At 51.5% G+C, this 129,811-nt stretch overlaps 3 protein-coding genes and 1 long non-coding RNA gene across 9 annotated transcripts; 3 read left to right on the forward strand and 1 right to left on the reverse strand.

The window, feature by feature from the left end:
• The first annotated feature begins 383 nt into the window (after positions 1–383).
• On the forward strand, positions 384–5,972 carry LOC132667004 (uncharacterized). Its single transcript, XR_013555608.2, has 2 exons — positions 384–3,793; positions 4,357–5,972. It is a non-coding gene; the product is annotated as an uncharacterized LOC132667004 (long non-coding RNA).
• Positions 5,973–16,296: 10,324 nt separating this feature from the next.
• On the forward strand, positions 16,297–26,060 carry PI16 (peptidase inhibitor 16). Of its 3 annotated transcripts, none has more exons than XM_060627539.3 (7): positions 16,297–16,593; positions 20,708–20,929; positions 22,762–22,871; positions 23,142–23,230; positions 24,118–24,795; positions 25,007–25,146; positions 25,477–26,060. In XM_060627539.3, exons 1-6 carry the CDS (start codon positions 16,438–16,440, stop codon positions 25,126–25,128), a joined length of 1,377 nt encoding a protein of 458 aa, XP_060483522.1. In that variant the 5' UTR covers positions 16,297–16,437; the 3' UTR covers positions 25,129–25,146; positions 25,477–26,060. The 3 variants fall into 3 exon arrangements, with proteins under 3 accessions (XP_060483522.1, XP_060483523.1, XP_060483521.1); XM_060627540.3 differs by having other exon boundaries at positions 25,592–26,060; XM_060627538.3 differs by having other exon boundaries at positions 16,299–16,593; positions 25,007–26,060.
• A 5,706-nt stretch (positions 26,061–31,766) lies between these two features.
• Positions 31,767–50,421, reverse strand: MTCH1 (mitochondrial carrier 1). 2 transcript variants are annotated; one of them, XM_060615361.3, is made up of 12 exons: positions 50,074–50,421; positions 46,179–46,263; positions 42,231–42,337; positions 41,612–41,689; positions 41,174–41,231; positions 40,775–40,826; positions 39,172–39,231; positions 36,382–36,475; positions 34,237–34,284; positions 33,968–34,035; positions 33,671–33,746; positions 31,767–32,608 (listed from the first exon to the last, which is right to left on the reverse strand). In XM_060615361.3, exons 1-12 carry the CDS (start codon positions 50,392–50,394, stop codon positions 32,537–32,539), a joined length of 1,119 nt encoding a protein of 372 aa, XP_060471344.1. In that variant the 5' UTR covers positions 50,395–50,421; the 3' UTR covers positions 31,767–32,536. The 2 variants fall into 2 exon arrangements, with proteins under 2 accessions (XP_060471344.1, XP_060471343.1); XM_060615360.2 differs by having other exon boundaries at positions 36,331–36,475.
• Positions 50,422–66,039: 15,618 nt separating this feature from the next.
• Positions 66,040–90,507, forward strand: FGD2 (FYVE, RhoGEF and PH domain containing 2). 3 transcript variants are annotated; one of them, XM_060615365.3, is made up of 16 exons: positions 66,040–66,288; positions 69,767–69,998; positions 71,758–71,838; positions 72,976–73,124; positions 74,825–74,981; positions 75,198–75,336; positions 76,110–76,168; positions 76,433–76,579; positions 77,275–77,367; positions 83,637–83,716; positions 83,800–83,830; positions 84,302–84,394; positions 85,195–85,326; positions 88,284–88,430; positions 89,577–89,723; positions 90,103–90,507. In XM_060615365.3, exons 1-16 carry the CDS (start codon positions 66,221–66,223, stop codon positions 90,274–90,276), a joined length of 1,929 nt encoding a protein of 642 aa, XP_060471348.1. In that variant the 5' UTR covers positions 66,040–66,220; the 3' UTR covers positions 90,277–90,507. The 3 variants fall into 3 exon arrangements, with proteins under 3 accessions (XP_060471348.1, XP_060471345.1, XP_078302999.1); XM_060615362.3 differs by having other exon boundaries at positions 66,041–66,288; positions 90,061–90,507; XM_078446873.2 differs by lacking the exon at positions 71,758–71,838 and having other exon boundaries at positions 66,041–66,288; positions 90,061–90,507.
• The last annotated feature ends 39,304 nt before the right edge of the window (positions 90,508–129,811 follow it).

The raw sequence follows: 129,811 nt of genomic DNA on the forward strand, positions 1-129,811 counted from the left end.
TGTTGCTTTCCAAGATTGTTGAATATATATATATATATATATATATATATATATATATATATATATGTATGTATATATATGTATTCATATATATATATTCATATATGTATATATATGTATTCATATATATACATATATGTATATATATGTATTCATATATATACATATATGTATATATGTATTCATATATATATTCATATATGTATATATATGTATTCATATATGTATATATATGTATTCATATATATATTCATATATGTATATATATGTATTCATATATATATTCATGTGTGTGTGTGTGTGTGTGTGTGTGTGTGTGTGTGTGTATATATATATATAACATTATATACATATATATTTTTCTTTTTTTGGGTAGGCTCCATACTGGGCATAGAGCCCAATGTGGGGCTTGAGCTCACAACCCTGACATCAAGGCCTGAGCTGATACCAAGAGTCAGACACTTAACTGACTGATCCACCCAAGAATGGACATATTTTTGATTGACTTTTCTAGTTCTGGGATCTCAGTGAACCAGGAAAGGCCCCTACAGATAGTATGCCCAAGACCATTCCCATCTATTATAGGGTTGCTTGGACTTAAAATCCAAGTCCCTCTTAGGGATTAGACTCCTGACCTGTTTAAGGCAGTGGCTAGGAATGGGCCCAATTTAGGGATATGGGTCCTAGGGAAGTCATATTATAAACCTCCAATAGATGGGACACCTGGTTGTCTCAGTCAGTTAAGCATCTGACTCTTGGTTTCAGCTCAGGTCATGATCTCACGCATGGTTCCTGAGTTTGAGCTCCAAATCAGCACGGAGCCTGCTTCAGATTCTCTCTCCCTCTCTCTTTGCCCCTCCACTACCCTTCCTCTGCTGTCTCTGTCTCTCAAAAATAAATAAACTTAAAAAAAAAAAAAGGGTTACCGTGCATAGTAGTTGGGGGGCTGCACACAGGGAGTCTGCTGTTAGTCTCCCTAATCTGAGTAAGGTGGGGGCAGTTTAGATGGGTCTGGAGAGGAAATAGGGTGGATCTGGCAGAGACTCAGGATCTGGAGGGGACAGAGTTGCAGATGGGGCTGAGGGCTGGGGACTTCAGGGCAAAGGATCTTTGGGGCAAAGGGAAGTCTATGGGGTCTTCAGGGGTCCCTCCAAAAGAGCATGGTCTTACCTTTTGGGTTAGATAGTTGGATAGGCTTAAACCCACCTTTCTTCTGTAGTCCCTTATTCTTGTGGAGGGCCATAACGCCTTGTACATAACGGATCTCATCCCATCTCTCTTCCTCCTTACAAAATAGGTCTAACTGAAGTATGGCATTATAATTTAACAAGCCATTTTCTGGCTTCTCCTGGTCTCCTAGTTGGTACAGAGGCCAGGCAGTATTACAAAAGAACACAAGTTTTCTTTGTCATTGGGGTATACCCAAAAGGCTTCCAGTAACCCAGGAGGCACCCTAGCAGGTGGTCTGACAGGATTGATGTCTGGTTCCCCATATCCTTGGATCTCTGCAAAGAATTTGTCTCCAGCTGCCAAGAGGTCTATAATAAGGGTTAGTGGAGACACAGACTTGCTGCTCTCAGCACACTGAAAATTCCATTCTCCAGAAAGCTGGTAGGTAAGCTCTCCCAGTTGATAATTTAAAAGTGTACACTCGGGGCACCTGGGTGATTCGGTCGGTTAAGTGGCCGACTTCAGCTCAGGTCATGATCTCACAGTTCGTGAGTTGGAGCCCTGCGTTGGGCTCTGTGCTGACAGCTCACAGCCTGGAGGCTGTTTCGAATTCTGTGCCTCCCTCTCTCTCTGCCCCTCCCCTGCTCATGCTCTGTCTCTCTGTCTCTCTCTCAGAAATAAACAACAACAATAATAATAACAATAATAATAATAAAAGATGTCCAGAGTGGACACTGACTCCATTCAGTGAGTCAAGTTGCAAGTACCTAACAAATTAGGTGCCAAGAGGAATTCTCCTATGCTGTTCCCCGCAGGTTCCCCAGCAACACAGACGGCATGACCTTGGTGAGCTGCCTACCGTGTCTGTCACCTGTTGAGAGCTGGAGGACCCCAAAGGGTTATGTCCTAACCGGGTATCCAAAATAGGGTCCCCCAAGTTGGATCCCCTTCTTGATGGGTGTGAAGCGCAGAGACACAACCAAGCCAAAGAGTGGGAAAAGGAAGGGTTTTACTTGCAGAAGTTGGGAGGACACCGGGGACGTGTCCCAAAGCACTATGGATCCAGAACAGTGGAAGTTTTAAGCTAAGGGTGCATGCATATTCACGCGAAGGAATTCAGCATAGAACTGGGCCCAAGTCACCCTAAGCTGACAGGTCCTAGTTGACTGAAGACACGTGGGACAGAAAGGTCAGCAGCATCAAAGAGGGCCACTTATGTCCCATTAGAGTCCTGGGGAGGCCTGGGACAGCTGTGCTCCATCAGGAATTTTCTGCACCAAGAAGCCAGCAGACCAGGAGAGGTCTGGGCCAGACGCCAGCCCTGCTGAGGCCGAGGGCTCCCAGCCATAAGCTTTGGGAATTGGCTGAGCTTGTTTTTTTTGGGGGGGGCAGGGGGGGGCACAGAGAGGAAGCCTCTGTGGGTCTTGCAAAAAGCTGGGGCCGGGTTAACATTTGGTGTCAGCTAGGCAGCTAAGCTTTCCTCTTTGGGGTAATATGCTGTGGTCCCCTCCTGGGGGTGATGCCCTCTCCTCAGAGCCCCCCAGCCCCCATTCCCTGAGCCATGCAACTTCAGACCAGGAGAGTAGCAGATCCCATTCAGCCCCTGGGAAACTCCTGCCTCTTTCCACCTATTCAAAACAGTTCCTGTTTACCAAGTGCCAAGTGTTTGGCCTTCATTTTATTTATTTGTTTGTTTGTTTGTTTGTTTTACTATTTGTTTTTGAGAGAGAGACAGAGGGTACAAATGAGTGAGAGGGAGAGAGAGAGAGAGAGAATCGGGGTCACCCAAAACGGGGCTGGAGCTCACAAACCATGAGATCATGACCTGAGCCGAAGTCAGATGCTTAACAGACTGAGCCACCCAGGTGCCCTGGCCTTCATTTTGTTGAATCTCCCCAGAAATTCTCTGAGGTTCGTGTTATCTCATTTACATACGCATGAAGTGAGGTTTGAGGGGTAAATGACTTGCCCAGCTAGTGAATGACAAGATTAGAGCCTGGGTGGCTCCGACCTGCTTCTGCCCTAACACGGGGGCGGGCACTATATTTAACATATCAGTCCTATCTGTAGAGGCAAGTTTTGAGACTGCCATTCTTATTTTTTTAATGTTTATTTTTGAGAGAGAGAGAGAGAGAGTGCATGCGTGTGCAAGTGGGGGAAGGGCAGAGAGAGAGGGAGACACAGAATCCGAAACAGGCTCCAGGCTCTGAGCTGTCAGCACAGAGCCTGATGCGGGACTCGAACCCACAAGCTGTGAGATCATGACCTGAGCCGACGTCGGGTGCCCAACTGACTGAGCCACCCAGGTGCCCCCTGCCATTATTTTTAAGTGAATTCGGTCATTCAAGTGTCTGTTTTTATTTATTATCATTTTTTATGTTTATTTATTCATTTTGAGAGAGAGAGAGAAAGCACATGCAAGCAGGGGAGGAGCAGAGAGAGAGGGAAAGAGAATCCCAAGCAGGCTCCGTGCTGTCATTGTGGAACCTGATGTGGGGCTCCATTCCAAAAACCATGAGATCATGACCTGAGCTGAAACCAAAAGTCGGACATTCAACCAAGTGAGCCACCCAGGTGCCTCCTGGGCCCTGTCTTTCTGAAGGCAGGACCCAGAATCACAAAGGTAACTCATCGTATGAAGAAGGTGGGCTTCCCAGAGAGTCCTAGAGGTGCAGATACGTGGGTTCTAGGTGATGAGGCCCGTGCCCTCAGGAATTCAGACCCACCGGCTCCCAGGAGCCAGGTGGCCCTTCCATGGTGGCTCCCTTCCCCGGGCACACCCACACTCCCCACCATCTTAGGGGGAAGACTGAGGAGAAGGGTCCTCGAAACTGCTTCAGAAAGAAAGAACGCTAAGGGTTTCCACACAGAGGTATCATTTTTAGTTTGTGGCAGAATGACGGGAAGGAGGTGTGAGGGCCCAGGATTTGGGGGTAAGGGGAGGCAAAGGCAGGAAGTTATTCCACAAGCTGGGAAAGTACGGGGGGATGAAATTGGCTTCCAGAGCTGCCCCCCACGCCACCCCACAAAAGCACCATAATGGCAGTAGAGACTTGACTTTGGATGGAGCCATTCCTGACTCAGTTCACTTCCCAACAGCACTAGGTAGAGGGGCCTTGGAGGGGCTCGGGTGAATCTGCCCGGGGGGTTCGTGACAAGCTGCAGATGTCACATCCCTTGCTTCAGGCTAAAGAGAGTGAGGAGCAAGATGAGGGAGACCAGAAGAGGGGCGACTCTTTGATTCAGGACCAGAAGGAGGAGAAGGAAAGGAGATAGCGTGTTGGCAGTTGCCCAAAACACGGGTCTGAAAAACCAGGACGGCGGTTTCCAGGTGAGCGGGTGGCCTGGGGTGCAGGGGGAGGGGCATAAATCAGATTGGGTGTGAGGGAAGGAGGCCTGGCATCTTCTCTGTGATCCCCTTATTCAGGACCATCCATTTTCAGCATTTTGAGCAGGCTGGCTTTGACCCTTAGTACACGGTTCCCTGATGCTCTTTGAGGCACGTGTCTGTCCTTTCAAAAGATCTGTCTTTCTCACCGACTGCTACCCCTGCTTTGGAGCCACTGGGATGAAACGAAGGTAAAGTTCTGCTCTTGCTGTACCGTCTGGTGGCTGGGACTATGAAAGCCATGCTCCCAGGGGAATTTCCATTCAGCACCAGGGACCTTTTGTTTTCATGCAGATAAGGAATGTGGCAACCAGCACCCGGAATCCTAATAAAAGAGCAAGCCAAGCTATGCTGGTGAGAATGGGAACTAAAAAATAACATCCAAAATCTAAGAAAAAGAGGCGCCTGGGTGGCCCAAGTCAGTTCAGCATCCGACTTCAGCTCAGGTCATGATCTCATGGCTCGTCTGTTCGAGCCCCGTGTAGGGCCCTGTGCTGCCGGCTCGGAGCCTGGAGCCTGCTTTGGATTCTGTATCTCCCTCTCTCTCTGCCCCTCCCCAACTCACACTCCGTCACTCTCTCTCTCTCAAAAATAAAGAAACATTTAAAAAATTAAAACAAAACAAACAGTTATGTATAAAGATAAATAAATAAGAAAAAGCCCCGTGCCCAAAGGTGAGTCGCTTGCAGCTGTCCCTGAGTCCCCCAGTGGTCTCACCGTGACACCTGACTGGGTAAGCTGCAGCGCGGTCCTTCTTCAGCATATTTTGCAAACACTGAAAATGGTAATCATAAAGATACAGAGCAAGCTGGAGAAATTATTTACAGCAAATTATCTGGGGGGAAACGTCAGGAGGCAACACTGTATGTGTGCTGTTGCGTTAAGGAAAGAGAAGGGAAACATACCAAGGCTGTGCTTCTCAAACCATCCCAGGTGAAGGACCAGTTTGTTTTTGTAAAATTTCCAGTCCACCACAAACCAACAGTTTGGTGAAATACCATAAAAACAAATGCCAAACACACATCTATCAAAGGACCGATACTTTTAAAAACTCTCAAAATCCAACAGTGAAAAAACCCAAACCAATCCAAGCTGGAAATGGGCATTGGACATGAACAGACCCTTTACCAAAGAGGATGGCAAGGAAGCACATAAAATCATGTTCGCTATCATTATCCACCAGGAAATGCAAATGAGGGGGCATCTGGGTGGCTCAGTCCGACTCTTAGTTTCAGCTCAAGTCATGATCTCACGGTTTGTAATTTCGAGCCCCGGGTCGGGCTCTGCTCGGATAGCACAGAGCCCGCTTGGGATTCTCTCTCTTCCGCTCTCTGCCCCTACCCGACTCATGCTCTCTCTCTCTCTCTCACAAGTAATAAATAAATAAACTTTAAAAATTAAAAAAAAAAAAAAAGGAAATGCAAATGAGATCCTCACTGAGGCCTCACCAGCACCTACTGGAATGGGTGCAGGGGTGTCCTAGGGCTGCATAACGAATCACCACAAACCGGGTGGCTGAAGACAACAGAAATGTATTCCCTCACAGTTCTGGAGGCTAGAAGTCTGAGATCAAAGTGTTGGCTGGGCTCCCTCTGAAGGCTCTAGGGAAGAATTCTTCCATGCTTTTCCAGCCTTTTGGGGCTGCTAACAATCCTTGTGTTCCCTGGCTTGTAGCTATATCACTCTGCCTCTTTTGTCACATGGCTTTCTTCCCTGTGTTGTCTGTGCCTTGGCATGGCCTTCTTGGAAGGACACCAGTGACTGGATTTAGGGCACACCCTAATCCTGTATGACTGCTCCTCAATTTGATTATATCTGCAAAGACCTTATTTCCAGATAAGCTCACATTCACATTCACCCCCTCCTGGGGGTTAGGACCTGAACATATCTTTTAGGGGGGGCACGTTCAACTCACAACAGTGGCTAAAATAGAAAATAGAGTTAACTACAAAGGCTGACAAGGATGTGAGGAGCTGGCTTCTTCATACGCTGCAGCTTGAGAACAGTGTGAAAGCGTTTTTTAAATCATTTACTTATTTTTTAAATTTTTTTTTTAATTTATTTTTGAGTTTGGCGGGGGGACAGAAGAACTCACTACCTGAGCTGAAGTCAGACACTTAAACGACCGAGCCACCCAGGTGCCCAGTTTTCTTTGACGTTTATTTTGAGAGAAGGTGAGAGAAAGTGAGTCGTGGGGTTGGGACAGAGAGAGAGAGAGAATCCCAAGCAGGCTCCGCACTCAGCACAGAGCCCGACGCAGGCCCTGATCTCACCAACCGTGAGAGTCGAAATCAAGTGTCACAGTAAATGTGTACTTACCATAAGTCTCAGCGATCACGGCCTCGTACGTTTATCTCAAAGAAACGAAAACTCATGTTCACACAAAAATCTGTACACGATGCTCATAGCAGCCTTATTCATAATAACCAAAACATGGAAACAACTCAACTGTTTTTCAGCCAGTGAAAAGTTAAACCATGTACTTCTAGACCACAGACTACTGTTCAGCCATATGATGGAGCGAGCCATTGATATTTGCAACAATGTGGATGGATCCCAAAGGCATTGACGCTCAGTGAAAAAGTCAATCTCCAAAGGCTACCTGCTATATGATTCCACTTACAAATTCTTAAAATGATAAAACTATAGCTACGGGGACATGTGGAGACCGTTGCCAGGGACAGCGTTAGAGGTGGCAGTGTGTGACTTTAGAGGGGTAGCGGGAGAGGGTTGCTTTAAATTCTGTCTTGGTTGTCGGGAGGTCTACACGATCTGAGATCAAGTTGCACAGAACTACCCACACAGACACGTACACACATTCACAGATAAGTGACATCTGACTAAAGTCTGTAATTCAGTTAACTGTGCTGTACTAACATCAATTTCCTGGCTTTGATATAGTGCCACAGTTATAGAAGGTGTCACCATTAGGGGGAACTAGGCAAAGGATTCATGGAACTCTATGTTCTTGTTGTGACTCTTTTGAGTCTATGATTATTTCAAGATAGTAATTATTAGAAAAATGAAATGGGGGCCCCCGGGGTGGCTCAGACAGAGAAGCACCTGAGTCTCGATATTGGCTCAGATCATGATCTCAAGGTTTGTGAGATCGAACCCCATGTTGGGCTCTGCGCTGACGTTGTGGAGCCTTGCTTGAGATTCCCTCTCTCTCCACCCCTGCTCAAAATAAATAAATAAATAAATATTTTTTTAAAAAGAAAAATGAAATAAAAAAGATATACAAAATACAAGCCCCAATTTTTACTTTAGTTTTTTTCTTTTTTTTTTAAATAGGCTTCACACATGGAGCCCAAAGAGGAGCTTGAACTCACAACCATGTGATCAAGACCTGAGCCAAGATCAAGGGTTGGACACTTAACCAAATGAGCCACCCACATGCCCCACAAGCCCCGATTTTTAAATCACAAATTCCAGGGGCGCCTAGGGGGCTCAGTCCATTAAGTGTCCAACTCTTGATTTAGGCTCGAGTCATGTTCTCATGGTTCGTGTGTTCAAGCCCCACACTGGGCTCGCCGCTCCCCTTAGGGATCTCTCTCTCCCTCTCCCTCTGCCCCTCCCCCACACAGCCTTACACGGTCTCGTTCTCAAAAATAAATAAATAAACTTCAAAAAAAAAAAAAAATCACAGATTCCACAGGCATAGAACAACTACACTGCTGTAGGAGCTTCTCAATGCTCACTCTTGTCTTCTGCACGTGTTGTGCTGACGAGCTGTAACGAACATCTGGCGCCATGGCATCAGGCCATGGACCACACTTTGAGTATCACCTGCTCAGAGATAAAACGAAAATACTAGAGGTGGAATTTTTTCCCCCTCTTTGGCTTAACTTTTTCGTGGTGGAGTGACACCACTATATGAAATGAAACTTGATTTAAAATATGTGGGGATAATAACCCCATAATAATAAAGAAATAATAATAAATGTATATTTATATACATTTCTACTTAGAAATAAATATATGTATAAATTTACATTAATGAAAAATTTTTTTGATTTATTTTATTTACTTATTTATTTAAAACACATAAGTAACTTGGGCTCTTTAGTTTTCCTTTTCACAAACAGCAGAACACTCCTTGGAAAAGAAATAGAAATCTAGAGGTTTTCCAAAGGTTAGCTCACAACTATTTTCTCTTTGGTAAAATAAGCCCAGGTGACAGGAGACACATAGACTTCCTTTCAAAACATACCAGACAACGGGGCGCCTGGGTGGCTCGGTTGGTTAAGCGTCCGGCTTTGGCTCAGGTCATGATTTCACGGTCCGAGGGTTTGAGCCCTGCATCGGGCTCTGTGCTGACAGCTCAGAGCCTGGAGCCTGTTTCAGATTCTGTGTCTCCCTCTCTCTGACCCTCCCCCATTCATGCTCTGTCTCAAAAATAAATAAACGTTAAAAAAAATTTTTTTTTTAACATACCGGACAAGTGTTAGCCACCTACCGGGAAAGATTTCCTCCATCAAGTTTAGAACAGTGGAAACTCAATCAATTCCATAAAGAAGTCTAAATGATGCTATCTTAGAACAATATTCTTTGTATTTCTAATATTCCCTTGAGAAAGTGCTTTATATTCTGTTCACAAGTTAGCCATACAGAGCTAACAGTTTGGTATTTATTTATTTATTTTTTTAATATGAAATTTATTGTCAAATTGGGTTCCATACACCACCCAGTGCTCATCCCAACAGGTGCCCTCCTCAATGCCCATCACCCACCCTCCCCCCCTCCCACCCCCCATCAACCCTCAGTTTGTTCTCAGTTTTTAAGAGTCTCTTGTGCTTTGGCTCCCTCCCTCTTATATTAATGAAAACTTAAAAGCAATGAAGAAAATACGTATTTCCTCCCAATCATGGTTTATAGATAAAAACACAGCTGATGTACACCGCAGCCAATCCTCCACGTGCCTGATTCTGTCACCTCTCCCACCCCCTCTCCTTCCCTATCCACTTCCTGGAACTTCACCTCCTGTCTTCCACTCTGCTCTCCTGGCTGCTGGCCCTCAGCCTCTGACTCTCCTGCTCTCCCGCTCTTCAGCTCCCCCTAGCGGCAGGTCCCAGGCTCTGGTCCCGCCCCTCACTTGTAAGGACATTATCTCTCTGAGCAAGGTCCTTTGTGTGCGGTGATTTTGAGACCCACCTCAGAGCTGTCCTCTGAATAAATGAGATCGCCCACGTGGCAGGGACTCCGAGAACCACTTGGGAATGTGCACCTGCAGAATGGGCCTTTCGAGCGGCACGCCCTTGTCCCCAGACACTGAGACTGGCCGTGGTCAGCCTCCCAGCCCTTGTTCCCATCTCAACCTCCCCTCTCCAGCAAATCAGGCTCCTCTTTTTCTGTCCCCCTCGCCCCCCCTCACCCCCCCCCCTCCCCCCGGCAACTCACACCAGCGCCCCTGCCCCCCCGTGTCCTCCCCATGCAGCTGCTCAGGGGAAAAGGCAGGCTAGGCTGCTGTATTTTTTTTCCTGCTACAACTTGAGGCCCTGTTAATTCTCCCACCTGTAATAATAATAATAATAATAATAATAGATACTTTCATATTGGCTAACTCAATGAGCACTTAGAATGTGTGAGGCACTATCCTAAGCCCATGTATTAACTCACTTAATGCTGACAACCATCCTATGGGGTACGTTCTGTTCTAAACCCAATATACAGATGAGGAAACTGAGGCTAACAAGCAGGGAAATAGCTTGCCCAAGGTCACCGACCTGGAAAACCCCACACTCTTACCCACAACACTATCCATGCTTCCTGGTGCATCTCCTGCGTCATGACAGTGGGGACTGGGTCTATCTTTCTCACGCAGCTCAGCACCTGGCACAGTGGGGAAACGCTGCAAATCTTTGTTGAATGAATGAATGAATGAATGACGAGTGAACGAATACAAAGCTGTTTTTCCCTGTCACACAGGGCAGCCCGAGTGTGGTGCCTGCTTCCACCCAGGCAGTGTCTGAGAACTGTGTCCTTCCCACTTCTGTCCAGCCCCTCCCAGACGGGGTCTTCAGCACTTTACTCCCTGGGAAGTTTTCTTCTAAGTCCCCTTATTTCTATCTCAAGCCCAAGCAGCTTTCATGGACTTGCCACATTCTCCTGTCCCTAGAGGAAAGATACCATCTCACAGCTTTATCAGCTAAGCCCCTTGGGAGAGCTGCCTTTCGGGCTGGGCTGTGGTGGAATCTGGTGATTCATACCCTTCTCTCCTCCACTCCCTCCTCCTCCCGACAGACTGACCCACTTTCCTCAACTCTTCAAATTCTCACGCTCCACTCTACTTCCTAAACCTGGCTTCTCCTTTTTCCAGCAACCTATTTATTTCCTTAATCATCTTAAGCATAGCTATTTGAAAGTCTTCCAGACTGTTCTATTATCTCAAATTTGGGGGACAGAAACCCTCCCATTTGTGTTGCATGCTGCTGCTCACCATAGCTCAGTTCCCTGTGTGTTTTATAATTTCTGATTGTGCGCTAAAGTGGGGGTTTGTTTTCCCTCGTGGATGACGCAAGTGGCCTGGGTTGTGAAAGCTCCCTCCAGACATGATTTTCCCTTATTTCTGCTGAGACTACTCCCACCACTACCACCACTACTCAATATCCATCCTCCTTTGGACCAGTTTAAGAATTCCTAAGTTTTGGGGCACCTAAGTTAAGCGTTCGACTCTTGATTTTGGGTCACATCATGATCTCACGGGTTTGTGAGATTGAGCCCTGCATTGGGCTCTGTGCTGCTTAGGATTCTCTCTCTCTCTCTCTCTCTCTCTCCCCCTTCCCCTCACATGCACTCACACTCTCTTTCTTAAAATAAATAAATAAACTTTAAAAAATAGGGCACCTGGGTGGCTCAGTTGGTTAAGCGTCCGACTTCAGCTCAGGTCACGATCTCACGGTCTGTGAGTTCAAGCCCCCTGTGAGTTGGGCTCTGGGCTGATGGCTCAGAGCCTGGAGCCTGCTTCCGATTCTGTGTCTCCCTCTCTCTCTGCCCCTGCCCCGTTCATGCTCTGTCTCTCTCTGTCTCAAAAATAAATAAAAAACGTTTAAAAAAAATAAAAACTAAACAAATGAAATAAAATACCAAGTTTTGTTTGTGGTAAAATACACATAACATAACAAAGTTTACTCTTGCCCATTTTCATGTGTGCAGTTCAGTGGCATTAAAGCATATTCACACACTCTGCAACCATCACCACATCCAGTTTCAGAACCTTTTCATCTTGCCAAACTGAAACTGTATGCATTAAAAAAATAACTCTTCATTTCCCTCTCCTCCTGGCCGCTGGAAACTACTGTTCTACTTTCTGTCTCTATGAATTTGACTAGTCTATGTCCCTCATATAAGTGGAATCATACAATAGTTATCTTTTTGTGTCTGGCTTATTTCACTTAGCAGAATGTCTTCAAGGTTCATCCACTCCTTTTGTTTTTGTTTTTGTTTTTTAATTTTTTTTTTTAACGTTTATTTATTTTTGAGACAGAGAGAGACAGAGCATGAACGGGGGAGGGGCAGAGAGAGGGGGACACAGAATCTGAAACAGGCTCCAGGCTCTGAGCTGTCAGCACAGAGCCCGACATGGAGCTCGAACCCACGGACCGTGAGATCATGACCTGAGCCGAAGTCGGACGCTTAACCGACCAAGCCACCCAGGCGCCCCTTTTGTTTTTTTTTTTTAAGTCGGCCCCACACCCAGCATGGAGCCCGACAAAGGGCTTGAACTCACGACTCTGAGATCAAGACCTGAGTTGAGATCGAGTCGGAGGCTTAGCTGACTGAGCCCCCAGGTGCCCAATAGATATCCTTCCTTTTTAAGGCTGGATAATATTTCATTGTATGTATATACCACATTTTGTTTATCGGTTGTTCTTTGATGGGCATGTGGGTTGTTTCCATCTTTTAACTGTCGTGAACAGCGTTGCTATGAACACTGATGTGCCAATATCTGTTCAAATCTCTGCTTTAAATTCTTTTGGATATATACTCAGAAGTGGAATTGTTGGATCATAATGTTATTCTGTTTCGTTTTTCTGGGTAACCACCATACTGTCTTCCACGTGGCTGCACCATTTTACACTGTCAGGAGCAATGCACAAGTGTTCCGATTTCACTATATCTTTGCCAGCACTTGGTATTTTCAGAGGAGTGTTGTTTTGTTGTTATAACAGCCATCCTAATGGGTGTGAAGTGATATCTCATTGTGTGTGTGTGTGTGTGTGTGTGTGTGTGTGTATGTGTGTGTGTGTGTGTGTGTGTGTGTGTGTTTAAGTTTATTTAACTATTTATTTAGAGAGAGAAAGAGCGCAGGCATGCACACACAAGTGGGAAAGCAGCAGAGAGAGAATGGCAGAGAGAGAAATCCCAAGCAGGCTCTGTGCTGTCATCCCAAAGCCCGACGTGGGACTCCATCTCAAGAACCATGAGATCATGACCTTAGCCAAAACTAAGAGTTGGATGCTTAACCGACTGAGCCACCCGGGTGCCCCATCGTTGTGGTTTTGACTTGCATTTCCCTAATGACTAGACATTGAGCATCTTTTCATGTGCTTTTGGCTCACCTGTATATCTTTGGAGAAATGTCTATTCAAATCCTATGTCCATTTTTTAATCAGAAATTTTGGGTTGCTTTGTTCTTGAATTGTAGGAGTTTTTTTAATATATATTAATCCCTTACCAGGGATAAGATTTGATAATATTTCCTTCCCTTCCATGGGTTGCCTTTTCACTGTGTTTATTTCATTCTTTGAGATGAAATTCATCTATATTTTCTTTTGTTGCCTATATTTTGGTGTCACACCCAAAAAATCCTTGCCAAATCCAATGTCATGAAGTTTCCCCCCATGTTTTCTTCTCTTGTTTTGTAGTTTTAGCTCTTACGAGTAGGTGTTTGATCCACTTTGAGTTGATTATTTTTACTTTTGTATATGGGGCAAAGTAAGGGTCCAACGTCATTCTTTTTCATGTGGATATCCAGTTTTTCCCACACAACCTGTTGAAAAGACTATCCCTTCTCCATTAAATGGTCTTGGCATTCTTGTCAAAAATCATTTGATCATATATGCAAGAGTTTATTCTGGGATCTGTATTCTACTCCATTGGTCTACATGTCTGTGTTTATGCCAATGCCACACTGTTTTGATTACTGTAGCTTTGAAGTAAATTTAAAAATCAGGAAATGTGAGACCTCCAACTTTATGTTTTTCTTTTTCAAGATTGCTTTGGCTATTTGGAGTCCTTTGAGATTCCATATGATTTTAGAATCATATGGGGGATGGGTTTTTTTATTTCTGCAAATATCATCATTGGGATTTTGATAGGGATTGCACTCTATAAATTGCTTTTAGTATTAAAACTTATAATCCATGAACATGGGATATCTTTTCACCTATTCACGTCTTCTCTAATTTCTTTCAGCAATGTTTTATAGTTTTTGTTTGTTAGTTTTGTTTTGTTTTAGCGAGAAGGGGAAGAGAGAGCATGCACATGAGTGGGGGAGAGGAGCAGAGGGAAAGAGAGAGAGAATCTTAAGCAGGCTCCATGCTCAGTGCAGAGCCCGATGCAGGGCTCGAGCCCACAACCCTGGGATCATGACCTGAGCCGATATCAAGAGTCAGACACTTAACCAACTGAGCCACCTGGGCACCCCAGTGTTTTGTGGTTTTAAATGTACAAGTCTGGGGCGCCTGGGTGGCTCAGTCGGTTAAGGGGCCGACTTCGGCTCAGGTCATGATGTCGCGGTCCATGAGTTCTAGCCCCGCGTCGGGCTCTGTGCTGACAGCTCAGAGCCTGGAGCCTGCTTCAGATTCTGTGTCTCCCTCTCTCTGACCCTCCCCTGTTCATGCTCTGTCTCTCCCTGTCTCAAAAATAAATAAACGTTAATTTAAAAAATAAATAAATAAATAAATAAATAAATAAATAAATAAATAAATGTACAAGTCTGTTGCCTCCTTGGTTAGGTTTACTCCTAATTTCATTCTATTTATTGTTATTATGAATGGAATTGTTTTCTTAATTTCCTTTTGGGTTATTCATTGTTAGTGTATAGAAATACCACTTGTTTTGTGTGTTGTTTTTGTATCTTACAGCTTTGCTGAGTTCCTAAATTAGTTCTAACAGGTACGTGTGTCTGTGTGTGTGATCCAAGTTGTGTTTGTTTTTGCTTTTGTTTTTACCCAGAGACCTGAGCAGTAACAGGTTTTCTTGACATCTTCCAACGCCAGAGAGTAGACTTTTTCTAGGTGCCCATTCCCTGAGAGGGCAGCCTTTAAGAATCCCAGCTGAGGGGCGCCTGGGTGGCGCAGTCGGTTAAGCGTCCGACTTCAGCCAGGTCACGATCTCGCGGTCTGTGAGTTCGAGCCCCGCGTCAGGCTCTGGGCTGATGGCTCGGAGCCTGGAGCCTGTTTCCGATTCTGTGTCTCCCTCTCTCTCTGCCCCTCCCCCGTTCATGCTCTGTCTCTCTCTGTCCCAAAAATAAAAAAAAAAAAAAAAAAAAAAAAACGTTGAAAAAAAAAAGAATCCCAGCTGAGGGGCACCTGGGTGGCCCAGTCAGTTAAGCGTCCAATTTCGGCTCAGGTCATGATCTCACGGCCCCGCACCCGGCTCTGTGCTGACAGCGCGGAGCCTGGAGCCCACTTTGAGTTCTGTGTCTCCCTCTCTCTCTGCCCCTCCGCCACTCGCACTCTGTCTCTCAAAAATAAATAAACATTAAAAATATTAAAAAAAAAAAAAAAAAAAAAGAATCCCAGCTGAACTCAAGAGTACTGGTTCCAGATTCCTGCCTCAGGAAGGCCAAGACCTTGGTCCCTGCCCCTGCATGGTCATTACCATCAAAGTGCTTGGCCACCGGGCCCATTTCCCCTCCAATTCCCCACCCCCCCACCCCACCCTCCCCAACTCCTGCTGCATCAGCTCAGTCATGCCTCTGCTTTTCTGCTCTCTCTTGATTTCAAAAACAGACACATTGTATTTTCTCAATATTCAGAGCAGGAAAGGTCCCAACATCCTACTTCCAAATGAGCACCTCAAGCACATGCATTCAACAGGCACACAGAAGCCAACATTGCTCCCTAGTGAAAAGCGCAATTCCAGGATACAGCCAGAGTGGGAACACCTCAGTCTCTTCTCTCGTGGGCAGGAGTCCTGCCCACCGCCCCCCCACCCCACTCCCACCCCGCCATGGGGCTGGGGGCTGGCCAAGGCCGTGCCATATGAGTAATCGTTGGCTACGGTTACTGAGGGCTACTGTGTGCCAGATACTCTACTGGATGCTTCACATACATTTGATCTCATTTACTCCTCCTTCCAGCCCGATGAGGTAGGTACTATTACGGCCACTGATTCAATTGACAAAACTGCCAACAGTTCAGCTGGCAGAGGAGCAGAGTCAAGATTTAGGCTTCGGTTGGCCCGTTCCTTTTACCGAACACATCTTGGCTTCCTCCGTGCTCCCGTAAGTCAAATAGAGTTTCCTCATCTTCCCCAATCCTCAGGGACGGGGTCCGTGTGGTTATCTTCCTCTTGCTTGTCCTCGGGCGCCCAGTGGGTGTGACTTGGGTTGCTCTATTTTGCCCCCCCCCCCGGGGGGACCTTTCCACAACTCAGGAGGGACTGTGGACCGCACAGAGCTCTTGGCCTGAGCCCCGGTTACGGGAGAAAGGAGGCTGTTGCCAAGGACTCCGAGGGGACATAAATGCCGGGAGTGGACTCAACTCTGGTCAGGACCCAAGCACCCAGCCCTCCCAGAGACACTGTGTGAGCCGGGCCGGCCCTGCAGACAGCCCCTCCCGCCGCTCCAGCCAGGGTGGTGCTTGCGTGGGGAGGACTTTAAATCCGGCCGCCAGACCCCTGGCCGGGAGAGGCGGAGAGGACCGGCCACCATGCACAGCTCCGGCAGTCTGCTGCTGCTGCTGCTGCTGGCGGCCACCACGGGCCCCGCCGGCGCCCTCAGTGATGATGAGAAACGCGTGATGGTGGAGCTGCACAACCTCTACCGGGCCCAGGCGTCCCCACCCGCCGCTGACATGCTGCAAATGGTGAGTGCGGCTGGCGGGGCGGGGGGCGGCGCTCGCCTGCCCAGACCGAAGGGGCGCTGAGCCAGGACCCCCCCAATCCCTCCCACCCCCGGGTTGAAGCTCCCTCAGAGACTCATCTCTCTGGTCAGTGACAGAATTCCTGATACTATGCAATTCACAGGTCCCCAGAGGCAGCCCCATTATACAGATCAGGAAACTGAGGCTCAGCGGGGCTTGCGGGTCCCACAGCCGGTAGAGCCAGACCTGGGAGCCCCAGCTTCCCACTCCAGTGACTCCTTCCCAGCACTTCCTAAAATGCAGGTGCCCCTGATTGGGGGAACACAGGAAGTTCCTAATACAATGAGAGGAGGAACAAGGGCAGCAGGAAGGGCCCCAGCACCTAGGGAGGAGGGATGGTCTACGGAGGTGGGTGAGAACAGGAGCCAGAAGCGGTCCGGATCACACAGTTCAAATCCTGTCTCGGTCACGCAACAAGACCCGCGATTTGGGTCCCTTAAACTGGTAGGGACCCTCAGTTTTTCATCTGTAAAATGGGATCCTAATTAGAGCTACATATATATCAACATGGAGTGAATCTCACAGATATAACACTGGGGGGAGGGTGAAATCTAAAATATATATATACATACAGTAGGACATACTTACAGAAGGTTTTAAACATGTAAAAAATACTATTGTATATTGGTGGGGACACATGCAAATATTGTCAGCATACAGGGACGTTCCTATAGATGATGGAAGCCAGATTTTGGGTAGCAGTAACCTCTGTCGAGAGGGAGAGTTATTTGATGGTAAGGTCAGGAGGCAGGGTGTTTATGCTCAAGATGAAAAAAGATAAAATCAGAAATTCACCCCCTTCCTGCCCTCTCTGAGGGCTGAACTGGCCGTCCTCTGGGCCAACCTGGAGGATTCCTGGGCAGTGTCCAGGGACGCCACAGTTAGTGGCCCAGAGCAAGGTCACACCTGGGGAAGAGAGCAGTGAGCCTGAGGGTCCGAGACTGGAGTTCTAATTCCTCCGTTCAATCTGGCGAAGTGATTCTGGACCGGTCCCTCTACCTTCAAAGGCTTCCATTTCCTGATCTATCACTTGGGACTGGCAATTCCTACCCTGAGGGTCAGATGGGATGATGTATGACAGAGGTCAAGGAAGGCCTCTAGAAATGCACACAGCAGGACCATTCAACCCCTGTCGGCCTGGCAACCAGGAACTGCAGACGATAGATGAGGAGCACGGGAGGCTGGCACCTGCTCTGTCAGTAGCTCCCTGATTGAGGCCTGGAACTCATTGTTGAGCCTCAGTTTCTCCGTCTGTAGATCCCTGATGCCCTACAGTCTTGTTGGCTACCCAAGCCAGGAGCTGCTTTGCGGACAGAGGTGGACCTTGGGGTGGGGCCACATTCTGGAAAGCAGTTTGGATATTCAGGGGATACGGTGCTGTCTGGTGCGAAGTGATGGGAGGAGGGGATGGCCTGGGACACCGGGATAAATTTGGGACAAGGCTCAGGCTCGACCTCAGCACGCGGTATATACAGAAACTCTGGAGACAGATGGCCTGGTTCAAACCTTGATTCTGCCATGTATTAGCTGTGCGACCTTGGCCAAGTGCCTTAACCTCTCTGCGTCTCAGTTTCCTCATCTGTAAATTGAAGATGATGACTACATAGCAAGTCCCTTGTAAGACGGTTGCCAGGATCAAATGAGTGAATATTTATAAAGCACTTAGAACAGCGTGTGGCGCACAGTAAGGGCTCATAAGTGTTAGATTAACCAAAGAGGGAATGAATCCAGGATGACGCAGGTGGCAGTTATCATGGACGCCTTTCTCTCCCTGAGCGTCCACATCTAATCATCACCGCTTTTACCTCCCAGAGGGTTCAATTTTCCTTGAACCCTACTTCCCCATCCTCATTCCTTCCTACAACCCTGATCCAGTGTTTCATTACTTCTCCCAAGGACTCCTAAAACAGTCTCGGCCTGCTCCCCCAGCCTCCGGCCTCTGCTTCCAGAATGAACAATCCAGCACATGGGCCTGACCTTGCTCAAAACCCTTCAATGGCTCCCACTGGCTCCTGACCGCCTCGGGATAGACCTCCAGCTCCTGAGAAGGCTCCCTCTGTGTGTCTGACCCCTGCTTACACCTCCAGCCTCCTCTCCTGCTCAGTTTTTCCCTCAGTAACCTGAACAGCTTCTCCTTCCCCAGCCAAAACGTTGTATCTCACCTTCATGCCTTTGCTCGTGCTGTGCCTCGGTTCAGATGTCTTTCCCCGTCCACCTGACCAATGCCTCAGTTTTATCACTTAGCTTAGTGTCTCCTCTAAATGGCCCTCTTTGGTGCCTCTATAGTACCCATTGCATATGTGTCATTTAGCACACGGTGGCCCAATCACCAGTTTATGACAATGTGAACTTGGGCTTCTAGGTCCTTGCTCTCACCTCCAGGCTGGTACAGTGCCCAACACTGTGTGTTGAATGAGTGGATGAATGAACGGACTTGCTTTCAGATGGTGACCATGTGGCCAATGTGGGTGGGTGCCGTGACTCTCAAATACCCACGGGGGTCTCTGGAAGACTGAGAAGACCTGAGACCCACAGGAACGACTCTACTGGCAGAACTCCACGCAGCCAGCCCGAACAGGAATCACAGCCGGGCTCAGTAGGGAGACCGCTTTTCAGCAGGGTCTGTCTCAGTCATCAACAGTTGACACATGCGTATCGAGCACCTGCTATGAGCCAGCACTGTGCCAGAAACTGGGGTGACATACCCTGAAGGAGGTCGCAGTTTAGTCTGGAGCCCCGCACATCATCCCAGACACCCAGATCCAGGTTCCCCGTACCTTGCCCTTTCCCTCTCCCTACCCGCCCTTACTTACTCCCAGAGTCTGAAGACGCTCCGGGACCAGTGATTTGGGACAAAAACACCCAGGGAGGGAAAGGGATTCACCCATAGTCACAAAGTGGGGGGGGGTCCCAGTCCAGTGTGACCACCCCTCCTCCCCCCCCGCCCCGCAGGCAGCTGCTCCTGAGAACCTTGTGTGGGTGAGGAGCCCCATCCCCCCCTCCTCTCAGGGTCGCCCAAGCTCTTGACACTTTACAGGCCGTCTGGCTCCCACAGCTGGCTGGGCCCCCAGAGGGTGGAACAGGAGTTGCCGCCAGGCCATCCATTTCTAGGAGAGGCCAAAGACAAAGTTTAATGGGATCCAGGCCTTCCTCCTCAATCCTTTGTTAATCCGTCTTCCCACCCACACTGGGCCTGTCCTCCTGGCTGGGGACCCAGAGAACTCAGAGGTCCCTTAACCTAAAATGCCCCCTCCCGCTGCCTCACCTGAAGTCCCGCCTGAAGGACGGGACGTTGGGATCTGACAGCTCCTTGAGACACCAAGGCTCTGAAACTAGGCCTCTCCGTAAGGGTCACACAGGGACACTTAATTTTCTTGGGGAAAGGGGTTGTCAGTTGACGAGAGTTGAGAGCACCTGGGAATAGCACTTGGGAGGGAAGCCTGGAGCTGGTAAAGCCATGGAGGCTGGGCGACCCCAAGGGGAGAGTGGGACCTGAGAGGGGAGTATCATATCTATGGTGGGAGGGTGAGGGGTTGGGAGGGGCTGGATCAACAGTGCAGCCCTTGAACATCTCACTGGACGTTCTGTGGTCTTCAGAGCAGGCAGATGGTCCTGGGAGGTAGGCAGGGCACAGCCGCCACCTTTCACACAGGAGGATATTAATATTAATTAATAACAATAGTGTCACAAACACCATCTCATTTTTTCCTCCCAAAGCACCACGAGACTTCAGAAAGGTCAGGCACTCTGTCTAAAATCACACAGCTGGTAAATGGTCCCAAGCTTAGCTCACTCCATGGCCTGGGGTGGCACCCTCCCATCCCCCACCCCCACCCCCACAGAAGCCCGCCAGGAGCACAGACCTGTTCCTGATCTTGGCCAAGAGTCACCCTGGAGGAGGGGAGGGTCTCCGGCCCCCAGAGGCCCCCAGGACACCTTCAACCTTCTTCTCTGATCCCCAGAATTGTGGGTATCCTCACCTCTCTCTCCCGCAATCCTCTCCCACCTCCACTGAGCCCAAGGCGTTCCTCACCTCCCTCTCCGACCTGCCCCGCAGAGGTGGGACGAGGAGCTGGCCGCCTTCGCCAAGGCCTACGCGCAGAAGTGCGTGTGGGGCCACAACAAGGAGCGCGGGCGGCGCGGGGAGAACCTGTTTGCCATCACGGATGAGGGCTTGGACGTGCCGCTGGCCATGGAGGAGTGGCACCACGAGCGCGAACACTACAACCTCAGCGCAGCCACCTGCGACCAGGGCCAGATGTGCGGCCACTACACGCAGGTGCGAAGCCGCGGGGCTGGTGGGCGGGGGCGGGCCACAAGAGCACTGGGCGGGGCTACATGACTAGTGGGCGGGGCTTACGAGCAGCGGGCGGGGCGGGGCGGGGCAGAGGCCACCTGTCCCTTCGCCGCCTGGGAGTCCGCTTCTTAAACTACCTAAACCATTTTCAGTTGACTCCAAAACCCACTAGTCGTTTGAAAATCTATGTGGCCCCTCCCGTCCTCCTCGGACTGAGGGGACCTAAGTTAAGTGTCGCAGAGCCAGTTTCGTGGACGGTAATTATTCTAGGCAATCCTGACCGACGTCTAAGCGGTCCTGTCCGACCTAAGTTAGGCAGGGCTGCTTGTGCCCGCGGTCTTCTGTCTCATTGTCCCTCTTCTGTCATTTCTCATAGCGTCTAAGTTGCTGCTTCTACTCTGCCAGGGACCGATAAAGCAAATAGACTATTGTGTTCTTCTGCTTTTGAAAACTATGTGTAAATGAGAGCAAATCGTCACTGAGCGAAGGTTCCAGGGAGACTCCGAGAGCATTTCCTGCTCCTCACAGTCACATTTTGCTTACGTCAGGGTTCTCACTGCACTTTGAAAGTTGGAGTTTGCAGATAAGAGGTGTTGGGTGGGGGTACTGTAGGGGTGTGTGTATGGGTGTGTAGAGGAATTAACATTAGTGTTCTTGAGTTCTTATTTTCTCCACCCAATCCTCATTGTTCAAACAATACCATGACAATTTTTTTTTTTTTTTTAATAAACATCTTCCCACCCATATCCACTAATTCCACTTTCCAGGGCTTCTTTTGAGTGGTATTTTTAGTGCTACTCTTTAGGGAAGGGAATCCTAGTATCATCCACCCAGATGGAGAGGTTGTAAGTGCCCAGCAACCCCCCCTGGTTCCCTTCCCTCTGTCCCCTGCAATTTCTCACACTTCCCTTACCCCCAGCATGAGCGCGCGCGCGCGACAGCGCACACGCGCGCGTGCGCGCGCGGGATCTTCCTGCAAGGATTACCATCAGTGCCCAGCGGGAGTGGGGCTGCTCCACCTCCAGCCCCATGTTCTCCAGGGCTGAGTGCACATGAACTCTGGGGTCATTTCTGCTTGGGAGATGCTCCATACTGGTACCTTCAGCTGACTTAAGTAGAACAATCCCAATCCTGGGGTTGTGTGTAGGATAATAGCCAGAGCTAGATCTCAGAGCAAAAACTGGCCTCCATTTGAGCAACTCCCGAGCAGAGTGGGCCTAGAAACAAGGGGAGGCTGCTGGTCTCAGCCCATGGCAGTGCCCGAAAGTTTTGAATTTAAAAATTTTATACTTAAGACAGAATGCCTTCTAGCAGGTAGGGGGCCCAGACTTAGAAACAGCAGAGCAGATCCCTGCCTACTTGTGATTTGGGGGAAGCTCTGCTTCCAAAATGGCTTCTTCTGTTTCTTGGATTTTGCTTGTTACTGATATCCAAGATTCTCCCATTTGAGATTCATTCCTTTGCATGTACCCTGTTTAAAATGCACAGGAAATTGCAAAAAAAAAAAAAAATGCACAAGAAGAATTTATGAGGGTATATACAAAGGGAAAGTTTTCAGAGAGGCCTGTCCAAACAATGTGTGTGGTTGGCAGGGGGAACTAGATTGTTCAGGACAAATTCCACACCACCGCCCCCCCCCACTCCCCGCCCAGCAAAATCCCTGTTTAGAGTTTTGTCCTGAAGCTGCATGTCCTCAGACTTGGATCTCACAGGTTGTAGGGATCCTCTTCTCCCCACCCATAGAAGACTGGTGTAGAGACACTAGCTAGGGACAATCCCACCCAGACTAAACTGTTGAGTTTGCCCTCCTTCAGGTGGTCTGGGCCAAGACAGAGAGGATTGGCTGTGGCTCCCACTTCTGTGAGAAGCTCCAGGGTGTTGAGGAGACCAATATCCATTTGCTGGTTTGCAACTATGAGCCTCCGTGAGTGCCCAGGGAGTCCTGGGGGTAGGGGATGAGCAGGGCCAAGGGGAGGGTTGAGTTGGCAGTCTAAGAAAGTGGGAGGGGGCCAATCTGGGGCCCTTGGGGGAGCTGTGAGGGCACCGATGGGAGTCTGCTCTCATTGACCCAGCAAGTTAGTTGGGAGCAAGTAAGACCCAGGGGTACTACCGGCCTAGGTGTGTGTATGAGGGATAAGGACAGGGGTTTGTAGGGACCGCCCCCCGCGCCCAGCACAGTCCTCGCCTCCCGCAGGGGGAACGTGAAGGGAAAGAGGCCCTACCAGGAAGGGACTCCGTGCTCCCTGTGTCCCTCCGGCTACCGCTGCGAGAACTCCCTCTGTGGTGAGTTGGGGGTGGAGTGGGGAGGAGAAAGAAGGGGAGGGAAGGGATGCCTACAGGACGGTCCTAGAGCCTCCCGGGACTTCCAAGAGGTGCACGGTCAGGGGGAGGGGCCTGGCGGGATGCGACCTCCGGGGGCCCTTGGCGGGCCCACCCTATGCGGGTTCCCAAGCCCAATTCGCCTTCCTTGCTCAGCCACTTTGGCCCCCTGTCATTCAAAGTGACCGGTTTTCAACCCCCCAAGTGGAGGGTAGGGGAGAGTCCGGCGGCTCCCGAGCGCCAGGCGAGGTGGGCGTGACCAGAGGGAAATGTTCCCCCCATGTGGGCGGAGCCTGGCGGTGGGCGTGGACTTGAAGGGACCCGGCCTGCGTCGGGCACAGGCACCTTGCTGGAGAGTCCCCTGAAAAAGTGATTGTGTGAGCGCAGAGAGGATTTGGAGGAGGAGGATGGAGAAGCCACTGTTACAACGTCATAATAAGACAACAAGGTTATAAAAAAGTATCATTTAGGGGCCTGGGTGGCTCCGTCGGTTAAGTGTCCGACTTCGGCTCAGGTCATGATCTCTCAGTTTGGGAAATCGAGCCCCGCCTCGGGCTCTGTGCTGACAGCTCAGAGCCTGGAGCCTGCTTCTGGTGCTGTGTCTCCCTCTCTCTCTACCCCTCCCCCGCTCAAGCTCTGTCTCTCTGTCTCTGAAAAATGAATAAACCTTAAAAAAATTAAAAAATATTTTTTAAATAAGTATCATTTATTATGAATGAAGGACATAGTCGCTGGAGAGGATGTGTTTGTGTGTCATCGTCAGACATTTGGTCGCCTCATCTTGATTGCCGGGGGGCTCCGGACACGGGGTCCTGCCACAGCACTAATGCCAAAGCCTTGTTTCTTATCAGAACTCATCAGAGACCTGGAGGAGGCTCAGGATTTGCCTTACCTGGTAACTGAGGCCCCATCTTCCCTGGCAACGGAAGCTTCAAGTTCTAGGAAAAGCGGTATCCCTTCTTCCCTGGCAACGGAAAATCCGTCCTCCTTGGTAACAGAGGTCTCGGGCCCCCTGGCAACCAAGGCTCTTCCGGCTGTAGAAACCAAGGCCCCGTCTCCCTTAGCAACGGAAGATTCCCCCTCCATGGCAACAGAGGCTCCACCTTCCTTAACAACTGAGGTCCCTTCCTTTTTGGCAACTCACAGCCCCTTTGCCTTGGATGAGGGGCCAGCAACCTTCCCCAAATCGACCAATGATCCCATCTCCCAATTGTCAGACAAAGAGGCCAGCAGGACAAGAATGCCCCCCAAGGCCCCAGAGAGTTCTCTGCACCCCAAGATGTTCTTGACAGGGACACGGGAGCCACGACCCCACTCCCCGAAAGCAGGCAAGGCCGAGGCCAAGTTGTCTCCTTCCAGTGAGGTCTTGGCCTCAGTTTCTCCGGTCCAGGACAAGACAGGTGGGCTGCCGGCCACATTGGACCACGTGGGGCACACCTCCTCCAAGTCCCTGTCTAACTCCCCCAATACCTCTGCCACCTCTAATGCCGTGGGTGGGCGAACCCTGGCCCTGCAGTCATCTTTGCCAGGTAAGACCTGTAGTGTTCGTCCCACTTCCCCGTCTTCCTCTAGAATGTCGGCGCCCTGCCCCCAGCATGGGTGTTATAGCCATAGCGGGGCATGCACCCTCTGAGTCAGAGCTTCCTCCCTGGCTGCTGGGCCCCCGCTTGCACGCCTGGCAGGGAGGGTGGGAGGTCGCGCAGAGCTGTCTCCAGGCTGAGGCCCTCTCCCTCCCCACAGGCGCAGAGGGCCCTGAAAAGCCTAGCATCAAGTCAGGGCTGAAGTCGGGCCCTGGTCACATCTGGGGCCCCCTTCTGGGGCTGCTGCTCCTGCCTCTGCTGGTGCTGGCTGGAATCTTCTGAAGGGGTCATCACTCAAAGGCAAGGCCTGGTGGGGGGACCCTGGCCTCATGCCCGCTCCAGATGGTCTTTCTCCAAGCAAGAGGCCACAGTTTCCTGGGAAGGTCCTACTCTGTGGCCCAGTAGCCGCCCCCCGGCCCCCCAGCCTTGACCCCAGCTTCTGGCCAGACGCCAAGCCAGTAACCTTGTGCTCTCGGGAGGCCTAAGGCCAACTCCTGGCTCTGCCCCAGGAGTGCCTCTGCCTCTGTGGGGGTCTCCCCTTAGCTAGCTGCAGACCGTGCTGGGCAGTGTTCCTGCGGCCACTTGTGCCCATTCTCCCGTTGTCCTGTGGTCACGTTTCTGCTCTTCCAGGGACAGAAGATATCGGTGCTTCCCAGAGACCCCTTGACCCCTCCTAGTCCCCTGGCTTCTTCTTTAAGCCATCTGAGTCTGAGACTGTTTCCAGGAAGACCTTCTGCCTTCCCAGGGTGAAGAGATCAGCTGTCCTCCTGCCATCTCCCCCACCCTGTCCCCTGCCCCCAAACAAGATGCTTCTTGGCTGAAGGCCTTCTGGAAGGGAAAGGCTGCAGGGCACGCCTCATCCACAGATGCCTTTGGGGTGCGAGGCCTGGTTGGCTATGAGTTCAGGTTGCCACCTATGACTGCACCCTCTGCCTGGACCCCTCCTGCCCCTCCCACCTCAATCCTGGGTCTGGGTGGGGGTTCAAGAGAGATCCCTGCCCACCGGCCCTGCCAGAACTGTCTGCCTCTGCAGGTAGGGGGTTCTTCCTGAGTGCCCCCTCCCCCTACTTGCTGGTGTAGCCCCGGAGGGGGGTTTGTGAGGGGCAGATGAAGGACAAGCCCCACCTGAATGGGGTTCTATGGGGGGGGGGGCAGGCAGGGACCAGGGAAGGGAAGCAGCCCCTGACTCCTGAATAAAAGCCTGTGTAAGAATACCGAGTGTCTGTGCTTGTGAGGGGTGGAGGGCAAAAGGAGGGCTCTCTGAGAGGCCCTGAGGAGGTTCCCCTCCCAACCACTGGCAACGGTTCCTTCTCCCACACCTCCTGTCCCCACACACGCCATCCAGTCCTTCGGGGCGTCTTTCTTTTCCTTCCTAAAAACCGTCCCCCTCCACAACTCACATCTTCAGGCAGCCCGCGGGAAGGAGAAAGGGCCAAGGGGCTGGACCCCCCAGCTCCAGGGGTCACCAGTGGAGGCTAGTTGGGTTTTAGACCCAGAAGCAAGGAGTGGCATACAACCTCTTTGCAGGGTGCTGTCGCCCAGGCCCGTCTGGCACACAAGATCGGAAGGCTTTGCCAGCCCTCGGTGCCTGGAGGAATCCCGAGAAAGGGTTCTGGAGTCTCAGCCACATTCCCCCAGGGGACAACGGCAGGACTGTGCAGAGCGCTGTCCGGCAGGAAAGCACAAATGTGGGGTGTGGGGGGTTGCGGCTAGCAGCAGGTGACAGGGCAGCTTGGGATCAAGCAGGGGCTGGTGGGGAGGGGGAGAGCGCCTGTCTGGAGTGTGAGCAGTTAAAACAGGAAGCATACAAGTCAGGCTGTGTGGTGACTGTAAATATATATTATATAGTCGTATTTATGTGTATGTGTACATGTATATATGATACAATATATTGAGATATCTTAAAGATATAAATTAAGACATAACTCATATGGGGCGCCTGGGTGACTCCGTCAGTTGAGCGAGCGTCTTGACTCTTGATTTCGGCTCAGGTCATGATCCCAGGGTCAGGGGATCAAGTCTCGCATCAGGCTCCGTGCTGAGTGTGGAGCCTGCTTGGGATTCTCTCTCCCCCGTCCCTCTCCGTCGCGTGTGTTCTAAAATAACTATATATAACTCATATAAAATTCACCCATTTAAAGTGACCGCTCAGTGGTTTTTACTCACAGGGTGGTGCAACCATCAGAACATTTTAGAATGTTCTCATCACCCCAAAAAGAAGCCCCACACCCCAGGTCCTAAGCCACCACTAATCCACTGTCTCTGGATTGGTCTGTTCTGACATTTGGTGTAACTGGAATCACACACAGGTGGCCTTTTTTTGGTCTGGCTTCTTTCACGTAACACATTTTCAAGATTTATCCATGTGGTGGCATGAAGCAGTTACTTCATTCCTTTTTATCACCCAGTGATATCCCCTAGAATAGAACACCTTTTATTTATCCATTTGTCAGTTGGTGGACATTTGGGTTGTTTCCAGTTTGGGGCTATTTTGATGTTGCTATCAACATGCGTGTAGAAGTTTTTGTGTGGATGTATGTTCTCATTTCTCTTGGGTATCTATCTAGGAGCAGTATCGTATGGTAGGTAACTGCGGGTCACGTGGTCACTCTAACTTTTTTTAGGAACTGCCGGATAGCTTTCCCAAGCGGCCACGCCATTTCACATTTGCATCAGCAACAAGGGTTTCCATTTCTCCACGTCTTTGCCAACACTTATCTTTTTAAAATTATAGCAATCCTAGTGAGTGTGAAGCAGTATCTTATTGTGGTTTTGATTTTCATTTCTCTGATGGCTAATAATGCCAAGCATCTTTCCAGGTGCTTATTGGCCATTTAGCTCTGGAGAGAGGTCTATTCAAGTCTTTATTATTGAGTTGTAGAAATTCTTTTTTTTTAATTTTTTTTCAACGTTTATTTATTTTTTTTTTTTGAGACAGAGACAGAGCATGAGCGGGGGAGGGTCAGAAAGAGAGGGAGACACAGAATCCGAAACAGGCTCCAGGCTCCGAGCTATCAGCACAGAGCCTGACGCGGGGCTCGAACTCACAGACCTGAGCCGAAGTCGGACGCTCAACCGACTAAGCCACCCAGGCACCCCAATTCTTTTTTTTTTTTTTATGTTTACTTATTTTTGAGAGAGAGAGAGAGGGAGAGAGCTGCACGTGGGTGAGCCGGAGAGAGGCAGAGACAGAGAATCCCAAGCAGGCTCTGCACAGTCAGCACAGAGCCCTAGGTGGGCCTCGAACTCACAAACCATGAGGTCACATGCTCAACCGACTGAGCCACCAGAATGCCCCTATTGGAATTACACAGTCTAGATAAGTCCCTTACCAGATATACAATTTTATTTTATTTTATTTTTTATTTTTTTATTTTTCCAGATATACAATTTTAAAACATTCTCTCTCATTCTGTGAGTTGTCTTTTCAATTTTTCTTTAGGATGTTCTTTGAACACAAGTTTTTATTGTGATGATATCCAATTTATCTTTTTTTTTTTCTTTTGTTGCTGTTTTTTGGTGTTATATTTGAGAAATCATTACCTAATCCATGGTCACAAAGATTTATGCCTATGTCTTTTTCTAAGAGTTTTATAGTTTCAATTTTTTAAAAAAAAATTTTGTTTTTAACGTTTATTGATTTTTGAGATAGAGACAGAGCATGAATGGGGGAGGGTCAGAGAGAGGGAGACACAGAATCTGAAACAGGCTCCAGGTTCTGAGCTGTCAGCACAGGGCCCGACGCGGGGCTCGAACTCAGGGACCGCGAGATCATGACCTGAGCCAAAGTCGGGCGCTTAACCGACTGAGCCACCCAGGCGCCCCTATAGTTTCAATTCTTATATTTAAGCCTTTGATCCATTTTGAGTTAATTTTTCTATGTGGTGTGAGGTGGGAGTCCAACTTCGTTCTCATGCATGTGAACATCCGGTTGTCCAAGCACTTTTCGTGGAAGACGATTCTTCTTCTGTTTAATTGTCTTGTTGCCTTTGTCCAAAACCAACTGACCTTAAATGTAAATGTTTATTTCTGGACCCTCGATTCTATTCCATTGATCTATATGTCTCTCTTATGCCAGCACCACACTATCTTGGTTACCATAGCTTTGTAGTAAGTTTTGAAACTGCAAAATGAGCCCTCCAATTTTGTTCTTTTTCAAGACTGCTTAGGCTATTCTAGATCCCTTGAATTTCCACATGAATTTTAGTTTCGGCTTGTCAAATTTCTGCAAAGAAGTCGTCTGAGATTTTGATAGGGATTGTGTAATCTGCCATCTAAAGTTTTCCAATCCATGAACATGGGCTGTCTTTCCACTTAAGGTCTTTACTTTTGTTCAACAATGTTCTGTAATTTTCAAAGTATAAATTGTACGGTTTTTTGGTAAAACTTATTCATAAGCATTTTATTATTTTTGATGCTATTACAAATGAAATTGTTTATTAATTTCATTCTCACTTTCTTCAACTGTGTGTGTAAAGGAGTATGAGTGATTTTTGTGTATCAATTTTATAACCTGTACCCTTGCTGAATTATGTTATTTCTATGTGTTTAAACACTGAAGTGTTTATATGTATTTTTGGTGGATTCTTTAGGATTTTCTATGTACGAGATCATGTTGTCTATAGACGTAGTTTTACTTCTTTCTTTCTAACCCAAATAACTTTATTTTTTAAAGTTTATTTTGAGAGAGAGAGAGAGAGAGAGAGAGAGAGAGAGCACTTGAGGTTGAGAGGGGCAGAGAGAGGGAAAGCAAGAATCCCAAGCAGGCTCCATGCTGTCAGCGCAGAGACCGACACAGGGCTCATGAATTGTGAGATCGTGGCCTGAGCTGAAATCAAGAGTTGGACACTGAACCACCCAAGTGCCCCCCAGATAACTTTTAATTCACTTTCCTGCTTGCCCTGGCTGGACCCTCCAGTACAATGTTGAGTAATGGCAAGACAGACATCCTTGTCTTTCCCGAGCGTCGAGGGAAAACGTTAGGTTTCTCACCATTCAGTCTAATGTCAATGATGGGTTTTTCATAGATGCCATTTATCAGGGTGAGGAAGTTCTACGGTTTTTGAATGTTTTTGTCATGACAGGAAGTTTGACTGGCACTCTGCGGCCTCCAGGCCTCTGCGGGGTGGGGAGTACTCTGCTCCAGCACTATGCTGCACGGCCCCAGGCATCTGGGGACCGGTAAAGCAACGAGAGCTCTGGTAGGACCCAGCACAGGCCACCACTACCAACTCAGGCCTTTCGGGAGGCTTAGCAGAGGACTTCCCGGTTTTGTCCTTCATAATTAGGTTTCCCAGGAGGAGAGGATGGAGACTAACTCCCTGTCACCCCTCCTCTCGCTGACAGCCCAGCTGTGCCCCAATCCAACCCAATCTCCTTTCTCAGCTAAAAACCTGGTCGCACTTTAGTTTCCAGGACGGACAGGGAAATACCAGGGGCTCGGATGGTGGGTGAGACGTTAGCCTTCAAACACGGAACAGAGTAAACAAAGTTAACATACAGAACACCTACATCTGAATACTGACCTGAAAAACAGGAGGGGCAGAACCTGTACTTTGCTCACCTAAAACCTGAGACCGAGCATCCAAGGGGGATTTTCTTGCTGTTTCTGGGTGCAGAAGACAGCCTGGGAAATGTAGTCCGGACCCTGAAATGCCCAAGTCCAAGCGCCCCTAAATCCACAGGGGCCTTAGGAAGTAATCAATGCAAACACAGGAGCTGAAGGTGAAGCAACAGGAAGAAAAGTCACCCCGCGACAGTGGTCAGTGCCATGGGGGGAAACCACACCGGGCTGGAGACAGGTGACGTGCCACAAGGCAGACGTGCCTCTGAAGGGCCTTCCTTCTCTGGAAGGAAATGGTGCCAGCAAGGCCTGGCCCGCTGTGCTCCCTTTCCTTGCCGCTTTAGCAGTCTGAAGGGAGTAAGAGACCTCAGTGGCCTCAGCCACCGGACATTTACAGGACACCCACACGGGCATGCTCCTGAATTCCTGGGGAACAGGGATACATAGAGCAAACTGCCCACAAGACAACTGTTACTAGACCACTGGGGAAAACCAGTTTTGCAAAAACATCCCAGGGGCCTTCCCGTCCCTGTGAGAAGCAGGACCACGGTCACCAGACCCCAACTCTCTGAAACCAGTCCTCTAGAACAAGGGCAGAGAAACACTCGGGGAACTCAGCTGGTATTCAAGCCCCATCAGATGGAAGCCCATGGTCCCCAGAGGCCAGCAGGTTCCATTTGTAAGTTTTGGGGGTTTATAAACCCCAGCACCGGGCAGACAAACTGAAGGGAGATCCGCCTTTACCAGAGAAGACAGAGCTTGGCGCTTTAGCTGGGCCCGTGTCTACCCCTTCTGCTGTAACCACGCCAAATGACTCTTGATAAAACCCAAGAATGTCATCCGCAAACCGTGCTGAGGCGACAGGGGTTTGGGTGGAACATTTTCTGAAGCTGGGAGGGCCTCTCCAGGCGATGGCTTAAGTGTCCAACTTCGGCTCAGGTCAGGATCTCACCGTTCGTGAGTTCGAGTCCCACGTCGGGCTCTGTGCTGACAGCTCAGAGCCTGGAGCCTGCTTTGGATTCTGTGTCCCGCTCTCTCTCTGCCCCTCCCCTGCTCACACTCTCTCAAAAGTAAATAAAAATTAAAGAAATTAAAAAGAACGGACTCGGGGCGCCTGGGTGGCGCAGTCGGTTAAGCGTCCGACTTCAGCCAGGTCACGATCTCGCGGTCCGTGAGTTCGAGCCCCGCGTCGGGCTCTGGGCTGATGGCTCGGAGCCTGGAGCCTGTTTCCGATTCTGTGTCTCCCTCTCTCTCTGCCCCTCCCCCGTTCATGCTCTGTCTCTCTCTGTCCCAAAAATAAATAAAAAACGTTGAAAAAAAAAAAAAAAAAAAAAAAAGAACGGACTCTCCACAAAACTCCAAATCACCACCGATACATTTATTTGAGGGAGAAAAGGTCAAATCTTACCGGGAACTTTTAAACCGAATAGTACGAGAGACACTGACCTGCCTAACTTCTGGGTGTTCACAACTGCACAGGTAACCAGATCCTGCATGTGAGGCATCACCATTAAACCGACGAGCATTTGATGAGGGAGACACACTCTGAGCAGTCACATGATTTCCCATTCAGAAGGTGCCCGCCTCGGCATCAGAAAAGTAGTGTTGAGAAGAACGAAGGCAGAACGTGGCAAGGGCTTTCTCGCACAGGCCTAGACATGATGGCGGCCTCATGAAAGCGGATCCCGCCGTATTTACAAAGCAGGGGGGGCAACGCTCCCAGCTGAGGCGCAGGATGAGGCTGGGGCGGACGAGGGTATGAGTGGGGGGGTGGGAGCTGACCCCGTGAGCCTTTTCCCATCCTACCTGGGCCTCCACTAGCCATTCTCTGGCCCCCTTCACAAGGCAGACTTGGCACGTGAGCGAAGGAAGGGGATTGTGCCCGAATGCCCTAGGCCTGCCCCACCCTCCCCGGACCTAACAGGTAACCAATCCACTGGGTGCAGCCTCACCCCCACCCAACCCCCACTTCTGGACAGACGCACGGTAAATACGGAAACCGAAGCCCAGCTGGCTGGAGCACATCTAGGTGTTGTTGGGTTGGACTCATCTGACAGGTGCCCGACACGGTCAGGCCCCACCCCCGGTGGCCGAGCTGACACAGCATGTTTTTTCAGGCGATTCAGGTTACTCCAGGGCAAAGCACGATCCTGAGGACACCCGGCGGAAAAGCAAGCTGGAGCCACGGAAAAGCTGGCCCTGGATTGGAAGCAACAGTCAGGTCAGTGAAAGGGGCCACCAAGCTTCTCATCCTGCCCCTGAGCAAGGCCAGCAGGGGACAAGAGAGGGTCCAGCAGCTCAGAGACCCCAGGGTCAGGCAGGGGTGGAGGGCGCAGGCTTGCAATCCTAGAGGGCAGTGTCAGAATATGCCACGTGCTGAGGCACGAGGGAGCGGACTGCCTCACGTCACAGGGTGTCCAATGTCGCTGGGGCTACTCAGCAGGAAACCCCCATAGAGGAGACTCGCTGCCCTCTGGCTTCAGACACTTCGGGGACTCCCTAATGCCCATGGGATGTGACGTAGACCTGACGGGAGCTGCTGGGAAGAACTGTGTCTCTTGCTCCCTTGCTTCCTCCCACCTGTCCTCTTCTTGATCCTGAGGCCTGTCAGTGTGCCGGCTCCTCCCCAGACTGCTGCCCCACTTTGCTTTGAGGCAAACCAAGGCTAGGAAAAGGCAAGGATCTGCCCTGAACCAGACACCTGGATCCTTGACCTCTGGGCCCAAGGGCTGCAGCCCAGCAAGAGGGTGCCTGGGCAGAGAACATGAAATCCCAAGACGGGCACCCTCGCCGCATGGCCCAGTTCAAGCCTCGGGTTCTCCTGGACACCAGGGATGACCCACAGAAGGGAGGGGTCAGCCTCGGACACAGCAGCTGCTCGTCAGAAGTGCTCCTGGCCGCTGCGTTGTCAGCCGTGTTACTCGAGGTCTAAGGTCCTGGGCTTCAGGTTCACCACCTACCCCATGGGCTCCCTCACAGTATGAGTCTTTAAAAGTTGAGGAAGAAAAGGACACGGTGTCTAATGTAAAATCTATAAGCAAATTCAGATCTAATGACCTCACATCTTTTCTAAAATAAAGTGAAAATTTAACGAAGATGCCTTACGCCAAAGGTCTCCGTTCTTTATCCTCCCTACTGACAACACTGGACCCCAGGACGATCCCTTGTCTTCCCACGCAGCGTCAAGTCCACAAAACCGTCTCACCTGATTGACGTGGGGGAAGAGCGGGGGGAACCTCCTCTGTTAGGAGCTTTGCCTACCTGCACACTCAGGTATTTCCAGCAGTGGATCCAAGATTTGAACACGGGGGAATACGGGGGGAGCCCAGCCTGCAGCCTGCCCAGGAAGGAGAGCACGTCAGCCCCACTGAACAACGGGAGACGGATCAGCCAAGGGACAGGAGGTCTCAAGGGGTGGCCCGGAGCTGCCACCACCCACCTCCTGAATCCCCCTACACATAGAGCAGTCGGGAGAAAGCAGAGCACCGGACAGCCTCAGCTGGACTGCCACCCCCCACGGTCCTGGCAGGGTGCCGGGGGGGAGGGGTGCACACCTACCCGCAGTTGTTCACAGCCATGAGGTCACCGACCAGCAGGAAGGGGTAGGTCAGCATGCTCACCGCAATCTGAGATCCGGGGAGACATGAATGGCAGCGACCCCACCACCGCCACCAGCCCGTACCCCGGCCCAGGGAGCGAGGACACGCTGTCCCCACACCCTACACCCAAGCCTGCCTCCAGCCACCATTAGAGCTGGCTTCCCAAGCCCAACCCAGGCCCACAGGGCAGCGGAAAGGGCAGTGGGCTGAGCAGCTGGCTCGACTTACCCCCATCACAAATTTGGTATAGCTCCGGATGGCCAGGGCCTGGCTGAACTGGAGGGACAAGAAAGGGAGACCGGTTTGCTACAGGTACCTCGGGATGCAGACTTCAGACAAGCACCCTCGCCCCATGCTACCTGGTCTGCGGCCCCCCCACCTCACCCTGCACACCGGCCTCACACACCCTCTGGGCTCGATTCCTTGCACACTGCTGCACAGTGTTCCCTTTTAGGGCCCACCAGTGGCTTCTGTGGCCTTGTAGTCAGAGCCAAGGGCAGCTCTGAGAGACGGAAGTGGGGTAAGTGGACTGACAAGGCTTTGGAGAGCCCACCAGGGATGGTGAGGAGCACAGGTGCAGGCCACGTAAACGGGATCACTGGCCACTGGCCTGTGTACCCCAACGAGCCGTGAGTTCCAAGGGCGTGGCCTGGGTCTGCCTCGATCAGTGTCCAGGGCTTGGCACACAGTCGGTGGTCAGCAGGTGGACGAAAAGACAGACACCCCCCCCGAACTCCCCAGACACAGAATCCTGGTCCTGCAGCAAAAGGCGAGGGGGAACTCGAAGCCTACTGCTACCCTCCCACCTTAGCAAAGTCTCCCTTCCGAGCCCCAACATCTGAATTCTTTGCCCAGGGGACGGCCCCTCGCTAGGAAGGGTGACTACCTGTGCCTCGGCTTCCTGGGGCGTAGCCATCCTGCCAGGCGGATGCCCAGTAACCCCAGACGGAGGCTTGCGCGGCTGCCTCACAGGCAACCTCACCTTGGCCTTTAAGCCACACGCAGAAGAGCGCTCGCAAAGCCCTTTCCGCGACGCTGGTGACTGCCTGTGCTGGTGGTAAGTGCAGCAGCCCCTGGTCAAACACCCGCCCGCCTGGACTCGGGGGAAACCCTCCAGCTGTGGGCCACCCCTCCCCCCACTAAGATGCCCCGGCTGTCCCCGCCTTGCTCTGCATGTGACAGCAGCAACACGCCGCCCGCCCTCTCCCCAAGGCCCTGAGAAAGGGCAGGGCCCTGGGTGTGTGCCACTCTGACTGCAAGTGGGAGCTGGCCTCCAGGGAGCTTTAGGAACCTGCTTACGCTGAAAGGCCAGCGAGACTCACCTACCCAAGGCCAGCCCTGGTTTCCCTGAGCAGAGGCTCTCAGCTGGGGGGGGGACATTCTTCACCACACGACACACGCCCAGACACAGACATATGCAGGCTATGAACCCCCACCCCCACCACGAGGTGGTTCTGACAGACAGGCCCCCAGCCCGCCTATCCTCCTGGGGCTGGCAATCCCTGCTCTTAGCGTGTCTGGCTACTTGCCCATCACTGCTCCCCAGCTCAACCTGGTTCAGGCAGAACCTGTCAACCCACCAGGTCCCCAGACACCTTTCTGAAACAAGCGCCTTTTACAAGGATCAAAGCCTCCTCATGCTTGACCTAGCCTGCTGAGGTCTGTGCAGACCAGGCTGTATGGACCACTGCTAACAAAAGAGTGGGGTGTGCCTATCAGGTATACTTCCTAGCCGAAGTAAAAAAACCTCGAGGCGGGAGGAAGCACCCTCAGCCGAGCACAGGGAAAGACCCAGTCCCAGCCCTGCTGAGTCCTAGCCCAGTGCCTCTGGAGAGCCTCTCAATCTTTGGGTCTCAACTTCTCTACCAGTAAAATGGGACATTACACCTGCCCTGTTCCTTTCACAAATGGGGTGCTGTTGGGATCAAATACCATAATGTTCACAAAAGAGTGAACGTTAAGCATGAAACATGAAGCAAAAGTTAGAGGGTTATTAGCTGGTCTGTGTCCTGATTTCCTGATTCCTACTTGGATCATTTCCTCGGATAAGCTGGGATCCGTTTTATTTCTAAAACTGCCCAAGGACATGCATTCCATGAACTCCTCCAGGTCTGGTTGCGGATCTTGAATCTCCCCTCTGGAGCCCACTCTCCCCAGAAGCAAAGCTGCCCCCGGGACAATGAGAGGCCCTCTTAGCCCACTCCCCAGAGACTCCCTAGCCCTCAGGACCTTGGTGCTCAGATCCCAGAGTCCTCGAGTCTGCCCCTGACCCTGGGCATCAGCGGTACACGGAAAGATTGACAAGTCCTTGTTCCAACCAACCTGGGAACCTGGATTCTGGTCGTTTCCCAGCCCCCCTGGGGTGTCACTCACGCTGTCATCCACCAGGTAGGCATTGATGAAGTGGGCCAGCAGGTTACAGCCCCACAAGAAAACCACATCTCCAAGGAGGTGAGGGATTAAGCCGCTAAAAAACAAGGTGAGCAAAGATGAGCAGGGGAGGGAGGGGAACATTTCTTGGGGGCTCCACGCCCAGGAAGGAGGCAGGGATGTTCCAAGCTGAAAACTTCAGCATAGCCAAAAGTACCGCCTCAGGACAACAGCCTGCAGGGGCCATGTGGGCCAGTGGCTACCCGGGCCAGTGGCTACCCACGCCAGGAAGGCAGTGTGCTTTTCTCCGTGGGGGTGTCACACACCACATCTGATGCCACTAAGTCTGCGGTCTCACAAGTGGTTTTCAAACTACAGAGGCCCGGCCTCAAGATGTGAATATTGCTAAATCTGGGATTTTCAAATGCAGAGTGTGAAACAGGGTCTACACATTGATAGTTTTCTCCTGGCCTCTTTACCTAATCAACTCTCACAAAACACTCTGCTCCATGCATCTGTTGTCTTCACCCCTAGAATGTTCCATTGAAGCCATTCCATACAAGCTTTTGCAAAGAGGACTGACAGTTAAAATGACGGCCTTTAGAATTAAACAGCTCTACAAAATGCAATGGAAGGTCCCTAAGATACGGTGCAGAGGGCAAAAAGCCAGATTGAGATCAATAGGTCCTGCGTGCTATTTGTGGGTTTTTTTTTTTAATGTTTATTTATTTACTTTGAGAGAGAGAGTGCATGCACATGCGAATGTGAGGAGAGGAGCAGAGAGAGAAGGAAAGAGAGAGAATCCCAAGCAGGCTCTGTGATATCAGCACAGAGCCTGACGTGGGGCTCGAATCCAAGCTTTTCAAATATTTTGAAATAATGTCCTTAATATCTAAACATGCAAACACGTTAAAAAAAAAAAAAACACAAGTTAAAAAAAAAAACAAAAAACAGGGACACCTAGGTGGCTCAGTCAGTTAAGCATCTGACTCAGTTTTGGCTCAGGTCATGATCTCACGGTCCGTGGGTTCGAGCCCCATATCAGGCTCAGTGCTGACAGCTGGGAGCCTGGAGCCTGCTTCGGATTTTGTGTCTTCCTCTCTCTCTGCCCCACCCCTGCTCACGGTCTGTCTGTCTCTCTCTCAAAAATAAACACTAAAGGGCGCCTGGGTGGCTCAGTCGGTTGAGCGTCCGACTTCAGCTCAGGTCACGATCTCGCGGTCCGTGAGTTCGAGCCCCGCGTCGGGCTCTGGGCTGATGGCTCAGGGCCTGGAGCCTACTTCCGATTCTGTGTCTCCCTCTCTCTCTGCCCCTCCCTCGTTCATGCTCTGTCTCTCTCTGTCTCAAAAATAAATAAATGTTAAAAAAAAAATTAAAAAAAAAAAACCACTAAAAAAATGTTTCAAAAAATATTTGCAAAGCTCAAAAAAATGTATATGACACACCTATGTTATAAAGGGACGTGACTAAAATGAACTTCAAGAATGCCATCTGCAATCTTGCTGCCCCGACCTGTGCTCAGACTAACCACTCACATAAGCTTTGGTGCCTCCTCAGTCCTGTAACACATATGTATCACCTGGTCTGCAAATACGTGATAAACAGAAGAACCCAATGAGCAAGCGTGTGTTGGGTCAGAATCTCTTCACACACCAGAAGAGGACCACAGAGTAAGTATGAAAACAGCCAGAGGTGGGGCCATGTAGTTTTATGGTCTGATGTACCAGTCACACAATCAAATATTCATTTTACTTACACACACACACACACACCTGAATATAGGAGTGTGTGAGTGTGTGTATAGATCAAGGTTTTTCAATCCTGGCACTATTGACACTTAGGGACAAATAATTCTTTGTCTTGGGGGGCCGATCTCTGCGTTGCAGGATGTTTATTTTAGCAGCATCCCTGGCCTCTACCCACTAGATGCCAACTGTGACAAGCAAAAGATGTCTCCAGACATGACCAATGTCCCCTGGAGGCAAAAATCACCCCCTGGTGAGAACCATTTATTATATATCACATATGCGCGCGCGCGCGCACACACACACACACACACACACACACACACGCACACACACCTACATGGTCGTCTCTTGGTTACATGAGAGATCCTGCATAAAAACTCCTGACCAACTATAAAGCCACAATGAACAGAGGACTCCGTGCTTAGACACGTATGTCACTGCCAAGGTCTTAACAAGGCCAAACAAAAGCCACATGTCAGGCTTGGCTCTTGGGTCTGCTTGTGGTTTATTCTGTCTGGACACAGTCTTTTTGGTCTTTCTCTTTTACATGTGAACTAAGGCGGAGGCAAGACAGCGAGGAGGGCAGGGATCCGCGGTCCTCGGGAGATCACGTGCCCTGCCTCTGGCCGCTCCGCACAAACACAGGCTCAGCAGAGCCGGGTTTCCCGACTTTTCAGGAGAAGCCAGAAGTATGGATTGCCATGTGGAATACCCTAGATAGAGTGCCCTGGCTCCTGAAGATCGGCCTCAGGGCAAATGGACGGGGTCTGGGGGAGGGGCCCGTCAGTCCCTCTCCGCAGCGTGTGGGACACGCAGTACCATTTCTGTGTGAGCCGTGATCTGCAAAGGTCGGGATGGCATCGGTCCTGACAATCCTTGGCTCACACGAGCCCCAGGGCTGCACGGAGCCAGAATGCAGCTATGCAGGCAGGACGGAGCCCAGTGGTTAGTCTGAGCCTGGCAGCTACAGCCTGGGAGGTTGAGAACGTGTCTGTTAGTAGAGCCACGCCACTTGGCCAGCTATGGGGTACAGAAACTCACGTACACAAAGAATCCCAGCAGCCCCTCCTCTTTGAAAATCTTCCCGATGGAGCTCAGCACGCCGCTGTGAAGAAGGCAAGACAGGGGTACGAGGTCACCCAGTCACTGTGGAGAAGACCACCCCTGGGGGGTGGGGGGGGGTGGGGGAGAGGAGAGGAGAGGAGAGCCCACCATCCCTGCTCAAAGCCATCCAGTCCGGGCTGGGATGCAGAGAGGAGATTCTGTGTTACCAGGCAGAAACCAAGTGGAGAAGATTAGAGAGAGCTCTCGTCTAGGAGTGAGGGGCACTGACACAGTTCACGGGGATGGGAAACCCACTCACCCCAGGATAGGAGCCTAACGGTTCTCTACTACTGCCTGCTGTGGATCTGGAATTTGGGAATTGGCCTCCAGTCTGGGCTGCTGCAAAGGTAACAGGACCTTCTCCTGCCTGGCCCTAGTGCCTATCCCTGGCTCAGCAGCCTTCCAGCAGAGAAGACTGCATGCCCGACAGCGTGAGAGCAGGAGGGGTGGCGAGCGGGGAACCACCTGCCCAGAGGGCAGAGAAGGAACCTGAGGCAGAAGGTCCTGTAGCAGAAGGCCCCAATGCAGCCTGGGAAAAGTCACCTGGCCCTCCCCAGCAGGCGCTTGGAGATCAAAGGACAGGCTGGCGTCAGGTATGAAACGCAAAGCAGGCTTAAGAGCAATCTCTACGACTTGTGGCTCGCAATGCAAAGTGGCCTATCCTGAGCAGAGGCCCTACAAAGCCTAAGTGGCAGGGGAAGTTTAACAGAGAGACGATGGGAGCCGAGGTTACTCCCAAGTCACCCAGCCCTGCCAGGCCCCCAGCCCTTCTTCTTGGCCACTGGGGCTCTGAGCCAGACCATCCCCTCATGGTCGTGTCTACCAACCTCGCGGTTTCATTTTGGGAGAATGGGCCAACCTCCCATTAGTGAACCTCAAATGAGGCCACGGCAGCCGAGTTGCCTGGGTAAGCGGCCCCACAGGACAGCTGCCGGAAACAACTGAAGCCACGAGATAAGAGTCTTGGGAAGGGTAACAGAGATGTGTCCTCCTGCCACGTGCCTCTAGGATCTGCCTCCTGTCCTCCACAGGGTTTCGTGGGGCAAGGAGGACAGGAGGGCATAACCGTCCCGGGGAAGAGCTCTGTCCACACAGCTCTGGCCCCACCGCACTGAGCTCACTGCGGGCCCGGCAGATGCCGGGAGGTATTCGGTGAGCAAGCAATGGAGTGGGCCCCCGCCCATAGGGTGGAACCGCCTCTTAGCAAAAGATGAAACGACCTACAAGTCAGCTCTGTGAGAGCTGGAGAAATGGTTAGGGCAGAACTAGGGGGTCCAGGATGGAACCCTAGTGCAGTCCCAGGTGGCACGGTCCAAGCCAACTCCACTCCCACTCACCCCTCTGCAGGGCAGCCCCGGACATGGGATCGAGGGGAGAAAACGCCCCTGGACACTGTCGATGGCCGCCCACTGCCATGTTCCTCTGAAGCTAGCACGTTAGAACGAGAGTAGAGAAGGGACAGCAACTGACCCCAGCACGGCCTGTCCTGGCAGACTCTGAAGGGTGACAGGACCACTCCTGCCAGTCCTGGAAGAATTACCCACCTGTACTTGGCCTCCCGTCCCACAAACTGGACCATGCAGCGCATTGAGATGACTGAGGAAAAAGAAACACACGCAGGTAATGTCGTGGCCAAAACCCAGGGCACCCAGCTGCGGGGTGCCCGGTGCAGCGGCTGCTGCCCAAGGCCTGTGTCAGAGCGCAGCAGGGGAGGAGGGCCTCTGGGATTTCCCCGTCGTACCCCGTGACCACAGCATCCCATTTCTTCTTGCCCGGGAAGGGCCCCTGCTCCCTGTGGCCAGGACTCCCTGCCAATCTCTCCTCAGTGTGGTTCCGGGGGAACACCCCACCCCACTACACTTCCCAGGGCTCTACCGCCGCCAGCTTCAGTCCACAAGGGCTTATCCCACAGGTGAGAGGCAGTCTCCAAAGGGGTGGCTCACCGTGCAGGGGGTGGGCCAGCATGCGGGACACGCACTGCATCATCATCTCGTAGGAGGTCTGGAAGAGAGCAGAGGGCAGGGACTTGGTCTGGCCTCTCTCTCGAATGGGCCCTCAAGGGGAACACAAGCTCTTACAATGGACAAACTGGGATCCCACAGCCCCCGATGGGGCCAGTTTACCTCGGATAGCCCCACCTGTCACCCACCCCCCATTTCCTCCGCCCAGGGGTGCGGCTGGGTCTCAGGCCAGGCCCCATGATGGCTGACAGGCTTTCTGGGATTCCTTGCAGTGGCCATGCCGGGGCTCCTTCCATGTCCCACCCTACCCATGCGGAGTGAAGAGCCAACCCTGTCTCTTCAATGACCTGTCCAACTCGGCAGTGAGAAACAATCAGACTCCCCTCCGGGGCCTGTCCCTCTCCGACCCCAGATGCCCACCTCCTTCACCACTTTCTTCAGGGAAGTCTTCATGTCGTCCTTGTTGGAGACCTGCTCGATCTCATCCGGAGGGAAAACCTGAGGTACAAAAACAAAGGAGTGGGGTGCCCGGCTGACGCAGTCGGTGGAGCATGTGACTCTTGATCTCAGGGTCGTGGATTCTAGTCCACGGTTGGGCATAAAGCTTACTTAATTAAAAACAAGAACAAAACCCCCAAAACCCAAAAAACTTTGCCAAAAGCAAAGTTCAGCTATGCCTCCTCAGTGTAACTCTTAAGGGACAGGAATGGCAGGAATCAGCTCCTACTATTTTCCCTGCAGCTAGGTTCACCTCTGGTAACCCCAGGGCTGGAGCTTGGCGGGGGGTGGGGGAGGGGACCCCTCTCCCCCCACCCGCGGTCACAGCTTGTCACAGCTCGGGGAAAGCGGGAGGACTAGGGACGGGAAACTTCCCAGTCAAGGAGGTGTTGACGCACCAGGGTCTGGGGCCTGGCTATGGCGCCTGGGTGTCCCCTGGGAAAGGAGAAACCGGACCAGTGCACATGGCTGCCTCTGGGGCCACCAGGGAGCTTGGGGAGAACCTCAGGCAACCGATCCTGGCTTTGCCCCCCAGGCTCACCTTCTTCATACTGCCCCGGGTCACAGTGGAGAGGGCATTGGACATCAGTCGGGGGCTCAGGCCTCGGAACAGCCCTATCTTCCCATCCACCTGCACGATGTACTTGGCTACAAGAAAGCAGAGGTGGCAGTGTCACACCCCCCCCCCCGCCCCGACACCCACCCCTGGTCACCGTCACACCCAGACCAGATGCAGCCTGTCCCTCAGCACATGCTGACTTGGGTCACGGAAGGGGGCAGCTGTCCAAAGCCCACAAGCAATCAGGCCCCAACCCCAGAGTCTTCTCTAGCCCATTTCTTTTTGTAAAACCTTCAAAATGTATTTTTGCCAAAGTCACAAATTTTTGTTTTAAGTTTGAAAAATCGACTTGGCAAACTCAGCTAGTGTTTCAACTCAGCAACTTAACTGCTACAACCCACAAACCAATTCTGTTGCTTATAAAAGGAAATGTTTCTCTTGGGGCGCCTGGCTGGCTCAGTTGGAGGCACGTGCGACTTCTGATCTAGGGGTTGTGAGTTCGAGCCCCACACTGCGTGTAGAGATGACTAAATCATTAATTAAGAAACAGTTTTTCTTGGGGGAGAGAAAAAAAGGAAAAAGAGTGCCCGCAGGCAATGATGAAGTTTGCAACCTAAGGGAGGAAAAAGGAAAAACTCCCAGAAGAAAGGCTCAAGAATGTCCCCTGAGCATACCAGGAAGAGGACCACCCTTACCCTGTGCTGCACCCAGGCCCCACCTTAGTACCTGTTAGCATTTATGACTCACAGCAGGGGATGAGGTGGGGAAACAACATAGCTAGTGGAGAAGTAACAGGCACCAATGAACTATTCTAGAGAAAAAACTTAAGCAGTCAGGGAAGGTAGACCCTACCTGTATGAATCAGTGTTTTTTCATTAGGATCTCTAAAAGGATACCTCTCTTAATGTTTCATTATTTTTTTTTTAAGTTTTTTATTTACTTTGAAAGAGAGCGAGCGAGCACGAACAGGGGAGGGGCAGAGAGAGGGAGAGAGAGAATCCAAGCAGGCTCTGCACTGTCAGCATGAAGCCGGCCACGGGGCTTGAACTCACGAACTGTGAGATCATGACCTGAGCTGAAACCAAGAGCTAGAGGCTTAACCTACTGAGCCACCCAGGCGCCCCGGGATTTTATGTTTTTAAGTAATCTCTATACCCAACGTGGGACTCGAACTTACAACCTCAAGATCAAGAGTCGCATGCTCTACCGACTGAGCTAGCCAGGGGCTCCAATGTGTCATTATTTTAGTATCAACTTTTAAACTACGATCATTTTTTTTTTTTTAAACCTGCATACCTAGAAGCTAGCAGAACTTTCTCTCACTGTGCTCCCCTTCCAGACCTGACTTCAGCTCCTTAGCACCACGCAGTGGCAGGAACCGGCAAATGCACCTTTCTCTCCACTGCAACATGTCTGCCAACCCAGCATTTCAATGTCGCTGCTAGAAAGGGCTCATGGTGGGGCCGGGAGCACCTGTTCCCTGCATATTTAGCTTCCTGAGATAGGGGTGGGACTGGAAAGAGAAGAGTAGGAGGGGACAGGACACTGGGTGACACAGCAGGGTGCCCTGCTTCAGAGTGAACCAGGGGAAGAAAGGTTTATTTTGAGGGAGGGGAGCTCCAGCCAGCAAGAGAGAGCCAGGTAGGAAAAAGTCTTAGAGGGATCATGAGTGAGTCACTTAACCTCTTTCTAGCTGATCTGCCCACCAGTAAAAAAGGAGCAGGAACTCCTGTTTCTCAGAGCAGAGGAAGGCAGGCAAAAATTCCTCCAGGGGCCTTTGTGGGCCCAGAAGGTCCCATAGCCAGCCAGGGGCTCCGTCACGCCATGGTTTCTCTCCAGGAATTTCATTGTTACACCAAAGAATGTCACGACAGCTACGGCACTTTCCAACATGACATGGGGAGGAGTAGATGTTGTCCAGACAGCATCTAGACATGCAGACAGCTGAGCCCCCTCCCTGACGGGAGAGCAGGCAGGGTGTCTAAAGCGGCCTAACGGGCATCTGTTTACAACATCTGGACTGAAACAACATTTACACACGCGGCGTGAGCAGGGGCACCTCAGAGCTCTGCTCATCTCTGCAAGAGGCAAAATGTGGGTCAAGACCCCTCTACCGTGAGACCTTCCGGGAATGACTGTGTGACACAAGTAGAGACAGTCTGGGCTCTGACCTGGGGTCCCTCATTCGGCTAGAGCGTGCGTAGAGGCCACAATGGAGGGGCTGGCAGCCGGCCACGCCGGCTTCCCACAAACCCAGTGTTAGCTTTGTACACTGGCTTTCCTGTGCCTACTTCTGGGCCTTCTCCCTCCCCCCTTCACTGACGGTTTTTAAATAAAAACAAATACGGACACACTTCCCCACAAAATGGTATGTTCTGCCTGGCCCTAGACTACTCAATGTCATGGTGACAAAAATGGAAGACAAACAGGACATCAGATTCTGCCAAGAGTGTGTGAAATTTAAAAAAGGTGACAGGAGGCAAAACCACAGGTTATTCAGCAGCAAGATTTTCAGGGGCGCCTGGGTGGCTCAGTCGGTTGAGCATCTGACTTGGGCTCAGGTCGTTCTCTCATACTGAGTTGGAGCCCCACATCTGGCTCTCTGCTGTCAGCGCAGGCCCTGCTTCGGATCCTCTGTTCCCCTCTTTCTCTGCCCCTTCCCGTTCACACACGCATGCACACTCAAGCTGTCTCTCTCTCTCAAAACACACACAAAGAAAGGTGGGGTGCCTGGGTGGCTCAGTCGGTTGAGCGTCTGACTTCAGCTCAGGTCATGATCTCGCCATCTGTGAGTTCGAGCCCCGCGTCGGGCTCTGTGCTGACAGCTCAGAGCCTGGAGCCTGCTTCGGATTCTGTGTCTCCCTCTCTCTCTGCCCCTCCCCTGCTCATGCGCTGTGTCTGTCTCTCAAAAATAAATAAATGCTTAAAAATATATAATTAATTAATTAATTAGAAAAAGATTTTCAGAGAACATTCTAGACTAACCAAACAAGAAAGAAGAGCCGAAGTGGAGGGAGCCTGAGGGTATCAGCCGGCTGGGAACATGGAGAAGCAAGGGCACATTTAAAGAAGTCTAAGGAGGGTAGGGACTGGGAGAGAGGCAGCGATAATGGGTTTGAAAGGCTTTTGGCCAGCTGGCGCCTGGGGGTCTGGGGACGAGCAGTGGAGGCAGCCAGGTGGGCTCAGGTGGCATTGGACAAGCTCCAGTGAGGCGGGCCGCTGGTGGACAGACCTCCCAGGCAGCAGAGCCGCGGAGGGGGCTGGGGGCTGCTTGCCTGAGGGGCCCGGATGAAGAAGCAGACACAGCTTTGCAGACTAGAAGCACAAGGCCAGAGCAGTGAAGCGATCTGCCCGAGCTCGTGCAGTGGGTCGGGGCACGCCAGACATGAAGCGCAATGCAGCGTGTGCTGGCCGCCCTGTGCCCCCTGTGTGGAGGTGCCTGAGTGGGGTCCACTGCCTGAGGGATGCAGGGGAAAGAGGAGGAAGAAGGAAAAGAACCCAGGAAGCCCCCGACAGGCCTCCTGCTGGACTAAAAGGAAAGCAGGAAAACTGGTAACAGCCCAGACTGCTCAGAAATCAAAAGGAAACCTCCCCGGACCCCCCCCCCCCCCCCTCAACACTTCCAGGCACAACTTGGAGCGGCAGGGATGACAGGGACCAGTGTCCTGGCCCGGCCCCTCCTGCTGCCTGGGCTGTCGGCTGGTAGCTGCTGGCAGAGGAGTTAGCCCAAAGCTGCATTGTTCACCTGCTCCCGCCTCAGCAACCCTGCTGCCTCTGGTCACTCTTTGATCCCCTCCTCCCTGCCAGTTCTGAGCGTGGGTGCCACGCTGTCCTGTGTGTTCCCGGGGGCCAGCTGGGCCTGCTCCCCCTGTGACGTGCGACGCGCTTTTTTTGTCAGCACGGGCCCTCCTGCCTGGAAAGCACACTCACCATAGGTGAAGAAGCTGGGCAGATAGAGGACCTTCCTCCCCAGCACATTGGTCCCGATGGTGGGGGGCATCGGCTCATGACCCACCTTCAGAATCAACAAATACAAAAGCAAGGTCAGATTCTATGGCTGGTCCGGCTCACCGCTTCTCATACCCCAGGCCTCTGCCTCTTCTACAAATTCCAATGCTGCTCTTGCTGGTTTCCCCAGCAAAACATACCAGAAACGTCATCAGAATCTAGAACCGTCAGCATCACATAAGCTCCCAATGAACGGAAGTGTACAGTCCCAGATCCCTACCCCCTACCATAATCCAAGTCACCCCATCCCCCAACATTCTCACCTTCAAATGCCAGACATTTCCAGTGTTTTTGTGTGCTTCAAACCCTGCACTCATCTCAGAATAAATCTCAGTTAAGTCCCATCTCTGGGCTAAAACTTCAGTCCAACCTCAATCCCCAGTGTGCCAACTCCAAAACACATCCCACCCCCGCCTTGGTCCTGAACTTCAGGACAGCTCAGCTCCACCCCAGAGTGCGGCCCACACTCAGGTTCCTTTCTGCACCCAACGCAGACGCTGACAAATCAGTCGCTCTCGCTCCCAGGCCGAGCAAACCGTTACCTCCAAACTCGGCTGCTCCTCAAACAATTCCTCATCTGTATTCTAATCTTGATCACTTCATAGCCCTGTGACAGAATGACCCCCCTCATTTCTGTAGGGCTATCATAATTCTTGCTGTATAGAGGCAGGTTATGATGACAGTAGCCATTAAACTCATGGCACGATGGGGGGTGCCGGGGGGAGGGAAGGACAGAGCCACCCACACACCTTTGAGGAGGTGGGGTCTCTCTCCTGAAGGGTGAGGCCATTTATTATGCTGCCAACTGATGAGGAGAGAGACTCTGCTGTCAGGGAGAAAGCAAGGTGCCTGGGAGACCAGCACCTGAGTGGAATAGGAGAAGGCCCCTTCCAGGACACAAGCCGTGACCCTCAAAGGAGGCCAGCCAAGCCCCTGCACCACAGCAGCTCCTTTAGGATGAGGAAGGGAGCAGGGATGGCAGAGTTGGGATGTTCTGTCTTAAAAACTGGACTAGGTATGCTTCCAGGGCTTTCGTAGGCTAATTTCCTCCCTTCTTCACCTTAGTCAAGTGTTTTTGAAAGTTCTGGCTGTCCCCTGTCGATGTGATTTTGAGCTACCGGAGAGATTGCGGACTATAGATGAAAAACCCTCCACGACGGTGACCTTCTTTAAAAAACAAATTCCAGCCCAGGGGAGTTGAAGGAAAGACATGAGCCAGCTGACCCGTGCAGTGAGCCCTCCCCTGCTAGACCTTTCTCCTGCTTGGATAAACGTTCGAAGGTTCTGACTTAAGTTTTGATTTTGTTCTCTTCGATAGGCAGTATTCCCTTCACACCTTCAACTCCCAAGCGTGAGCTACTGTTCTGTTGCTGTCTCCGTCTAGTCACAACTTGGGAGTCCGAGTAATTCCAAGCGCACCTTTAAGTCTGCTGTGTCCCCTCACCCCATAGTCCCCCAGTTCGTTGAGTCTATTTCTTGTGCTTGCACCTGAGATTATGAAAGGCACACATCGCAGCCCTATTCCCCTCATTCTCAAGTTTTCGTTATTTGTGCCCAAGTCCCATTCACCCTATTTCATCCCCAAATCTGTTTCCCCAGTCCCAACCACAGCCAAAGCTGTAACTCTGTATCAGGCACTGGTGGGGCCAGTTCATCACCCTCAAATCCCGAACTCCCGAAACTTAACACAGACGAACCCTGATATGAGGCCCTGCGTTCTTAGTCACTTGATCTAGTCAACCCCCAGACCTGCCACTCCGATCTTGCCACCTGCCCCCTCAAACAGGTTCTGCCTTTTCTGCAAACTGCTGCTGACTCCCGAGCTCTACCTACTAAGGTTTCACCCTGAAACACGTTACACTCAGCACCAGCTGGGTTCAAATCAGATAGACCACCCAAGTGGGCTCACCCATCCTCCCCCACCCAGTGCTTTGGTGTTCCTCATTCCCAATTCCCTCTTCGAATCGCTTGTATTTCAATTTTCTCCTCAAACCAGTAAACCACATCTACCAAGGTCCAAACGATGAACCCTCCCCCCGCCCCTTTCCTTATGCATTTCAGCACCCTCCACTCTACAGACTCTCCTATCTCCCACCCTAAAAACACAACCCTCACCCAATCTCACTCCGTCAGAGGAAAAACTCAGCTCTTGGGACCCTTACTTCTCATCTCGGGTAACAACCAGTTCCAAAGCCCCACTCTCTCTCCCAAACCTGTAATCTCTATTGCTGAAAATACAATCCTAATCCCCCAAATCAAGCAGCCCTCACTCCCCAAACACAACCAAATGCCAGTCCCAATCTCCCCCCACCAGCCATTTCCAAATCTCAGTCACAATTAGACGCTAGTCAGGCACCCTGATGTCCCCGACCGAATCTCCTCATTCCTTGTCATACTCCCGGTCACACCTAAAAACCCCTTGCCCCATTCCTCAGATCTCCAACTGCTCCCATTCCAACCGAACGTCCCCCTCCCCCCCACCAATCTCTCAGCCCAGTTAAAGAGATAGTAAATCTAACACCCATTCGCCTCGACTCAAACCTCAAATCTTGGTTGGTCTCCATCTCAATTTTCACACCCCCGCCCTGCCGCCGTTCCCCTAACTGGAAAATTCTAGGCTAAATCTTCAGTTCCAGTCCAGGCTGGAATCACCCCCATCTAAACAGTGCCTATCTTAGCCACCCACCTAATTCTGCCAAGTGCACCCCCTCCACCCCGCCTCCTTCCAGCTCAATCTCTCTCTCTTTCTCAAGCAGTCCACTTCATCTGCAAGGTCTTGCTGGCCACCACCATATGCCAAGTGCCCCTGCATGGCTCCATTCCAGAGTCATCCCCACCTTGGCCTCAGTTTCTGCCAGCCTCTACCAATCTTGCCACCTTAAGTCCCAACCGCCCCTCCTGCCTAATTCCAATACTTCCATAACCCATCCCCCCCATACAAGGACTGTTGAGTCCCACCTCCCGACCCCAACTGTGACTTTCATTTTCTCTCCCAAGTGCGTCATCCCTTTCTCCCTAAAAGCCTCCTTCTGGCTCCCCTCTCCATAAGAATCGCCATCACACCCCTCCCCCACTGCGTCGCCCTATCTGTTCCCCTCCCTCAAAACGCGTCACCCTGTCCCCTCCTCCCACCAAATCTGTCGTCGCCATCAAACTCATAGCGTTCCCTTGCTAAATCCTCTGCCTTCGCCCTGTCCCACCAAATTCCCTCACCATTAAATCCAACGCCACCTTCTCCTCTCCACCTCCCTCCCCCGAGGCTGATGCTCTTTCTTCCTTCTCTCCTAAATTTTTGGCCCTGGCCTCCAGTCCTTTGTCCCCTCAAACAGCTTTAAATCCATCTCTATCAAATCCAGAGCTCTAGCTCCCCTCTACTCTAAATATGTGCTCTTCATCTAAATACTTTGCTTTGGCCCCCCAATCCTCCTCCCCGCCCATTCGCCAAAACTTCCCGCCCCTCCCCCATTCTGTTGCTTCTTTACTCGCCCCCAAATGCTGCCCCTTTCCTCCAATTCCAAGTTCATCACCTCCCTTCCTTCAACCTCCAAATCCTCTCCTTCATCCCTTCGACCCCTCCCCTGCACCCGCCAAATGCCTTGTTCCTTTCATCCTCTCCCAAATCTGTGGCTTCTATCCCTTCACCCCCAGACCCATCAACGCTTCCTTTCTGTCCTATTCCTTCAGCTCACCAAACCTGCCGTCTTCCGCCCCTCTTCCCAAATCCGTCACCATAGGCTCCCTGCCCCCATCCTTCTCCAGATCCCGGCCTGTCACCTTCACAGCAGCCCCCATCTCCCGACGGCGCCCTGGCCCCCACCTGGATGAGCAGCTTCACATAGAGTAGCGGGTGGCTGAGCGCCGTCACACCAGCGCCCAGCGCCACGAAAAGAGCCTCGGTGGTCGGGGCGTTGTCCCCGGAGCCCAGGCCCCCGGACGCGCCGTCCATCCTGCGGGCGGAAGGCTGCGCCGCGGGTCGAGGGTGGCGCGGGTGTGCACGGTGCGCGGGCGGCGGATCGCGAGCCCGAGCCTCGACCCCCGCCGCCGCTCCGCCGCGAGCTCCCGCTCCTGCTCCGGCTCCCGCCATCCCCGCGGCACCGCCGCGAGCCCAGGGCACCACTTCCGGGTCCGAAGCCCCCATGGCGCCGGGCGGCGAGGTCACTCCCCGTCACGTGACGGGGGGCGCCCCGCCCCTAGTGGCGTAAGGGGGCGGGGCCGGGCCACACCACTCGCGGCTGCGGGGGAGCGCGGCTGTGTGGCGCCGCAGGTGGTACGCGCCGGATGTGGGCCTGGGGCGGGATTGGGGCCTGGACCATCGCTGGGTTGCAGGCCGGGCGTCAGTGGTCGCGAGCGGCCCGAGCCGCGGGTTCGGAGAGTGTGAAGATTGCCGCCAGCCGGGGCGCTCCCCCGGGAGCCCCCAGGAAGGCGGCGGGGGCGGGGCTCGGCGGCTCTGCCAGCCAGACGCCCCCAATATGGTCTTAGACGCTTCCAAACCCCCTCCCCGGCTTCGGGAGTTTTCTCCGCAGTCCTGGGCCCGCCTCCTTGCGGCCCAGAGCGCAGACACTGTGGCCTGCGAGACCTCCTCCCCCAGTTTGAGCCCCTCCGCGGTCTCCAGTCGTGTCTTATCCCTTTGCCCTCCTCACTAGACCAAATCCAGGCGCCCCTTAACGACTGTGGCCGTCCTGCTTTGCAACTGAGCCTTTGCGAACGTCCCTTAGAGCCCACGGTTAGGAAAGTGGCCCTAAAGTATTTGCGTATCTCCCTCACTAGATGGTGAGGGTTTTAATCTGTCTTTTCTTGGGAGCATACGCAGGTCCTGGGCTAGGCTCCGAAAGTCTTATAGTTAAATGGGTAGTGATAACTGGCCCTTCAGTCACACTTACTATGTGCCAGACATGGTCAAGTGCTTTGCGACGACGTGTTAAGAACAATCCTCATGACAACCCTGCGAGGAAGGTACTTACTACAGCAATTGCCTTCTCCCTGTTTGTAAACGTGCCCACCCTCACCCCCAGCAACACCTAGAACAGTGCCCTGCTGGCTGTGGAGGTGCTCAATAAACGTTTCTGTTTATATGGAAAAGAATAGAGTATCCCGGGGTCTGCAGGGACACAGCAGTGGGGCACCTGTCCCTTTGCCTGTACTTATCCTGTGTTCATTGTGAGAAAGTTCTTTAGAATAGACACATGCCTTCTGACCACTTAGACCAGGTTTCCTGCAGTCTGCCCTTCCTGACTCCCTTCCTGCCTTGCCCCCTAAATAGTCAACTCTCCCCTTGCCACTCCTGACAATAAATACTTCATACACTGCCCACGTTGAAATCCTGCCTGCCTGCTTCCCTCCCTTCCTCTCTTCCTTCCTTGGGCTCACTAACCCAGGCTTGTTGTGGTCTCAGTCAATACAAAGCTTTCTAGCCCTTTCAAGTTATGTGCTTCCCCCTTGAAACATAACCTTCACCAAGCCTACCTCTAGCCCCCAGGAGCACTTTAAAGGACCTCCTTTTGCCTGGATTCTGATTTCGCTTTCTTATGGGAAGCTTTAAAGTCAAGTTCACCCACAGCCTATGATAACTGCAGTACATTAACTCTCCACCCAGAAGAAGTCAGGGCTCTGGGGGACGTGGGGGGGGGGGGGTGGGGTGGGGGGGCAGTTTACTTCACTTTACTTCTGAAACTTCTTCACACAAACCTTCTCCTTTTCTGGGTTTTTCCTCATCATCTTTCTCCACCTGGTTTTCCTTCTGAACTTGACTGGGTGTTCACCACTAGGCCTTTTACTCTGTCTCATTTACATGATCACCTAACTTTTTGTGTGTATTTGGGTCCTTTGAGTCTGTGGTTCCATAAGGCAGCTACATTGTTATCTTGCACCAAATATGGGGATGTACGTACAGTACATTGGTTATAAGTGACTGAACAATTTCCCTAAGCGAGGAAATTAAAGTAAAAATAGATCAACTAAAGCAATTATAACTCTAGGACACCGAGGAGCAACAAATGTAAACTGCACCAAAGCCTTATTTCCACAGCCCATGGCTTATAGGGACACCCAGAGGGGGGAAAATCACACAGAAAAAATTATGAACCACTCAAAACCACATTCCATCGTGAAAGTGAATGGGGGAAAAGAGGAGGGTTAATACTCCTGGGAACTTGATGTAATAAGGCAATCTGAAAGAAACTTTAAGGGGGGAAATGTAGTTTTCACGTGGTGGCCAAAATAAAGAATGGAAAGTACTGGAAAAAAGGACAGCGTGAAAAAACAGGTATATTTGAACAGAAATCAAACAAATCGTTTAGAAATGAGAAGTATACTCGTGGAAATGATTGAATGACAAAAAATCTTGCTCAGCATTCCCTCTACTGAGCAACCTAGCAGTAGTACTTAGAACTATACTTAAGTACTTCTACTTAATAGTACTTCAGTTAGCTCTGGGCTGGGTTAGTGGCCCCCCTGTGGTCTCATTACCATCTGCACTTACCACATTGTACGGGGGCTGCCTGCTTTCTGGTCAGTCTCCCTTGTTAGATTGTAAATTCTGTTTTTGGTTTGTTTTATTTTAGAGAGAGAGTGAGCCAGGGAGAGGAGCAGAGAAAGAGAGAAAATCCCAAGCAGGCTCCATGACCAGTGTGGAGCCTGGCACGGGGCTCAATCCCACAACTCTGGGATCATGACCTGAGATGAAATCGAGAGTCAAATGCTCAACCGACTGAGCCACTCAGATTGTAAATTCCTTGAGAGCAGGGCCGTTCTGTTCATGTTGGCATAGTGCCTGGCACATGGTAGACACCGACTAAATATTTTCTATAAAATGAATGAATAAGCAAAAGTACTTTAAAAAAATTGTAGTTATTTACAGTAGCACCGCGTACAGAATGAAAACTTTAGGAAGACCCATATGCCCCAAAGAAGGATCAAACAGCAGAAAATGAATAAGAAATAAGCCTTGTAGACCTTGAGAATTGCCAAGTATATAAACCACCAATCCCTGGAGTCCTGTGGGGAACTAATGTTACAATGAAAAGAGAATACGAAATAGTAAGTAGCCATTAGTTGTAACTAGGTTGACATCACAGTAAACAGGCTAGGAGGGAACTGGAGGTGATCATGCCAAGGTCAGCATGAGAGTTCAGGCCTCACATCCGAGGGGCAAGGCACACCAGATATTGGAGAATGTATGCAGCTGTAAAGAAGATGGGCTTGTTCTGGATGCAGGCTGGTTTACTAGTTCTGGGTGAGAACATTCTGGCTACTGTCTCTGTTCACTCTCTTCACTCTGGGTGGGAGTGGGGAGCCCCGGCCTCTTTTCTGTCATGGATCCCTGGGGAGCCATACCCAGACATCAACCCCACCCAGAGGCCGAGCTACAAAAGGAGCCCAATTTAAGTTCTGGCACCCCACCCCACCCTGCCCCAAAACACGTAGGTTTCTACTGAGCAGTTTCAAGAGCTAAATTCAAGCAGCTGTCCTTTTCAGGGACTCCTCCGCAAAGGGAAGTGAGCTGTACCTCCAAAGGTCCCACCAGACCCTGTTGCTCCTGGCTTCCAAGTATCAACTCCATTTGTTTTTACGATATGAGGCCAGGGCTATGATAATTACCCTCAGATGATTATTTCCACGGATGAGGAAACAGAGACCCAGAGGTTAACTCGCCCAGGGTCACACAGCTAATAAGTGGAGCCAGGATTCAGGTCGGAATCTGCCTAAGTCTGCTACCACACGCTCTTAAACACAGGTCAAACGCAGAAAATGGACAGGTGTCCAGAGTGATGACCCTGGGTCTCCAGAGGCTGCCCCCGGCAGGCCGGTCACTTCAAGGGTGTTGCTGGCTTGAAGGCCTTCTGGATCCATGGTCCGAGGAGAGAGCAAGCTTTCAGCACTCGCCACACACACTCTGGCAGCTCACAGCTCCTAACGATACCGAGGTAGTCACCATACCCATGTGAACCAGAGGGGTTCACAGGCTGGTGCCAGCCTCACTCCCGTCCTCCTTCTTTATTTATTCATGCCTGGTGTAGAGACAGCCCCTCCTTAAAGGGTCATCACTCTACCCCTGGGATTACCCTCTCTGCGGGCCGTCTCCAGCCTTGGAGCTCCACAGTTGCTGACTTCTCTAGAAAGAGCCTACCTGGTATAGGAAGCATGCAGTCTGGAGTCAAATGTCTGGCTCTGAATCCTGTCATTGTCGCTCACAGCTGTGTGGCCCTGATGGCCTCTCTGAACCTCGGCTTCCCCAGGTCTGCAATAAGAACTGGCAGTAAGGACGGGCGCCTGGGTGGCTCAGTCGGTTAAGCATCTGACTTCCGCTCAGGTCATGATCACACGGTTTATGGGTTCAAGCCCCGTGTCAGGCCAGCCCCACTTCGGGCTTTGTGCTGACAGCACGGAGCCTGCTTCTGATTCTCTGTCTCCCTCTCTCTGTGCCCCTCCCCCCACCACTCACATGCGCACTTTCTCTCTCTCTCAAAAATAAATAAGCATTGGGGCACCCGGGTGGCTCAGTCGGTTGGGTGTCTGACTTTGGCTTAGGCCATGATCTCATGCTTCATGACTTTAAGCCCCACATCAGGCTCTGTGCTGACAGCTCGGAGCCTGGAGCCTGCTTCTGATTCTGTATCTCCCTCTCTCTCTGCCCCTTCCCTGCTTACTCTCTGTCTCTCTCAAAAAAAAAAAAATAAATAAATAAAATAAACATTAAAAAAAAAGGAGCACCTGCTGTATGGTTCCATTTATATAAAGTCCTTAAGCAGGCAAAATTAATCTCTGGAGATAAAAATCAGAACAGTGATTACCTTTGGGGGAGGAATGGCTGGACAGAGGCATGAAGAATTTTCTGGGGGCGTAAGAATGCATTATCTTTGTTGGGATGGTGATTACACACGTGGCTACGTTAGGAAAATCTCACAAGCTGTACTCTTAAAACCCAGGCATTTTATTGTGTGACCATTATTTCTTAATTGAGGAAAAAATATTCAGGACTAAGATTGTTGTTTCCTCGTAGTGGGTATCCAGGGGAAGGTGCCGTCAAAATGTCTACTGCACACACTCACACGAATTCTTGTGTAACTAGAAAACAAAACGACTCCCTCCTCCACTGTTCCCTACCAGCCCTTGGCAGAATCTGAATCCTCGTATGTAATCCTGTGCTGGTAAGTTTAATAACTGGTCCTCTAGGAAGAAAAACATTCTGATTTGTAGCACTTGCCGAATGCATGAGGTGGAAACACTCTCGCTGTGACTGATTTTAAGCTGCTAATGTGACATGTCACTGGGCGTGGAGTTGGGAAGAGATGGGCACAATAGGGGCGCCTGGGTGGCTCAGTCGGTTGAGCGTCCGACTTGGGCTCAGGTCATGATCTCGCAGTCTGTGAGTTCGAGCCCCACGTCGGGCTCTGTGCTGACAGCTCAGAGCCTGGAGCCTGCTTCGCATTCTGTGTCTCCCTCTCTCTCTCTCTGCCCCTCCCCTGCTCATTCTCTGCTTCTCTCTCTCTGTCAAAAATAAATAAACATTAAAAAAAAAAAAGAGAGAGATGGGCACAATTGACTTTGGCGAGCCAGTGGGAACTGACTCCAGCACACTGCCGCCACAAGCCTTTATTGTAAAACTCCAGGGGAGTCCTGGCAGAGCTGAGGGAGCAGCCGTTAAGCGTCGTCGTGTGTCGTGTGTCGTGTGGTTCGGGAGCCAGCAGCCATCTCCTGCCAGCTTGAATGTGAAGGAGGGTGGACCCTGCCCCAAAGCAATCATGTGAAATCCCAAGCCCGTTGTAAGAGGGGTCAGCCTTGCAAAATAATGGACTTCCAACAACCTTATAACTGGGGTTAGCAACGCATTTGGCAGCCTCAGGATTTTTACATGATAGTACGGGCTATTTCATTTTAAATTCCTGAATTTTAGGGGTGCCTGGGTGGCTCAGTCAGTTAAGGGTCAGTCAGTTAAAGGTCATAATCTCGTGGTTCACGAGCTCGAGTCCCACATGGGGTTCGTGCCCACAGCTCAGAGCCTGGAGCCTGCTGCAGATTCTGTGTCTCCATCTCTCTCTGCCCCTCCCCTGCTCGCATTCTGGCTCTCACTCTCCCTCTCAAAAATAAATAAAAACATTAAGAAAAAAAATTTTTTTTAATTCCTGAATTTTAATTTCTCTTGAGGAAGACAAAGAACAAAATCTGGCACCACGAGGCCTGCATCCACTCCTGACAACAGGCCATAACAGAGTAAAAAAAAAAGCTGCCCTCACGAGAAGTCCGTGGCTCTCCAAATCTCAACAACACACTTGCCACAGCCAGTTGTGTTCCCTGCGTGGTTCTAGTCGGCATTGGAGTTTGTAAATCCTAGTTGCGGCTGTGCCCTGTCTGAGAATTAGTTTGGTCTTTGGCAGCACAGCGTGTGTGTGTGTGTGTGTGTGTGTGTGTGCTCACGAACAGCTACCTGTGAGATGAACTGAGGAATATCCATTCACACCCACCATTCCCCCAGTGAATTGCCAAGATTTGGCATCTTGGGCACCTGTGCTCACTCTGGGTGCTCGGCAAGACTTGGGACATCAAGGGATACCAGAACCCAGCCAGGGTATTGCCTGGCTTCCCAGGCAATTGCCCTGATTCCCTACCCTGGTTCAACATTAGAATCACTAGAAGAGTTGGGGAGAAAAAAAAAAAAAAAAAAAAAAAACAGTCCTCAGCCCAAACAAATGACTAAGAATCTCCGGGGATGGAGTCTGGAAATGAAACTGTTTTGAAAAAGCAGTACCGGCAATTCCTGTGTGCACCTTTTCTTTTTTTTTTCCAGGAAGTGCTATTTAGGGTGCCTTTTCCTTGCACTAAGGGAAAGGTCACATGCAGAGGCCAGCGATCTCTTCCCTCCTCAGGTTGTAATTCCCATTCCAGCTTGTAATAAAGGGGTGGGGCAGTGAAAGAGGTGAGGCTTACTCACCCGCCCCCTGCTGGAGACGGGTGCAAGCTGCATTTTGTCCAGAAGACTGGGGGGTGGGGGGGCAGTTAGGGGGCGGGAGTGCTGGGGTGCCATCAGGCACCAGAGGCAGAATGAGCTTTGGCTCACAGTGAGTGCAGCTGTGTACCCTGGAGTTTCTGCCCTGTGACAGCTTAGGAGGGACAGAAAGTAAAAATCCCCCTTGATGCCTTCGACCAATATTTATTGAGCACCTACTATCTACTGTTGTAGATGCTGGGGATATAGCAGTAAGCAAAATAGACATAAATACCTGCCTTCTTGCACTGACATTCCAGTGATGGAGATAGACACTAAACATAACCCCCCAAAGTTAGTGTATCAGCAAGTGAGAAGTGAGAAAAATAAAGCAGAGAAGGAGGACTGGGAATGTGCAGTGGTGGTGCAATTTGGGGAGTTTGTGGGAAAGAGGAAAGGCCCTGGTGAGAAGGTGATGTTAAAGCAAAGATCCTTTTTTGAAGTTTATTTAATTTGAGGGAGGGAGAAGGAAAGCACAAGTGGAGAAAGGGCCAAGAGGGGGAGAATCCCAGGCTGCCTCTGCACTGTCATCACGGAGCCCGACACGGAACTCGATCTCGCAAACCACAGACAAGGTCATGACCTGAGCCAAAATCAAGAGTCAGACGCTTAATCGACTGAGCTCCCCAGGTGCCCCTAAAGCAAGATTTGAAGGAGGTGAGAGGGTGAGCCATGCAGGTATCTATCTGGCAGAAGAGAGTTCTAGGTAGAAGGAATGGCAAGTGCAAAGGCCACGAGGTCAGTCAGCATGTGGCAGGTTGGAAGGCAGAGAGGAGGCCAAATGCTCAAGCAGAGCAAGAAAGGGAACAGGGGTGGAAATCAGGGCAGGGAGTTGGGCCTTGTAAGCCATTGGCTATGGACTTGACTATGACACGCAGTGAGGCATAAGCTAGATATATCCCTAATATAGCCCAGTGGAAGGTAGCCTTTGAAAAGATTGGAAAACTGAGGCTAGAGTAGTGGACATTCTGGCAGTTTCTTTCACATTTTCTCTGGGGACACTGGGGAGGGGGCTAGCTCGCTCACACTGGAGAACTGAACCCTGAGCTGGGTGGAAAACTGAGAAATGTACACAAGGCCTGGGGGGAGGAGGGAGGACAGGGTTAGGGCTTGAGGAACCTGGTCAAGATAGACAATGAGGCTGGAGGGGGGCGGGGTGGTGGGCGGTGTGGGACCAAAAGCCAAACTCAAGAGAGGGCAGAAAATTGAGGAGGGAGAACCCTGCACTCTCCCATGACCCCTTCCTACATGCTCAGAATGTCCTGTTCCCGGGAGAAATTTGGGGAGGGCCTACTCCATGGCAGGCCCCATGCTCACTTCTGGGGACCCAGAGAGAAATAAGCCAGGGTCCTGGTCTCTCTCTCTCTCTCTCTCTCTCTCAGGGTTTTGTAAGGAGTAAAGCCTCAGGCAAGATTTGAGAGGGTCATTTGTCATATTTCCCCAAGGTTCTGGGACAGGGGCTCTCTGTTGAAAGGAAAGAAGGAAGGGAGAAAGCTGGTGGGAAGAAAGGAGGCAATTGTGCGGCTCTTTGGTAGGAGAAATGGATCTGAGTGGGCTTTGCGTGGCTGGTAATAGAGCAGCGCTCCCAGAAGCATGGAAAGAGGGGAGCTTAGTCACAGAGCAGGTGTGTTAGTGTGGGCTCGCAGGCAGAGAAGAGGTCCCGCTGTTGTGTGGGAAGATGCGAAGAGGTAGCTCAGGCTGGGAAGTGGGTCGTGGAAGAAAGGTCGCCAGTGGGCAGGGCAGCTGGCTGTGCAGGAACAATTTGTTCTCTTTTTCCACTTGGAAACCTGTCGGTTCTCTCCAAGTTGCTTATGTTTCTGCACCGGCTGCTGTGGAGGACCCAGCAGTCCTTGAGAAAGGCCCACAGCTGTTTGGATATAAAAGAGTGACCCGGAGCGTGAGGCCCCACACGCTGGCCGTGTGCTCGCACTCTGGGCGTCTTCTCAGGCACGGCCTGGCACCGTTCCTGGGCTGTGGCCTTGCCTGGCTGGCTCCCTTCTGGCGCCTCCCTGCCCAGGCCCGGGGCCTAGCTCTGTGGGGGCCCCCTCGCCTCCCCCAGAAACACAATCCCTCCCTCTGCCCCCTCCCAGCCTCCCAGGGGCATATCTCATGCCTCCTGCACAGTCGCTGTCAGCCCAGCCCCGGCTACGATTTCACACACACCACCCTTCTCTCTTCATTCCCGGTTTCCCAGGACACCTCCCTCGGCCCCACCTGATGCCTGCCTCTGGTGACCTTGAGTCCTTCCTGAATAGTAGGGTGGGTGCCAGGGCCTGGCAGGCACAAACGTTGCCCAATCCCTGAGAATGCCAACTTTGAAACTTGATCGTTCGCACGCTGAAGAAGAAAGAGCTGTTTCTGTTCTTCACTGACGTCCTCCCGGCCACCCACGTCAGGACTGACACACATTTGCTGTCTTGTCCACTTCAGCCCTCTTTGCACCCTGAGAGCCGACCCTCCGCCTGGGCAGCCAGCCCTTGGCTGGCACGTACTGAGGGAGTGTGGTGTGGCCTCTCCCGTATTCCTCCCAGAGCTAAATGGCTCTGAATAATGACACCACTCAGATGGAAAAAATTTCGGACCCCCGGGGCCACAAAGGGGCAGGGGTACACAGGAGCCGAATATGGGAGGCTTTCTGGAAAGGTGACCGGCAGGAAGGCAGACGGGCGCCTGAGGCCTGGCACCCACGCCTGCTGAGGGGGCAGGAGACAGACCAAGTCCTCCTAGAAGACAGCTTTGGTGGGATTTCCGGCAGAGGGACGAGTGGAAAAAGTCTGGCTGTTTGGGGAAGGACGGGGGAGCCCAATCTACGAGGGATGTTGTTAGCTCGCTCATCTTCCTCCCCGAGTCAGGGACTGGCCATAGGGCCCACCCCTCCCGTCGGCACTGGTGGTGTGGCCTCTGCCCTCACATTAACACCCAGAACTCCCAGCCAGGGCCTCCCAAAGACCAATAGTGGGGTAAAGGATTCAGGCCGGGGAGGGGGAAGGGGGCTGCGAGGTGGCAGGCATGGGCTGGTGGGCAGGAACAGGTTTCAGCTGGCTGCCTGCACCTTCCCTGGAGCTGCGTCATCCCACTTGATGTCTGTCACGGGCCATTAAGCTCTCAGCAGGTGCTGTGCTTGACTGAGGCTGGGGGCGGGGTTGGGGACAAGGGGGAGCCCTGAGAACACACCAGCCTGTTCCCTCCTGGGCCTTGGCTCACTAGAGATAAATGCTCCTCTTGGGAATCTTCATTCCCCCTCGACAAAGCTATGCCCTCACAAGCCCCTGGAGATTTCCTGTGTGTGCACACACACACACACACACACCCATAGCATCCAGGCCCTAAATTCTGACACTTCTTCCCTGCTGGCCCCCAGATGCCCCCTGCTGCCCCAGGCCCGCCAGTGAGAGGCCTTTTGGATGCCCCTAGTCTGCACACAAAGCCCTCTTTGCATCCCAGGGCAGAGTTCTCTTGACAGCCAGCCACATGACCCAGCCCTGCGGTTCCTGGTGGGGCATCCCTCCCAGCCTCTGTCCCTCCCTCTTTCCACCTCTCTGGGCTGCAGGGAACTGAGCTCTTCCAGCTTCCTTTATGGCTTTGAAAGCAGAAGGGAGAAAGCACGAGACTTATTCAAGCCAAGGACCCCAAGAGCCCTGAAATAGGGATCTCCCCACATAGAAGGAGATGTGTTCATGCCCATCAGATCAGGGGCTCCTCTGCTTAAAACTCTGTACCCACTCCCCTTAGCTCACAAGCACATCCACTCGGCAGACAGAGCCTGCCAGGGCCAGACCCTTGGAGTCTTCTCAGCCTATGTCCCGTCATTCCCCAGCCCCTGGACACCCAGATGTGCTGGACTGTCCGCTCTTCTCCCCAGTCAAACCTTGGTTTCTCAAGCCTAATGCCCCTCTGCACATGCTGTTCCTTCTGTTTTGAATGCCTTTTCCACTTTGTCCACCTGGAGAGTTAACTCATCCTTCACCCTTCAGGTTGCCTCTGCTAGGAAGGCTTCCTTAATAGCACCTACTATTCTCTGCAGACTTTGATGCCCCTTCTTTCGATCCCTTGTTCAAAGCATTTCCCACATCATAGTTTAGTGGTTAACAGGCCCATCTTCCTCATTAAACTACGAGCTAAGGGGTAAGGGACTGCGTTTAATCTATAGCTTCTATCCTAATGCTGACACATAGTAAGTGCTTAAGAAATACTTGTTAACTGCATGCATGACTTAATAATGGGGCAGAAGAGATCAAAGTAAGCAGAGAGGAACACCAGGTCTCTGAGGAAAGAAAGCAATTCCAGTGGTCGATATCAAGGAAGGCTTCCTGGAGGAAGTGAACTGTGGAGACATTCCAGGCAAAAGGAACTGATTGGTTAAGGCAATGGGGTAACCATAGCAAAGGTCTTCCATCAGGATCAAGAATGTGTGTACCCAAAGCTCCCTGAGTGTCTACTCTCTCCCAGGTCTCACTCTGAGCCCTTACACATGGCACGGTCCCATTTTATCTTTCCAACCACCACGGGAGGGTGGCGCTCTAACGATGCCCATTTCACACGAGGAGAGTGAAGCTCAGTTACTGGCCCAAAGCAGATAGGTTGGATTTGATGAAAGAAGTAGAGGGGCACCTGGGTGGCTCAGTTGGTTGAGCATCCAACTTCGGCTCAGGTCATGATCTCGCAGTTCACGAGTTCGAGCCCAGCATCGGGCTCTGTGCTGATGGCTCTGTGCTGATGGCTCTGTGCTGATGGCTCGGAGCCTGGAACCTGCTTCGGATTCTGTGTCTCCCTCTCTCTCTGCCCCTCCCCCACTTGTGCTCTGTCTCTCTCAAAAACATAAAAACATTAAAAAAAAAAAAAAAAAGAAGCAGAGCCCCAGGAGTGGCAGAGGATGTGGGGTTTGACCTTTTATGACGCGGAAGCTGCTTAAAATATCGATGCTTCTGAGTCCAAGATCATCAAAGCAGGCAGTGGGGAAGATGGGTGTAAAATGGGGGAAGCAAAAATGGACTGAATCTGCAAAGAAGGGCTGGGGCTCAGCAGGATGAACAGGCAGCCACCTCCAAGCCACCAACCTCCATGACACAGGTGACCTGCAGAAGCAGCAGGCCCCCTTTGTCCTGGAGCCAACCACACACCTGTCCCAGGAGCTAGACAAGCTGGTGGTCTGTGGCGAACCCACTGAACTGGTGGAGAGGGTGTGTGCTGAGCCTCGGGGGGATGCCTGCAGGCGAGAAGCAAGTCAGGCAGAAAGGCTGGCAGCACAGTGAGGGGCTGAAGTGGGGGGACCGAGGAGACAGGACCCCGGAAGATTATTTTGGGCGTGGGCGTCTTGGCTCTCCTTCCTGGGCTGATGCAGCTCTGAGGGTACCTGTGCCATGTTCAGAGTTGAGCTACTAGGTGGCCTCCTGCAGGTGCCCCTGTGCCCTCTCCTGGCCTGTATGAGGGGCACATCTTGCTGTTTGGGTCTAGACTCTGCTCTAGAAGCCCAAGGCACTGGCAGCTGAGGGCTGAGATAAGCTTCTGGGCTCAGGGTGTAACATTTTGTCCATTCCATATGGCTTCTGAGGCCCCACTATGTTCTGGACACCCGGCTGGGCTGGGGACCAGACAGGCAGTGCGTGTCCCCGGGCCCTGCCTGCAGGGAGCCAGTGTATAGTCTGGTGGGAGGCAAGGGAGGAAGCTGGGCACCGGGCAGTTGAGGGGAGAGGAGCATCAAGGAGAGAAGCCTCCCCAGACCTGGGAGGACATCCAGGAAAAGTGGCATTTAAGGATGAATCTGATCAAGTCCCCAGCTCTAACAACCATGGACAGGAAATCCAGGAAATCAGCCCTGTAATTGGCAAAGTCCTGACCATGGGACCTGTTGGGCCAGCAACTCAGTGTCCTCTTAACTGTATCATGCGGGAACACGAAAAGAACGGAACAAACCTGTGGGTGGAGAGTTAATAATGGGACATTGTAACATGTGGACGTTATTTTTCTTTTTATTTTTTAAGTAATCTCTACCCCCAACACGGGGCTCAAACTCATGCCCCCTGAGATCAAGAGTCACATGCTCTACCGACTGAGCCAGCCAGGTGTCCCTGGATTCTAATTTAAAAAAAATGCTGTTGGATCAGTCTACGCAGGCTGCCGTAACAAGATACCCCAGCCATAGAGGCTTAAAAACAATACAAATTTATTTCTCACAGTTCTGGAGGTTGGAAATCCCAGATCAAGGCACTGGCAGGTTTCCTTTTCCGGTGAGATCTCTTTTCCTGGTTTGCAGCTGGCCACTTATCTCCACGTGGCCTCCCCTCAGAGGGAATGTGGGGTGGGGGGAGAGGTGGGTATGAAGAGATTGTTCCTATTCTTCTTCTAAGGCCACCCATCCTTTTGTTTTTTTTTAAACAGTCAAGTTTTTTTTAATGTTTATTTTTTAAATCTTTTTTTAAAAAATGTTTATTTTTGAGAGCAAGAGAGAGAGAGCGCACGCAATCAGGGAAGGGGCAGAGAGAGAGAGGGAGACACAGAATCCCAAGCAGGCTCCAGGCTCTGAGCTGTCAGCACAGAGCCCAACGTGGGGCTCGAACTCACAGATGGCGAGATCATGACCTGAGCTGAAGTCGGACACCCAACCAACTGAGCCACCCAGGCGCCCCTTTTAATGTTTATTTTTGACAGAGAGACAGAGCATGAATGGGGGAGGGACAGAGAGAGAGGGAGACACAGAATCTGAAGCAGGCTCCAGGCTCCAAGCTGTCAGCACAGAGTCCGATGCGGGGCTCGAACTCACGGACCGTGAGATCATGACCTGAGCTGAAGTCAGACGCTTAACCAACTGAGCCACCCAGGCGCCCCTTATTTTTTTTAATTTTTTTTTTTTATTTTAGAGAGAGAAAGTGAGCTGGGGAGAGGGGCAGAGGGGGAGAGAGAGAGAGAGAGAGAGAGAGAGAGAGAGAGAGAGAGAGAATCCCAAGCAGGCTCCATTCTCAGCATGGAACCCGACTCCGGACTCAATCCCACAATCCTGGGATCATGACCTGAGCTGAAATCAAGAGCTGCAGGCTCAACTGACTGAGCCATCCTGGCGCCCCAGGCGACCAATCCTTATAAGGACCTTACTTTTCTGACCTCATTTAAGCTTCATTACTTCCTAAAAGCCCTATATCCCCTATACAGACGCACGCTGGGCTAAGGCTTAATAGATGAATTTTAGGGGGGGGACACAATTCAGTCTGTAGCAGATGACATTTATGAAGAATTGGCACTTTGAATGTTGACTAGGTATTTAGTTTTATTGGAGAATTATTAGTAAATATCTCTCGGGGTATGATAATGGTAATATTATTTTATATATATATATATACATGTACATGTATATAACATATATATGTATGTATGCATATGTAGAATAATATTACCGTATGTGAGTATATAATTTATATATATAAATGTTTTATATATATTTATATATATAAAATATATACACACACACACACATACACACATGTACATATATAAAATCTTATCTTTTAGATGCACACCAAAATATTTATGGGTACAATCATCTGACCTCTGGGATTTGTTTCAAAATGATAAGGGGTAGTGAATGTGGCCATAGTTGAAGCAGTATTAGCCATGAGTTGATGCTTGTTGGGTCTGGGTTATGGGTTTTGGGAATGCATTATATTTGTCTACTTTTGTATGTGTTCTAAATTCTCCATAATAAAAAGTAAACACAAAAAGTGAAGAGGGTTATTATCGAAGTTAGGGAGGAGCCAAAGAAATTGCTAGAAGAAATTGCTCTGAGCTAGTGAAGCAGTTGGGTGTGTGAGGCCCCAGGGGTTTACAGGTCCTGGAGCGTGAAGGTGTGCCAGTCACTTCAGGTATCAAGATGACTGAGGCTCTGTCCCCACACTCCAGGACGAAGACAAGTCTTGATGGAGAGCCCTGGTTCGGGACCAGCGAGACTAGAACCCGGTGGGAGAGGCTTGGAGGGCCAGTGAGGCTTGAAGAAGGGGAATGCAGGCGATGGGCATTTGTTGTGGAAGGGCTGGGAGACCAGATGGTAGACAGGCGGAAACGACCCAGCATGCTAAGACAAGGAAGTCTGAGGAGGACACGGCAAGAACGTGATCATCCGGGTTCTCAACCAAACCTTTGCTGGAATTGTAGGCCACTCATCTTTGCTTTGGAAATCTGACTTCTTTTGCGTTCTTACTGGGTGACTTTGGGCAAGTTACTTAATCTCTCTGATCCTCAGGGTTTGTTGTTTGTTTTTGTTTTTGTTTTCTGTAAAATAGGGATAGTAATAGGACCTACCTCATAAGGCTATTGTGGGATTAAATGAGAAACTACTTGTAAAGCACTAAAAAGAGTGCCTGAGTTAGCTGTTATTATCTGAGTTTCAGGGAGGAAGCCGCGCTCCCCTGGGGCAAGGAGGTGGAGACAGCAGTCATTAAAAGACTGAGACCAAGTAGAGAGGTGAGAACAGCACTGTACCCCTCCTTGCTAGCCCTTAACAGGTTTGTGATCTATTTTTAATTAAAAAAAAAAAAAAATCTGTTTCCTCACAGCGGTGAGCAGGTCAGATGCAGAAAAGAAGCTGCTGAGAAAGCCCCAAGTAAAATCCATTGGGCCTTATGAGAAAGTGTGGTTGGCCAAGCTCAGCCAAGGGCTGGCTCCAGAAACTACCTCTGGACCCCACTGCCCCCTGGGGGTGGCCTCTGGAATGAGGTCTACAGGAGTGAAAGGTCAGACCCTGGGTGGGTGGGCGGGGCCTGAGTGGGCTCCTCCCTCTAGAGGAAGCAGGGGCCTTTCCCCTTTGGGGCTGTGGCTCTGGGACCACTTCCTCCTTCTTACTCTGAAGCTGGGAGCAGGCCTCCTGAGCCCTCTGGAGCACATTCCAGGATGCCTTAGCCCATCTGTGACCCCGGGTGGGGGTGGCTGAGGGTGCCGTTGGAGGCCACCTTCTCTGCTTCAGGGGTAGTTGAGGACCACCCTGGAGGTCTACAGAATGGAGCAAGAGAGTAAGGAGAAGCTGGCATCTGTGTCCAGTCTGGTGACTGTGTTTGAAAACAGCAGGTATGGGGTGGAGGGGGGTGGGAAGGGTCGCCAGGGCGGACTGGTGGCCTCCCTCTAGCTCCTTTGCCCACCCTGGGCCCCCCTCTGCCCACTGCCAGGCCCTGGAGCACATGTTCTGCCAGTCTTCAGGCTGAGGATCAGGGCCAGGACTGCCCTGGGGCCTCACAGCAAGCAGTTCTCTCTCTGGGCCCTTCCTGGACACCTCCTCCTGTCTGGGCAGTGCCTGGGTTTGTCACAGCAGCAGGCAGTGTCATTGGGCACCAGGAACTGGGCAGCAGTGAGAGTGTGTGTGTATATTTTTTAATGTTTATTTACTTATTTTGAGACAGAGAGAGAGAGAGAGAGAGAGAGCACACGTGCATGCAAATGGAGTAGGGGCAAAAATAGACAGAATCCCAAGCAGGCTCTGTGCTGTGAGCACCAAGACTGACCCGGGGCTTGATCTCACGAACTGTGAGATCATGATCTGAGCCGAAACCAAGAGTCGAATGCTTATCCAACTGAGCCACCCAGGCGCCCCAAGAGTGCATATATTGATATGTTGGGGAGAGTCCAGATGTGTGTAGTTATGAGTGAGCGTGGGTGGACCAAACAGTGTTTGGGCTGCAGGACTCCACCCATTGGAAATAATAGCTAATACTTATCAAGCACTTACTCCTTATAAGTAGGACAACCATATAATTTATCATTCAACTCAGGGTACAATTAAAACTGAAAGTGGATGCCATTCAATTTTTTTGGCAGAGGGGAGAGGACAATAGGAAAAGCTGAGACTGTATCAGGCAAACCAGGATGTATCATCAGCCTACCTTTGGAGCATTTTTCTATGTGATTTTTGTTACTTATTTCATTTAATTATCTAACAGCCTCCTGAGAGTAGTTCTGTTTCTATTCCCATCTTATAGATGAGACAATGGGTGCACAGAGAGGCAAGGGGGCTTAAAAGACTTTAAGTTCATGGGTAGGGGCTTCCATTTGAAGGAAAAAAAAAAAAAAAAACCTGGGCCAGATGTGTGGAGGTCATTGGAGGCCCTGGCAGCGGTGGTGGTGATGGTGTGTGCGTCTGTGAGTGTGTCTGTGTGTGACATTAGTCTACTCTGCTGGCATTCCTTAAGCCCAGGACTGTGCGAGGGACGGTTGTAGGTCCCTCTGGAAATAGACTCTAAGACAGAAATTTGCTTCTGGGGATAGTTTTGGGAATAACACCTGTTGGGGCGAGGGATACAGCATAGGGAGAAGTTGAACTGTGTGCACTTGAAATAGAAGCCTCAGGCTGTCCCAAGTTGCTCTGAAGCTGAGATGTCCCTCAAGTCGTTCTAACTGAGGCAAAGGGATGGGTCTTTATACCTCCACATGGGCTAGTCATTGGATGTGGACTTGGCCTGAGATGAGGCAGTTGTCTTCCAGGGAGGGCAATTCCCAGTCGGCCACCATACCACCAACAACTGGGGAGAAGAGCTCCTCAGTCCTGAAGGGGGTGTGGTTGGTACAACACAGCATCACACAGGAACTGTAGCAGACACAGGAGCCGAAAGACTGATCCCTGCTGGGATGATTTTCGTCTTTGGATGCCAAGCTCATGAAATTACTATGATGCCAAGTCATAGACAATAGATATCCTGAGTGAAGCCTAGATTCTGAGTGCTGAGGGCACTCAGAGCAGACGAAGACTTCTGTGGCCTTCAAGGTGCATGTGGCATAGATGTGGACCTAGAAGGGCAATTCAGCTTCCTGAGCCAGGCACCTTACCCTGACTCTCCCAGAGTCCTTTGCCAAACACGTTCTGTTCAGCACCAAGGACAGCTCCAGGCACCACCTTCCTGGACCCCCACCCCACCCCCTGCTCCCTTCTGTGTGGGGAGAGAGCACCACCTCATTCAACATGCCAGGCATGCTCAGTGGAGACCCTTAGCAGGTGTGTTGTGCCCAGGCCACACCAGGCAAGAGGAGGCAGCCCTCAGACCAGAATGGGGTCAGAGGAGGCCTTGTCGGCAGGGTGAGAGTCACCTCTTATCATGTGAGAGGCCCTGTGCCAGCAGCCTTGGCTTTGGCTTTCTTGTGAGGTCTTCCAGCCCCTTAGCTGATGTGAAACTGAGGGGGGAAGAGGAAACAGAAGCTGGCCTGGCGCACTTGGAGGGAAATGCAAGTGCTGAAATGCAAGGGAAATGCAAAAGCTGAAACCAAATGTAGAACAGAAAGCCTGAGGCCCAGCTGTTTCCGTGGGTTGAGGAACCAGGCACTGAGGTGCCAGAGAAGGGTGGGGGAGCCCATGAGGAGCCACTGAGGACCGGGTTCCAATCCTCTCTGCCACCAGCTAGCTGAGTGACTTGGGGCAGACATGTTGACCCGCTGGACCTGTTTCTTCTCGACCCAGATGGGGAGGGGCAGTTTAGGGATCAGATGCCTGATCTGAACTCCACCTTTGCCACCCCCTCGCTGCAAGTTACTTATGCTGCAAGTTACTCTCTGTACCTCAGTTTCCTTAGCTGCAAAGCTGGGGTAATGAAAACCTGTCTCAGAGTTTTGGAGATTTTGTACCTGTCTGGTCCTCCATTGCCCAGACTATCTGTCTCATCGCAAGCCTTTTCATACTAAAGGGAATGAGCACAACCCAAACCGTGGGCTATGACTCAGTGAAGGTGGCCTCTTTTATCTAAATACTTTAGCTGGCCTGTAGACTCTGCACTCAAAGATACCCTTCAAAGGCCCATCCCGGGAGGAACAGGGAATTGCTGCCAGACTGGCTTCCCCCCACCCTCCACCCACCCACTAGAGGTGTGGAAGGCACGGCTCCCATTGCAAAGTCCCAGCTTTAGCAGTCCTGCCCTCCCTGTAGAGTGTTCCATGGCTCCCTCCTTCTCTCCTAAGATTTTAGGGCCTTTCCTGCTGCAGAGACTTAACATTAAAACAGAGATGAGGGGGCGCCTGGGTGGCGCAGTCGGTTAAGCGTCCGACTTCAGCCGGGTCACGATCTGGCGGTCCGTGAGTTCGAGCCCCGCGTCGGGCTCTGGGCTGATGGCTCAGAGCCTGGAGCCTGTTTCCGATTCTGTGTCTCCCTCTCTCTCTGCCCCTCCCCCGTTCATGCTCTGTCTCTCTCTGTCCCAAAAATAAATAAACGTTGAAAAAAAAAAAAAACAGAGATGAGGTGTACAAGTGAGGGTGACCTGGGGCCACCTAAAAAACACTATATGCAGAAAGAGGGGTTCCTCCTGGCATTTTAAACAGGGAAGTATGTAGTTTCCCAGAAAACAAAACAAGTCTACGCTGACTCATTTTGAAAACTGGAGTTCCCTCCAAGAAGATGTTGGAAAGGAAGTGGATGTTTTACTTAGCAAACTCCTCCTGAGTGCCAGGCACTCAGGGGCCTCTTCACACCTGTGATGTGCATTGATCACTCCTAAATCCCTGACCAGGGAAGTGCTAGTCTTCTTCCTACTTTGCAGACAGGAAACTCTCAGATCTGTTTTGTTCATTTCAGGACTCCAGGAGCAGCAATCAGAGTCTCCAAACTGGAGGCTGAATGTCACCTCCCCGGGTACAGCCTTACCCCGTCTGCAGAACCATGGAAGGAGTCCCACGTTGGGGAGAGCCTGGGGTCTGAGCCCAGGACAGTCAGCAGGAGGTACCTGAACTCCCTGAAGAACAAGCTGTCCAGTGGAGCCTGGAGGAAACCTTGCCAGCCCGAGATCCACCCTGGGCCAGGGACGCAGGTGCCTGAGGGCTGGAGCGGATGTGGGGAGCTGGGGGACGCCTCCACGGACCTCCCTGCAAATTCTCTCCCAGCCCAAACCAGCACTTCTCCAAGCAGGGGTCTTATGTCACCAGAAATCAGTTGAAAGCTAGATTCTACTCCCTTAACAGCCTTTGATTACATGCCTACAGTTCACCCCATTGTTCCATTGTTTCACATTCCCTTCACTGTAGGAGTTTTTTAGGCAAAGACATTGAAACTCAGATGGCTTAGGGGTGCCTGGGTGGCTCAGTCAGATGAGCATCCAATTCTTGACTTTGGCTCAGGTCATGTCCCAGCGTCGTGGGATCGAGCCCTGCATCGGGCTCCAAGCTGAGCATAGTAGAGCCTGCTTAAGATTCTCTCTCTCTCTACCCCCCTCCCAACTCTCTGTCTCTAGAAGAAAAAAAAAACAACAAATAACCCCATAAAACTCAGACAGCTTAAAAACTTGTCCAAGGCCACACAGCTTGTGTGAACCTGGCATCCTTCCCTGGAGTGGCCTCAGTTTACCCACCACAAGAGGCAATAATCCCAAACTAGAGAGAGAGATTAGTGCTGATCCTACCCTTAGACTGATCCTGGACAGGTCACCTCCCTTTTCTGCATTTCAGCTTCCTTGTCTGTGGAGTTCAAGGGCTAGGCTGCGTGGTACTGTGTCCCCCGGAGCCAGACTGCCAGTGATCACACCCCAGCTCTTCTGCTTCCTGGGTGACCTTGGGCAAAGCACTGTAGCTTCTTTGTGCCTGTTTCCTCATTTATAAAATGGGAATGGCGATCACAGTAGTATGTTGCAGTTACCAGTTGCTGCAGAACAAGCACCCCAAAATGTGGTGGCCGAATACGATTTATTATTTCTCACAGTTTTGTGGATTGACCAGAACGTATGGATGGTTTTTCTATTGGTCTCACTTGGGGTTTGTCTTAGGTTGGGCCGACAAAATACCACAGACTGGGTGACTTAAGAGAAATATATTTCCTTGCGATTCTGGAGACCGGAAGTCCCAAACCAAGGTGCCGGCAGGGTTGGTTTCTGGCAAAGCCTCTTGCCTTGGCTTATAGACGGCCATCTTCTCACTGTGTCCTCATGCACATAGTCTCCTAGTGTCTGTCCCTCCTCTTATAAGGACACCTAATCCAATTGGATTAGGACCTCACCCTTATGACTTTATTTAACCATGATTATCTCCTCAAAGGCCTTATCTCCAAATACAGTCATATTAGCAGTTATGGCTTCAACATATGGATTTAGGGAGGGGAGCACAATTCAGTCCATAAGAGGGTCTCTCACATGGCTGTGGTCTGATGGTGGCCGGGGCTGGAATGCCCAAGATAGCTCAACTCTCAAGCCTGGTGCCTGGGCAGGGACAGTGGAAGGCTGGATTCAGCTGCGGTGCTGGCATTGCTGGGCCTTTGGCTCTATGTAGTCTCTGAGCCTCAACGTGGCCTCTCTATCAGCCAGACCTCCAGAAGTAGTGGTTCATGGCTCCCAAGAAGCTTCCAGGCCTCTTAAGCCTTAGACCCAGAACTGGCACAACCTCACTCCTGCCCCATCCTTTGTTAAAGCGATCCCAGCGCCGACCCAGATGCATTGTGGGAGGCCATGAGTGTCGGGAGGTGGGCGCTCACTGGGGCATCTTTGGAGACTACATTGGGGTCTCCATCAGAGGAGACCAGAAACTGTGTCTCTCCTTCTCCTCCTGTTCAACCCCCCGCCCCCGGCCTCCCCTCCCCCACAGATGCCAGAGGAAAAGAGAATCGTCCAGGAATTACTGGAGACAGAGAAGGCCTATGTGGCACGCCTCCATCTGCTAGACCAGGTCAGTGGCCAGAATACCACCTCATCCTGCCCTGAGCCCCAGCACCCAGGTCTCCTCACCCCGCCCCTGCTCTGCCTTCTGTACACCTCACCAGAGCTGAGAGGTAGGGCCTGGGATTTGATTCTAGGGCGTTCAGTCCCCGTTGGCCGAAGTTAGGGCAGAAATCAGGAAGTAGCATTAATGTCACTTGCCATTTCACCCCCAGCGCTGGGGCTGGCCTCACGTGTAGCAGAGTGCACACATCCTTCCAGTCCCCATGCCTCATCTGTCACCCCAATGCTCGACACCCTCACCGTTATTATCCCTTCACCCTTTATTTATTTAAAAAAAATTTTTTTTTAATGTTTATTTATTTTTGAGACAGAGAGAGACACAGCATGAGCAGGGAAGGGGCAGAGAGAGAGGGAGACACGGAATGTGAAGCAGGCTTGAGGCTCTGAGCTGTCAGCACACAGCCCGACACGGGGCTCGAACTCACGAACTGTGAGATCGTGACCTGAGCCGAAGTCGGACGCTTAACCGACTGAGCCACCCAGGCGCCCCCCTTCACCCTTTCTTAAGAGGGTTAAATATTTGGAAATCAGGAGGAGGATCTTTTTTTTTTTTTTTTTTTTTTTTTTTTACTTTTTTTAAACTTATGGGGAGTGGTAGAAAGAGCGGGGAGGAGAAAGGATCCTAGGCAGGCTCCGTGCTATCAGCGCAGAGCCGGATGTGGGGCTCAAGCTCACAAACCGTGAGACCGTGACCTCAGCCGAAGTCAAGAGTCAGACGCTTGACTGACTGAGCCACCCAGGCGCCCCAGGAGCAGGATCTTTAGCGTGGTGAAGTTCAAGACCTTGGCAGATGCAAGATGGACCCATCTCTGACACTCACCAGCTGCCAGCCTCTCTGACCAAGTGTGTCTGAGTCTGGAGGCCTTCATTTGCCCTTCTGTAAAATGGCCAGAATACAACCCTCCCTATCTCTTCCTGAGGTTGTTTCGAGGATGATGGGAGACTGAAGAAGTGAAAGCATTCAGTAACCTAGGCGGGGGGGGGGGGGGCCCTAAAGCCCCTGGGCTGTGCTAGTCTCCCCCTGGGCTGCTGTGTGGGTGGCTCTTCTCTGCCACAGGCCCAGTGACCGCAGTGGTGGTTCCAGGTGTTCTTCCAGGAGCTGCTGAGGGAGGCCCGCAGCAGCAAGGCCTTCCCCGAGGACGTGGTGAGGCTCATCTTCTCCAACATCTCCTCCATCTACCAGTTCCACGCGCAGTTCTTCCTCCCGGAGCTGCAGCGGCGGCTGGATGACTGGTGAGGTCCCCCACGGAGCCCTGAGGCCCCCTGACCGCTGCCCCAGCCAGGTCAGCGTGCAGACCCCGGGGCACGAGGTTTGGCCTTGCTGCGTGGCCATGGCAGTCTCCTCCTCTGGGCTGGGTCTGTGTCTGTCCTCAGAGTAAGGGGCTTGGACAGATGAGTGCTGAGGGGCTGTGTGTATGTGTGTGTGTGTTCTGGGGAAGGGGATAGATAGGTCCTTGCTAGGCTGAGTGACTTAGGAGGCAGTGGAAATAGCCCTCGCTGACTGAGGGCTTCCTACATGCCCGGCATTGGGCTTCACACCTATTAATGTTACTATTACTCCTCTAATTTGCAAATCAGCCCACTACGTGATCATGGTTACGCAAGAAACTGTCTTCGTTTTCAGAGGTGACCACTGTAGCGTTTGGTGATGAAATTACTCACTGTATACATTTTGCCGAAGCAATGCCATGACGTCCGGCATGTCTTTTAAAATTCTTCAGCAGAGGGGTGCCCGGGTGGCTCAGTCGGTTAAGCGGCCGATTTCAGCTCAGGTCACGATCTCGCGGTCCGTGAGTTCGAGCCCCGCGTTGGGCTCTGGGCTGATGGCTCAGAGCCTGGAGACTGCTTCCGATTCTGTGTCTCCCTCTCTCTCTGCCCCTGCCCCATTCATGCTCTGTCTCTCTCTGTCTCAAAAATAAATAAAACGTTTAAAAAAAATTAAAAAAAAAATAAAATTCTTCAACAGAGAGGAATGTCCATAACTGTTAAATCCAGTGATGGATACATAGGGGTTCATTATTATGTTCTTTTTAGTTTATGGTTGCTTGACTTTTTTTTCACAATAAAATGTTGGTTTGTGTGTGGCGGGTTTTTTTTTATTTTAATTTTTTTTAATGTTTATTTTATTTTTGAGAGGGAGAGAGAGAGAGACCCAGAATCCAAAGCAGGCTCCAGTCTCTGAGCTGTCAGCACAGAGCCCGATGCGGGGCCCAAATCCACAAACCGCAAGATCATGACCTGAGCCGAAGTCAGACGCTTAACCTGTTGAGCCACCCAGGAGCCCCTGTGGCGTTTTTTTGTTTTGTTTTGTTTTTAAAGACAACCCTATGCCTAGCATCATTCCCATTTTTTTCCAGTGGGAAAAGGAAGGGACAGTGAGGGTAGGTGGCCTGTCCGAGAACACACAGTTAGAGTAAATGGAACAGTTAGGAATCAAACTCAGGGAGGCCAGCTCCAGATCGCGGCCCCTCACTGCTCTGCTGTAACGGTCCCTGGGCTGACCTTCGGGCCTTACCACAGGATGACCCTGGATCCGTTCTTATCTCCTGAGCCTCAATTTCCTCATCTCTAAGATGGACCAGTGACCATCTCTTGCAGAGTTAAATGAGATGAGACATGTGGCATGTTTTGAGCAGAGCTTAGCATGTGGCCCTCGCTGCTGTCACGTCGGAGGCCTTGAGTGGTTAATGGATACGTGTTGTGGGCCCAACACTATGCTGGGTCTTTGGGGTGGAAGAGAATAGCATCTGCCCTCCAGGGCTCAAGGTCTAAGGGAGGTTGGACCGTACACGTTTGGGCGAATGCCTACACCCAGAGGTGCAGTGGAAGGACTGTTACGAGGAGTTCAGAGAGCCTGGCCTAACCTGACCCTGCCTGAAGTCAAGAGAGGAGGTCCTCAGGCTGAAGGCAGTACCTAGGTGGCCCTCTTGCAGGACAGCCACCCCCCGCATCGGCGACGTGATCCAGAAACTGGCCCCGTTCCTGAAGATGTACAGTGAGTATGTCAAGAACTTTGAGCGAGCCGCCGAGCTTCTGGCCACCTGGACTGACAAGTCTGCACCCTTCCAGGAGGTGATCACCCGCATCCAGGTGAGGTTGGGTGAGGGGCGGGACAGAGCCTGCATTGCCACCCCCAGTGTGCACTGGCTCAGTCTCCCTGAGTGACTCTGGCCACCTCCAGGCTCAGCTGTTTGCACACGCTCCAGCCCCCTCCTGCCCTGCCCACGCCCGTGGCCCTTGGGGTAGCCTGTCCCCCCCCTCCTCCGTTCTCGCCTCCACTCTTCCTCTCCCCATCTCTTCCCCAAGAGCAGCGAGGCCTCCGGCAGCCTGACTCTGCAGCACCACATGCTGGAACCTGTGCAGAGAATCCCACGCTACGAGCTGCTGCTCAAGGAATACATCCAGAAGTTGCCAGCCCAAGCCCCAGACCGGGCAGATGCTCAGAGTGAGGACACCCCTCCCCCCCAGAAATCCAGGGAGCTGGGGAGGCCTGAGCGACAACCATTTATTTATTGAACACCTGCTAACATGCTTGGAATGACTATCAGCTATCAGGCACTTCTTAGACATTATCTCTACCATTAACCTTTTTTTGGTAGACATCAGCCCAAGAGAGATCAAGTGACTTGCCCAAGGTCACACAGCCAGAAAGGGGCAAGGGTGGCATTTTTTTTTAATTTTTTTAATGTTTTTTATTTATTTTTGAGACAGAGAGAGAAAGAGCACAAGCAGGGGTGGGGCAGAGAGAGAGAGCAAGACACAGAATCCAAAGCAGGCTCCAGGCTCCAAGCCATCAGCACAGAGCCCAACGCGGGGCCCAAACCCACAAACCGTGAGATCATGACCTGAGCCAAAGTTGGACGCTCAACCGACTGAGTCACCCAGGCGCCCCCAGGGGTGGCATCTGAAGCTATGCCTGTATTATGCCAAAACCCATGGTCTTTCCAAAGCACCCTCTGGGTCTGGCTTGGTTTGGCCAGCAATGAGAGTCACAGACGCCTAAGCCCTGTCTTCAGTGGCGTCCACTCTCTCCACTCTGGGTGGGAAATGGCCCCCATGATCCAAACATCTCATGTGCCAGGCTACACAGTCAAGGCTGCTCCTATGGTTACTCATGGCAGCCCCCCTAGGCCACTTTGTTAAGCCTCAAGGACTTCCTGCCTCAGCCCCCAGCCCCAAATTTTCAGGAGATAACGCTGGCCCTGCGTCCCCCTTCAGAAGCGCTCGACATGATCTTCTCAGCCGCTCAGCACTCCAACTCAGCCATCACTGAGATGGTGAGCTGCCGGCCCTCATGGGCGGGGGTGGGCGTGGGGCCCTGTACCGCAGGCCTCCGCAGGGGCCCTGTACCTCCTCCCTGCAGCTCTCAGCCTCCCCCAGCCCACCCAGGTCTCTATCTGCTCATCCCCTGATCCTACCCCATGACACCTGGCCCGCTGCTGTCCTCCCCTTCACATCCCATCCCTGTGCACACAAGGCAAACCTTCCAGAAGCAGGTGGGCCCTGCCCGGCTTTGGCTGAGGGTGCACCCCCTGTCCCAGGAGCGGCTACAGGACCTGTGGGAAGTGTACCAGCGCCTGGGGCTCGAGGACGACATAGTAGACCCCTCCAACACGTTGCTCCGTGAAGGCCCTGTCCTCAAGATCTCCTTTCGCCGCAGCGACCCCATGGAGCGCTACCTTTTCTTGGTAGGGGATGCTGGGGGGCCCATCCCGCATGGGGAGGGAAGTCCGGGGGCCACACTGCCCCAGGTCCTGCCTGCCTGGTGTCTACCTGGCACCTCAGGAGAAACAGGGAAGAGCCCGCCTCTCTGTCCTTCCCTGATTTGGCATCCAGGTGATTTGGGACAGGTCACTTGCTGCCTCTAGGCCTCAGGGATTTCTGACTGAGGGGTTTCCCAGACAGGCCCTGGGAAGCAACAGAGTCAGATTTTGAACCCAGACTGTTTGGCTCCCAACTCTGAGGTATTAATCTGTGCTCTAGGGAATGCGTAGCAGGAAGGAATTAGGTTACTGTTAAGAACTGCCCAGATTTGCACTGAAGAAGCCAGGGGGTCTCCTGGAAATCTGGAAACTGGTCCTGCCCAGAGGTCTGGAGGAGGGAGCCATAACCTCTCATGAGCCCTCACCACCCTGAGCCCCGATTAGAAAGTCCTTGTGAGTTTGATGCCCACAGATATGGCGGCCCTTCAGTGACAGTCCTAGGTGGATTAGGGGCCAGACCACCCCTTCATCATCACACCTGTGACTCCCGTGAGTAGCCCAGAGTGTGGCGAGAGGAGAGGGAGACGCAGTGGTGCCCCGCCCACCCCCAGGGAAGCCCTGCCCTACCACCCTTCCTGCCCCGCCACTGCGCACGCGCTCACCGTTTGTGTCTCCTGCAGTTCAACAACATGCTGCTGTACTGTGTGCCCAAGGTCATCCAGGTGGGCGCCCACTTCCAGGTGAGGACCCGCATCGACGTGGCCGGGATGAAGGTGAGTGAGAGGCACCCCAACCACCGTCAGGCTTCATCCCAGAGGTGGATTGAGTATGGGGAATAGCAGGAGGGACCACGCTGCGTTCTCAACCCAGGAACCCTAATCTGGTAGGTCCTGGGCCACCGTGGAGGTGGAAAAGTTTGGGGTTGGAGGTCTCCCCTGTGGGCTCCCGTAGGCCTGGCCCACTCTTTGGGGCAGTGCCCCCCACCCCGTCCTGGCCTCGCTCTGCTTTCCCTACACTCTACAACAGTGCTTTGAAAACTTTAATACATGCATGAGTCCCCCTGGGAGTGTTGTTAAAATGCAGGTCCGGATTTAGTAGGTCCGGGGCGGGGCCCAAGATTCGGCATCACCCACTGGTGATGCTTCTGCTGCACGTCTGCAGGCCAGATTTGGAGTTGTAAGGGTCTACACTGTCAGCTCAGCTGCTGGATCGTGTCATGTCCCTATCCAGAGGTGGCCACAAATGAGCGAGGAGGGCAGCCCATAACATTGCCCCATGGATTGGGCACTGCATCATCCCATCAGTTTCTCCTGGGATCCCTGCAGTGTAGGGACTGTTATTTTCCCTTGCAATTTTGATTTTTCCTTTTAAAAATCACACTTTTGTTACTTAAAAATATAGATAACACACATTCCAGGGGCCCCCGGGTGGTTCAGTTGGTTAAGTGCCAGACTCCGTGTCGGGCTCAGCGCTGGGCATGGAGCCTGCTTGAGCTTTTCTCTCTCCCTTTCCCTCTGCTCCTCCCCCCATCTCAAAAAAAAAAAGATCGTTAAACATTTTTTTTTTTTAAAAGATAATACAGGGGTATCTGGGTGGCTCACTCAGTTGAGTGTCCGATTTCAGTTCAGGTCGTGATCTCACAGCTCATGAGTTCGAGCCCCGTGTCGGGCTCTGTGCTGACAGGTCGGAGCCTGGAGCCTGCTTCAGATTCTGTGCCTCCCTCTCTCTCTGCCCCTCCCCTGCTCATGCTGTCTCTTTCTCTCAACAATAAAATAAACATTAAAAAAAATTTTTTAAAAAGATAATGCATATTCCAAAATCAAATATAAAAAATATATATAGTGAAAAGTCTCCTCCCCACTCTTTCCTCTAGTCCCCCTTCCTAGAGACAGTCTTTGCTTCTTTTTTTTATCTAAAAATTTTATATAAAAATGTTTTAATGTTTATTTATTGTGAGAAGGAGAGTGTGTGTGGGCACGAGCGGGGGAGGGGGAGAGAGAGGGAGAGAGAATCTTAAGCAGGCTCTATGCTGTCAGCACAGAGCCTGACACGGGGCTCTATCTCTGGAACCGTGAGATCATGACCCAAGCCGAAATCAAGAGTCGGACGCTTAACCGACTGAGCCGCCCAGGCGCCCCTAGATAGCCTTTGCTTCTTATGAGGCCTCCCAGAGGTAGTTGTTACCTACACAAACTAATAATATGTTTATTACTGCTTTTTCACTTTTGTTTCGCATAACCAGTGAAACTGTTTTTCATAGACACCGTCCTGCACTTTGCTTTTTTTTTTTTTTTAACATTTATTCATTTTTAAGAGACAGAGAGAACGGAGCATGAGCAGGGGAGGGGCAGGGGCAGAGAGAGAGGGAGACAGAATCCAAAGCAGACTCCGGGCTCTGAGCTGTCGGCACAGAGCCCGACGCGGGGCTCGAACTCACTGACCGAGAGATCATGACCTGAGCCGAAGTCGGACGCTCAACCGACTGAGCCACCCAGGCGTTCCCTGCACTTTGCTTTTTTAACTAACTGCAAACTCTGGTGATTGCTGCACGTGAGTAAGATACCAGCTTCCTACCCTCCGTGTAGCCACAGAGTATCCCAGTGTGTGGAAAGTACTGGAATTTGTTGGTTCAGCCAACCCACCGCCGAGGGACCTTTAGATCGTTTTCAGTGAATTAACCAATGAATTAACTACGTAAGAGACTGCGTGTGAGTATATCTGTAGTTAATCCCATTTAAAAAAAATTAAAGAATAAACCATGGTCCATCTAGACAATGGAATATTATTCAGTGATAAAAAGAAATAAGCTCTCAGGGCATGAAAAGACGTGCAAGAAACTTAAATGCATTTTGCCAAGTGAAAGAAGCCAGTTTGAAAAGGCTACGTGAAGACAAAAGATCAGTGGTTTCCAGGGGTGGAAAGGAAAGGATAAGTAGGTGGAGCACAGAGGATTTTAAGGGCAGTGAAAAATTACTTTGTATGATACAATATGATACATGCCATTACATATTTGTCCAAACCCACAGAAGGTACTACACCAAGAGTAAATCCTAATGGAAACTATGGGCTTTGGGTGACAGTGCTGTGTCAACGTAGGTTCACCAATTCTAACACATGTGCCACTCCCTACAACTGCTCTAAAAAAAATTAAAAGTCTTTGAAAAGAAAACCAAGGCCCAGAAAGGTTATATTTTGCTTGGGGGTCACACAGCAAATCCTGGTCTGAGCGATCAAACCAGGTACAGCCCCGGCCGGAGCCCCTGTACCTAATCACCATACTGGACTGCCTCCTGTTAAGGCTTCAACTCAGAGGGGCAAACTTATGCTGAATCGCAGGCATAGTGGAGTAAGTGGTGGGGGAACCTTCTTGACAACTCCTCTCTGATCACTGCTGAGTCCCGGAGCGTCCTGAGGGCTGAGGCTGGGAGAAGCAGAGGTCAGGTCCGGCCTGTCCTGGTACCCTTCCATTTCTCCATCTCTTAGCCCTATCACCACCTCCCTGTCCTCTCCCAGGACCCGTCCTAGGAAGGAGGTTCAGGTAGGAGTTGAGCCAGGACCCTCCGTCCTCTGGAGAACCCCTGGGCCTCAGAGAGCCCTCAGCAGGAGGGCCTTGCCCTTGCTCCTGACTAGGCTTGCCTGGCATTTGGGGCCCAGTCAAGGGGCCTGGAAATGAGTGCAGCCTCAGAGGGTAATGAAAGCCAGTAGAGGGACCTGGGCAGCCTGTGGGGATTCCAGCCCACTCCCTGTGCCTGAGTTGACTGAGGTCTTTTATGAATGCAGCCCCTCACCCTGGGACATCCAGCTTCCCTTCCTCAGTCTTCAGAATGTCCCAGAGGCCGGGGTGTGTGTGCAGGCTTGTATGTCTGGGAGCCTTGGTGAGGGAGACTGAGAAAGGCATATTTAAGGAGAATAACAGACAGACAGAAGTGGAGACAGGCGGCCTTGTCTCAGGGCTGGCAGAGACCCAGGCATAGAAAAAGAGAGGCAGAGATTGACAGAGAGAAAAGCCAAGAAATAGGCCAAAACAGAGTCATAAAGAGAATATACACGGAGAGAGGACTGAGAGCATCAGACCCTTAGAGAATGTGTTGAGGGGTCAGTATGTGCCGGGTTCCTGGTGCCTACCAGTCCCACCGAGTACGTTCCCTGCACAGTGCGTCTGATGTTCCATTGGCCACACAGCACCTTCTCTTGAATGGTTCAGGCAGGGCAGGCACAGAGCTATCCGCCTGTCCACTTCTGTGCAGGAACCATTTTCTGAGTCTGAAGTCTAAAGGCAGTTCTGGCCTTTGATCACCATGATGGTTCCCACTGGCCTATGACCCCCTCGCCTCCTCCCTTCTGGACATTGGAGAGGCCTAGTTCTCACCAGCTGATTCTCCCCAAGGTCTGAGTTGGTCCTAATGTTGTGCTGTCCTGCACGAGGCCAGCCTGGGGAGAAGGAAGGGATAAAGGCACACACATACCCAGAGTCTCCATGTATAACTGTGCAGGTTGGGCACTGCACCAGCATACCTCCCCTAAGATGAGCAAATCTCATCTGGATTGTCTATTTACAGTTCTTACTTCTAAGTTTTTATTTATTTATTTTTGAGAGAGAGATGGGGGAGGGGGTGACAGAGATAGAGGGAGAGAGAGAGAAAATCCTAAGCAGGCCAAATGCTGCCAGCGCAGAGCTCAATCTCACAAACCTCAAGATCATAACCTGAGCCGAAATCGAGAGTCTGGGGCTCAACTGACCAAGCCACTCGGGTGCCCCTTTAGTTACAATTCTTATTGTCCGGCAGATGGCAGTCAAGCGACTTGTTCCAACAAAACCTCAACATTATGCCAGTTTGCCAACAGATGTCAGTAAAGCGTTTTGAAGAAGGGGTGTCTTTTTCTAATTAGCACAAAGGCACCGTAGGGGTTAGCAGGGGCCTGAACCGGCCCAGACCTGGGGAGTGGTTGACACTGGACACAGCAGAGCCTGGGAACTGGCCTCCAGAAGCTTCCATCCTGCCCCTCTGCAGAGGGGATCCTGGAGTCTCAGGCCAGGAGCTCTCCTCGGTTCCCCTTTTTCTACTAAAAGCATCATATTTCTTTTTAGCTCTGGATCCCAAACCTTAGATTTCTCTTCCCCCCCCCCCCCTCCATTAGTCACGGAGTCTTGCCAGATTTCCCGATATTGTCCCCGAGGGAGAAACGTTCTCTCTTCCCAGGTGCAGGCAGGCCCCTCGTCCCCTTGCACACAGCTGCGGGAGGGGCTTTCTCCAACACCTCTCCAACAGCTGCTCCAGGTATAAACCCTCGGAGCCTCCCCATTGCCAAGAGTTTGAGTCCAAACCACATCAGGCCCCTCCTAGAGGGAACAGACTGATTCTGTGGGCCTGAAGGTGAAGGAGACCTAACGTGGGGCAGGATGTACCCAGGGTCACTGTTCTCCGGGATGCGGCGGGCCACCCTGAAAGTGGGCAAAAGCCTGGTCACCACATGGCTGGGAGCCAGCAGAGAGCCTCGAGTGTCAGTGGAACAACAAAGTTCTGCCACACGAGGGCTCTTGTCTATGTCTTAGTTTCCCTTTGTGACTCTCTCTCTCCACACTGCCTGGAAGAGGTCTGTGCTTGTAAGACTCTGGGAGTGGCGTGGAAATAGATGTTCTTGCCCCTTGGGGGCCAAAAACCTGAATTTGAATCCTCATTCTACCCTGTAGATGCTGTGTGAGCTCAGGCAGGTCTCCTGCCCTCTCTGAGTCTCCATCTCCATATCTCCTAAAGGAGGGTGATATCTCTCTCTCTCCCAAGATTGCTGTGAAGATTTTCTTTAAGTTCCTATTACAGGCATTTTTGAGCCAAGAAAGTAGTACAATGAACCCCTGTATGCTCATCACCCGGTTTCAACAGTTGTCAACCCCAAACCAGCCTTGTTTCCTCAGGAGTCTCCTTCCTAATCCGCTTTCCACTGGATTATTTAAGAGCAAATCTCAGATGCATAATCATTTCACCTATAAACACAGTACGTGTCTGAAAGAGAAAGGACTGTCTTTTTTTTTTTTTTTTTTTTTTTGCCATAAAAGGTGACAACGGTACTGTTATCACATCTGGCAAATGAATAATAATTACTTAATAATATTAAGATCCTTTGGTTTTCCTTGACTGTCTCATAAATGTCTTCTCACAGATGATGTGTTTGAATCGTTTGTGGTATGTTTCTTACATCCCTTCTAATCCATTACACATCCCTTTCCTCTTTTTTCTCCTTTGTTAATTGAAGAAACCAGCTCATTCCCTGGGAGCGTTTTGCAGTCTGGATTTTGCCGACTGCACCCCTGTGGTGTCATCAACGTGTCCCGCGGTCCCCCATATTTCCTGTAAACTGGCAGAGAGCCTAGAGGCCTGACCAGATTCAGCTATGCAAGACTCTCGCTGCCTGTCGCTGTCCTCGAGAGGCGTGTAGAGGCTAAGTGCTAGGGTGGATCAGTGGGTTCAGCAGTTGTGTGAATAAAAAGGGAACAGGTGTGGAGAAGCCCTGAGCTCAGTGGCCAGCACATAGTCAGCGCTGTCTGACTGGCAGCCTTCACAATGACCTTGGACCTGTGGGGTTCTGGGACAAGGGGACAGTGAAAGGCAGTAGAAGTGGGGGGTCTGTTGGGTTCTATGAATTGGGCAACCAATGTCTTCCTTCACTGTGTGGGGTAGAGGGTCTTGTCCTAGGCTTTAGGTTTGCTCTTGAAAAAGCTGTGTCCCCAAACCCAATTTATGACCCAATTTGCGTTTCTGGTGAGTCCTTTGTGAGGAACTGTCACTCCTACCTCACACTGGGCCAACTTAGCCGCTGCTAAAATTCCAGGAGCCTTGACACCCCGTGTTCTCAGAGGGCAGCCTGGTTGCGGGTGCCTTTGCTTGGTTCCGCGGGTTTAGGGAGGCCTTGGACAAGGTTGCGATGCCCGACCCTCGATTTTGAATCGTCCCTTGGGCACAATCCGCCTCCATCCACCCCGCGGTGTCTGGGGGGCAGGGGCTGACAAACCTGAGCGAATCCTCTCCCTCCCAATGCCGAGCAGGTGCGGGAGCTGACCGATGCGGAGTTCCCCCACTCCTTCCTGGTGTCCGGGAAGCAGCGCACCTTGGAGCTACAAGCGCGGTAGGCAGGGAGGGGGTGGAGGGATGGGCCCGGCGGAAAACTGGGAGGGGCTGCTCTCAACACCGTGTTCGCTTTCCGAGCAGGTCCCAGGAGGAAATGATTTCCTGGATGCAGGTATCAGAACGATCCAGGGCCCCTAGGATTCTGACCCCACACTACCCACCCAGGCTGAGGGGGAGGGTGGGGTGTGCGTGTACATGTTCATGGTGGGGGGGCAGGTGTGTGTGTGTGTGTGTGTGTGTGTGTGTGTGCGCGCGCGCGCGCGCGCACGCGCATGCCCAGCTGCTCCCTGTGCTTCTTCAGGAGTCGGTCTGTGGTAGTTTGAAATCAGATCTGGGTTCAAATCTTGCTGCCTTTCCCTGCCTACCTGGGTGGCCTTGGGCAAGTCACTTAATGTCCTCAGTTTTCACATCTGTCACCTGGGGCTAACAGTCTCTCCTCCCTTGAGTCAGCCAGTGTGTGCTGAGAATCCAGTGCCTGGCGCCCAGTAGGCTTTCAGCAATGTCTGTTGGCGGTGTGGATGGATGGACAGATCAAGCCCTCCCTGCCCTCCCCCCCCCCCAACCACCTCCCGTGCCCCCTCAGGCCTGCCAAGCAGCCATTGACCAAATTGAGAAGCGGAACGAAACCTTCAAGGCTGCGGTCCAGGGCCTGGAGGGAGACACCCAGGAGCAGGAGGTAAATGAAGCCTTTTCATATCCCTCACTGGAGCCACCAGCCTCACACACGCTTATTCCCTCACTTTGCTCTGCCCAGCCTGGCTCGGAGGGCAGGGGAGTGTCACCCACCAGGAGTGATTCAAAGGGACCAGGGAAAGCCCACCCACCCCAAACATCAGAGACTCAGTGCCAAAGGTTCTCCCATTAGCAAAAAATTCCTTTGGGAGCCTCTATATGCCACTATCCCTAGGAAGGATTTCACATCTACGCAGCTCAGGCTGTCGGGTGGTACAGGTCTGGGTTGAACGTGCCTGAGGAATGTAAGACCAAGGGAAGGTGGGGGGTCGGGGGGAGAGGGAGAGTGTCTGTGACTTGATTTCTAATCTGAGTTCTGAACTCTGGCTTCCTGGGTGTCTTTGCTGAGTCCCTTGACCTCTCTGGGCCTCAGTTTCCTCACCTGTCAAAGGGGAGTAATAGTGACTGACCTAGCATATAGTCTTTGTCAGTTCGGTCAGCTTCATGTGGAAGCTGCTGGGAAGCACAGCACACGCGACCCCTGCCACGAGCAGGTGGCCAGAGGGCCCCGGGGCGAGGCCAGAAGGGGGTCACGAGCAGGTGGCCAGAGGGCCCCAGGGCGAGGCCAGAAGGGGGTCACGAGCAGGTGGCCAGAGGGCCCCGGGGCGAGGCCAGAAGGGGGTCACGAGCAGGTGGCCAGAGGGCCCCAGGGCGAGGCCAGAAGGGGGTCACGAGCAGGTGGCCAGAGGGTCCCAGGGAGAGGCCAGAAGGGGGTCACGGAGTGCCCACCCTACTGCCCAACAGCTGCAGTCTGAGGAGCTGGGCCTCCGGGCGCCACAGTGGGTCCGGGACAAGATGGTGACCATGTGCATGCGCTGCAAGGAGCCCTTCAATGCCCTGACGCGCCGCCGCCACCACTGCCGAGCCTGCGGCTACGTGAGTCGTCCCGCCATCACCCCTGCCTCCACCCATCCCTCCTCTGCCTTCCCCTCCCTGGCCCAGGGCCCCTCTCCCCTCCCCGCCAACTCTGCGGGTTCCCACCCACGCAGCCCAGAAGCATCAGGTGCCGACTCTGAGCCAGGGATGTGAGTGTTTGGACCTCCCGGTGCCCACCCGTGAACCAGGGGCTCGTCATCCCTGTTCTGCAGATGGGGAAACGAGGCTCAGAGAGGCCAGATGATGTGCTCAAGACACTCCCCAAAGCTGGCCCTGCCAGCTCCTGTTTGTACCACCATTTCCTGAGAGCCCAGACCCAGCACCGGGAAATGGGTTCCCGTTCCAGGTGGGGCGTCCACACCCCTCAGCCCCTCGCGGGCCTTGTGCCCACCACCTCATCAGCCCCATGCCTGTCTTTCCTGTCTTCTTAACCGACCCTGGCTAACTGTCCCCTCCTGTCCTGGCAAGCCCTCGGTGCTCCAGCCCCTGGTCAGTTCTGTTCCTCACCGTGCCTCAGTTTCCTCACTCGTACCGTGGGAATTGTAACACCTACCTCCAGGGTGGTAGTGAGGACTCAACAAAGAAGGTTCAGTGCCTTCCCTCTCCTTCTCCTCCTTTCCTTCCTCAGCAGTTCAGGAGGGGCTCACTCAGAGGAGCAACCACCAGCTGATTGAGGGAGGAACCTGTCCACTCTCTTACCAGCTCCGGCAGGGTTATCAGAGACAAATTTTGCTTTGCTTTTTAAGCACCTGCTGTACTTGAGCTGTTCTCTGTCGACATCACAACCCCCTCCATTTACTCTGCAAACAGAGAAGCCCTTTACAACCTCAGTCTTTAATGACCTCCAGGGGACAGGAGACCAGCCTGGCAGGTTGGGGCCAGTCAGGGAGGTGTCCCCAAAATGTATTTAAATGGCAATTGGGACACAAAAGAAATCTCTAGGACTGGGAACACACCTGTGTTCAGATGTAAGTGACAAGTTGTATCGGAACCTAATGGACAGGATCTGGGGATTAGCTACTGTTCTTGGTGACTCACGTCTGTAAAGAAGGGTCGGGTCAATTCACACTTGCGACTTTGTAAGTACTTCCTCAAAAATTATTAAAAATAGTTAAGCAATGCAAAGAGGCACAAAGAATAACAATACCTATGTACCCGCCTTCAAGGCACATGGAAGAAAGACGACATTCTGACCAAAAAAAAAAAAAAAAAAATGTATGATCCTTAATTGGATTGTGGATGGGAAAAACAAAACTAGCCACAGAGGTCGTTCTGGGGAACGTCAGGGAAATTTGATCACGAGCCATCTATAGAAAGTAATATTGTATCGATGCTAAATTTCCCAAGTATGATCATGACGTTATGAATAGGCAGGAAAATGCCCTTGTTTTTAGGAGATGCCAGCTACATATTTGAGGGTGCCGTGTCATGAGGACTGTAATTTGCACTCAGATGATTCAGGGAAAAAATACACGGATAGAGAGGGAGAGATAAAGCAAATGTGGCAAAAATGTTAGCAATTGGTGAGTGTGATGGGGGCAGTATCCTATGCTATTCTTTCAATTTGTCTGTAGGTTTGAAGTTTTTCAAAATAAAAAGCCGGTGGAGGAGACAATAAATACACACTAACCGTGTAAACACTTTAAATCTCAATAAATTAAAATACTCCCAAGGTCGTTGAAGCCCCCCCTCCCCCCCCCGTGTGGGGCTACCTGAGAGCCCCTTGGCCCGATTTCAGCGTTTCCCATGCCCGCACCTACCTTTGTATTCTGTGAGTCATTCTTTCAGTGGTTTGGGCGCCCAGTTTCTGTCTCCCCACCTGCCAGACGGGAATCCTGGTGAGGGTGGGGCGGACCAGGCTTTCTGTGGGTCCCTCCCGGGCCACGTGCTGCGCTGGGCACCCAGACGAGCCCCCTTGTCTCTGTCTTGGCCCCCACTTCCAATCCCACATCCCGGGCTCAGCGTGACACCCCAGTCTTCCTGGAAGTTACATCCCGCAGCACCCATGTTTCTCTCTGAGTCTTGTCATGCCTCTTTCTCCTGGCCTCCCCAGCATGACCCACCTTGGCCTGTCTGGGGGCTTTCTCTGGGCTGGGCTCGGGGCGAGTCCCGCTCCACAGAGTACACATGCTGGGTCTTCCTGGCAAGAACGACCAGCTCATCTTTTTTTTTTTTTTTTAATTTTTAAGTTTTTTAACGTTCATTTATTTTTGAGAGAGAGAGATGGAGCGTGAGCAGGCGGGGTGGGGGGGGCAGAGAGAGAGCGAGACACAGAATCCGAAGCAGGCTCCAGGCTCTGAGCTGTCAGCACAGAGCCCGACGCGGGGCTCGAACCCACAAACCGCGAGATCATGTGACCTGAGCTGAAGTCGGATGCTTAACTGAGCCACACAGGTGCCCCTCAGCCTGTTATTTTTCTATGAAAACATGCTTGACTCTAGGATTGAGTGGAATGCAAAATGTGCACGAATCCTAAAGCTAAACCATGGGGCTTTAAATACCTGTCCCGTATGTGGAGGGCCAGCCAAGTGGCCCTCGGCAAGTCCCTTGCTGTTGGGAGGGGATGACAGCCCCAGCGCTTCCACCTGGTGGGGCAGTGGGAGAACCAGGTGAGATGCTGAGGGGAGAGAGAGCTTGGAGAAGCGATTAGGTGCAGCCGTGTGTGCAGGGAAGCCCCTGGGATTCACAGCCGCCCTTACGAAGGGGGAATCAAGAGGCACCTGCAGTGGGGACCTGCCTTCGAGCCCCCGGCTGGGGGAGCCCAGAGCCTGAGCTCTCCCCTCCCCCGTGCCGTGGCCTCCAGGCCCCGGGGCTTCTGCCAGCACGGGAGACCACCTGTCTCTGCCTCCATCCCTCTCCCGGAGCTTGCTCTGTCTTCCTCCTGTCCCTGGTTGCTCTCATGCCCCTGCCCCCCAGGCCGGGGTGCAGACGCGGTCCTCCCCTGCCTCACCCCCCAGGTGGTGTGTGCCAAGTGCTCCGACTACCGGGCTGAGCTCAAATACAATGACAACAGGCCCAACAGAGTCTGCTTCCACTGCTACACCTTCCTCACCGGCAGCGTGCTCCCCGAGGACAAGGAGGACAGGAGGCGGGGCATCCTGGAGGTGAGGGCCAAGGATCTCCACCCAGCAGCCGTGTGCAGGCGCCCGCCACGTGCTGGCACCGTCCTCGGTGCAAAGGAACAAGCCAGCTGCGGTCACATTTCCCATCCTCCTCTCTGCCCCTGGGCACCCCTCCCCTTCCCCCGCAAACAGAGCTGGGCCTGTCACCAAACAGAAGCAACCTTTGGCTCTAGGCTGTCATCCGGACTCTCCACCTGTCCTCTGGCCCCATCCAATAATCACAACGACCTCTCCACACAGTTCCTGTCTGTATGCCCATGCCCTGCCCCGGAAGTCTCCGGAGGTGAAGAGAGCCGGTGTCTCTGATCCCATTTCACAGATGGGAAGACTGAGGCTGCAGGTCAGGGTCCCACTTCTGGAAAGAGGCAGATTGGAAACTCCATTCTAAGTGGAAGGGACTTCAGGGACCTGTCCCATGGAGACCCAGGCCCAGAGAGGCAGCTTATCCGAGGTCACCCAGCAAGTTAGGAGCCAGCTGTCTGGCCTCTGCCACATATGTTCTCTCTGCTGCCTTGGGGCTGGTGGAGCCACTCTCCACACCCACAGGTGCTCCCCAAGCTGCTCCCTCCCTGCCAGTCAACACCTGTGGGGCACGAGCCGCGTTCACTTCCTGCCACAATGTTCCCCAGCCCAGACACTGGCCACCACTGCCCCTCCGCCTGGTTGAAGGCCAGGTTGACATCCCACCGTCCCAGGGAGGTGGGAGAAGACCCCTTCCCCCCATTCCAGCTGAACACAGCTCCCAGGTTTCAAGGTGGTTCCCTTCCGTGGACCTCTGCCCGCTTTCCAGTTTTCCCCACTCCCTGCTCGTGCCTTCCCTGCCCGCTAGGCCACAGGCCCACTCCCTTCTCAGGCCCCCGTTCTGTTCCCTGGGGCAACTCGCAGGTGACAAGCCCCTCCTGGCACCTGCCCCAAGCTCCGGCTGGCCGGGTTTGGACCGCAGCCCTGCCACCGGCCAGCTGTGTGACCACAGGCCTGCGACGGGACCTCTCTGAGGCTCAGGGACAAGCAACCCCTCCTTACAGTGTTGCCGCAAGGCTGCGAAATAGTGATTGTCAAAGCCCCCAAACCAGCGTCTGTCACAGAGTGGGCGCTCTGTTCCCTGACAGCCTCCGTCTCTGGTTGTAGAAAGGGTCTGTGGCAGGGTCGGAGCAGAGCCTAATGTGCAGCTTCCTGCAGCTGGTCGGGGACAAGTGGGGCAAGAGCGGCCCCCGGGGTTGGTGCGTGATCCCCCAGGATGACCCCCTCGTCCTCTACATCTACGCTGCCCCTCAGGTAATGCCACCGCCCGCCTCCCAGACCTTGGCCTTCTCGCAGTTCATGTGTGTATGGGGTGGGTATTGTTGGCCCCATGTGCCCGAGGAGGAAACTGAGCCCCATTGAGGACATGCTTCCCTCCCGTCAGGGTTAGTGGCTTTCAGAGCTGGGCCCAGACTCTGTCCAGCGGGCAGCCAGTCCTCTTCTTCCTGGATGCCCTCCCGGCAGTCCACCTGCTTCGTGGGTGTTTGGGAAGTGAGAGGTGGGGATGTGGCTATCACCTTCAAATCGGCTGTCTGAGGCATTGGGGCTGAACAGAAAGACAGCGGCCCATGGCTCTCTCCTCCCCTCCCAGGACATGCGGGCTCACACCTCCATCCCGCTGCTGGGCTACCAGGTGACTGCTGGGACCCAGGCAGACCCCCGGCTCTTCCAGCTGCAACAGTCAGGCCAGCTCTACACTTTCAAGGCTGAAACCGAGGAGCTGAGGGACCGCTGGGTGAAGGCCATGGAGCGGGCGGCCAGTGGCTGGAGCCCCGGGAGGCCCGATGATGGGGACCTGTCTGACTGACCCACAGCTGGCCACTCTCCCCTTCAGAGTCCGGCTCCCGGCACGGGCTGTCCCTGCGGCCTCTGTCATCCACGGTTCCAAGCTGATCTTTCAAATAGCTGATTTCCAGGGGCGCCTGGCTGGCTCAGTCTGTAGAGCATGCGACCCTCGATCTCGGGGGCGTAAATTTGAGCCCCATGTTGGGTGTGGGGATTACTTAAAAATATAAATAAACTTTAAAAAACAAAAAAACGACTGATTTTCAGTCGTCAGTGCCCAGACCGTGTGTCTTGACTTCGAATTCAGAAAATGTGGATTTGTTCCTTTGGGGAGGGGGTAACTGAGCATCCCTGTTTGCTCAAGGGCTGAGGTGGTGCTGGGGACATAGTGCTAAGACCTGGAAAGTCCCAGATAACCCAGGACTATTGGTCACCAGTATGGTTCTCAGCCTGGGCTGTACATTAGCATCACTTGGGGACCTTTAAAAAATACCAAAGAAGGGATGCCTGGATGGTTCAGTCGGTTAAGCGTCTGACTTCGGCTCAGGTCATAATCTCACAGTTTGTGAGTTTGAGCCCCACATCAGGCTCTGTGCTGACAGCTCAGGCCTGGAGCCTGCTTCAGATTCTGTGTCTCCCTCTCTCTCTGCCCCTCCCCTGATCGTGTTCTCTCTCTTTCTCTCTCTGTGTGTCTCAAAAATAGATAAACATTAAGAATACATTTAAAAAAAAATCCTTAAGGAAAGAAATAAGGAAGGGAGCCATACAGATATCAGAGGGAAGAGCATTCCGGGTGGAAGGAACAGCAAGTGCCAAGGTCCTGAGGTGGGAGCCTGCCTGGCACATGTGAAGAACAGTGAGGAGGTCAGGATGTCTGGAGCAGAGTGGGCAGGAAGGAACTAAGAGAAGACATCAGATCATAGTCAGATCATCCCTAAACTAAAGGTGAGGTCAGGGGAGGCAGATGTGGGGGCCCTCCAAGGGCTGAGTGAGATGGAGAGTCGTTAGGGGGCGGGGCATCTGATTTAACAGACTCCCCCCTGCTGCTGCTTGTGACAGACTGAATGTGGTGAGGGTGGAAACAGTTTAGAGGCTGTGACACCAACCCCCGGTTAGAGAGGCGATGAGAAGGGACTGGATTCTGGATTTATTCTGAAGGTAGAGCAGAGATTCCCTCACAGGGTGAACGTGGTGAGAGAGGCGGAAGGAGCCAAAGGTGACACTGAGTGAGACCTCTGACCTGACAGCATGGAGGACGGAGCTCCTATTGACTGAGATAAGAAAGCCGTGGAAGCGGCGGGTCAGGGACCAGCAGCACATCAGATCTCTGACGTGGACAAGTCATAGCTGAGGCACCCACTCCTGGCCACGTCCAGTGGTGGCGTGCCTGAGCCCGGGTACCAGGTCTGGACTGGGGATGTAAACGTGGGAGCTGTCAACCCAGAGATGGGGGTCAAAATGTACATCAAACGGGGGCGCCTGAGTGGCTCAGGCGATTGAGCGTCCGACTCTTGATTTCAGCTCAGGTCATGATCTCACAGTTGGTGAGTTCGAGCCCCAAGCTGGGATCTGCGCTGACATCGCGGAACATGCTTGGGATTCTCTCTCTTACTCTCTGCCCCCCCCCGCTTGTGCACACATCCTCTCTCTCTCTGTCTCAAAATAAGTAAATAAACTTAAAAAAAAAAAAAAAGACTACCAAAGCATGCGTGAAACAGAAGGAAGAGGTCCAAGTCCTGAGCCTTGCACATCCCAACATTTTAACCTTTTGACCTACGTTTACAATTCTGAGAATTTACCACAAGGAGACAGGCCAGTGCGACAGGATTCATGGACATGATTTACAATAGTTCTCCCAAACTGAAGATTACAGAAATAACCCATCCAAATGGGGAGACCTTTGCCCATAAACTTATGCCCATCCAGAGGGACTCAGACAAGCTGCTGTAACCATGCAGCGAACCATGCGGCTGTTGGAAGGGAAGGCTTAAATGTCAATGTGCTGCCTTGGGAAGACCGCCGGGATGCGTTAAGCAAGGAACAACCACAGAAGGATCGAACACTTTTAAACGCTCACTGTGTGTCAAGCACTGTGCTAAGGCCTTGGAGGCGATTATTTCATTCGATTCTTCTGTTTTCTCCTTTTTTTTTTTTAATGTTTATTTGTTTTTGAGAAAGGAAGAGAGCGTGTGAGCGGGGGAGAGGCAGAGAGAGAGGGAGACAGAGAATCCCAAGCAGGCTCCACACCCATCAGCCCAAAGACCCATGTGGGGCTCGAAACCACCAACCTTGAGATCACGACCTGAGCTGAAATCGGATGCTCAACTGACTGAGCCACCCAGGCGCCCCTGATTCTTAATAATATTAGAAGTAGGTGCTAACTTGGATCCTCATTTTACAGATGAGAAAACCACGGCTTCTTTGGTTGAATAATTTGTTTGTGGGCACATAACATGAGGTAGCGGAGGCAGCATTCCCAACCATTGTGCGGTGGAACATTCCAGTCCTGCTTGGATGGAGATGTTTTATATCTGCAACATTTTAAGGGCTACCCAATATACTGCAGGAGTGGTTGATTTGCTTTCTTCTTTAGGTGCTTCTGTGGATTTGGATTTTTTTCACTACCGCATATCGCTTCTATAATCCCAAGGACAAAAGTGGTTTCCCATGTTAAGAGGAACATAAAGGAAGGAACAAAGGAAGACTCACCTGTTCTTCTCCAGGGGCCCAACCTGCTACGCAGGGTTGCTAAGACATCAGTGCCAGAGCCCAGGGGCTGAGTGGCCTCAGGGAAGCACTACCTGGGAGCACCCAGTGAGAAGGGGATCACTTGTTAGGCCACAAACGAGTGTGGGGTCATGGAAACGTGGAAGGACCAGAGGGCAGGGGAGGGCCTGGACTTGGAAGAACTCGGGGGTCCCACTGGAAAGCCATGGACACTGAGAGGGTTGTCCCCTGGGAACCCAAATGGCCCCCTGTGACCCGGGCAGCCCTTGACCTCTCCTGGCATCTCCTCACCCTGGATTCCTCACTCGCTGACACTGTGCATCCCAGGCTCTGGCTGTCAGGCGGCAGAGGCTCCGAGGGCTTTGAATTTCTTCTACGAAAGGTCCCTACCTCTAAAAAGCTGGAGGTTCCCCAGCAGTCTGGGAGCTCTGGTGCCCATGCACCCCCACCCTGGCGGGAGAACTCAGAGGGAAGAGAGAAGGCTGGCGGGTGATTTCTTCTACGAAAGGTCCCTACCTCTAAAAAGCTGGAGGTTCCCCAGCAGTCTGGGAGCTCTGGTGCCCATGCACCCCCACCCTGGCGGGAGAACTCAGAGGGAAGAGAGAAGGCTGGCGGGTGTCAGGGCGAGGGCATCTCTGGAGGGCCTGGTGGACCCCGAGCCAGCTGGAAGGCCTCCCCTTCTGGGAAATCTCCCTTCCGCAGGCACAAGGAAGTGGCGTTGCTGCCAGCACGCTGGGGCTCCAGGAATGGCATTCATTCATTCACTCATTCATTTCTGCCTATGTTCGTCATTGCTAGCGTTATTATTTTAGGATGTGGTGAGCACTCGGCCCACATCATCTCGCTTCATTCCGTAACGGCCTTTTGGCATTGTTTCAAGCGACCACGTTTTATGGATGAGCAAGACTGAATAACCTGTCCGCGGTCACCCAGCCAGGGAGTAACGAATGTATTCAAATTCAGACCCAGACCCACCGGATTCCAAAGTCTGACCCCAGCTAGCACTAGGGGGCAGTATCTCCCAGGGATTAATGGGTCCGGGCCCCCACACAGCTCTGCCACTTACGGGCTGCGTTGTCTTGGGTGAGGCTTCGCCACTCCGTGGTGTGGGGGTTTCCTCACCTGTCAAAGGAGGGATAACCATGGTCCTACCTCTCTAGGGACTGAGGTGTCAGCTGAATGGGTACGTGTCCGGCATTCAGAACAGTGACGGGCCACCCGTGATTATTACAGGCATTCGCAGGTATCAGCTCTTTCCTCCTGCTCTGTCTGCCTCCGTATGCTGTGATGCCCGTATTTATGGAGGATCCGGGGATAAAAAGTTGAAAAAAAATCAAAGTCCTGGCTCTAAGGGAGCTCAGTGTCTAGGTCATTAAAATCACTTGGGAATCTTTTGAAACACTCCCAATGCCCAGGCTGCACCCCAAGCTCAAATAAGAAGCCCTGAGTTTGGCTGGGGCTGTGGCATCAGACTTTTAAAGCTTGATGGTGATTCTGATAGACAGCTCACTCCGAAAGGGCAGGACCGGTTCCTGAGCCGGTCATCTCTCGACACTGCTTCGTTCCTTCCATCACACCAAAGCTATACTGCTCTATCCAGTTTGCATTAAGACTGGTATCTATCTCCACCACTGAAAACGTAAGTTCCTGGAGGGCAGGGACTTTGTCTCTTGTTCACCATGTTTCCCAGCCTCTGGCCCACAGTCCGTCCTCGGACCATTGGGATGAATTGTGAGGCTCAGATACGGCAAGGCAGTCACCGTACTTACTAATCGTTGCTATGGCCACACTGATGCAGTTCTAGAACCTTCACGCCTGCCCTTCCCCAGCACTGACCCTCTTTTATTCATCCCTGCACCCCAGAACTTGGCAGAGAGAGCTCTATAGACTCTCATAAAAGTTCTAGGACTCTCTTATGTTTTGAGTGAGTGCTCAAAACCTATCCTCTGGCCTGGATTCACACTAGCTCTGTCAGGCCACGTGCTCTTTTTCTTCCACTGAGGTGCCTGGAGGTCAAAGACGTGAAATGACATGTGCAAGGCCACGTGGCACTCCTGTGGACTCTCTCAGGGACCAGGATGAGATGCTCCTAACTCTGACTGTGGCCTCATCCCTTGGCCTTTTCCTTACTGCTGCCTGCCTCTCTCCCATGGCTGGACCCCAGGACCCCGCTCCTCGAAACTGGTCACAGTGGGAGAACTCACCATGGAAATCGGCAAATCGGCCCCTCTCAGCCCTCCGCCCCCTGAAAAAAGAGCTGGTTGTTCATCTTCGCCATTGGACACCCAGCCTGGCACCCTGAGCCCACCTGCCCGTGTCTTGAGCTTACAGCCCTCAAGGGTGGCCCAGATGCCCGATCATTATTCATTTTTTGAGACACAGAGGCAGAGTGTGACTGGGGGAGGGGCGGAGAGAGAGGGAGACACAGAATCCGAAGCAGGCTCCAGGCTCCGAGCTGTCAGCCCAGAGCCCGACGCGGGGCTCGAACTCATGGACCGAGAGATCATGACCTGAGCTGAAGTTGGACGCCTCACCGAATGAGCCACCCAGGCGCCCTCCCAAGAGCTAACGTTTAAAGAGCACTTACTGTGTGCTTTCCACCTATCAGCTCATGTAATCCTTACACGAGTCCATTGTACAGACGAGAATAAGGAGGCGCAGAGAGATTCAGCCACTTGCCCCACATCACACGGTGGGGAAGCAGAACTGGTCACAGAGGCTCTGTGACCTCTCTGGGAAGCAGCAATAAGCACATCAGATTTCGAATTTTAAAAACATGATGTTGAGTCCTGGTTCTGTCACTCCCTTGTGACTTCAGTCTGCAGGCCCCAGCTTCCTTCCTCATTCATAAAACAGGATGACCAACACGTGCACTGCGTATTAATAGGCTTGTTTCAGGGTCAAAAGATATCATGGGTGTAAAAGGGTTTCAAAGGCCGTAAAGGGCTGAGGACATGAGTGGACGATTAGCATATGGTTCTCTTTTCCCATTTTCATGTTCTCTCTGGCTTCTCGGAAGGCTTCTGTGCCTCAGTGGGCCCAGTGCTTGTGGCGCCCAGTAAGCTCCTTCTCGGATGCGGAGGTGCTCGGGGAGTGACTTCTCCTCCTTTATTCTCTGCTGGGCCCCTATTTCCCAGGCTTTTCAGGGAGACTGGAATCATTTTAACAATCGGCCGTATCTTTACCAAAACGCTGCCCCTTACAAAAACTTGGTTTACATAAAATCCAAATTTTATTACCAAATAATTCTTAAAAATTTTTTTTAATGTTTATTTTTGAGAGAGAGAGAGAGAGAGAGACGGAGTGCAAGTGGGGGAGAGACAGAGAGAGAGGGAGACAGAATCAGAAGCTGGCTCCAGGCTGCAGCACAGAACCCGAGGTGGGGTTCGAACTCACTAAACCGCAAGATCACGACCTGAGCCGAAGTCGGACGCTTAACCGACTGAGCCGCCCAGGTGCCCCTATTATCAAATAATTCTATGCTCTGCCTTACAGCTCTCTGAGGGTCCTTAGGCAGCTAGTCCTGCTACTACATCAAAAAATACGATTCGGGGCGCTCCTGGGTGGCTCTGTCGGTTGAGTGTCCAACTTCAGCCCAGGTCATGATCTCGTGGTTCGTGGGTTCGAGCCCCGCATCAGGCTCTGTGCTGACAGCTCGGAGCCTGGAGCCTGCTTCGGATTCTGTGTCTCCCCATCTCTTGGCCCCTCCCCTGCTCATTCTCTGTCTCTCTCTGTCCCTCAATAATAAACTAATGTTTAAAAAGTTGAAAAGATATTTCTTTAAAAAAAATGATTCAATTAGGCAAATATGATTCATGTAACTTTTCACAGCCTACCCAAACCATCCTGGGTTTGTATATTGGTCTTATTGGTATTATCTTTTCCTTTTGTAGCCCTTATCAATGACAATATCATACGTTTATATTCTCAATAATTCATGAGTTCTTTTTTTTTTTAAGTCTAGTTGTACTTCATTGAGAAGTTAAAGAGCACAAAATAGAATGCAATGCAGGGATTTTTAAGAACAACAGAAACATAGAACTGAATATGTCTCTTAGAATCCATTGGCTGCACAAGATTTTCTATTGACTTTTTTCCCCTTAGACTCTGGACTGCTGTTTAGTTATAGGAGTCGGTGTCTTCTTACTTGATTGAGATTCCTTTTTTTTTTTTTTTAATATAATTTATTGTCAAGTTAGCTTACAGTGTGCACAGTGTGCTCGTGGCTTTGGGAGTAGATCCCTATGATTCATCACTTACATACAACACCCAGTGCCCGTCCCAACAAGTGCCCTCCTCAATGCCCATCACCCATTTTCTCCTCTCCCCCGCCCCTCCCCTATCAACCCTCAGTTTGTTCTCTGTATTTAAGAATCTCTTACGGTTTGCCTCCCTCTCTGTTTGAAACTATTTTTTCCCCTTCCCTTCCCCCACGGTCTTCTGTTAAGTTTCTCAAATTCCACATGTGCGTGAAAACATATATCTGTCTTTCTCTGACTGATTTATTTCACTTAGCATAATACCCTCCAGTTCCACCCACGCTGTTGCAAATGGCAGGGTTTCATTCTTTCTCATTGCCAAGTAGTATTCCATTGTGTATATAAACTACATCTTCTTTATCCATTCATCAGTGGATGGACATTTGGGCTCTTTCCGTAATTCGGTTATTGTTGATAGCGCTGTTATAAACATTGGGGTACATGTGCCCCTGTGAATCAGCACTCCTGTATCCTTTGGATAAATTCCTAGTAGTGCTATTGCTGGGTCATAGAGTAATTCTATTTTTAGTTTTTTGAGGAACCTCGATACTGTTTTCCAGAGCAGCTGCACCAGTTTGCATTCCCACCAACAGTGCAAAAGAGTTAATAATTCATGAGTTCTAAAGGACATGTGTGAGAGACCAAAAAACCAAAACCAAACAAAACAAACACACACACACACACACACACACACACACACACACACAAAGTGACTAAAATGTGGAACACAAATTGTGGAATTTCTCAAAGGCCTGCATTATTGGAGCTTATTAGTTTGGGGTGAATAAAAGGGAAAAGAAATATTTTGTACTTTCACATGCATTAAGCAGTTTTCCAGGAATTGGTCACGAGAATCCTCTGGTGGTATATAAACTTCCCCAGGGGAGACAGCAGGTCAGCTAAAGGTGCAGCTGAGGGTGCTGGGCTGGGCTGGGAGTTCCAGGAAGCAGAGTAGGGTGCGGTCAGGAGCAGGAAGGCTAGGAGATAATCCAGGGGTGCCTAGGTCACCCAGTCAGTTAACCATCTGACTCTTGTTTTTGGCTCAGGTTATGAACTCACTGTTCAGAGGTTCAAGCCCTTCATTGGGCCCTGGGCTGACAGCACGGAGCCTGCTTGAGGTTCTCTGTCTCCCTCTTTCTCTGCCCCTCTCCTGCTCACACACTCTCTCAAAAATAAATAAATAAACATTAAAAAAAAAAAAAGTTTAAAAGATAATCCTAATCAAAGTCTTCAGATGCATCAGCAAGGCCAAAGAGCATACACAGGGCCCCAAACCAAAGACACAGCCAATGGGCAGAGCTTTGGAGCTGGACTGGCTGAGAACAGAGTTAGAAACAAGTTGGCAGGCACCAGATTGTTGCCAAGAGTGAGGCCATAGCTCATTGGTCTCTAGGTGCATGTGTGGGACATGCTGACCCACCGTATGGACTTTGTGGAGAATTGTTACAATAACGGCCCCCAACGGAATTAGCCCCACCCCTGTCTTTTGGAATGTTTCTAGTATCATGTGAAGAAGCCCAGCATGAAAGACCCCAGGGAGAGAAAGGTTTAGGCATCCCAGCCCAGCAGGACTAGACCACCCAAGTGAGCTGAGCAGTAAGCAGACTGCAGCTACACGAATAAGACCAGAAGAAGAACCACCCAGCCAACTCACAGACCTGCAAGAAAGTCATTCAGTTTTGGGATGGTTTGTTACACAGCATCAGATAGCTTATACATCCCTTTACCCTATGAATTTACTATGTGAGTCTACAAAGGGTCTCTCCTGTTAGGCAAACTCAGAATTGTGAGACCCAGAATTACAAGTATCTTATGTGTTAATAATTATGTTCATCTTCCCATGTGCTATTTAATTTCATGTCATGACAATCCAGTGAGGAAGAGGAAGAATGAATGTGCCATATCTTCATTAAACGTGTGAGGAGACTGAGGCACAGAAAGATATATTACTGTCCCAGGATTGCTCAGCAAGTCAGTAGGGATACTATTATGGACTGAATTGTGTCCCCCCACTGCCAAATTCATCTGTTGAAACCCTAATTCCCCCATGTGACTATATTTGGAAACAGGGCTTTTAAAGAGCTAATTAAAATTAAATGAGGTCATAAGAGTGAGCCCTGAGGGCACCTGGGTGGTTCAGTCAGTTGAGCATCCAACTCCTGATTATGGCTCAGGTCATGATCCCAGGGTTGTGGGATCAAGCCCCACACCGGGCTCCACGCTAAGTGTGGAGCCCGCTTGAGATTCTCTCTCTCTCTCTCTCTCTCTCTCTCTCTCTCTGTCTCTCTCTCCTTCCCTCCCTCTGTCCATCTGCCCCTCTCTCCCACTTGTGCATGCACTCTCTCTCTCTGTCTCTAAAAAATAAATAAAAAATTAAAAAAGTGAGCCCCAATCCAATAGAACTTATAAAAAGAGGAAGAGACATCAGGGATGATATACACAGGGAATAAGTCAAGGGAGGACATAGAGAGAAGTTGACTGCAAGTCAAGGAGGGGGGCCTCAAGAGAAACCAAGCCCTGCTGACACCTTAATCACAGACTCGCAGGCTCCAGAACTATGAGAAAATAAACTTAGGTTGTTTGAGCAACCCAGTTCACGGTAGGTTGTTATGGCAGCCCCAACAGATAGCGATACTCAAAATTAGGTCTTTCACTTTCTTAATAAGAATATTTTACAACAATGAGGTACCATTTCTTACATATCAAATTGGCAAAGATTTTTAAATTTTTTTTTTTTTAACGTTTACTTATTTTTGAGACAGAGAGAGACAGAGCATGAACGGGGGAGGGCCAGAGAGAGGGAGACACAGAATCTGAAACAGGCTCCAGGCTCTGAGCTGTCAGCACAGAGCCTGATGCGGGGCTCGAACCCACGGACCGCGACATCATGACCCGAGCTGAAGTCGGCCGCTTAACCGACTGAGCCACCCAGGCGCCCCTAAAGATTTTTAAAAGATAAGCTATGTAGTCGTAAGGAGGTGAAGAAATAGGCTTTCCCAAACGCCACTAGTGGGAGGCCAAATTGGTACAACTTTCTAGAGGGAATATGGTAATCCACATCAAAGGTCTTTAAAATGTATTCACCAACACTTTTTTTGTAATAACAAAATATTGGAAATGGTGTATGGCAGATTATATTTTCTGAAGATGGAAGCACTGATCCCATTTCCTCTGGAACCTGGACAAACCTATGTAGTTGCCATAACCAACAGAATACAATAGAATACAGTGAAGGGGTGTGACTTCACAAGGCTAGGTTGTAAAAGGCATTGCAGCTTCCACCTTGGCTCCTTGGCCAGACTCACGTTGCGAAAGTCAGCTGCCATGTCACCAGGATGCACTAAGCAGCCCCTTAGAAAGGTCCATCCTTAGAGGAACTGAGGCAGCAGGCCTCAGCTGGAACTACTTTGCCGGTTACATGAGTAACTTCAGAAATGGACTTTCCTTCAGATGACTGCAGCCCCAGCCAACATCTGACCGTGGCCTCCTGAAAGACCACAAGTGAGAACCATCCAGCTCAGTCCTTCTCAAAGTTCTGATCGACAGAAAACCTAAGAGAAAATAAATTTTTATTGTTGTCTCTTGTCGCTATGTTTTGGGGTGATTTGTTATACAGCCATATATAATTAATACAACAACCTATATGTCCATCAAGAGGGGACTATTTAAGTTGATTATAGTACATGCCTACAATGAAATACTACTCAGTTGTTAAAAAAAAAAATGAAGAAAAAAAAATGAAGAAGCCCCCTTTTAAAAAAAAAATTTTAATGTTTATTTATTTTTGAGAGGGAGAGAGAGACAGAGCGTGAGTGGGGGGAGGGGCAGAGATAGAGGGATGCACAGAATCCAAAGCAGGCCCCAGGCTGCTCTGAGCTATCAGCACAGAGCCAGAAGCGTGGCTTGAACTCACAGACCGCGAGATGATGACCTAAACCCAAGTCAGACCCTTACCTGACTGAGCCACCCAGACACCCTGAAGAAGCTCTTTAGGTACTGACATGGGAAGTCCTCCAAGATAATATGTTAGGTGAAAAATGCAAAGTACAAAATAGTATATAGAGGATGTATTCTCTATAGGTGTATAGAGAATACACCTGTATTTTATACTTGTGTGTGTATATATACATACACATATACTATATACATATGTATAATTTATATACATGCAAAATATCTCGAGAACGGAGGTGGGGAAATGCCTTTGAAATTTGAAACGTACGAATATATCCAAAAAAAAGTTTAAAATGTTTAAATAGTGCTTTCTCTTCAACACAGAAGTTTCACTTCTAGGAATTTATCCTTAGTAAATAATCATGGCACAGATTTAGCTGTGAGGGTGCTGTCACTTCATTTACTATCGTGAAAATGGTGGGGCTCCTGGCTGGTTCAGTTGGAGGAGCGTGTGATTCTTGGTCTTGGGGTCGTGAGTTCAAGCCCCATGTCGGGTGTAGAGATTGCTTGAAAAAATAAACTTTAATACATGCAAATGGTAAACAACCCAAGTATTCAGCAATAGGAAGTTTATTGCATAGCTTATGACACTCTCATACTGTGCCACCATCACAAATGGTGGTGGAGGGGCACCTGGGTAGCTCAGTCGGTTGAGTGTCCAACTCTTGATTTCCACTTGGTCATAGTCCCAGGGTCGTGGGAGCCTCCCTGCTTAGCCCAGAGCCTGCTTGGGATTCTCTCTCTCTTTCTCTCTCTCTCTCTTTCCCTCTGCCCCCTCCGCCGCTTGCATGCTCTCTCTCTGAACAGAAAAGACAAGAAAAGGAAAGGAAAGGAAAGGAAAGGAAAGGAAAGGAAAGGAAAGGAAAAAGAAAAGAGAAGAGAAGAGAAGAAAAGGAGAGAAAGGAAAGGAAAGGAAAGAAAAGAAAAGAAAAGAGAAAAGAAAAGAAAAGAGAAGAAAAGAGAAAAGAAAAGAAAAGGAAAAAGAAAAGAAAAGAGAAGAGAAAAAGAAAAGAAAAGAAAAGAAAAGAAAAGAAAAGAAAAGAAAAGAAAATGGTGCCGGAGAGAACAATTCTGTGCCCGGTGAAGTGATCATGATATAGTAATTGATAAGAAGTTATGAAATGGTACTACTTAATCTTATCTTTAAAGTAAATGTAACCATACAAACATAGAGGGAGATGTAGATCAAGACACACGGATAGATACAGATTGAGAAATGTTAACAGTGGTAATCTCTGGGAGGTCTGACTCGTTAATTTTGTTTTCTCCTTTTTCATCTGTGTTTTCAAAAACAAACTTGTGCTACTTTCGGAAAAATACAAAGGCTAAAAGTTTGTCTCTCTATTGTTTTTTTTGTAAAGATTCATGGATGATCCTATAAATAGCAGCTCTGGGTAGAGAATTTGCAACTTTGTTTTTTAAAGAGGACAGTTCTTCAAGGGCAAAGATCACCGGACCTTCATCGGGTAGAGAAAGCAGCCCACCCTGCTAAGAAGTCCTCGAATCTGGTCACGACGTTGACCCCTTCCCAGCCCACTGGCCAGTGGGGGCCGTGTCCGGAAGCTGTCCTCAAACTACTCCTGATCAAAACTGCTAGGCAGAGGAGGTCCCAGGATCTCTAGAGGAAGGTGGTCATCCCTGAGCTGTGATCTTGGGACGAGTCTCCAAACTCCATTTCCAGAGTCAGCACATTGAGCACACTGTTTTCACGTCCATCGTAGGTTAAAAATCGCCAAGTGTTGGGGCGCCCGGGTGGCTCAGTCGGTGAAGCATCCGACTCTTAGTTTCGGCGCAGGTCATGATCTCACGGTTTGTGGGTTCGAGCCTCACGTCGGGGCTCCGTGCTGACAGCGCGGAGCCTGCTTGGGATTCTGTCTCTCCTTCTCTCTCTATCCTTCCCCCACGTATGCTCTTTTTCTCTTTCTCTCTCTCTCTCTCAAAATAAATAAAGCTTAAAATAAATAAATAAAGAGGCAATTAAGGTAAAATGAGGTCAGATGGGTGGGCCCCAATCCAACACGACTGGTGGTGTCCTTAGAAAACGATGCGATGAGGACACGGATGGGCATGGAGGGAAGCCAACCAACCCCGCTAACACCTCATTCTAAGGGGCGGATGGTAAGAAAATTCTAGCCGCAGGACGGCAAGAAAATTCATTTCTGGTGTTTAAACCACCTGGCGGTGGTACTCTGTTATGGCAGCCCTAGCAAACCAACACACCAAGTTCCCCAGAGATACACGTTTACGGAAGACGGAGAACATGTCCGTCGTCCGCAGCGAAGACCCTTATCTCCTGGTGATAGCTGTGAGGTGTGGAGTTGACGGCGATTACTGGGGCACCTGCAGCCGCTCAGGTCCACCGCTGTTGGCCGCACGGTAGCACCTCCCCTTTCCAGCAGGCCCAGAAGTAATCCCAGTGCCCTGCCGGCCCGAGGTGCACCCGGGACCTGGCTCGAGAGATGGCCTCCAGTTCCCCGTCAAGGCTGCAGCCCTGCGTGGAGCGGCAGCCTGGCCCTGAGGCCACAGCACAGTCTCACCAGTCCCCTCTCCAGGGACCACTTGGGACCCTGACAGTCCTTTCGGAGGGGCCCTTCCCAGACCTGCCCACCACCTGTATGCCCAGAGATTCTGGCTGCTGAAGTTCACCCCACGCTGCCATCAGATCCTGGAATACGGTTGCTGGTCTGGGGGGAATGCATGGTCACCACATCCCAGAGACTGCCCTTTGTGGGGCTTTAAAGGCCTCTGGGCATTCTTCCTCTCAAAGGCCACGTCCCTCAGAAGTACTCAGATCCACCCACTGGCCACGTCACGTATCATCTGCATAAACTATAGAAGCTGAGTCGCAATTGTCTAGTTAACCTTTTGTAGACATTTAATCGTTTCGTCTTTATAATATGCTTTTGGGAGCTAGTAACCGGCCCCACTGTGGCTCAAGTGTCTCCGTGGATGTTTGAAAAGCTGGCTGGTCCTGGCCACCGTAGCGATTGATGCAGCCGTGGGGGGTCCCTAGGGCCCCTTCTAAGGAGGTCCAGTGGGTACTGGGTGTGCCCGACCCAGGAGCAGCCCCCAGGCACCCAATGTCCAGTCACAATGCCCCAATCTCCTTCCGGGTAAGAGGGCCGCCCTTTTCCAAGCCTCTTCCTCCTCTTTAAACTTGTTCCTTGGCGAGCTGGCACCTCCCCTTGCTTCCAGCAGATTTCCCCTGGGCTGGAAAAGCCAAGGGCTAGGAAATCCTTAGCCATCATGGCATCCAAATCTCCCCCCATTACAGAGATGAGAAAACCGGGGCCCAGAGGAAAGAGAGTCTTCTTCCGGAGCACCCGTGCATTTTTGTGGAACTTGAACGCAGCACTCGGCCCTAGGTTGAGAGGGAGATTTTGAGATTGCTCACACTGTAAGCAGCGTGTTTCCGCCCTTCTCTGACCATTGACAATCCCAGGTTTGCTTTCCGCCCAGGTCAGTGTTTTTCTCCCAGCTGTGCTGTGTGTCTCTCTCTCTCAACAGCACCCCGCTGGGACCTTGGGGAAGGCTTTGCCCCAGGTGCTGAGGGTCTGGGGTTGCTAGACACAAAACAGGATGCCCAGTTAAATTTGAATTTCAGAGAAACAACAATTTTTTTTTTTTTTTTTTTTTTTTTTTTTTTTTTTTTTTAGTGTCAGGATATCCCGAATGTTGTTGTTTATCTGAAAATCAAATTTAAGTGGGCCTCCGGTATCTTTATTGACGAAACCTGGCCACCCGCTGAGGGTCCTCTTTCGTTTGAGTCGGGCCCTTCCGCCACCAGCAGCTGTGTGTTTCCTTGTCACGCCGCAGCGGCCCTCCAGGCAAATGTTTTTGAACGGAAGAGCATCACGGTTCGGGGGAATCCCCCCACTGTCCCCGTAACGTATGTATTGGCAAAGAGCGATGCCCGTGAGAGGAAAATAAAAGAGGCCACGGGAGTTCCTCCCACCCTGGGGACAGCCCCGGCCATGTTGGCTCTGGGAAGGCAGTTTTAACTGGACGGCTTGCTCTCGACCTCTCAGAGAGGCTCAAGCTGTGGTGAGAAGCTTTGCGATACCAGAGGTCAGACCTTCCCAGCCAGCTCCTCTGGGGGTCTGTTACTCTTCCTTCCCCCCACCCCCCCTTCGGAGAAGAGGTCTACTGGGAAGAATGGGCTCCTGGGCTGTGAGCTGGGCAGGTGGCTCGACTTCAGGGATCATGATTGTGTCTTCGTCAGGGGGTCATTGTGGGTAATACAGGAGGAAATTCATGCAAAACGCTTGGCACACAGTAAGCGCTCCCTATCAATGGTGGCTATTGTTCGAATAATGCGAAGGGCTTTTACTTCACCCCCAAGCCAGGGCGTCTTCGTAAGAAGGCTGCTGTCAGTTCTCTGGGCTCCCGCAGTTTGTCCTTATGAAACAGGGGGGCCTCCAAAATGGGCACATCCCCTGGACAGGAATCAGCCTTAAGCTGGAGTCAGTTCTTCATCTGGGCCGGATTTTCAGTTGCCCGGCCGGGCCCCGAGGAGGCAGGGCTCAGAAGAAGTTGGCTTCGAGGGTTGAAGAAATAGGTTTCCTACCCTGGTGTCCCTGAGGGAAGGCAGGCCACGGTTTGTGCCTGACGGTGGGAGCGGCGAGGGGGCTTGGGGTTGTGTCCCTGGAGAGGAAGAAAGGCGGGGCCGTGGGAAAGGGCCTGCGAAACACACGTCCTCAGTTTCCTCTTCTGGAACTTCCGATACCAGGCCCCAACAAATGTACTTTGGTTGGAACCCAGGTGGGAAAGCCCCCGGAGCCAAAGCTCTGTCCCTTTAACATCTGCCTCCGCCGAGCCCTGGAGTTGGGACACTCCGGCTTCTTAGAAAGAAACTGAAACCCCTTAGGAGAAACTCCACCACTTCCCCTTCCTCAGTAAGAGGAACTTGGAGTTGCCCTGACAGGAAAGTCTTGGTGGGGTTTCTCGGAAGCTGCCACTGCTTCTCTACTGAGGAAAACCGCAGGCCGGTGGGGGGGGGGGGGGGGGGGGAGCAGGGGGCCAGGCCAAGGGCCAGGCTGGTGGAGAACCAGCCATTGACAAAGTCACAGCCATCAGATAGGCTCCTGGGGAGCTGGAATATTTTCTCTTGGGCACCACCTGGCAACTTCTCCTTGGCGTCCTCACGCTGCTCCCCTTTCGCTCAGCTGCCCAGGCTCTCTCCCCACGGAAGCCACCCCCTCCCCCCTGCCACAGGCCTTTTCACCAAAACACCCTGCCTCTGGGCTCTAGATTCCCCACTATACGCACCACCTGTCAAAACTCGTCCCTCTAGTTCTACCCCTCAGAGAGGCACTGACACTCTAGTAGAGGCATTGGGGGTACCCAGGGGGCATAGGGAGCGACATTCTGGAAGAGGCCATACCCTCTGTGCTGTGTCAGAGAGCCTAGGGAGTGAAGGAAGGACATCTACCAGGCACGCACGGATGCCTGACTTAACAGTGGCTGCTGTTTGCCTCACTCGTTTCTAGACTGGACACAGGCTTCTCTCTGGGGAACGGGGGTGTCTCTTCCCCCCCAGCCCCGGACAGGTCTGGGGGCAGTGCTGCAGTAAGAAGAAATAGTACGTAGGCACAGGTCACATCCTAGGCCCGGCCCCAGGAGAAGCCGAGACACCCTCAGGTCCTAAGCTTTAGTACAAACACATCAGTATGACACAGCCCCAGAATCTGGCCATAGCGCCCTTGCCGACAACTTTGCATGCTTTCCCGCTGCCTGGAGGACAGAGCCCAGGCTCTGTGGCCGGTGTATACGACCCCGTGCTGAGGGCCCTGGCTCTCCTCTCCCGCATCTCTGAGCTTGGACCTGATGAGCTACAGCCTCCTTCACCCAGCTGTCTCCTGCTCACGTAAGTCCCAGGGGGCCATGGATGGCCTAGAGAGGCCCTCCCTGCTCCCAGCCCCAGGCCAGACGGGTTAGGGGCTGCCTCCGTGACCTCACTGGGTGCACCACTCCCAGACTTTATCTACATCACCTTGTGGTTTCTAGTCTCTTGACCATCGCCCAGCCCGTAGGATCCTGAGGGGCAGCGACGGTGGGCTTGGCGGATCTCAATGAACATTTGGTGAGGGAGTAAATGAGTGAATTTAATGCTATCTGCCAGGCTGTGTGGCTGAGAGCCCCCACGTGCCCACAGGCCCAGACATCCACGTGTGGATGTGGACGCCCACGTGCAGTGGGAGGAGACACGTGCATGCCTGTCATGGTGTCCCTGAGGTGTGTGTCTGTGGGTCCCTGCCTCTATGCACCAGCATCATGGATTGTGTCCTTCTGGCCAGCAGGTGGCGCTGCGCCCTTCGTCTGCAGTGTTCATCCGCCCTGACCGGCTCTGGCTGTCATCACCAGAGGGGCCCTCAGCAGGCACAGCAGCCTCCCTTATCCCACAGGGGGACCAGGACTGCCTGGGTCTCATGCCGAATCAGTCTGGTCTTCCAACTGAGCAGCCAGGGCTCTGATACCACGGTTCAACCCCCGTGTCCATGGCACTCTGTATGCCCAATGCCAAGCTGGACCTCATAGGAGAGCCTGGCTGTCTGTGTCACCTTGGATGGGTCCCCTACCTTCTCTTAACGCGTTTCTCTGGTAAGTGGGAATCACGGCAATCTGTACAATGAAATAATCAATGTAAAACATGGGCCACCGTGGGGCTGTACCATAAGGCAGTGGCTCTCAAACTGTAACCTCGGAAGGCTTGTTAAAATGGATTGCTGGGCAGCCCTTCCAGAGGTTCAGATTCAGTAGGTCTGAGGTGGGACACGTGAATTTGCCTTTCTAATGGGTTCTTGCCATCTGGAGACCACACTCCGAGAACCCCTGGATCATGACCCGATCCTATGATGCTCATAGGCAGTCAGGGGAGACACACACAGGACAAAAGCATCCGGCCTCTGGTGAGATGTAATAGAAACAGAGGAGAAGGAGGAGCAAATTCTGAGGCCTGCAGGGGCCCAAGGGAGGAGTGTGTGTGTGTGTGTGTGTGTGTGTGTGGCGGGGGGCAGGGGTGACTGGGCAGTAAAGGGGAGGGGGGTCTCTGGACCTGGCTGTGTTCTCTCCTCCAGCCCCAAGCAGTCACACTGGAGGCGGTGAGCCCAGGGGCAGCTGCCGGACAGCAGGACCGCCTGGCTGTCCCTCGAAGGGATGGGTCGATCAGTTCTCTTTTCCCAGCTTGGCCTCTGCTGTGCTTCCTCAGCTTCTGGGAACCCACATTTCCTTTCTCCGTCTTTTTTTAAAATACTGCTTTTTTAATCGAATTATCATAAAGGCAATGCATGTCCATCTTAGAACATTAATACGGTATGAAAAAAATTATAAAGAAGAAAATGAAAATAGCAGTCCAGGGGCGCCTGGGTGGCTCAGTTGCTTAAGCGTCTGACTTCAGCTCAGGTCGTGATCTCATGGTTTGTGGGTTCGAGCCCCGCGTCGGGCTCTGTGCTGACAGCTCAGAACCTGGAGCCTGTTTCCGATTCTGTGTCTCCCTCTCTCTCTGCCCCTCCCCCGTTCATGCTCTGTCTCTCTCTGTCCCAAAAATAAATAAAAAAAAAAAAAAAAAAAAAAGAAAGTCTTAGGGCATGTGATTTTAAGGACAGCACAACAATCTAAGTGGAGGTCTTGATCAAATGCTGCCAGCATTTCAAGTGACATCCCCGAGGGAACTTTCTAGAAAGAAACTCGTTGGGTCAAAGAGCATGAAAAGTTTTATTTCTTATTTATTTATCTTATTGATTTGTATACCTTTTTTGAGCATGAAAAGTTTTAAGGCCCTTGATACCTATGGATAAAGTGCTTTCTAACCCCATCGTGCAGGTTGTCGGTCCCACCTAAGATGGGAAGGTCATGGAAGCTGCTGGACCCCATTCACAACCTCTGAAATGAAACAAGGCAGCCCAAGCAAGCCGCAGGGAGGGAGGAAGGGCCCGGCACTGTCCAACGCTGACACCAGCCGAGGCGGTGCCATGCTCCGTGCCATGCTCCGGACGAAGGAGGTGGCACCTCTGTCCAGACACAGCCTGGGCAAGACTGCACTCCTGCTCTTGGAGCCAGAATCCCTCTTGAACCCTCGCTTTCATACGTAATGTCCAGTCGGCCTGCAAAGGCTGTTGGGGCTACTTTCAGAACGTCCTCAATGTGCCCACTTCTCCCCACTCTACCCCTACAACATGACCCAACTGTGCCTGGGTGATCTTAATAGCCTGGCATGGTCTCCCTGCCCACCCCCACTTCTTGCCTCATTACAGTGTCCTCTCCCCAGCAGCCGGAGAGATCTTTTTAAAACCTGGCCCAAACCAGGTCAATCCTCAGCTCAAAACCCTCCAGTGGCTCCTATCTCACTGGGGGTAAGAGCAAAGACCTTAAATGACCTATAAGGCCTTTAAGGATCTGTGCCTCCCCCACTCCCATGACCTCCCTGACCTTGCCTCATATCGCTCCCTCCCTTCCCTACTCAGCTCCCTAATGTTCCTCCGAACACCCCACCACACTCCTGCCTCAGGGCCTTTGCACTTGCTGTGCTCTCTGCCTGGTATATTTCCTCAGCTATCCACAGGCCTCCCTTGCCCACATGTTATCTCAAAAAACAACCACCAGCAAATATGACCTATTTTGGAAAGGCCTTCCCTGACCACGCTGTCTAAAATAGCACCCTGGCCACTCCGTTCCCTTACCCTGTGTCACGTTCCTTCAGGAGTACCACTCACTTCCTTGATTATCATCTGCTGGCCTCCTAGAAGAAAACCCTCATGAGGGCAGCACTCTCGGCCTATTTTGTTCACTGCTATATCCCCAGCCTGCTGGACTGCCTGGTGCACAACAGGTGCTCAGTGAACAGGTCGAATGGGAAATTGAACGAAAGGTTTCACCATCCGTGTACGTGTGTGTTTTCTCCTCTAGGCTGCTTCTTGCTGCCTCTCAATCGCCAGCTTGCGGGCGGCTCCCAGCACAAAGTAATACCCGTGTCGTGTTGGCCGTGCAAGCGAATGCAGGAGGAGAGGAAGAAACTCCAGGCAGGGCATGAGAGGCCCCCGCACCGGGGCCGGGGACCTGGAGTTCCAGATGAGCCCTTGCCACTCAAAATCACTGAGGCCTTGGGCAAGTCACTTCACCTCTTTGGACTTCGGTTTTGTCATCCATGAGACGGGCGGGATGATGCCCGTGCTGCCGGCATCACACGGCTGCTGTGAGGGTTAACTGACAACTGTGGGTCAGCAAAGTCCAAAGGCAGCCCGGCTCAGGCCACCCCTCCTCTGTGAGGCTCTGCCCCATGCCTACCCTCACCCCACCGGCCACTCCCTTCTCTGAGCGCTTGCGGCCCCCGGCATAGATACGTGCGTGCGTGGGAGGCCTGCGGGTGTTTGCCCGCGCAGTGCATTTACCAGACTGCTAGTCCCCCAGCCTGTGTGCCCTCAAGACGGGGGCCAGGCCTCCCCATCTTTGCACCCATCCGCCAGGCACCGTGCCCGGCAGCCGAGCAGTGCCCCTTGGACATCTGATAACTGACCAACGCACACATTTGTTGAAAGCTCTAGGTGCATTACCGGGATATGAATGAATAAGGGTAGGGATTTCGGACCTCACAGAGGACTGGGGGGAGGCAACCCAGCCAGGGGCTCTTTGGGGTTTGGGGCAGGAGGGCCTGCTGGGGCCTCAAGGGCCTTGACCTGAGAGGAAGGGAAGAAGACAGGCCGGCCGCCTTCTCTCTGGGACGGTGCCTGGCCAGCTTTCACCCCAGACATCTGCCACTCCAGCCACATCTTCTGGGCTACGGGGCGGAGGCCTGGCTACCCACCTGCATTCCTCGCTCTGTCTGCCCATGATCTCATCCTGGCCCTGCAGCCGCCCACAGGGCAGGAGGCCGTGCCCCACTTTGCAGATGAGGAAATGGAGGTTCACGAAAATCGATGCCCTGCCCTGGGACGGTCATCCTTCCTGGGCCCGGGCAGGCGCTCTGGCGGGCCCAAGGCTCCAATGGGACAGGTGGGGTGTGGTCATGAAGACCACTTCACGCTGTCCAGTCAGATTTTAAAAGCCCCCATTGTCCTGTCCACACACTCCATAAACTCTGGTCAGTTGATTGACTCTTCCTAGCTGCCTGGGGGTGGGGGTGGGGGGGGCGTCCAGCCAGGCCCAGATGCCTTCCCTCTGCGGGCTCAGTGACCCAGACACGGCTAGTGACACACAGGCCCTGCCCAGGAGGGGTGTGGGACGCAAGGAGCGAAACTCCTTTTAGGAACGAAATCTTGGAGGCAAGGTTGAGAAACTAGCGTCTGGCCAAGGCCTAGGGGTGAAGGAGCCCAGGTGAGCCGACTCAGTCCTCAGGAATGGGTGGGGTCTGAAGGGGAGGCGGGCACTTCCTGCAGCCCCAGCCCAGGGTCCTGGTTCAATCCTTATTGGGGAGTTTCCTGGCGACAGGCAGTGACCTGTCGGATGCCCGTGTGGGAAGCAGCTTGGCGTGGCCCGCACCATCTCATTAGTGGTGATTCACCCAGGACTCACCTGGCTGTCAGGGACCTGTCCCACTGCCTGCCAGAACCAGCCTGGCCGGCACCCTTGGAGGGGCAGAGACCTTGTTCCTTCAGCCCTCTGTCCTCCCTGGCACCCGAGGCAGAGCCTGCCTGGCACACACCCAGAGCTCAGAATTCATTCATTCTACCAAAGGATATTGATTGAGCGCCTACTGCATGCCAGACGCAGGGCTGGGTGCTGGGGATCCGGAGCGAACCAGGCAGACCCAAATCTCTGACCTCCTGGAACCCACAGTCTTGTGGGGAGAGACAGACGGTAAACAAATAAATAAGTGAGTCATCCAAGCTCTTGAAGATGGTGAGTGCTCCAGAGAAAGGCAGGGAAGCCTGTGAGATGAGGCTACAGTTTTGATTTATTTATTTTTTTAAGATGAAAAAAAATTTTTTTAATGTTTATTTTTGAGAGAGAGAGAGAGACAGAGTGTGAGTGGGGGAGGGGCAGAGAGAGAGGGAGACACAGAATCCGAAGCAGGCTCCAGGCTCTGAGCTGCCAGCACAGAGCCCGACGCGGGGCTCGAACCCACGAGCCATGAGATCACGACCCGAGCTGCAGCTGGACGCTTAACTGACTGAGCCGCCCAGGTGCCCCAATCTAAAAAAATTTTTTTAACAATTTTTTTAAAATGCATATTTATTTTTGAGAGAGAAAGAGAGCAAGCAGGGGAGGGGCAGAGAGAGAGGGGCGCAGAGGATCCAAAGCGGGCTGTGCGCTGAGAGCACAGAGCCCGAGTCAGGACTCAAACTCATGAACCGTGAGAACATGACTGGAGCCGAAGTTGGACGGACGCTTTGGCCGACTGAGCCACCCAGGTGCTCCAAGATTTGATTTTAAAGTAACCTCTACACTCAACATGGGGCTCAAACTTACAGCCCCGAGGTCAAGAGTTGCATATTCTACCAACTGAGCCGCCCAGGTGGCCCGAGGTCGCAGTTCTAAACGGGGTATCCTGGTGGACCTCTCTGAGAAGATGGCATTCAAGCAAAATCTGATGGAAATGAAGATAAGGAAGGCAAAAAGGTATACCAGTGCAAGGAGCCTGGGATAGGAATGTGGGGGTGGGGGGCACATTGAAGGAATGGCAGGAGACCAGGGTAGCTGAAGCGGTCGGCCAAGGGGAGAGCAGTGGAAGAGAGGGTCAAAGAGGTAGGGGTTAGTTCAGCCTGTGCAGGGTTTTATAGGCCTTTACAGGCTGGTACTCAACCGAAATCTGTAAAAATGCTCCAACTCCCCAGCCCCACCCCCCACTCCCCTGCCAGTTGAACCCAAGACCAGCTCCTCAGGCTTCTCCTGCCCGGCTCAGAACCCAGGGAGCTAGGTGAAGGGTCAGGGGTGTTTCCACTGGGGAGGGGCCGGAAGGATGAGTTTGCTGAGAGGAGGGTTGCTACCTGTGGAGGATGTGTGAAGAGGAAGATGTCTGTTTGGGAAGCAAATACCTACTGCAGAGGGATGTTGTAGGGAAATGAAGAGAAGGGAGTAGAGGCCAAAAAAGAAAGGGGGGCCAAACTTGTCCAGCTGCCTGCCCACCCGCCCCCCCCCCCCCGAAAGCCTGTCTTTCTAGGCTCATTGGGAACATACCTCATCTGATACTCTGTGACAACTACTCTCTGACTTCTGGACCTTTGCACATGCTGTTCTGTCTCCCTGGGAATCCTTGACATCCTTTGCCTGGTGAATGCCCACTCATCCTCTATGAAGTGGCCCCTGAGTCCCCAGAGCAGATGCCCCCCCCCCCCCCGCTATGGGCCCAGCACATCCCCGATGAAGCATTTTCACAGTGGGCCGTATCTGCCCACTGAGGGATCTTGCTTCTCCGTGAGATCATGGCCACAGACCACACTGGGCTTTGCTCACTAAAGGTCAGCCCAACAGAGTAGGTGCTGAAACAGAGGAGTGAATGAACAAACGCTCACCAGGATTTGGATCCCTCAGAGGTTTGGGAACAGAGTGACGAGATCTGATTCACATTTTAGGAAGATGACTTTGACTCAGTGTGTGCTGGGGGTGGGGGGAACTGGAGGAGGGTGACAGCTTACGGGCTACTGCAATAGTCCAAGGAGGGGCAAGAGAGAGGTGAGGAAGGACAGAACCAGGATGTCAGCTGCTGGGTGTGAGAGGAGGAGCAAGATCTAGGAGAAGTTTTTTTTTTTTTGTTTTGTTTTGTTTTTTTTTTTTTTTTAATTTATTTTTGGGACAGAGAGAGACATAGCATGAACGGGGGAGGGGCAGAGAGAGAGGGAGACACAGAATCAGAAACAGGCTCCAGGCTCTGAGCCATCAGCCCAGAGCCTGACGCGGGGCTCGAACTCATGGACCGTGAGATCGTGACCTGGCTGAAGTCGGATGCTTAACCGACTGCGCCACCCAGGCGCCCCTAGGAGAAGTTTTTAAGACGGACATCAACACTGGCCCTGGGGGGTGATGTGGAAGAGGGAGCAGAGGGCGGGGTCCAACTTTCCCTCTTTGTGTGTCCTTCCCTGCATCCGGCCCACAGACAGACATTACTTTCTCAGATACAATATAGCACAGCGGTCATGAGCCTGACTCGGTTCAAATCCTACTTCTACCACATTCTTCCTAGTTGACACTGGCTTACTCAACCTCTCTGTTCCTCAGTTTACCCATCTATAAAGCAAGGATGACAACTGAGAATTAATTACTACATTTTGTTGATTCTAAGATTCCTCTTTTAATATTTCCGGAATCAGCGTGAGTCTTAAAATCGATGACATGCCATGGGTTAATTGGCAGCATTCTTTTTTTTTTTTGTAAGATTTTATTTTTAAGTAACCTCAGCACTCAAAACGCACAACCCCAAGATCAAGAGTCGCACGCTCCACAGGCTGAGCCAACCAGGCGCCCTAATTGTCAGCATTCCTTAGTGGTACATTAAATAATTGTACATCTGAAGACCGATGGAGGCTCAGATATGATGAAACACAAAAATACATGGAGAGACCAGTACCTGGCACGTCCTAAGAGCTACATAAATGTCGGTGATTGTTACTACTGTCATAATTTGCTTTCCGGAGTTCTGTTCATCGCAGTAATAAATGCTCCATCAGAATAAAGAGAATTCGTACACAGATGTAAAGGTGAAAATTTTTTAGTAATTTCCCCCAGAAAAACACCCAAAGTCTAATACTTCCTCTGAAAGATCCCATAGAATTCTGCCAAAGTTCCAGAGAAAACTTTAGAAATTCCTCCTTTACAATGGGGACCAGAACTCCTGGCTCCCTGACCGGCAGGGGGAACCAGGGCATGTCCCCAGATGACTTCGGGGGTGTTCCCTGTGTCCTTGTGAATTTTCCTGAGTCACCATTACTCACTGCCCACAATCAGGGCTCTGCTACCTTCCAGCCAGGAGACCGATGCCCTGGGATCAAGGGCTATCCTTAAACAAAAGTGTGATTATAGAGTGTTCCGCACGGGCCGTAAACCTTCTGCAGCACAGGAGAGCAGGGTGACCCTCACCGGTGTCTTATTTTTGGCTTCCCGGGTTGTGTTCCTGCCTACTGACTTGGCAAATCCTGGGCGACTCGCCTTGTTTTCTCTCCTCACTTAAATACATGTCTGGAAAAAGCCTCCACCCCCACAGACACTGCTGTGTGTGGAAACGGTGACAGGCCTGGTGGAGGAGGAGAAACCAGGCGGCTGAGTCCTGGAGCCTCCCTCTCAATGAGGGGGGGAAGTGTTGGCTCAGCCACTGGGGTTAGTGACACTCCCAGGCCAGTGTCCCATCCCTTAAGGCTCAGCCAGGACCCCCGTCCCGGTTCTTATTCTCTTCTCCTCTGTCTGCGTTAACAAGAGTCCCTCTCGGCCACCAACACTGCGTCAGGCTTACACAAAGTTCTCTGGTTTGTTCCTGTGGTCAGGAGCCTGTCACCCTGAAAACACAGGGACCGGGTGACCCACAGGGAACGGGCACGTGCTGGACCCCAAGGGGGTGGGTGAAAGGCGCTCTGTAGTCCCCAGACGACATGCCTGCTCCTGCCCACTCTCCGCCAGTTGGGAGGCAGGACAGTATTCCAGGGAAAACGAGGGACCATGCAATCAGTGGTGGGTCTCTTGGGAGGTCCTTTCCTCCGATTTATATGGGGAAGACGGAAAGGACAAAGAGAAACGCAGGCTTCCTCCCACGCCCAAGACTCCGACAGGAGTCCAGAGAAACTGGTGGCATCAGAAGGGGGCTGGAAGCAATGCCCCCTCTCCATCAGCTCTACTGCGTTTTGATCAGAAATTCTTGATTTTACTACGTAAGGGCGCTCTGCAAGTTCAGCTTCGAGACTCTGCCTCTGTGGAGAACACGGCTGCCAACACTCCCCACCCCAGTCTGTACTGAAATGAGCTGTTTCCTTGTCTGTCTTGTCCTTTAAAGTTTCCAAGTTCCGGAAGGCAGGGTTGTGTCTAGTTCATCCTTGATCGCCTGTCCCCAGCACGGTGCCGGCACATAGTAGGCATGTTGTGAGCACGTTAAATGAAAGCACTTGTCCTCAGTGGCCAGCACTCCCCCACGCCTATGTCAACCTGGGGAGACAGGCATTCTCATTTCCCCTTATCATCCCCATTAAAAAAAAAAAAATGTTTATTTATTTATTTAGAGAGAGAGAGAGCAGGGGAGGGGCGCAGAGAGAGGAAGAGAATCCCAAGCAGGCTCCACCCTGTCGGCACAGAGCCCCACGAGGGGCTTGACGTGGGGCTTGAATTCACGAACGGTGAGATCACGACCTGAGCCAAAATCAAAAGTCGGATGTTCAACTGACTGAGCCACCCAGGCGCTCCTATCATCCCCATTTTATTTTTTTTAATTTTTTTTTTAACGTTTATTGATTTCTGAGACAGAGAGAGACAGAGCATGAACAGGGGTGGGTCAGAGAGACAGAGGGAGACACAGAATCTGAAACAGGCTCCAGGCTCTGAGCTGTCAGCACAGAGCCCGATGCGGGGCTCGAACCCACGAACTGCGAGATCATGACCTGAGCCGAAGTCGGCCACTTAACCGACTGAGCCACCCAGGCACCCCTCATCCCCATTTTAAAGATGAGTAGACTGAGGCCCAGGGAGGTAAAATGCCTTCCCACAGTTAACGGGTAGTAGATTTGGGCTTTTAACCAACGTCAACCCCCAGAGCCTTCATTCTTGAGCCCTGTATTATATGTTGCGTGTTAGAGGGTGTTTGACGAAGCCCCTGGCATACAGAGGGTGCTATTTGATAAACAACATTGATCTCACAACAACTCACTGAGGTAGCATTTTCCTTCCCATTTTATTTTATCTTTTTAAGTAATCTGTGCACCCAACATGGGCTCAAACTCCCAACCCCAAGATCAAGAGCCTCATACTCTACTGATGGAGCCAGCCAGGTGCCCCCCGCCCCACCCCCCGTTGTTTAAGGAATCCTATTTTAAGGATAAGGAAACTGAGACTCAAAGAAGTTCCACAACTTGCCCAAGACCACACATTTAGTAAGCGGTGGAGCCGGTCGGGTTTGAACCCAAATCTTACCTCACTTTACAAGTCAAGTGCTGACCACTGCACACATCGCCTCCCTTTTGGAAACGCCACTGGCCCCACTCAACTGAACAGTCGGCTTATGTTCTTTCTGCAAGCCCCACATCTGGAATTTTCTCTTGTTTCTCTCTTCCCGCCAGCGCCGGAGCTTTCCATCCAGCTTCCCAAGCGTGGGGTCCTCCTCAAACTGTGGTGCACCCCGGTGCCGGCCGCCTCTTTGTCTGGGCCTCAATCATGCCTCCAGACCCCGCAAAGCTCGTTCAACAGAGCCAAACAGCCCTGGCCTTGAACTTGTCAACAATTTCTTCCCCCAGGGTAACCTTGGGAGAGATGTCAGGAGGAAGATAACAGCAGGGAGTGGCCATTAAGAAGGGTGACAGGGGCCATATGAGGGGATGTGCCCCCCCCCCCAACCCCGGAGAGTACCTTTATTCCTGGGTGGCATCTTTCGAGCCAAAGCAAAAATAGTGGCAGATCTGGCCTGCCTCTGCAGCTCATGTGTGCAGCTCTCCAGCCACAGGCCACCGGGGACAGCTCTCGGCAGGGCAAAAGCACTGGGGTCTCTGCCCAACTTTGCCTGGGTCTCCAAGGATTGCAGAGAAAACACCCTCCTTTGACCAAACAGCGGGTCAGTCGCGTAATCAGACTCCATAGAAGCATTGTGGGAGCAGTGAGAAGAGATTATAATAGTTTTACAAAAAGACATCCTGTTTACTCACATCCATTAGGATGGCTACTCTTAAAAAAAAAAAAAAAATAGAAGGTAACAAGCATTGGCAAGGACATGGAGGAACTGGAACATGGAACCAGGAGGACATGGAACCATGTCCACTGTTGGTGGCATTGTGAAATGGTGCACCCCCTAGGGAAAACAGTCTGGAGGGTCCTCAAACAATAAGAAACAGAACTACCATATGATCCAGCAATCCTACTTCTGGGATATATATTTAAAGGAATTGAAAGCAGGGTCTCAAAGAGATATTTGCATACCCATGTTCTTTGCAGTGTTATCCACAATTCCACCGAGAGTTTGAGGTAATCTAAATGTCCGCCAAAGATGAATGGATAGGGGCACCTGGGTGGCTCAGTTGGTTAAGCGTCTGACTCTTGGTTTTGGCTCAGGTCACGATCTTGAGATTTGTGGGTTCGAGCCCCACATCAGGCTCTGTGCTGACAGCAGAATCTGCTTGGAATTCTGTCTCCCTCTCTCTCTGCCCCTCCCCTGCTCCTGATCGTGCTCTCTCTCTCTCTCTCAAAAATAAATAAATGAACATTCAAAAAAAAAAAAACAAGGCGCCTGGGTGGCTCAGTCGGTTGAGCATCTGGCTTCGGCTCAGGTCACGATCTCGCGGTCTGTGAGTTCGAGCCCCGCATCGGGCTCTGTGCTGATGGCTCAGAGCCTGGAGCCTGTTTCGGATTCTGTGTCTCCCCCTCTCTCTGCCCCTCCCCTGTTCATGCTCTGTCTCTGTCTCAAAAATAAATAAACGTTAAAAAATATTTTTTTAAATAATAATAAAAATAATTTAAAAAAAACAACAACAACAAAGGATGAATGTTGGTCTATCCATACAATGGAATATGACTTAGCCTTAAAAAGGAAGGAAATTCTGTTACAAGCTACAACACAGAATAACCTTGAGGACATTAGGCTAAGAGAAATAAACCAGACCTCAGAGACAAATACTGAATGATTCCACTTGTAGAAGGTACCTAAAGTGGTCAAGTTCACAGAAACAGAAAGCAGAATGGTGGTTACCAGGGGCTTGATGGGGGAGGGAGGGGAAATGGGGAATTGGTGTTTAATGGGTATAGAGTTTCAGTTTTGCAAGATAAAAAAGTTCCAGAGATTCATTGCACAATCATAATGTGAATATACTGAACACCACTGAACTGTATACTTACAGATGGTTAAGATAGTAAATTTTATGTGTTTTTTTTTTTACCATAATTAAAAATAAATTAAAAGCCGGAGAAACTCGTCCCTTTCTTCACTTTGGAGATTTCTAATATCGACTGAGCTAGGCACTTTATATGCATTGTTTTAATCCTCACCACGACGTAAGGTAGCAGGCACCACTGTTTCTTTTTCATGGCCTGGGAAACTGCAGCTCAGAGAAAGAAGTGGACTTATACACAGTCTCTTGGAATTTACTGTGGGGAAGAGCCCGACTTGTACTCAGCTTCGTCTACCTCCAAACTGGGTTCTTGCCACCTCCCATTCACTGCCAGAGGAGTGTCTCCAGATTCAAGCTGCAGTCATTGGCAGAAAGAAGACAGACTTTCTTTCTTTCTTTCTTTCTTTCTTTCTTTCTTTCTTTCTTGAGAGATGCTGGGGGGGGGGGGGTGGGTGGATCTTTTTTTTTTAACAGTTTCTTTTTACTTTTATTACTATATATTTTTAATTTTTTTATGTTTATTTATTTTTGAGGGACAGAGACAGAATGTGAACAGGGGAGGGGGAGAGAGAGAGAGAGGGAGACACAGAATCCAAAGCAGGCTCCAGGCTCTGAACTGGCAGCACAGAGCCCAACATGGGGCTTGAACTCACGAACCGCGAGACCATGATCTGAGCCAAAGTCGGACGCTTAACCGACTGAGTCACCCAGGTGCCCCTATTATTATATTTTTTAATTTATGTTTAAGGGAAAGAGGGAGAAAGCATGATCAGGAGAAGGCACAGAGAGGAGGACAGAGGGTCCTAAGTGGGCTTTGCACTGACATCAGAGAGCCCAATTCGGGGCTCAAACTCAAGAACCCCAAGATCGTGACCTGAGCTGAAGTCGGATGCTTAACCCACTGAGCCACCCAGGTGCCCCGAGACAGAGGGAGAGAGAGAGGGGTGGATGGCGAGAATTCCAAGCAGGCTCCACGCTGAGCACTGAGCCCCATGCGGGGCTCAGTCCCACAACCCTGGGATCATGACCTGAGCCGAAATCAAGAGTAGGACGCTCAACTGACTGAGCCACCCAGGCGCCCCAGAAAGAAGACAGACTTTTAATATGACTGTTCCATTTCCCCAAATTGAGTAGAAGTTCCTTGGTGACAAGTTACATGTGTCTTCTATTTCTTGACCTGTTAGGGGAATTAAGTCAAGTCCTGGGGGCATGTAGTTAGTAGGTAACAAACATTTGAGAACTAGTTGATTTTTTAAAACTTCTCACAGCACCAAAATGGGTTTTTACAGAAAATACCACATAAGGACTTTCAGCTCACGAAGCATTTTCACATACATTAACCTCTTTGCTCCTAATGGAATTCTGGGGTAAAAGAGATCCTTATGGTCTCCATTTTACAGAGGAGGGATGCACGGTTCAGAGGGGCATGTTCAAGGTCCCACAGCTGGGACTGCCATTTCTGGAGGCATGACTCGACAGGTGTCTTAGGACCTCGAAGTCTGTGATGCTTTTGCAGGCGGCCTCGTAAAGTTAGGGCCAGGCACGCTATCTCACTCAGGGGTGTCTGTTGATCTCGTGCTACGCTCACCTGTTGGCTGAAAGATTGGGCCTTGACCTTCGAGGCCAAATAAACTCTGGGTAGTCCGTGTGAAGGCTGGATGCGCCTTTCTTGAGATTGCAGTTGTAGCATCAACGCTCAGCCATGTGCCAGTGAGTGAAAGGCTGGGCATTCCCAGCCCCAGGAAAGCGCTGGTCAGACAGGGGTCGGGCCGGAGTCCAGCTAAGCACGGAGGCCAGGCAGTTGGCTCAGGGCAGGGAGGTACAAAAGAGGTCAAGCTTGGGGAGCTAGCTAAAGCCATCGCACCGATAAGAGCCAACTGGGTCTGCCACCCAGGGGTCAGAGATGTGTCCAGAGGGGCTGGAGTGGGCAGAGCAGAAGACCAACGCTGCCTGGGGCGCCTGGGTGGCTCAGTCGGTTAAGCATCCGACTTCAACTCAGGTCACGATCTCGCGGTCCGTGAGTTCGAGCCCCGCGTCGGGCTCTGGGCTGACGGCTCAGAGCCTGGAGCCTGCTTCCCATTCTGTGTCTCCCTCTCTCTCTGCCCCTCCCCCGTTCATGCTCTGTCTCTCTCTGTCTCAAAAATAAATAAATGTTAAAAAAAAAAAATTAAAAAAAAAAAGAAGACCAACGCTGCCTGTTCTCTGCCCTATTTCCCACCCCCTTGCCAAGTGTGCGAAGCTGCGAGCCCAAGGATTCTGACCCTCCGTTGAGGGCAGTCGGTAGCCTGTGGGGTGGGGGGTAGCAGGATGGCCACCCAGTCTGTTTGGTCCTTTCGTTATGACATTCTTTCCCCTGACAAAAGTATCTTGTGTTCACGATAAAAAATATTGAGGACCAGGGGTGCCTGGGTGGCTCGGTTGGTTAAGCTCGGGTCATGATGTTGTGGTTCTTGAGTTCGAGTCCCACATCAGGCTCTGTGCTGTCAGTGCAGGGCTCACTTAGGATCCTCTGTCCCCCTCTCTCTGCCCCTCCCCCACATGTGTACACGCTCTCTCTCAAAAATACATGAACATCTTAAAAAATATATTAGGGGGCACCTGGGTGGCTCAGTCAGTTAAGCGTCTGACTTCAGCACAGGTCACGATCACATGGTTCATGAGTTCGAGCCCCACGTCGGGCTCTGTGCTGACAGCTCGGAGCCTGGAGTGTGCTTCGGATTCTGTGTCTCCCCCTCTCTCTGCCCCTCCCATGCTCATGCTCTGTCTCTCTCTCATAAATACATAAACTTTTTTTTTAATGTTTATTTATTTTTGAGACAGAGAGAGACAGAGCATGAACAGAGGAGGATCAGAGAGAGGGGGAGACACAGAATCTGAAGTAGGCTCCAGGCTCCGAGCTGTCAGCACAGAGTCCGATGTGGGGCTCGAACTCACAGGCCGTGGGATCATGACCTGAGCCGAAGCCGAACGCTCAACCGACTGAGCCACCCAGGCACCCCTAATACATAAACTTTTTAAAAAATCTTTAAAAAATAAAAAAATGTATTGCAGACTACCCAAAAAACCACATATGCGCACAATAAAAATCACCTGTAATGCTCTCTTTTTGAACTGTTATAAAGGACAAAAGTTAAAAAGCAAATGCCCTCTGCTTCCCTCCCCTAACTCTCCCCTCCCCCACACACCCGAGGTCATCAGTGGCTTCGTAGTGCTTGTTAAGGCTCCTTCCCTCCTCTTCTCTCCCCCTGGGAGGGATGGATTTTCCCAGGAAGGGAAGCAAGAACCCAGTCACCGTTTTTAATGACAACATAAATGTTCGTTTCACTCTAATGTTGGGAACACGCGCTCTGTCTAGGAAGCGTCCTGGCTCTGTCCACTTGGATCACTTCCGCCTCCCCTACCTCCAGCCACCCTCACAACGTCCCCGTGCAGGAAACCAGAGGAGGGGCCCTCTGGGCTTTGACTTCAAGGCAACCAGGAGGCTTTGCTGTCCTCCAAACACCTCGTAGAGCACTGACACCGGAAATCCCACCGTTTGAGGGTCATCATGTTAACGGAAAACTTCATTTTCCCTGAAAATACAACTCCCTCATGGGAACTATGAATCTTTTAAAAGTGTGGAATAGACAATGTGTTGTAAGCTTTTTTCCTGAGGATGGAGTTTGGGGGGGGGGGGGTTGTTGTTTTGTTTTTTGAGAGAGAGAGAGAGGAAGCCTGTGCCTGCATGTGAGTGGGGTGGGGGGTGGGTAGGGGCAGAAAGAGAAAGAGAGAGAGAGAGAGAAGATCTTAAGCAGGACCCACACTCATCCCAGAGACCCATGTGGGGTTCCATCCCACCACGACCCTTGGGATCACGACCTGAGCCGACAGAGTGAGAACAAGAGTCAGACACTCAACTGACTGAGCCACCAAATGCCTTTGCATGTTGTTTTTGTTTAATGATAATTAGGTTTTCTTTCCTGATTATAAAATAACACATCTGTTGTAGAAAATGTAGAAAAAGAGGGGCGCCTGGGTGGCTCAGTCAGTTAAGCAACTGACTTCGGCTCAGGTCATGATCTCACGGTTCGTGGGTTCGAGCCCCACATTGGGCTCTGTGCTGACAGCTCAGAGCCTGGAGCCTGCTTCAGATTCTGTGTCTCCCTCTCTCTGTGCCCCTCCCCCACTTGTGCTCTGTCTCTCTCTCTCAAAAATAAATAAAATGTAAAAAAAATTTTTTTTTGAAAAAAAAAGAAAATGTAGAAAAAGAGCATAAATAAGAAAACAAAATAAAATTTGCTCCTATCCCTACCAACATTTTTTATATAAAATTCTTCTGGGGGCACCCGGGTGGCTCAGTCAGTTGAATGTCTGACTCTTGGTTTCGGCTCAGGTCATGATCTCACCTTCGTGGGATCGAGCCCCACGTTGGTCTCTGCACTGAGCGTGGAGCCTGTTTGGGATTCTCTCTCCCTCTCTCTCTCTGCCCCTCCCCTGCTCACATGCACTCTCTCTCTCAAAATAAATAAACATGAAAAAAAATAAAATAAAAATCTACTTCTTTCTATGTAAATTATATATGTCTAGATAAATGCACACAAACACGTTTGCATACACACATATAAAGAATGCCAAATTGGCATAAAAACAACTTTTTTAATGTTTATTTTTGAGAGAAAGAGAGCACGAGTGGGGGAGGGGCAGAGAGAGATGGAGACAGAGAATCTGAAGCAGGTTCCACACGGTCAGCACAGAACCCAACGTGGGTCTTGAACCCACGAACCATGAAATCATGGCCTGAGCTGAAGTCAGATGCTCAACTGAGCCACGGTTCGTGGGCAACCCAGCTGCCCCGAAATTGTCATTCTTTAAAAATTTTTTTAAGGTTTATTTATTTTTGAGACAGAGAGAGAGAGAGAGAGAGCGCGAGCGAACTACCTAGCAAGGGAGGGGCAGAGAGAGAGAGGGAGACACAGAATCCAAAGCAGGCTCCAGGCTCCGAGCTGTCAGCACAGAGCTGGACGCAGGGCTCGAACTCACAGACTGTGAGATCGCTGACCTGAGCCAATGTCAGATGCTTAACTGACCAAGCCACCCGGGCACCCCTGAAATTGTCATTTTTAAAAAACATTTTACCACATCATTAAATATTCTTTGATCACATAACTCTTAATGTATACATGCACACTCTCATATAAATATACCCCAATACAGTACAGGTAACTAGTCCCCTTTCCGCTGAACATACGAGCTGGTTCTAACTTTTCTCTGCCACATCTAGTGTTGGGGTGAACAACTTCGTGGAGAAGTACCACAAGCAGGTTCCACTCACAGGATCGGGGAACACGCGTAGCCACACCGGCCAGTGTGTGGGGGCAGGGGCCACCGAGAAGAGGGGGTCATCCACCAGGGAAGCCTGAAGAACACGGAGACAGAGGGCACCGCAGCCTCCCCAGATCGCACACCGTGGGCTGTGGCTGGCCTTCACTGCGTGGCACGTGAGACATGACAGGCAGGTGCTGTCTCCTGGCCAGCTTAAATGCCTCAGTGCTGTCCTCCTTCTATAAAAATAGCTCACATTCTCCGATGGAGTGTCTGCACGGTTCCCTCTGAGGGCAAGCTGCAGCCACAGCCCCCACAGGCACAACCTCACGCTGCCGGGCCATAGGAGCCCACACCCTGGCCACAACTGTCCCAGCCAAGGTTTGGCCTGACACAAAGCAGCCATTTACAGGCTGGATACGCAGGAGGGGCCTGGGGGAGGGGCAGCCCAGCACTCACACCCTGCCCAGTGGGGCCCTTCTGTATCGGACAGTGGCTTACCCAGCCAGCTCCCTCTCGCAGGGATGCTTAAACACTGGAGAACCATCAAGTGGGCAGAAGGGGAGGGCTACTCGAGGAGAAGGCAGTGGACTGGAGCCAAGGCGGAAGCCAGGAGGCAGCAGAAGACATTAGCGGAGAGAGTCCATTATTAGGTTCGGTGTCAGCATCCCAGGACTCCAGAACGAGGACCCAGTTGTTCCAGAGAGCTGTTCTCTGTCTGCTGGGACCGCCTCCCGGGCTTCCTACCTTCCCTGCACAGCTTCACAATGAAGCCTCATGACGGGGAGTAACCAGAGTGGGTCAGTGTTCCCTGCGGCCTGCAGGAGTCTCACTGAGCATGCCTGGACCGCACTTTACAGTTTGCATGGTGCTTTCCCAGGCAGTCTCTTGTCATGACAACCCTAGGAGGGAAAGTGGCTTATCCCCACTTTACAGATGAGGAAACTGACGTTGACAGAGGATACGAGTCTGCCGACAGGTCAGGGGGCAGATACTCAGGGCCAAGTTTGCCGACTCCACATCCAAACTGTTCGCACCACACCAAGTGGCGATGTCCTCGTATACCGCCGTACCACTGTCACCGGTCCCCTCTGAAAGTGAGCTAGCCTTAGTTGACATCATGTGTTTCAATCCGTCTACTCAACTGGATGTTGTAATGCATGAGGACTGGGCTCACGGGTTTCCTGGCCCATAGTGCCCAGTGCGTGGAGGATACAGGAGGTGCTCAATAAGTACACGTGGCTCCCAATGCAGTTTCTCAAAACGCAGAGCCCACGTCCCACTTCAGGGTCCAGAATGGGCCTCTAGGCAGCTTTGAAAAAATTTCCCTGGGAATCTGATCACATTCCAGTCTGAAATCAGATATACGGGAGGCTTATCCAGGCCCCTCAACTCTCAAAAACACATCTAGGAACCAGGAAATAAGGAAAGATATGTGAATAAGTAACCAAACTGAATCTCATAAGTTCCATGCACAAAAGCTAAAGCACGCTTGTCTTTTTTTTTTTTTAATTTTTTTTTTTTTCAACATTTTTTATTTATTTTTGGGACAGAGAGAGACAGAGCATGAACGGGGGAGGGGCAGAGAGAGAGGGAGACACAGAATCGGAAACAGGCTCCAGGCTCCGAGCCATCAGCCCAGAGCCTGACGCGGGGCTCGAACTCACGGACCGCGAGATCGTGACCTGGCTGAAGTCGGACGCTTAACCGACTGCGCCACCCAGGCGCCCCAAGCACACTTGTCTTAAAAAAAAAAAAAAAAAGCTTTCGCCTCACTATGCACCTATGTACCCTTGCTTTATACATAATGCTAACAAGGCCGGTCACTTGAATTCCCAGCCCACCGTTTCTTGGAAGCAAGCATAAGAACAGCTATGAGAAACTGGCTGATAGTTTGAGAACTGAGGTCTCAGAATAGTAACAAACATCAGTAATCATAATCATGGCCTTGAGTTATGAAGACAAGGTTGAATTATGTAGCAGTAAGATACAATTCATTGCTGTGCCACTTCTAAGCTGTGCAGAAAGAGCTCCTAAAGAAGATAATGGTTTGGGTGGGGTTTTAAGATTTTTTAAAAATGTTTTTTATTTATTTTGAGAAAGAGAGAGAGAGAGCGGCTGTGCGGCCATGTGTGCATACACAAGTGGAGGAGGGGCAGAGAGAGAGGGAGAGAGAGAATCCCAAGCAGGCTCCGTGTTGTCAGTGCAGAGCCGACGTGGGGCTCGATGCCATGAACTGTGAGATCACGACCTGAGACGAAACCAAGAGTAGGATGCTTAACCGACTGATCCACCCAGGCGCCCCGGTTTGGGTGTTTAAAGAGAAGCGTTCCAGGGGTGCCTAACTGGCTCAGTTGGTGGAGCATAAGACTCTTGATCTTGAGGTTGTAAGTTCGAGCCTCACGTTGGGTACAGAGATGACTTAAAAATAAAACCTTAAAAAAATATTTTTTTAAAGGGAAGAGTTCCAGCTACCCTGAAGATTCACCATGGGCTAAATAAAAAGGTACCCAGTCCTCCCCTCAGTGCTCTGGTATTGCCTGTCCTGCCGGCAATGATGGTCTCATTGCGTTGCACCGAGAGGGTCCGTCTCTCCAAGGTGTGTGTTGTGTGCTAGTTAACAGCATGAACTCTGGAGCCAGATTCACAGGGTTCGAATGCAGGCTCTGCCACTTCTAAGCTGTGTAACCTCGGGCAAGTTACTTAACCTCTCTGTGCTCATTTCCTTAACAGTCAAATGAGGATAATAATGGTACCCACCCATCTGATGTCCCAGTCAGGTACAGATAGAGCTCTTGCGCGGGAGCGTGATGAGAGCAGGGGCTGAGTCTTATTCAACTCTACGTATCCTCATCTGTGAAAGGGAGGGGCTCATGCCCGCTTCCAGGTTGTAACCAGGATGAGTGGTGAGTACATAAAGCAGAGGGTGGGCCCTCAGGCTGTCATTACTGCAGCCTGGGGTCAGAACACGTGTGGGTTTTCAGAGCTTTCCAGATTTCAGAAGGGTCACGTGATGCACATGCTGACACTACATAACATCCCGGCAGGGTCTGGGGCAGCACCCTCAATTAAACACAGCGAAGTTTCTGTGGTGAAATGTACGAGCAGTAAGAGACAGAATAAAGCCTTTAAATAACCTCACGGCAGGCAGACCAGATTTGCGGCCAAATCAGTTTATATCAGGCTTATTTTTTAAAGTCTGGTTTTTAGAGCTCTCAGAATTCAGAATTGCAGAAAAGGGAGAGCGACGACAAAGGGGGAGAGGCAGCCGTGGTGGGGACCGTGGGGAGACATTGCCAGTCTTGAAGGAGGGTGCAGGGAAGGACTGAGCAGTTGCCTGCCTGCACGGGTGAGTCCATAGTCAGGAGGAGAGGGCAGAAAGCAAGCGATTAGATGCTTTGGAGACAGGAGAGACCCTGACACACAGACTGTAGGAAACTGTCAAGGTTAGGGTCTGAGCAAGAGTGTGACCTAATCAAAGACAGAGCAACAGATTAGTCAGACTTGCAAACAAACAGGAAGAAGGCATCCTGGAGTTACCTCTTGGCCCCCCTTAAATTTCCCAGCCTCGAAGGAAGAGCCCTCCATGCTCCAGCCCCAGCAAAAACGCACAGGGAAAAGATTTTAATATTTTATCAGACTGTCAGGGACCGTCCATAGAGTCTTTTCAATTACATAGGTACATTTAAATTACCGAAACATAAACAAAAAATAAGCATAGTAAGAGTTCTGGTGCCAGGTGCCATGAACAAGTTCTCTCTAGCTCTTACAGCAGCCTTATTAGGTATGGATTATTGTTCCATTTTACAGGGGAGGACGCTGAATCTCAGATCACCTAAGAAAGTCCAGGGTCACATGGTTTGTTCATTTAATGCTAGTGCCTGAATGTCTCCCGTTAAACCACACGCTCATGGGACCACTGCAGCCAAGACAAAGAAAGGGACAAATTGGAGGGCTCGGGTTTGGGAAAAGGATCATCTCCTGCAGCCTCAGAGACCCCTGCTTCAGCCTCCGGGTCCCTCGAACTTTCTGAATCTTTATGTTTTGGATGTATCTCTTGTAAACCCCAGCGAGTTTGTCCTGTCTCCATTCTGACAATTTGTATCTTTGGTTGGGAGCATTTAGTCCATTTACATTTAATGTAATTATAAAATATATTTGGGATTAAATCTACTCTCCTTTCTATTGCTTCCATCTCCCGGCTCTAGCACTTTCTAGCTGTGTGCTCCTTCCTAGCTGCTTTTCCCCAAGTCTGTTTCTCTGGCTGTCCAGTGTGTAAAATGTCACACAGCTTATTGTGAAACTTCAGTGAACTAAGAGATGCCAAGTGCGCCGGCCAGGGCTTGGCACAGAGAAGAGGCTCGAAGTTCCCCTCTCCTCTCCGGCCTTTGCTTCTCTGCATCCCGGAAGAATGAGCCCTGGATGGAAGCAGCTCAAGAGCCTGGCTGCACAGCTGGGCCTGACCGTAGAAACCCTTCCCAGAAGGAGTCCCTCTGCTGTGAGGTGTTCCCAGGTTGCAGCCAGGCCGTAGCATCATCGATGACGGTGACGGACAGCACCGCCTCAGTCTGGGAAGTGGGAGGCTGTTGGGAAATCCTGCTAAAAGGCGGAAGGGGAGTGGGTTGTATTGATCAGTGTCCCAGGGGAGCCTGGGGAAGTTGGGGGGGGGGGGATTCCCCAACATGGCATGTGTCCCCAGCCCGGCCAGGAAAGGGGGCCTGACCAGTGAGCGACAGCCTCCCCTCCTGGGAGGCAGGTGCGTCCTCTTGGAGAGCAGAGCAGTGACTCACCAGACTGCCACAGCTCGTTATAAATATCCCCTGAGACACCTAACTCCCTCGGCCCTGATTCTATATTAGCACAAGCAGCGCTCCATAATTCCATAATTAATTAGGTTTCCTAGGCACCCTGAGACTGGGAGAGGGTGTCCCAACCTGTGGACACAAATATTACAAACTACATGTGAACTGAAAGATAAGTTCTCCTTCTCTCTCCTATCTGTTCATTTACAGAGCAGCATTGTGGAAATTTCAAGAAGTGAGGGCCGGCCAAATGTCCCCTATTTGAATAATTCTAAAATGTTCCGATGGGCCCAGTAACCCAAACCAACCCCCTTCTCATTTACGTAACCCATTTGGGGAAATTGAGGCTGGGGGTCGGGGGGAAGCACCTAGATCTCAGAATATGGCGAACAGTGGCTGAGTGGTAACCCAGGGTTCCTGCCTCCCCCTTGCTTCATCTCTCAGGGTCTTGGCTGCCTCACTTGTGAACAAAGGTACCAGTTCCTGCTCTGAAGATTGTCAGGGCACTGAATGCAAGAGAGGGCAAAGGGGCCCGTGTTGTGGCAGCCTCGCACATGGAGGGGCTAACGGACCTA

This window comes from Panthera onca, chromosome B2 (genome assembly GCF_046562875.1).
Source record: "Panthera onca isolate mPanOnc1 chromosome B2, mPanOnc1 haplotype 2, whole genome shotgun sequence".
In the NCBI taxonomy this organism is placed as follows: domain Eukaryota; kingdom Metazoa; phylum Chordata; class Mammalia; order Carnivora; family Felidae; genus Panthera; species Panthera onca.

Bases quoted from the DNA above. Each gene is read 5' to 3' on its own strand.
- PI16 (XM_060627539.3), top strand. From the start codon at position 16,438: ATGCACAGCTCCGGCAGTCTGCTGCTGCTGCTGCTGCTGGCGGCCACC. The intron at 20,930-22,761 runs GTGCGAAGCCGC...GCCCTCCTTCAG, and splicing joins TGTGCGGCCACTACACGCAG to GTGGTCTGGGCCAAGACAGA. The intron at 22,872-23,141 runs GTGAGTGCCCAG...CGCCTCCCGCAG, and splicing joins GTTTGCAACTATGAGCCTCC to GGGGAACGTGAAGGGAAAGA.
- MTCH1 (XM_060615360.2), bottom strand. From the start codon at position 50,394: ATGGGGGCTTCGGACCCGGAAGTGGTGCCCTGGGCTCGCGGCGGTGCC. The intron at 36,476-39,171 runs GTACGTGAGTTT...CTTGTTTTTTAG, and splicing joins GGGCTGCTGGGATTCTTTGT to CGGCTTAATCCCTCACCTCC. The intron at 34,285-36,330 runs GTTGGTTGGAAC...TTGTCCCTCCAG, and splicing joins ACCAGAATCCAGGTTCCCAG to TTCAGCCAGGCCCTGGCCAT.
- FGD2 (XM_060615362.3), top strand. From the start codon at position 66,221: ATGGAGCAAGAGAGTAAGGAGAAGCTGGCATCTGTGTCCAGTCTGGTG. The intron at 83,717-83,799 runs GTAGGCAGGGAG...CTTTCCGAGCAG, and splicing joins ACCTTGGAGCTACAAGCGCG to GTCCCAGGAGGAAATGATTT. The intron at 88,431-89,576 runs GTGAGGGCCAAG...CTCTGGTTGTAG, and splicing joins GGAGGCGGGGCATCCTGGAG to AAAGGGTCTGTGGCAGGGTC.